We start from the raw sequence: 144,179 nt of genomic DNA, 5'->3' as shown, positions 1-144,179 counted from the left end.
AGGATCCGGTCCCACCATTTCATTCTTCCTGCTTTTACTCCCAACCTAGGCTCCCCCAAATTTGTTCCAGTTGGCATGTAAACTTGTTTTCCCACCAAATGAGTCAGTCATGATGGGAGTGTCAATTGATTTGAATAGATGTGTGTCAGTGTTACTTGGACAAACTAGATGTCAATAACCAGGGCCACAGCAAAAGGCAGTAGTAGGTGTACCTCTGTAAAGCATTTATGCGTGCACACAGACAAGGACAAAAGTAGAATCCTAAACAGGAAAACATTTGGATATACTCCAGTGCTGGGAGACTAAATAATTGTATGTTGCTTTTGATTTCCATTAACTTGGGCAACTATCCAATTAAACAAAAGCCCAAGAAGGACTCGGCGGTGCACATTATTTTTACCGAGTATTCTAAAACACCATAATCTGTCAGTCCATCGAGGAAGCGAGAACAACAAGGGACTGCGTTTGCTCTTCGAATCTTGGAGAAAACATGATTCTTCAGGAAGTGAATTGACAGGCAGCTTTCCCTTGAGACCATGTAGCATGAAAAATACAAATAGATTCCAAAAGTATAGTTGAGGAAGATCAATGAATGTGTATTGATGGAGACTGAAGGACCTGAGCTGGGGACTATATCAAGCTGACATTCATTTCTAGAGATCTATTTTCCCATTGGCCAGAAGCACATCTCGTGATCCCAGAAGTTTATATGTTCATCTTTATTTAGACTTATTGCATAGCTCTTAAACAAAACACAGTACGTATACACCAATCATATCAAATATGTATCTCCCTGGCTCAGTACGGCCTGGCCTGACTATGCCCACCCGTTAGTATCTGTTCACCTAGCTAGGATCCCCTTGCTCCGTCCTAATATTTTACCCATCTGCTTCCCTTCCTGGCTTCACAATTGATCTCCTTAAGTTCAAAAGGCCTTAGAGCCCAGTGGGGACCTTAAGCTGCGTCATTAGGGAGGAGCTTCTACAGACTTCCACTTCCTGTAGTCCCTCAGCCTTAGATCACTCCCCTTAAGCGTCATCTGAGCAATTGATGGAAACTGAAGAGGGGGCCCTGGTTCCAAGTCAGGGGGCTGGGAATACTGCTTGCTTTGCAGCCTGAATTTCCTGAGGCATTGCCCTGGCTGGGTGTTTGCTGCCCCTCCCCCACCTCCTCTCTGTAGCGAGAAAGCCAGTTTTTTGAGCCCTAGAAACAAAATCTTTGCAATCCTCATCTCAGCACTTGCCCTTTTTTCCTTTGCTCACCTACTTTCCCACCTGCTCTCCTAGATGCGTTGTTTGTAACAACTTTGAGATAAGACACCCCGGGGATTCTGAAGATAAGGGATATATGGGAGCCTAGGTACCAAGGCCTCAGCATCCAGACTTCCTGCTGTGCCAGGTAACGGCCCTACCTGATCATCAGAAACCTACACCACAGTGACTACAACAGAAAAAGGAGGGAACTTGTGTGTTCTAGTGGTAGCGGCCTAGTGCCAAGGCGAGTAAGAGCCTAACTGCTAGACACTTCCCAACTGAGGCCAAGACTGACCTCAGAATTAAGTAATGACTATAAGTTACATCCCCACGCATAAGTCAATGCGCACAGCCTTAAAAACTGTGAAGTGAATTCATTTTAAATCTTTGCTCCTGTCTATAGATTCAACCAAATTAAGAGGACAAATAGGAGCTAACCGCAGGGAATCATTTAGCGCCAGCCTCAATAGACCCTTTTTAGCCATTACAAATGCAGATTGTAAAAACTACCTAGAAACTTAGAAAAATGCCTGAGATAACAAGTTTTTAAAAACCAAGGCCACCGAATCCCACAGTTTATAGTGGCTGATAGTAGGAGCAGAAACTGGAGGGGCATTGCCAAACAGAAAGACCTGTTTAACGGTAGAAGTACACCCAAAGCTTTGCTTGTTTGTTTGGTTTTCCTTCTTTACAGCTTAGTTGCTGCTTTGTTTTGGGTGTGCTCTTGTTGTTGCTGCTGCATTGTGAAATGTAACTCTCTAAAAGTTTTTAGGGGTCTCGGGAAAGACAGAAATTTGAGGTTCCCCACGCAAGGATCTCAGGCGTCTCGGGGATCATCGTGTCACGAGATACACTGTGCCCTTGTGACAGATTGATAACTGAAAGGTCTGGGAACCACTCGTCTTCCTAGAACAGGCAGGGTGAGTGTGACTGGAGCTGAGAGGTCGCGAGGGAAGTGGGCCCCAAGCGAGGAGGGGAGGGCTTGCCACCGAGTGGGGGAGGGGAGGAGTTGGCTCTGCCTAGGAGTTTTAATTTGTGTTTCTATTCAGTCCACTGAAGCCAAGGCAGGGTATATGATTTTATATATAGGCTGGAATATTAAAACAAGTGTTTGCTTAAGCAAACAAGAAAAACACCAGCTGCCAGCATTAGAAACACAAGGCCAACTGTAATATGTGGAGTCATGGATACCATGGCCACAAAGAAATATGCAAGCCAACGGAACCAGAAGGTTGCAGAGACTTTGAAAAATGCTCTTTCCATTGTGTCTATTACTATTTATTTGTTTAATTGTCTTTGAGACAAGGTCTCATGTAGCCCAGGTTGGACTCAAGCTTTTATAGCCAAGGCTCACCTTGAACTCCTTGTCGTCTTGATTTCCACTTCCCAAGTGCTGGAATTATAGGTTATTATATATCTTTCTTTTTGAGATGAGGTCTCATTGATTTGCTCTCACAAAGGCTTTAACTCACTCTGTAGGCCAGGCAGAATTCGAATCTGTAGTTCATTTGCCTCAGCCTCCTACATCACTGTGATTATAGGCCTCCCTTCCCTTCAGTAATTTTGAGAATAAAATTAGGACTCTCCTGGATGACTGACTGACTAACAGTAAAGGGTTGCATAAATAAAAATGTTTTTCTAAAACATTGGGATGGCTTGCCTTAACTGAAATTGATATTTCTGAAAATATTTTTTGTGTCATGAGGATATGCCACAAACCCTGATAAAATGTTTAGTGATAAACATGCAAAATATTTTTTTGTATTTTCATTTTACATGCATAGGATCAATGTGCAGATATAAGGCTAAGAAGAAAGACATCAAAATATTATGGTCATCTCTGAGCTGTGCTTTAACATTGAACAAAGATACTGGGGGCTGGGGTTGTGGTTGAGCAATAGAGGAAGGAGACAGGGCAGCCATGGTGCTGAGCTGTTTTTGCGATGTGTTCCTAATATGTACTATGAGTATATTGGGGACATTTTGCATTCATGGTTCTGCATCAATCGTATGGGCTAAAGAGACAGTTACCTCCAAGATGTGGCACCACCAGTGATGGATACTGAACTGTTTTTGCGATGTGTTCCTAATATGTACTGCAATTATATTGGGAACATTTTGCATAAATAGTTTTGTATCAATATATAGACACAGGCTGGAAGAAAGAAGCAGCGCATCATAGGAATAAGATACAGAATTATTTTTGCAGTATATTCCTGAATACATAATATAAGTGTATTGGGAACATGTTGCATACGTAATTTTGTATCACTACATGGGGAAAAGAAACATGACAAACTTTATGAAGAAACACGACAAAACTTTAACAGCACATATATCACAGGTGATGTTTGTTTTTCTCTTTATATTTTTAATGATTTTCCAAAATTTGTATAAACAGAATGTTTCTCTTTTATAGATATAATAAAACTTATTTTATATTAGTACTAGAGTCTACATTGATTTTTTTTCTGGGGGAGGGTAGTTGAAACAGGGTCTCCCTGTGTAGCCCTGGCTGTCCTGGAACTCACTACATAGACCAGGCTGGACTTGAACTCACAGAGATCCAACTGCCTCTGCCTCCCAGAGTGCTGGGATTAAAGGCCTATGCCACTATGCCTGGCTTTACATTAACTTTCCTTTTGGTCAGCATGAACCCCTGACCTGTGTGGTGGGAAAGGTTTCTATGTGGGCAGCGGTGGGCTTAGAACACAATTTCCAGCCAGTCTATGGGAAAACTGCAGGACCTCCATATTCTCTGAACTGCATACATGTGTTTTGGTTTATTCTGGGCAGAAGTGAAACATAGCCTACTTAAAAAAAATACAGAGCTTGGAGGATAGCTCCTCACTAAAGAGGGTGGCCCTGCATTCCAGTCCTCAGAGCTCCTGTTCGGTTGCTGTTGAAAGATGGGCTGGGGAGACGAGCCAGTGGTTAAGAACACTTGCTGCCCTTGCTGGGGACTCATACAGTAGCTCACAACCACCTGTAGCTCCAGCTCCAGGGGATCCGAAGCCCTTTAATATCTTCAAGAGTATGTAGTGTGCATGCATACATGTGAACAAAAGACTCAAATAGACATTTGTTAAATATAACTTGTATTTGAGTTCTGGGGAGGTGGGCACAGGTAGATCCTTGGGGGCTCTAGCTGATTTGGTGAGCCCTAAGTCCCAGTGGTGGTCCTTGTCTAAAAACACAAGGTGAAGAATGATAGCCAAGGTTGCCCCCTGGCCTCCGTGCACTCACACGCATGTACATATATACCCCCACTTACACAAACATGCACACACTAAATGGAAAAAAGAAAACCAATAAGCATGATGATTGGGTGTGGTAGCTCAAGCCTGGAATCCCAGCACTCAGGAGGCTGAGGGTGGCGGTTTGGTGGGAAGTTGGAGCCAAGCCTGGACTATGGGTGAGACCCTCTCTCAAAACACCGTATACACCCAGAGTAACCTAGTGACTCCTGGCCAGCGTGCTGGCTCTTATGGAGTCAAGCAGTAGAGAGAGTCGAAAGGCACCGTTTTCCTTCAGGAGCAGTTCAGGAAGGTGGCATTTGGATGATTGCCCGTGGCCTCAAGACACGCTGGCTAGTTTGGGAAATGCCTGAGCCAGGGAAAACCCCTTCCAGAAAGCCCACTTTCGTGGAAGTGCAGATGCCAGCAGCTGGCTACATTCCTCCGCCTATTGCCCACATCTGTCTGAACGCTGGGATATAGACTCCACATGACCTTCCAGTTCAGCCTTTCCTCTTCTTTCCTACTAAGAGAGATGGAGCCATCTGATCACTTAGCAGACCCATGATTGACGAGGTTCCTGTCAGGGGTGTTTTTGGTTTTCTTGGGATTTGGTTGCTGTTTTACATTTTTACTTATGTCTGTGGTGTGTGTGATGGAGGATGTCTGTGTGCTGTGACCCCCTTGTAGAAATCAGAGGACAGTGTGTGGGAGTCAGGTCTCTCCTCCCACCCTGTGGAGTCCTGGGACTGAACTCGGGTCCTCAGCCTTGCCGGCAAGCTCCCTTACCCACAGAGCCATCTTGCTGCACCCTCCCAAAGGTTTTTTTAATGGTCCTCAAATGTGACACTTTAGAAGAGGAGCTGGAGTCCCGCTCTGAGCCATTTAGGGCATTCTGGGAAAGCTCTTCCCCAAGAGATAAAGCCCTCTAGCAGAGGCCATATTGTCCATAAAGCAGGGTTGCTGCTGGAGGAGATGCATTCCTCGAAGCCCCTCACGCCCTTCTCTTCCGCTTTACAGCAACCACAGGGGCAGACAAACCCTTACAGTGAGTTTTTCGTAAATATTTTACTCGGTCACATTTAGTTAGAGCATCTTTACTGGGCCCCTCACACTGTACCTGGAAAGGAAGATAGGAGATAACCAAGAGTTGGGGTGAAGCTGAACCAGAGAGACCTCAGATGCTCAAATCCTCTCCTCCGTGTGGCATGAAAGCAGCGACCAGCAGATCTTGTGACCTTCTTCCAAGCCAGACTCAATCCCCCTGAGAACTTCCTTGCTATCCTGAATAATCAAGGCAACCTCCATCCCCTAGGCCTTATTCTGATCATTGCTAGGCAAGGATTATAGAAAGGAAGCCAGGGAAGGGAGAGACCTTCCGGAAATGGAAGGACTCGCTTCTAGGCCCAAAGAAGCAGAGAGAACTCCACAACTGAAGCCCCGGGCTTCCAGCCTTCTCATTTAGCAGGGGACGAAAGAGGAGAGTTCCATTTCTGAATCACAGAATCTCCTAGAATGTGGCAGACAGTATGCCTCCTAGTTGGGAGGAAGCCAAGAGGCTCTGGGTGGGGGTGGTGCAGAAGGGGTGGGGGCTTCCCTTTCTAACAAACCAGTCCTCCCTCGTCGCCCAGAAGAGGAAATGCAGTTGCAGAGGGAGGAAATAACTCCCGGCGAGGTCATACAAAGAATTGGTGGCGAGCTTGAGCTTTGGTCTTCAGGCCTCTTTCTACTGTTATACACTAGGCCTAAAGGGCAGAAGGAGTGACTTTAGAAGACACAGGGAAGCACGAGGGACTTGAGGAGCACTTTCAAAGGTGGGTAGGGTTGGAAGGGGCTGAGAGAATAAGGGAGTGGATTCCAAGCAGGGGGAAATGACAGGGGCACAGACAGAGGCAGGAACAGATGGCTTCTGTCACAGGAACAGTCAAGAGCACCTGGAGGAACCTGTCAAGGACAAACCTAGCTTCCAAAGACAAGCTGGGCTTGACCCTGAGGGTTGAACAGTGTCTTGAACAGAAACCCGATGCCGTGACTTCCCGGAGTGCAGACTTGATTCAGCGGTGAGAAATTTACTGCAGTTTCTCTGTTCGAAGGAGGGTAAATTTCAAAAACCAAGCTAGGATCTCAAGCATTTCCAACTTTTCTGTTTGTCTTGGGATCCTCCAGGCTGTCCGGGGACTCCCAGGCCAACCTCATCCTGAGGGGAGAATTCATGCACCGGACTCCAGACATTTGGTTTCCCATCAGCTACTGCTGCCAAGACTCTAGCCTCTGGGTCTTCTAATGGTTCAGGGGCTCTTTGCTTTGGTGAACTGCCCCACCACCACCACGATCACAAGACTCTGGGAGAGCTGTCAATCATTGTAAACCCCCACCCCTCCCCTGGGAGTCTTCTAACACCTTTTCCTATTGATTGGCCTCAAACTAGCTCATGTGATCTTAGCCTAGCCAATCAGAGTACTTGCTAGGGATTTGTGGTGGAGGGGTTGTTGTTAGGGGGTTTTTGAAGCAAGGTTTCACAATGTTACTCTGGGTGATCTGGAACTCACTCTGTAGATCTGGTTGGCCTCGAACTCACTGAGGTCCTCCTGCCTCTGCCTCCCAGTGCGGGGACTGAAAGCCCAAATCCCCATGCCTGTCCTTGGGTTTGTATTTGTTGGTTAAGTACTGAACCAGATAGTCTCTCCTTGGCAGGTTTTAAGTGTAGAACTGTACGTAGCAGAGCCCTCTTTCACACCCCTGTGGAGTCTTTCCTCAGTTTCCTCTTTTGTAGAGTGAAGATTGGACAAAGTGTTCGAGCTCACTCACCACCAATAAGCACCCAGAAAGAGAATGACACAGAGGGCAGGGGGCATGAGAGAAGGTAGCGTTGGGGAGGAAGGGGAGAGGAGAGGTAAGGAAAGGAAGAGAAAGGTAAGGGAAAAAAAGAGAGAGATTAGGTCCCCAGACAGAAGTTGTTCTGTGGTCATCTCCACTTGTCTGTCGGTTGCCACAATGTATATTAGACTTCTTTTTAAAACTACCCTACCGTATTTATTCATCCAACAAATACAGTCACCACGCTTTCCTACCCATGAACTAAGCAGGATGGTCTTGTTTAGTTTCTGAGGTCAAGAAAGTTCAGCTGGAGTGTAGACCATTGAGCACTTTCTGAGTGGCAGGACCGGATAGAGAAGGGAACCGAGGGGTGCCTTGCAGACCAGCTTTCCTGCTACTTAGGGGCTTAGATGGAGCAGGGTTGCCTGTAAAACATGGAGGATTTCACACACTGCCAGAAAAACTACTAGACACAATCTCTGCCTGAAGATGGTTCAGAAATGCCCTGAGAATTGTCCGGATTTGAACCCATCTTGGTTTGCAAGCAGTAATAATCAAAAAGACTGCAGAGTTTTGTTTGGGGGATTTGGAACTTTTTTTTAAAGAATTATTTTCTTTTAGGACTGTTTTTGCTCACGTGTAAGTGCTTGCTTGGTTCCTGCTGAGGTTAGAAGGCAGCACTGGATCCTGTGGAACTGGAGTTACAGATGGTCTGGAACCACGTGGAGGAGGTGGGAGCAGAACCCTGGTCCTGTGTAAGAGCAACAAGTGCTCTTGACTGTTGAGCCATCTCTCCAATCCCTTGGGGTTCTTTTCTTGTTGTTGTTTGCTTGCGTGTTTGCTTGCTTGGTTTTTTTGGTTTTTCAAGAAAGGGTTTCTCTGTGTAGCCCTGGATTCCTGGAACTAGCTCTATAGACCAGGCTGGCCTCAAACTCACAGAGATCTCCCTGTCTCTGCCTCAAGAGTGCTGGGATTAGAGGCTTGAGCCACCACCGACCAGCTTTTTTTTGTTGTTGTTGTTTATTTGGTTGGTTGGTTGGTTGGTTTGGTTTCTGTTTTAAATTACACTTTTTATTACATTTTATTTATTTTGTGTGTGCCCCTGGTGAGAGAGTGTGAGTACATGAGTTTGCATATGGCACTTGTAGAGGTCAGAGGACAAATTTTGGAGCTCCAGGAGACAGAACTCAGCTCCTCAGACTTGGTAGCAAGTACCTTTTACCCCTGACCTTAAAAGACTGGAGTTGACCCTATAAATCTGGAGTTTGAAATACTTTGATTTGCTCCATATTTTGTTGTTGTTTTCTGATTTTTTTGTTTTATTTTTTTTTTGTTTGTTTGTTTTTCGATACAGGGTTTCTCTGTAACTTTGGAGCCTGTCCTGGAACTAGCTCTTGTAGACCAGGCTGGTCTTGAACTCATGGAGATCCACCTGCCTCTGCCTCCCAAGTGCTGGGATAAAGGCGTGCACCACCACTGCCCGGCTTATTTTTATTTTTTAACTATGTATATGTGTACGTCTCTGTGTGGGTGTGTGCATATGAATGCAAGAGTCTGGAGAGGCCCGAGGCATCAGAATTCCCAGGAGCTAGACTGTTTACAGGCAGTCGGGAGCCAGTCTGCTCGGTGCTGGGAACTGACATTAAGTCCTCTGATGGGGAAGCCTTGTTAACCAATTATCTTTAAGAGGTGGGACCAAGTTAGGGTGTGGCTTTCTGGGATTCTGAGAAAAAAATAGGTGGGGCGGGCCCAAGGCCCAGGTGCGCTCCCTCTTTGGTTCCGTGCTACACAGCTGAGCTTGGACTTCTCATTATGGTTTTGTGAATTTTCCCTTTATAATAAATAAAAATATAGTTGTTTATCTTTAAGCTAGCCTGGTTAGTTCCCAAATCGAGTTAGCTTCTACAGTTGGTGCCTGATTCATGGGGCCTCTTGGTTTTGTTTTTGTTTTAAAGACAGGGTCTTGATTTGTAATTCAGCCTGGCTTTGAACTCATTATGTAGCCCAGGCTTCCATCCAACGCAACCTCTGCCTCGGATTCCCCAGTGCTGGGATTACACACATACTCTGCCAAATCTTGGGTTTTATTTTCTGGATTTGTGCGGGCTTTTGCCCCTTTTCTTGGCTTTTGTTCTGAAATGAACTATCACTGAGTAACCTAGTCAGCCTTAAATTTGTGAACCTCCCACCTCAGCACCCTGAATGCTGGGGTTACAGTTTTGTGTTCCCCATTCCTGGCCCTGATTGGTTGAGCTTTTGCAATACCTCTTGGGAGGATGGCATAGATGATTCCAGGTCCCTTCGGTAAAAACCAGTTATGAATGAAAATAGGGTCCTCCCAGGAAACAGTTTATACCCAGCCTCCTTGCCCTCTCCTGCCGCCTGCTCATTGCATCCTTTAGTCCAGTCTTTCCCAGCCCACTCCATCTTCTTGCCTTTGGCCTGAGTGGTGCGATGATCGATTGGTCACACTGGACACCTCCGCCCTTGCCTGTCTGCACATGAAGTCCATACGCCACTAGCCATAAAACAATAGCTGAAGGAAACTTGTCCAGTCCTTGCCCTTGTCCACTCACTGTCTAGGACCCAGTCAAGTACTGCCTTCCACTGAGCACTGTTTCGTCCATCTGTGCCCACCAGGACCTCCTCTGAATGCTTGCCACTTGCCATGTCCAATCACGTGCTACGAGGATGCAAAAGTTTTCGCGTGTGCCCTCTGTCTTCAGTAGAACTATTCACAAGCCGAAGGGCCCGTTGATGGGTGAAGAAACGAAGCAGCCTCACCATGGAATATTATTATGCCTTCAAAATTGCTAAAAGGGCTCCCCAGCCACTGATGGCCCAGTAGGTAAAGTGCTTGCTGTGCAAGCATAAGGAATTGTTAAGATCCACAAGGCCCAGCCAGGCGGTGGTGGCGCACGCCTTTAATCCCAGCACTCGGGAGGCAAAGGCACGTGGATCTCTCTGAGTTCCGAGGCCAGCCTGGTCTACAAGAGCTAGTTCCAGGACAGGCTCCAAAGCTACAGAGAAACCTTGTCTTGAAAAGCAAAACCAAACAAAAAGATCCACTGGGCCCGTGTAAAAAGCAGGGCGCTGCTGTGTATGTCTGCAATTCCAGCACCAGGGAGACTGGACAAAGACAGGAAGAGCCCCGGGCTGGCTGGCCAAGCAATCTAGCTGAATAGCTGACCTCCAGGTTCAGTGAGAGAACTCGTTCCAAATACTGAGTTGAGAGTGAGCGAGGAAGACATTTTATGTCGGCCTCTGCCCTCACACACATACGCACTCACATAAACACACACACACACACACATCAACTCCTTCCCATGCCAGACTGCTATGATTTAAGCCAGAACTCATGATGCATGCATTTGGGGAGTCAAGCAGGAAGACTGAGTTCAAAGCCAATTTAAACTATGCAATGAGTCTCTGTCAAAATAAAAGGAAACACACAAATACATGCATGCATGTGTGTGCGCCTGTGCTCACACACACACACACAATGGTGCTAGCAAGTTGAGCAATAGAAAGAAGAGAATTAATGACTAATGGGTATAGAATTTAGTTGGGGATTAACCTTCATCAGGCGACGAAAGGAGACAGAGACAGAGACCCACATTGGAGCACCGGACTGAAATCTCAAGGTCCAAATCAGGAGCAGAAGGAGAGAGAGCCCGAGCAAGGAACTCAGGACCGTGAGGGGTGCACCCACACACTGAGACAATGGGAATGTTCTATCGGGAACTCACCAAGGCCAGCTGGCCTGGGTCTGAAAAAGCCTGGGATAAAGCCGGACTCGCTGAACATAGTGGACAATGAGGACTACTGAGAACTCAAGAACAATGGCAATGGGTTTTTGATCCTACTGCATGTACTGGCTTTGTGGGAGCCTAGGCAGTTTGGATGCTCACCTTATTAGACCTGGATGGAGGTGGGTGGTCCTTGGACTTCCCACAGGGCAGGGAACCCTGATAGCTCTATGGGCTGACGAGGGAGGGAGACTTGATTGGGGGAGGGAAATGGGAGGCGGTGGCGGGAAGGAGGCAGAAATCTTTAATAAATAAATAAATAAATAACAAAAAATAATTTAGTTGGGGAGGATAAAACCTGTATAGTGATGTTGTGAGACTGTATAGTGGATGTCGGTAGCACAGCAATCAAAACATGTTAAACTGTATATTTTAAATAGAATCGTGAATATCATGCTATGTGTCTACTGCTATGATTTTTAATTCAAAATCTTCCAGAGATAATGATCATCAAAATTTAGGGACGCAGCTCTGTGGAAGCTCACACCTGTAATCCCAGAATCTGTGAGACTGAGACAGAGGGATTTCCACAAGTTCCAGAAATGCCTGGGCTACGTAGTGAGTTCCAGACCTTCTTGGTCTGCATAGCAAGATTGTATCTCAAAGAACAGTTTGGAGGGCTGGTGAAATGGCCCAGTGGGTGGAGGAATTCGTGGCCAAGCCTGTTGACCTGAATTCGATTGCCCTGGGACCCACATGATGACAAGAGAAAACTGACCCCTCCAAGTTGTCCTTGCTCTTCTATATTCTTTCCACGGCACATGCACACCTGTACACTCACAGACATACACACACACCTGTGTATGCGCACGCACATCTGTACACACATGCATACACACCCGTGTATATACACACACCACCAACAACAACAACAATAACAACTATTATTATTATTATTTGTCCAAAAAGTTTTTAGTGTACAGAAATTGCATAGCATGCATGAATCCCTGGATTAGGTACCTTTTATTATCTAAAACTCCAGAACCTTGGACATGACAAGCAAACGCCCTACCACTCAGTCACCTCTCCCCCGAAACCAATCTATCTTTCTTCCTCTCTTTGTTTTTTCTTTCTTTTGGTCAGGCTTTTGCTCCTTAGCCTGGCTGGCCTCAAGTTCACAGTCCTCTTGCCTCAATGTCCTCATTCTGAAATTATAGGCCTATACCACGAAGCCAAGCTGTAAATTGCTTTTCTACCCTCCAACAATGACTAATGAGCGGCATGTTGTTTTTAGTTTCTCCTTCTAGTGTAGCAAAATGTTCCAGGTTCTTCTTGCATGCTTCTTGACCCTGACCTTGAATTAGCCATTTGTCCAAAGAGCCCTGATGCTAGCAGCAGGAAGAATGTTTCAGGGTCACACTCCAGACCTTGCAGATCGTATTTCAAGCTCCAAGCTTGCTTTGCTTTCTGCTTCCCCTCTTCTGCTGTGCTGGTTAAACGCACATTCTGTTTGTTGTGCACTACAAGCACCCGAAGAGTGAGGAACTAATGTGGTTTGGCTGCTGTCTCTGCTCACGGTCTCCACCACCGAGAACGGTGACTGCTTCAGAGCCGGTGTGCAGTGACTGAAGCCGCAAGATCTATACATTTAAGCTGACAGCTGTCAAAGACGCCGTAGTAAGATGAGGTTTTCTGTGGAAGTGCGAGGGCAGACTTTGGAGTGCTCTCACCTCCCGGTCCATCTCCCAGAATCCTTTACCTTTCAATAGTGTAGCTGTCTTTTTTGTTTTATTTCAGTTTTTTCACTTTTAAATTCCAATAGAAAAGCTCAAACTTCCTAGAAAAGTTACAAAATCGGTACAAGGAATTTTTTTTATCCACTTGTTCATTGAGTAAACGTATTAGTTATGTCATAACCACTTCTGGATGAGTGTCCTTACTCTGAAAACCCCAAGTCCAAAATACAATAAAATCTGAAAGTCTCTGAGCCCTGCCATGATGTCACAAGTGAGAAATAACATGTCTTATGTCATGTAACATGTCATAGTCAAAATCGAGGCGAACTAAAGATAGTGCTTAAAGTTATCTGGATACCGTGTATTTACAGCATGTGTGGAGCTTAGCAGTCACAGAGCCCCAAGTTCTACCCACAGCGCAATTCAGTGTAGTCCTACGCTCCAGGAATCCAAATGCTTGTGAAGTGGAGGCAGGAAGTTCCAGAGTTCAAGGCCATCCTCCACTACGTAGCAATTTTGAGGCCAGCCTGAGGTGCATGACATCCTGTCTTAAAAAAGAAAAAGACAGATGGCTGTGGTGGCCTGCATCTTTAATCCCAGCACTTGAGAAGCAGAGGCAGGTGGTTCTCTGTGAATCTGAGGCTAGCCTGGTCTACATAGAGAGTTCCAGGATAGTCAGGGATACATGATAGAGAGACCCTGTCTCAATAGCAACAACAAAAGACAGACAGACAGAAGGAAAGGAGGAAGAGAAGGAGAGAGAGTGAAAGAAAAAGGAAGAGAGAGAGAGAAAGAAAGAGAGAAAAAGGAAGAAAGAGAGAGGGCCAGGCATTCATGGTGGGTCTTTAGTCCCAGTGTGCAGGAGGCAGACACAGGCAAAGGCTTGCGAGTTTGAAGATAGCCTGGTCTAGAAATCAATTTTCTAGATGGCAGAAAAATTACTGGAAGCGCTCAGACCGGGTAGCCTGGAAGATGCAAATGAGAGACCCTGCCTTAAACAAAGCAGAAGGACTGACACCTGAGTGTGTCCTCTGGCTTCCTTAGGTGTCCATCCAAACACACACGAGCACGTTCACACAGCTAAAACATCAAAAGGAAGCCAGGAGGTGGTGGCGCATGCCTTTAATCCCAGCACTCGGGAGGCAGAGGCAGGTGGATCTCTTTGAGTTCCAGGACAGCCAGAGCTGTTACACAGAGAAACCATGTCTAGAAAAAACAAAACAAAACAAAACAGACAAATGAAACACCGAAAAGGATGTGCAAGTGTAAAAGTAAGACTCTCTGTTTAAATCCAGCCAGTGAGATACTGTGAGTTAGGAGGCTGACACAGGAAGCTGAGGCAACTTATTTCATGATAAAAGCGAATCCGCAGATTTACCTAGCTTGATAGTCGTTCATTTGAATAACTAAGATGTATTAAGGCAGGGGGAAGGCATGTGATAGCAGACTGGGAGGAATCTAGCCCAGGCTTCCACTGTCCTTCGCATGAGGTGAAAGCCCACACAACATGTTTTCTGTATAGCAGCAAACTGCAGGCTTGGGCTCAATGCCTCTGCACACGGAAGCTTGCTTGGTATTGTAATGTCTGAAGCCCATATGGCTGCCGGTCACATAAACTCATGCGCTAGTGGCTGTCTATGGCCACTGAAACTCGGGGTCCCAACAATGAAAGCAAGCATACATATATGAACATATAGATGTTCAGTTGTGTGTGTGTGTGTGTGTGTTCAGTCTTTGTGCAGAGCAACCATACCAAGATGACACAGCGTGCTCTTGTATTACAAGTGTGCAGGGTGAAATCATCAATCCAGCCGTGGAGTGAGTGCTTTAGTGGTCAAGTTCCTGAGTATTCAGAGTTCTTTGGAAGCTGGGTGGTGGCGCACGCCTTTAATCCCAGCACTCAGGAGACAGAGGCAGGCAGATAACTGTGAGTTCGAGACCAGCCTGGTCTACAGAGTGAGTTCCAGGACAGGCTCCGAAGCTACAGAGAAACCCTGTCTCCAAAAACCAAAAAAAAGGGGGGGGAGTTACTTGATTAATGGGAATCATTCTTTGCATGACACTCACATAAGGGACACTTTTTCATGTAGACTGGTTGGATTCTTACATCAGCCTTCTCATATCTTAGAACGTTTTTCTCTCTTTTCGCCTTCTTCATTTTCATTTCACATGTGTGGGTGTTCCGCCTACACATTTGTCTGGGAAGCATGTGCACGCAGTTGCCCAAGGCCAGAAGAGCGCTGGGTCCTGTGGAAGAGCAGCCAATGCTCGTAAGCACTGAGCCATCTCTCTCCAGCTCCTAAAGATTTTTATTTATTGTTTTGAGACAATGCTGGCTTCAAATTTGCTATGAACAGCCTTGAATTTCCAAGGCTCCTGCTTCTATTTGCCAAGTTCTGGGGTTCTAGGCAGCATCACCACACTCCACTTATGAGGTGCTGCGTGGGGGTGGAGCCCAGGCCTTCATGTGTGCTAGGCAAGCGGTCCAACTCAGCTGCTGTGTTCCCAGGCTCACCACCACTTAGAATGAAACACAACGTCTTTTCAGTGTTCAGAGCTCTACTTTCCTTCCTCTTACCCCTCTCGCCCCATCGCCTGCCATTTTCCTCTGTCCTCCATCACACCAGAGCCATACTTGCTTCGGACTCTTTGCTGAAGTGTGGCAGCCAGCACCTCTCTCTTAGGTGTTCTCTGTAATTGCACATAGCCTGCTCCCAAACCTCCCCGACTCTGTCTATACCCCAAATATTGTCTCAGACATCTTCCTGACCATGTTACTCAAAACAGCAGCTGCTGCCGTTCCACGAACTTCCCGTGTTTCATTTCTTCAAACCTGACAATATATGCTTAACATGAATCTTGACTTCCTTTTTTACTTGTCCCCCTACTGATCCCCAACCTCAATGCTTGCTTCATGGTGGGCGTGAAGAACGATCTCCTGTTCCTTGCTGGATCCTCAGGCCTAGCTTACTGCCTGTACACAGTAGGGGCTCACTACTTGCAGAAGGAATGGATGACTGAGCTAGATATATAGAAGAGTATGAATCTTTTATTTTAACAGTTGGCCTTGTTGACGGCTCAATCCCAGCGTTCCCTGGTACTCATAGGGTGAAGCCTGGGAAACATAGCCAAAAGATTCTGCCTGGGGATATGGCCTGATTGGCAGAGTGGTTTTACCTATCACAATAAATTTCTGTATACATTCCCGGTGCCATATGAATTGGGCATGGTAGTACATACCTATAATTCCAGTACTTGGGAGATAGAGGCAGGAGATCAAAGACAAGAGTTCAAAGTCACCCACAGCTCCATAGTGATTTTGAGGCCAGCCTTGGCTACAAGAGATCCTGTCTCCAAAAAACATTTTAAGAGGTGATTGTAGTGCCCTCTTAAGGCTTCCTTTCCAATGCTATGGCAAAATACCCTGTCAAAAAGCAATTTAGTAAGCCGATGGTGGTGGCACACACCTTTAATCCCAGCACTCTGAAGGCAGAAGCAGGCGGATCTCTGTGAGTTCGAGGCCAGTCTGGTCTACAGAGCGAGTTTCAGGAAAGACTCCAGAGTTACACAGAGAAACCCTGTCTTGAAAAACAAACAAAAAAAGCAACTTAATGGAGAAGGGCACTGTTTTGCCTACAGTCCATCATAGCAGTGACGTCATACAGCATCAAGAGCTTGAGCAACATTTTCACATCACATCCATAGCCAAGAGGAGAGCTAAATGAACACACAGATGACCAGTGCTCAGACAACTTTCTTTACTCTTCTTCTTATGTGGTTTGACTTTCAATGTTCTAGAGGGTCTTGCTCTGTTCTCTCGCTGCTTCAGAACTCCATATATAGCCTAGGCAGACCTCCAGCTCACAGCTGTCCCCCTGCCACTGCCTCCTGACTTCTCAGATTAAAGGCATGGGTCACCATTGTTCTTGTCTCATTTTAAGGACTTTTATTATCTTGAATTATGTGTAGGTGTGGGTGTCTTCGTGTGGACATGAGTGTAGGCACCCGCAGATGCCAGAGACATTGGATTCCCTGAAGCTAGGGTTCTGGGTGGTTGCGAACCACCTGGTGTGGGTGCTAGGAACTGAACTTGGAGCCTTCAGAAGGGCAGCAAGTGCTCTTAACCTCTCAGTCATCCTTCCAGTCCTGTGGCTTTCTCTACTCTTCCATACATCAGACAACAGATGAGGGGATGGTGTCAGATACTTTCAGACTGGGACTTCCGGTGTGAATCAAGGCAATCAAGACACTCTCCCACAGACGTGCCCACAGGCCAAGCACTCATTGACACTCTCATAGTGGATGATTCTAGATTTCACTCAGTGGATTGGCCATCAGAAGAGGCTGTTTTGTAGGATTTTTTCTCTTTGTTCCTGATCAAAAGTAAGATATATTTACAAAGGGCCGCTAAAAAATGAGAAAAGAATACTGTGTGCTAGAAAGCCCAGATCACGTGGACTAGAGCTTAGGAAGAGATAGCCAGGAACTACGTGTTTTCTGCAGGGCTACTGGCCCACAGTGGCTGTAGGTAGTACCTGGGTCAAAAGGGCTCTGTCCCCATGGATAACTTGGCCACATCCAAATGACTTACTTTACTATTTATGTTCTTTGCCTATTTTTCTAGGAAAATTCCTTTGAGTGCATATTTTCAATTTTTGTATATTAAAAAATCTTGTCTATAAAAATATTTCATTTTTCTCTCTATTTATTTTCATCTTCAAATGAGTTTCTTTCTTTTTTTAGTTGTATTTGCACTTGTAGAAATATTCCTCTTAACTGATCCAACATTTTTGTTTTTGGTTTTGGTTTCTTGAGACAGGGTTTTTCTGCAACTTTGGAGCCTGTCCTGAAACTAGCTCTGTAGACCAGGCTGGTCTCGAACTCACAGAGATCCGCCTGCCTCTGCCTCCCAAGATTAAAGGCGCTGGGATTAAAGGAACGCACACTACCGCCCGGTGACTGCCCCCACATTTAAGACTTATTTATTTTATGTTGGCCTACATGTGTACCACATGTCTGCCAGCTGCCCATGAAGACCAAAAATGGGTATCAGATTCTCTAGAACTGGAATTGCAGACAGTTGTGAGCCACCATGTGGGTGATTGGAACTCAAACTGGGTCCTCTACAAGAGCAATCAGTGCTCTTAACTGCTGAACCATCTCTCCAGCTCTAGTTTTGTGTTTTCTATCATTGAGAAGCAGTTTTTAATGTATACTCAACTCTTTCTGTGCTTTGCATTTGGTTCTGGCCATGGATATCAATCTTAGAAAGGTCAAAAATGTAGCTAAGTTGGTGTAGTGCTGGCTAAGTTGGTGTAGTGCTGGCCTAGCATACACGAAGTCCTGGATTCAAGCTCCAGCCCTACATGAAGTAGGTATAGTAAGTAGCACACGTCTCTAATCCCAGCCCTTGGGAAATAGTCAAGAGGACTAGAAAGCCAGGGTCATCTACTAAATACCAATTTTGAGGCCACCCGGTAAGACATAAGACCATATTTCAAAATAACAAGAGAAAGTCTTACACCTAGGCTGGAGAGATGGTTCAGTGCTTAAGAGCGCTGGCTGCTCTTTCAGAGGACCCAGGTTCAATTCCCAGCACCACATGGCAGCTCACAGCTGCCTGTAATTCCAGTTTCAGGAGATCTGACACCCTCACACACAGGTGTATATGCAGGCAAAACATGAATGCATATGAAATAAAAATAAATAAATAATCTTTTGAAGTCTTACCTAATCCAGAGTGATAAAAATTGTTCTCCAGCGTTTTCTCTGGGTACTGGCATGAGTTGATCTTTATCCTTGTGAAACTATCAGCACACCTGTCTGGTGACACCAGACATTTACTATGCACTTATACCAGGTCCTGTGCCCATGGAAAGGTGAGCCCCTGGGAGATAAGTGCTAGTGGGAATCTTGTTCTCGCGAGTGGGGTGCATAGAGACAAGGAAGCTGGTTGCTCATCTAGGGCTGTACAGCTAAGGAAGCCCAGCTCCCCTGATGTCCCAGCCTACACAGGATTAGTGTCAGGATTCAGCTTGGTGCACATGAAGTCTTTGGAGGACGAGGCAGTCAGTGGGCTACAAAGGGGTTATAAAACTATTACCGATGACCTTAGGAAACATTATTTGTTTTGTGTGTGTCTCCATGTCACACGTGGAGGTCAGGGAACAAATTACCGGAGTCAATTCTCTATTTTCTTCCACTCTGTGCGTTCCAGACAGGCAGGCTTAGTGGCAAACTGAACAGTCTTTCCAGCCCCATGAATATGATTTCTTTTTTTTTCTGTTCTTTGAAGACAGGGTTTCTTTGTGTAGCATCGGTCTTGGAACTAGTGCTATAGACCAGGCTGGCCCCAAACATACAGAGATCCCCCCTGCTTCTGGGATTGAAGGTGTGAGCCACCAGTGTGCGGCTATCAGAATGATTTCTGATGACTATTTTATTTCGAAAACTTGATATTCCTGTTTAAGTAAACTACTAAACTTTTCTTCCAAAAACACTCTAGCCCCAAACTGTGATCCCTCTATATCAAACTAACTGACTTCCTCCTGCTTTCTCTCTGTACCAGGGAAGAACAAGAAACAGAGAGGAAAGTGGAAACCCAGAGGGGCGAGGGGGCTCTCAGGAGCAGGAAGACTGTGGGGAACAGAGCAGGGTGAGCAGGAGGCAGCGGTGAGACAAAGCCTCACGTCGTACACGTAAACTGCACAGAGCGCAGAAAGAGCCGCTGCTTGGATTTTCTCTTTAGTCTGCATTTTTCTTTTTTTTTTTTAGGGTATAGAGTTTATTTAGTGGGCTATAGACAGGAAAGGGACGGGAGAGGAGAAGGAGAAGAGAGAGAGGCAGAAGCTGCCTCTCTAGAAGGGGAGAGGGGAGGGAGCGAAGCTGCATTTTTCTAATTCAAAAAGTTCTCTTATTTCTCCAGATCCCCTGTCTGAAGCTGCATAGCTTGTTTTCCTTTGTTTTTTAGAGACCATCTTTCTCTGTGGCCCAAGGTGGACTCAAACTCAACATGTCCAGTTCAAAAAATGCGAACTATTTCAAATCAGGGAAAATGTTATCTGGCGCGGAAAGCAAACGATAAGGGCTGCTTTCAAGGAGCAGATGGCCGTGGCCAGAGGCTGCCGGTTCTGGGGCAGAAGCCACCCTGGAAAGCAGATGACAGGAACACACCTGTCAGTTTCCAGGGCTCTGACTCAGCAGTTTTTCCTAATGCAAGTTAAACTGTTACCTTTTCACCTAGGATTCAAGTATATGGAAACTATTATATTGAAAACAATATACCTTTTCACCTAGGATTCAAGTATATGGAAACTATTATATTGAAAACAATATCCGTACATCTATTTACTGTGTAGTGGGCAGTGCACACTTAATAGTGAGCACACGGAAGTTAAAGGACAACTTGCAGCTGTCTGTTTTCTCCTTCAGCCTTGTGGGGCCTGGCGACGGAACCCAGGGCCTTGTGCATGCAAGCACTCTTCCAGCTGAGCTACACAAAGACTGGCTTCTTTCAGTGGGTTCTGGGAACTGGACTTAAGGAAACAGTTTACTGGTTGAACTGTAACTTCCCCAGTCCTCCCAGAGGGGCTGGATTTCAAGGCCGCAGTCAGCTATGTAAAGAGTTTGAGAAGATCCCAGGCCACACTAGCCTCTCGAATACAGAAAGCCCAAAGTCCCCACTAAAACTGTTTCCATGAATCCCTTCGCCTCAACAAGCCCCAAACTCGCCTTTGTCAATACTGGAGACTACACCAGTCATTCTAGTTGTTTCTCCCCCAGAGTTCTCCCCTTCCGCCATCCCTTATCAAATCCTGACAAAGTCCAGTTGTATTTTTGCTCTATTTGTATTTTGCTCATTTTGTAAACGAGTGTTCGTGGGCACTCAATTGCCAGTGACTGCTTCAAAAACAGATATGAGGATTAGAAGGGTGGGTTTGTTAGGAGCAAGATGGGTCTCATTCATTCATTCATTCGTTCATTCAGTGTTTGTAGTGTGTCTACGTGTATGAGTGTGAGTGTGCTACACAGTACCCGTGTAGAGGTCCAAGAACAACTTTTCAAAATCAATCATTTCCTTCCACCATGTCAGGGTCGGGGATAGAACTCGGGTCATCAGGCTTGGCAGCAAGTGCCTCTACCAGCTGCACCATCTCATCAGACCCACAGGAAGGCTTTCAGGAAAAGGAAGGGAGATAGAAATAGAGCACTACGGGGCGAAAAGTGCTAAAATTAATTACATACGTGGAGAAAGCTGTCCCACAATTAAAAAAATCAATTTTAAGACTGGGTGTGTCAGTGCACACCTTTAATCCCAGGACTCAAGAGGCAGAGGAAGGTGGATCTCTAGGTGTCTGAGGCCAGCCTGGCCTACACAGCCAGTTCTAATCTACAAGATCCAGGCTAGCCAGGACTACATGGTGAGACTGTCAAAATAACTAAACACCATGGTATATATTTTAAAACTACAGGCACGAGCTTCCGTTCTGGCAGTTGACACAGAAGTCCATTTTGAGGAAGCTTGCACTCGGATTTCTACCAGCAGCCCTTGTGTGACCATAAAGACAGACGACTACTGATGTTCTTTTTCACTTTTCCCTTCTCCCTCCTTCCCACTTTCCTTTCCCCTTTCTCTCCCTTCTGTTCCCTTGTCTCCTCTTTCTTAGGACTTGGAACTAGCACACACTACTGAGCTACACTCTCAGGCCAGGGACAGCCTCTGAGCAGCAGTGACAACGGAAACCACGTGGGTACTTGGCATCACAGTGGATGAAACATCTCTGGACTTTGCCCTCAGGTAGCCGATTAGCTCCTGTTCTGAAAGCAGCTTGGCAGTCTGACTGGTCCGGAGGTTGTTACGATGACCTGACCCACCTGTCATCCGGAGCGTCCTTTTTATTCCTTTTCACTCTCCTCTATGTCACCTCCAAAATTAGGGAAATCAACATTTTCTCATACCACCCTGGGATTTATTTTTTTTGTAACCTAACATTTTGCTAAGGCAGATCCTATGGCAAAGGCTTGCCCTCTGTTTCTCTCCTGTCTTCCTGGCCAGATCTTTCTCCAAGGCTCCTTCTTAATGTAGCTTCTTCCTGATGGCATAATTCCCCTCAACTCTAGCTGTGTCTTCCTTTGAATAGCATCCTTCTTCTTTGAGACTGGTTCTTACTTTGTAGCTCTGGCTAGTCTGGACCTCACTATATAGACTAAACTAGCCTCAAAATCAAAGATACCTGCCTCTGCCTCTAGACTGCTGGGATCAAAGGTGTATGTCACTGTGGATACTTGACCTTAAGTCTCTCAAGGACAGAGAGAGTATGCTCTTTTCAAGCCCCAAGATAACTAGTGCCAAGTTCAAGACACAGGAAGCCCTAAAATTATTATCTACTGAATTTGGTGGCTCTTCTGCTTATGTGGCCTTTAACAAGTGCTTTCTGTGAAGGATTAGCAACTCCACAGTTAAAAGAAATGGAGGCAGGAACCAATTGAAGAGAATATTTATTCCCAAGTACCAACCAAAGACTACCTGAGTAGCCACATAAGCCTTCAATACATATATGAATGCTTGCAGAAAGGTGACTTTCGAAGTGCCAAGGTTTAGAAAGACCCAGAAAATGTGAGGAAAAAAAATATGTAATTAGAGGTGTGATCCCGTGGTAAGGTGAATTTAGCAAGTGTGAGGACCTGGGCTCCATCACCAGCAAATGAAAGAAAGAGGAAAGAAGGAAGGGGATGGACAGCCGGGAGGAAGGGAGGAATGTAAAAGAGAAGGAAAGGGAAGGATGGAAGAGAAGGGAAGAAAAAGAAGGAGGAAGGGAGGGAGAGAGAGAGGAAAGGAGGAAGAGAGAAAGGAGAGAAGGAAGTTGGGAGGGAGGGAGGGAGAGAGGGAAGGAGGAAAACAGAAGGAAGGGAGGGAGGGAGGAAGGAAGGAAATCTGGTAGCATGGTGGCCCAAATGCAGTCCCATCTCTCGTCCTGAAGGTGAAACATGTTCCAAGTGCAGGCTGGGTAGCTAGACTAGCCTAACCAGCAAGCTCCAGATTCAGTAAGACACTCGAGTAAATAAAGTGAAGGCTTGGAGAAATCTCCCAGTGACAACTTCTGGCCTCCACATGCACACACATGCATATACCTGCAAACATTAAGCATACCACGTACAGATACAAAGTAAACTTTCTAGGTAGAGGAAGCCATGTGTGCTACAACTGAACCTTTGAATGGGGAGGGGAAAAAAGTCAGGAATGGAAGTTTTGCTGAACGACTACCAAGTTTGAAAGTCACTTTGGCCATGAATTAGAATGAGGAAGCCTGTTACAAACTGCACTCATGTGGTATGAAGCAAAACTTGAAATTTAATTTGACAGTTTATCAGTAACACTTGAGGTTACAAATAATCATAAAAAACCATTTAAAACACATTACTCTTTCAAGTGGCTGGGAGTGTCTATAAAATTCACATTTACAAATGGCAAAGAGCACCCATAATACTTCATGCTAGAAGTTATTTTGTCTGAAGCTGCCCACAAGATCGTAAAATAGGCCAGAAGAAAAAATCTGAAGAGTACATTGGCGAGAAGGTCTGCAGGCCTTTAAAACTGCTGCCTAGTGCCCCAGGAAGTCAAGAGGCATGCTTTAAGTTCAGCTGGGGCCTCCAAATGCCATGTAAGATGGTCAAGTCATCTCTGATTATTCCCTGAATCCTGCAATCAGCTTCATGCATTTGTTTCGTTGTTAGTGTATTTCTTTCTACAGAAAAGCTGCCTTAAGTGGCCGTGAATTACTCAGGAAGATTCTGGAATAAAATTGCCTCTGTTTAAGTTCCTTATCTGCTACTTACAAGCTACGTGACCTGGGAAAATCGTGCAACCCTCTCTGGACCAGCATTTCTTTATCTCTAAGGTTGGGACGATACAAAAAAAGCAAACCCGACTTTCTTATCAGAAGATTTTGAAAGTGCTTAGAGCACTTCTGTTGCCTAACATACACATAATAATGTTAAAAATGTTAGCTATTCTTTATAACCAACAATTAAGGTTTCTTATCCCTCAACCCCCTCAAGTGTTTTCCCTCTGTACATGCGGGTTCCGCATATTTGGGTTCAACCAGACTCAAATGATAAATTTTTGAAAAACAAAATCATTCCCACATTGAACTGTGTTTTGTGTCTCATTCCCTCAGCAATACAGGGTAACAGCTATTTCTCCAGCTTCACACTGTACTATGTATTGCTGGTAATCTAAAAATGATTTAAAGTATACAAGAGGTGTATCACGACAGACTTACTGAGAAAGTCAATGCAGCCTGCCCCGTCTTGAAGAAACGCCCTCAGATCCTTCCCTGAACTTAGTTTTGGAAGCTGCCTCCCAGGTTCTGGAAAGGCATGGGACTTTTGACCTCGCCACGCCAATAAGGGTACATCTGCAGCCATAAAATCATTAGGCTGGGGTCTGGAACTGACCCATGACAGAGCAACCCACTGTGGGACCAGGGGTGTAGGGAGCAGACCCCATGACAGAAAAACCCACTGTGGGACCAGGGGTGTAGGGAGCAGACCCTACGACAGAAAAACCCACTGTGGGACCAGGGGTGTAGGGAGCAGACCCCATGACAGAAAAACCCACTGTGGGACCAGGGGTGTAGGGAGCAGACCCCATGTTGGCTTCCCTGGTCTAAAAAACTATCTATACTGTTTCTTTCTCAGCCAAATCTATGCCAGAGTCCAAGCTGCCCCCTGTTGGTATTAACTATATAAAAACTGCTTGGCCCCAACAATGCTGAGAACGATGAGGAAAATTACTGAAGGCATTGATGAAAAGGGATATTGAGGTAGTTAAAGAGGGGACAGGGTTCGCCAAGGTGACCCTGCTGAGTGGCAGGGAAGAGTGTTAGCGAGAAGGGGCAGGAGTTACGGGGATCCCGAGGCAAGGAGGAGGCAGGCTCAAGGACTGGTAGAACGGTGGCATGGTGGAAGCAAAGGAGTCCTAAGGGTATGATGGGGATGATTTAGAGCCGTGAGTGGGGCTAGTCTATACAAGGGTTTGTAGGCCTCGGGGCAGTTGGTTTTCTGAGGTGCTAAGAAGGTGATGTGATCTGATTTATATTTTGAAAAGATCATCTTCCTCCCAAAAGTAAAATAAACAAATTAAATAAAAATTAAAAAATAGCAAAAATAAACAAAACTAGAGCTGGTGAGGTGGCTCAGCGGGCAAAGACGCTTGCCACCACGCCTATCAGCCTGGGTTCCATTCCAGGTTGGTGGAAGGGTTCCAACTTCCACAGAACACCCGAGTTGGCCTTCCTCTGTGAAATGTGCTGCACATGAAAATAATGTGTAGGAAGCACTTGCATAGCATCTGACCACAGCAAACAGTAGCTAGCTGCCGTTGCCACTATTTCCCCTGAAGCCCATGTGCTCTTAAAATGCAAACGAAGTCTTCTCATTGCTGGCATTAAAGCCCTCAAGGGCCTTCCCATTGTGGAATGCAGAAACTTCATACTTCTTGCCATAGCTTTCAAGGTCATTCATGGCCCAGCTCTGGCCTTCTTTTCTGGCCTTAGTTCCTACCACTCTTCCCCCAAGCAACTCCCCATGGCTTGTCACCATCTCCCTTTCTTTTGCTTTCTTTCCCCTAGATGTTCCCTGTTTTCAGCTCAACCATCACCTTTCCTAATCACCCTAAGGAAGAGGACCTGCCTCTCATGTCCACCACAGGCTGTCTTAGGGCTGAGTAGAGCTCAGTGGTAGAGCACTTGGCTAGGAAAAGACCCGGTCTAATATTTTTTGTTGTTATTTTGTTTTGTTTTTTTGAGACAGGTTTTTTTCATGTAGCCCTAGATGTCCTGGAACTCGCTCTGTAAACCAGGCTGGTTTCAAACTCAGAGATCCATCTGTCTCTGCATCCCAAGGGCTGGGATTAAAGGTGTGCGCCACTATGACCCAACTCTCCCAGCCTCATGTGGCAGTAGGTACATGCCTGTAATATCAGTCTGGCCTACAAGACACCTATTGCAAAAATAAAACAAAAACATACAAATGAAATAAAAAGTCTTGTTTACTGTTTCTTTAACTAGAATGAATTTAGCTTGAGTTCTCCAACACATGGGAGAGAGAAGACTGTAGAACCTCAAATTCAGGGAAGGACACAACTGACTAACCTTACAAGCTAACACAATGGTAGTTCCGTTAACATGTATGAATCTTCTGCATAGGGAATTAAAACAGTGACCTACCAATATACAGAGATGTGATTCTAGCCATCTGTCACGGAGGACTGCAAAAGCTTTTATATAACAAACCACCAACACATTCTTGGTTAGCAATATTCCTGAAACAAGTGATTCGGTGTTTCTGTTAAAACACACTCCTCACTTGGACCCAACCAAGATAACCAAAAACAGTATAAAAGCCTGGTATCTCTGCCTTCACTTTCTGTCTCTTGTATACTTCAGCTGAAAGGGCAGAGTTAAGTCAGCCTTAACCTTTCCTTGCGTTACCTAGGAATCATGGGACAGAATCTTGGAGGACAGGTGGAAGCAATTATCCATGAGGGCATACCCCTGCAGCAGAGATACTTGTAGGAACAAAGGTAACTCCTGCAAGAGAAGAAAAATGACAGGGATAAGGGCTTGGGCTCATCTTGCAAAACCAAAACTGAGTCAACTATCAATGTGACCATGCCTTTATTAGGACGGCTTAACTACGCCTCTCTTACATTCTTTCCCCAGATTCCTCTGTTGCAACCTAAACCTCATGCTGGTACTCTGGAAGGATTATCTTGGAATCACTGGACACTTTTATTTACCCTTTTCAACATTAAATAAATCTCCTTTTCTGCTTCTCACAAAGACTTGTCTTTTTAATGCATATTGGGGATGGGTGGCTGAGCCTAACTTGTTGGGGTTGCTAGGGCCCAGGTTTCTGTGCCCCCTCAAAAAAACTCCATTATAACTCCTAAAATGGACACATGCTTCCCTATGTCCCTCCACAACTTCAGTGAAATTTTGCTTTCTTCATCAGCATAATTTTACAGGACTACAGTGAAAGTGCAGCCCCAGAGAATTGGGATAGGACACGTGACCATTTGCTCCTATACTAAACAAACACAGAAAAGTACTGTGATCTTTCAAATTTTACTTTTCCTATATCTTAAACTGTTCTCCTACAAATGGCTGCTGTTCCTCTCAGTAACTCCCCTTTCCTGTCTTACAAACTGTCTATATTTGATCTGTAGAAAGTTGGTTTTTAAAAAATGACGTAACGGGGGTGGTGATGTAGGGTCAGGAAGTAGACTGTCTAACACGCACAGTGCCCTGGGTTCAATTCGTAGCACTACATAAATAGGGTGTAATTCCAGAACTTGAGCAGTGAAGGCAAGAGGATCAAAAGTGCAAGGTCGCCCTCAGCAACAGAGTTCAGTTCAAAGCCAACCTAGGCCACAAGAAACCTCTGACTCAACAAAATTACTAGAATTACATACCCTCAAAATTAGGTTTAGCAAATGCAAAGAGGCATTTCTTTCCCAGATGTTAGCTATGGCTCTGGATGAGTTGGGCAATGAGCTAAAACATTATACCAAAAACTGAAACTACTTCATGATGAAATGCAGCAGGTTCAGGCAGGTCTGCTTTAAATCTGGGCTGTCACGGTTTAACAAAACTTCTTTACATTCATTGCTTTCCAGTAACAATTAATGCTGCTGAAGCATTTGCTATGTGTCCAGTCACTGTTCTGTCTCACCTCCACTGTAGCTAATTAATCCTTCAAATAAGCCCAGCAAAATAGCTCAGCAGGTTCTTGCTGCCAAGCTTGATGATCTGAGTTCGAGTCCTGACATCCACACAGTGGAAGATAACCTATTCCCAGTTGTCCTCTGGCCTCCACATACCTTCTATGGCATGAGTATAACCCCCTCAAAAATGTACAAAGAGAGAAAATACAGCACCAACCCCCACTATCAGGTTCTAAAGATAAGTAATTTGAAGCCAAGTCACTATTAAGGACTAGACAATCTAGCCCAGCGTAAGGGCCAGAGATCTTAGCTACCTACTTGCTCAACAACCATGTGAGCTCCTCCTATTCTCTAGGCACTGATAAAGTCATCTAATACACACCAGTGAATGACACAGATGGCAGCTCGGCTGTAATCCACATTCTTGGGAGGCAGAGGCAGAAGTGTGGTGAGTTTGAAGCCAGTATGGGATAAGAGAGCCCTGCCTCGGTACAGACAAAAAGCTAGATCAAACTGTTTTGTGAGCTGAGCATGGTGGCACACCCCCCCTTAACCCAAGCACTAGGGAAGCAGAGATAGGTGGATCTCTGGGAGTTCTGGTCTAAAAGTGGTTTGCCTCCTATGGAACTTAATTCTAGCAGGGGATTGGACAAACAGTAGAATATGAACACAAACATAAATTATGGGGCATGTTATTCATTTGCATCACTTCAAACTGCCAATAGGGATGTGTTGTTTTACCTACAAAAAAGGGTCATCTCGCATGGCTCAACCAACAGAGGTGATAGTGCAACATAAAGGAGAGTAAGAAGGCTCAGCTGACGGGGGTGGGTGTGGAGTAGCCAGGTGGTCCTCAAGGGGTGACACCTGAGGGAGGAACGGGCTCAGCAGTTATTCTTGACAGTGCAACTGCAAATGGCAACACCAGGCTATGAAGAACGAATGAGAAAACAGAAATGAAATGTTTTTAATAAACTATGAAGTTCTAGGACTGTGGCTTTTTTTTTACTTAGTTACATTTGTTTTGTCAGCTTAGTAGGTGCATGCAGCCACACTTGTGATGGTGGAAGGACAACCTGCATGCACCCTCTCCTTCTACCATGCAGGTGGTCCTGCAAGCCTTTACCTGCTAATCCATCCCACCAGTTTGATCGCAGCAAGTTCTTTTTTTTTTTCCACTTAGGATATACTCCTTTCTTTTTTTTTAATTTATTTATTTATTAAGGATTTCTGCCTCCTCCCCGCAACCGCCTCCCATTTCCCTCCCCCTCCCCCGATCAAGTCACCCTCCCTCATCTGCTGGAAGAGCAATCAGGGTTCCCTGCCCTGTGGGAAGTCCAAGGACCACCCACCTCCATCCAGGTCTAGTAAGTTGAGCATCCAAACTGCCTAGGATCCCACAAAGCCAGTGCGTGCAGTAGGATCAAAAACCCACTGCGATTGTTCTTGAGTTCTCAGTATTCCTCATTGTCCTCTATGTTCAGCGAGTCCGGATTTATCCCAGGCTTTTTCAGACCCAGGCCAGCTGGCCTTGGTGAGTTCCCGATAGAACATCCCCATTGTCTCAGTGTGTGGGTGCACCCCTCGCGGTCCTGAGTTCCTTGCTCGTGCTCCGTCTCCTTCTGCTCCTGATTTGGACCTTGAGATTTCTGTCCCGTGCTCCTCTGTCTCTGTCTCCTATCATCGCCTGATGAAGGTTAATATTCATGAGGATGCCTATGTGTTTGTCTTTGGGTTCACCTTCTTATTTAGCTTCTCTAGGAACATGCATTATAAGCTCAATGTCCTTTATTTATGGCTAGAAACCAAATATGAGTGAGTACATCCCATGTTCCTCTTTTTGGGTCTGGCTTACCTCACTCAGGATAGTGTTTTCTATTTCCATCCATTTGTATGCAAAATTCAAGAAGTCATTGTTTTTTACTGCTGAGTAGTACTCTAATATGATCGCAGCAAGTTCTTACTTGGTATTTAAAGCTCCCTACTTCATATCTCACTACAGCAGAAAAGCAAATAGCACTTGGGGCTTAAAATATTTCTCTTACTCCCAAAAATCAAAACAATGTTTTATTGTTATTGTTCTTTGGTTAATAAAGCTTTATCTACACAAAGAAGGAAACAGGACATGTCTGAAAACAAACTTGTAGGTCAAATTGCAGTCTGAACAACCTCTCAGAAATCCAAGAGCCGTATTCTTTTAACAGAGGAAAGTGTAGTAAATAGTACTGAGTGTCTGTAATTTACAATCTCAAGTAGGTAGGAGCTTCCCTAAATCTACCAAACCATTCTAACAGATAATCATTACTTGCAATATTCAGTGAGGATTACAGTTACATTAGCTACTAAAACTTAAGGAAAAGGTAACCAATGGAAAACTGTATCAAGTTAATTTATAGGGAAATGATATGCACGTAGAGCTCTATAAAAGACAGACCTTAGTTTAAGAACTTTTACATTCTTAAAGAACTCAAAAAGCGGTAATTTTTTAGAATTTATTTATTTATTTGCATTTAAAAGAAACTGTTGACAACAATTCACTAAACTAATCCAAGTGGGAAAATACAGTCAACACTTCTGAAACATACGTTTATTCCACTGAGCAAAACTTCTTAGATGGTTACTGACATGAAACTGAGTGCTTCAGACTGTTCTAAACACATGGTGGTATAGTTAACAATATTCAATCACATCTTTCTTTCCTGAATATATAAAAACTAAAATACCAATTAAAAAACTAATATATCTTCTCTTTAAATGCTTCTTACACATACAATCTCAGTCCTATTTAATAGTGGTAATTTAAGAGATTTATTTTATTCACAAAGTAAGTGTCAATCTACCAAAGAGAACCAATAGTTGGCCTATAGGTTCATAGTGCAAATAAAAACTTCAAGAATGCAGCAACTGACATTTCTAAAAATAAAAAAAAAAACATAAAATTCTTATAAGATTCATGCAAAAAGTTTTCCTAAGCAGATAGCCGCAGAACTAGAATGCTTGCTAAATTTGACTGGCAACAACAATGGGACTCCTATGTTTTGCAGATTTCGACTTGAACTCTTGTCTTAGGCTTTGTATTTGGCTTTTCCAGTTTCACTAATGACACAAACATGCTATAAAATAAAAGAAATTCATATTAGAAAAATGTATTCTGGAGAGGCAAGAACAGCATTAGAGAATACTACTACATTGTCTGGGTTCCTACCAAACAAGGTAATTTGGAACAGTAAACTTGAAGAGAACACATTTTGAAAACAAAGCAGAAATATGTTCCATTAGTGTGATTTTTTTCTTTCTTACTATATAACTTTGAAAAACATATAAAGCTGAGCATTGAAGGCATATCAAAATGGGGCCAGTGTAGCCAGGTGGTGGCACATGCCTTTAATCCCAGCACTGGAGAGGCAGAGGCAGGTGGATCTCTGTGAGTTTGAGGCCAGCCTGATCTATAGAAGGAGTTCCAGGACAGTAAGAGCTATACAGAGAAACCCTGTCTCAAAGAACCCCTCCCCCAAAAATAGGGTTCAGGGTAAGTAATTTTAAAAAGATTAAATAAAACCCGCATTTTAGATAATGCTATCCATGTAGTCTTAACTATTCCTGGACCATGTTCATAAACTCACCTAAGGGGCTCTTGCCTCCAGAGTGGGAAGCAGGTATCTAAAGTAGAGTCAATTACAAGATTTAAATAGAATTGTTATTTCTCACTTATGACCATCTTTATCATGTAACAGTGAGACAGTTATTGTATATTAAAGCTGTTCAGCTATTTCAGCCAGCAAGAAGTGTCACCCTAACCTGGCCACGTTCCTGTTCTAAGGACGTCTGCACTTGACTACAGCTTTGTGACTAATGGGAACCAGCAGTCTGGTCAAATTACAAGATGCTGGGAGAAAACAATTCTTCCCTTTCCTAAATTTTTATGTGGGTTTTTGAAAAATGAGAGTGAGTAAAAAAAAGAAGCATTACTTACATTCAAATCCCTGAAGTGCTCATTATAGTCAAGGGCATATCCAACAACAAACTTGTCAGGAATTTCAAATCCAACAACTGTAAAGAATCACAGTTACTAATTAGATATGAAAAATAGCATTTTCAAATCTAATACTTGAAAATATGCCTTTTTTACACATGTTCTCTAAAGTAACTCTAAGACATTTCACAATTTTTCAGTTATAAGATGGAAAGATAACTGACCAAAGAGCATCTACTTACAGTCTGGCCTATACCCAACACTTCGAGAGGTCCTTTTCACCAGCAAGCTGTTAATTACAAATATTACATGTGAGATATGGAAAGACAACAGAGCATTACAAAAGAAAACAGTGTTCTTAAGTAGTACCGCCTACATTTAGAATATGGTTAGGAAGACAGAAATGGAGAGTTCACACGAAAGACAAGGACCTGACTGATCTCTACCTGGAAACTGGCAAGATGTTTCTAAGAGCAGAATACTAACACTCACTTGTCTGTTGAAACACAGCTACTGAGGAGGATGAATGGGCAGGGGTGCCAATAAGCAAAGATGAAAAGATAAGGGATCCAGATCCAGAATCCTTGAAATACAACCCCTAAACTTTAAAGGGCATGGGTAAGAAATGCTCTTTCATCAAGACTTTTAATAACTGGCTCACAAACGGGAACTTTAGCCTACGAAACAAATGCGTTTAAAAAACCTTTTATCCCCCCCAGTGGAGACTGAACCCAGAGACTTGATTATCAAACCAAGACACAGACACTGATGAACTAAGTGACTGCGTGCAGATTTCACCAATTTTATATAAATTCATCTCTTTCTGTGTAGTTCAGGCAATTTTAATCACACGTGAATTTATCTAATCACCACCATAATCAAGATACTTTGAATCATGCAAAGCTACCTCCTATATTCCCTTAACCCCTGGCAACCCCTAATCTGTTCTCATCTGTATGACTCTGCCATTTCAAAGTAGGTTATATAAGTAGAATCATACAGTTTTATTACTTTGCTTTTGGGGGGGTGTCTTATTATAATACCCTTGAAAAATAGGGGATTTTAGGTATGTTGGAACAGGAGCAGGTAAGCAAGCAGTTTAAACAGAGCAAAATGCCTGCTTTATGTACTGCTTAGAGTGTACAGCTCCAGTAAGAGTCATCTGGACTGTTGTATATCAATAGTTCCTCTTTATTGCTGATTTGATGGTATAGGTGTCCTACAGTTTTATTAAAGTTTTGTTGCTTCTAATTCTGGGCTATCACAAATGATGTTATGAACATTCATATGTACAAATTTGAGTAGGGTAGTACGAGACAGGCATGAAAGCTCAGGCTGTGTGTCTCAAATTCAATGTGATCCTCCTGCCTCCGCTTTCCAAATGCTGGGATCACAGGGGTGAACCACCATACCTGGCTATCAACATGTATTTTCCCTTCTCAGGGATAAGCACTCAGTACAAACTGTAAGGCCTTCTAGTAGTTATGTGTGCAGGCTTTTTCTTTCTTTCTTTTCTTTTTCTTCTTCTTCTTCTTTTTTTTTTTTGGTTTTTCGAAACAGGGTTTCTCTGTAGCTTTGGAGACCATCCTAGAGCCAGCTCTTATAGCCTAGGCTGGCCTTAAACTCACTGAGATCCACCTGCCTCTGCCTCCGAGTGCTGGGATTAAAGGCATGCACCACTACCAGCCAGCACGTGTACAGTTTTTAAAGAAACTTTTCTAGAGTGGCCATACTATCTTATATCCATATCACGTAACAACATTCTAATTTTTATTTTGGGAAAAAACAAAGATAACTACATTATCCAAAAAAATTACCTAAGTATTCTATGAGCACATCTCACCTCCAGCAAAACAAAAACTCACTGAGGTTCATTTCCACCATCTATCAGAAAAGTTCATGAACATAAACTCCTTAATAGGCCTAATTAGAATTATAGAGATTCAAAGACTTTACTCAGGTAATTTGATCCTTTAAAAAGACTTTGTAAAAGCCAGTTACTTGGTCACCAGAGATGGCTCAATGGATAAGACTATTGTTGCCAAGTCTGCCAACTGTATCCCACCACCACCCAGGACTAACAAGGTAGAGAGAATCAACTCCCCAGGCTGTTCTCTGACCTACAGAAGTACATGTGCCACATGCCCACATCTCTGCCACAATAAGTAAGTGTAATTAAAAATTTTTAAGAAACAATCAATCAATCAGGGGAAAAAAGAAAAAAAGACATGAACTTTCTTCTACACAGAAACCACAGATTAGTCCAAGATTTTTTTAAATCAAAATGAAATTGTAAAAGTAAAAACAAAGCAAAATGTAACAGCAACAAAATAAATATGATGTTACTTTTAGCAACAACAAAAATCTAACTTAAAATAACAGAAGCATCAACTGAGCAGGTTCCCTGTATTCAAATCATCTCCCTACAGCTTATTAGCTCTGTGTCTGTGGGCAATTCCCAATGCTTCAACATTCTTGTCTGTAAAGTGGAGATAACAAGTGCTATAGGATCAAATTATAACTAAGGATAAAAACAGAAAGAACTGTAAAAGCAAAAATCAAACATCCAGGTATAAAGCAAGGAAGATGTGATACTGCTTCAGAAAAAGAAGTAGGCATTGTAAAATTTCAATGACACAAAACAGGATGCCTTATCCATCACTCGACTCCAGGAGATCCAGATGTTCAGGGCCCACCCCTTGTGGATATCACCTTTGGTATCACTGGTTTCCATTTCACAAGGTGACTCTAGATCCTCTCATGCTACTGAGCACAAGTTTGACATAAATAACATGCTGCAAACCAACTGTTACTTGACTCTACATATGTGTGAGAGTTCTGTATCTAAAAACTGTGTATCAAGTTGGTCTGCAAGCCACAGGCACTCAAGTTTGCCTCGGGTATTCACCTGAAAAGCTGGCCATGGCTGTATGTGTTTGTGACCCCAGAGCTGTGAGGTTAGAGATAGATTCAAAAGCTCACCCACCAAACAGCCTGCATTGCTAGAACTTTGAACTTACAGCTCAGCTAGAGACCCTGTCTCAGGCAACAGAGGAAGATATCCAGTCCTGCTCTGGACTTTGCGTATGTGCACGTGTGTACTCACCTATACACTGCACATAACACACACACACACACATTCTAACTATACCAAAAACATAAATATTTCCCTACATGATTCAGCATAATTATTTATATAACATTAACTAACACTGTAACATGTATTAAAGTATATGGGAAAATATGCATAGGTTCTGTGCACACACTCTTGACATTCAAAAATTAAATTACATTTATTTATTTGTATGTGGGTTGGGGTCATGTGTCGTGGTATATACATGGATGTCAGAGGAAAATTTTTAGGAGTCAGTTCTCTCCTTTCACCATGTGGGTCCTACGGTTTAAACTCGGGTTATCAGGCTTGGCAGTAGTTGACTTCACCCACTGAGCCATCTCACCAGTCCTTCTGACATTTTTCTCATGAAGGACTTGAATATCAAGGGAGCTTAGTGTCTGCGGTGGTTCTGAATCCAAGGCCTTATATCTACTGTATTAGACAAGGAGTTGACTATAATGAAGGGCTTTATTAACACACAATAAAATTACAAAGGATGCTATCTAAGTTTTAAGATCACATTACTTTTTAATGATAAAATGAGAGCTGAAAGCATTTCTCCTTACAAAGAAGCAACTACTCAGTGCTCCAAATGAAGAAAACATTCTACTTTAAAATGTCATACATACCTTGCGACCTTAACCATTTTGGGGTTGTACTGCTTGACCAAGGAAAGCAAAGTCTGCATTGTTTTACCAGTGTCAATTATATCCTTTCAAAAAGAAAAGAGACAATTAATGATAAATAAAACCAGCACAATTTTAAAATTAGTCATTATACAAACACAAAATATTAGAGTCCCAATGTTCTGTTATTCCATGGCACAATGGCATCATTTTTTCAGCACATACAAAAAACCTAACAATTCACACAAAGAGATAGTCTGTAAGTTGTAACCATCTGGCTCGCAGCAAGTAGTGGGAATGTTAGTCTGAGAACTAGATTGCACAGATGTAGCAAGGTAAAAAACAATGACTTAAAATAGTTACATGTAAACACAGCACACATACACAAATATTTCTGTTGTTTTTCACACAGGGTCTAGTCTAGCTATATGGCTCATGTTGGTGGCCTTAAACTCAAGATCCTCCTGCTTTAGACTCCTGATAGCAAGAATGACAGGCATAAATCACCATGCACAATTCTGTAAAAGTATATTGATTTTTTTTCTTTGTAATTTCAAGATAGGGACTCTTTCATCCAAAATTCTGATACTGGGAGAAAAGGTGTTTTATAATATGTTTTAAGGCATCCAAATTACTAAATTTTACTATATAAAATGACTTTATCAGGGGTAAAGCATCTGTTTAAGATCTGCAGAGCCACAGATCTTGAGTACTATTAAAAAAAAAGTATCAGAAAACAAATAAAAATCCATAAAGCAACGTGAACCACAAGAAATATCAGGATTAGAGACTTGCGAAAATGAATATTCTATGGTAAGGCGGGCAGAATATTGATGGGCACCAAAATTACTGGCCCCTGGAGTACACACTGGAAGAACTTTTCCCTCTTGGAGGTGATCGGGATCCATGAATGTAACAAGATATAGAATAATTTCAGCAGGCTAAAAAGAGAATTCTCCTGCTGATTTCGAAGAAGTGAGCTGTCATGCTAGGAGAAGTCTATGTAGTAGGACATGAGGGATGAACTTGTGGATGAGAGCCACCATTGGCCATTAGTCAGGAAGAAAACTGTCCCTCATTTGGACATTCACACAAGGAACTTATGGAGCTATATAATCCTGAGTATATTTTTATTTGTGCGGTGTGTGTGTACACACCTGCTATGGTTCAAAACCAGCTTGGTCTACATAGCTAGTTTCAGGACAGCCAGGGCTACAGAGTGAGACCCTTCCTTAAAAAAATAAGAAAATAAGTGAAAGAAGCCAGACACAAAGTGCAATTACTATGTAATTTCATTTACATGTTAAGTCCTCAATAGACAAATCTTAGAAAGTGGAGATGGTAAAGGAAGAAATAAGAAATGAAGGCTAAGGGACTGATTTTCTCTGTAGGAAAATGAAGATGTTTTTATAGTGTTACTTAAAAAAATAAGTAAGGTCCATTAAGATGGCTTGGTGGGGAAAGTCATTTGCCATGTAAGTCTAGTGATCTAAATTCAACCCCCAGTTTCCACGTAAAAGGTAGAAGGAGAGAACCTATTATACACAGTTGTCTTCTGACCTCCATGAGCATAATGTGGCACCATGCAAACTTTTTTTTCAAGATAAGGGTATTCTGTGTAGGTTTCTCTGCCTTGGAACTCAATTTGTAGTCCAGGCTGGCCTTGAACTCATGGAGATCCGCCTGCCTGCCTCTGCCTTCCAAGTGCTGGGATTAAAGACTTGTGCCATTACCACTTGGCAACAAACTTTTGCTGTTGTTTTGTTTTTTGTTTTCTTGGTTTTTTGGTTTTGGTTTTTCGAGACAGGGTTTCTCTGTGTAACAGCCCCAGCTGTCCTGGAACTAGCTCTAATAGACCAAGCAGGCCTCGAACTCACAGAAATTCATCTGCCTCTGTCTCCCAAGTGCTGGGAATTAAAGGTATGTACCACCACCGCCTGGCAACAAACATTTTTCATTAAAGAAAAGCCAAAAGTGGTGGATAAGTACAAGGAAACAATGTTTTCTGACACAGTATAGCCAGTTAGTTGTACTTATCACAGTTGAGAAAGCATATAAAAATAAAATGCGAGCCCCAGATTCAGAGAGAGACCGTGTCTCAAATGAACAGACAGTGCAACAGAAAGGGCACACATCCTCTCTGGTCTCTGTATCTGTGCACAGGCATGCATACTTGCACATACAAGCATATATACTCAAGACATTCAAAACACATGCACAAAAATAAGTATTACAAAAAGCAGAAAGAAACAAAGAGATTACAAAAATGAATAAGCAACTAGGGGCAGAAAAATGATAGAAAAATGTTCTGGAAAATGTAGAAAGTATAAAGAAAATGAAAAATAATGGAAACAAGGTTAGTTATGTATTCTGAAACCACATGGGAAAACCTATTAAAATGTTTACTGAAGAACTGAGGATTAGCGTCAAGGTAGAAGGATGATCACCAACAGGTATAGAGTTCAGTAAGGCAGACAGATATGAAATAGGAAGGCCACAAAAAATAAAGGGGTATGTGTGTAGGCTGTTAGACAATGATAAGTAAAAAAGTATTGAAAGGGATAGGAAGCTGACATGGAAATGTAAGATTTTATGTAGGATAGGCAAAGAAGGTCTTAATAAGAAAGCGACTGCTGAGTAAATCGATGGTTCTTAAAGCTTAGCATGCATCAGAATCAGCTCAAGGTTTGCTCAAGAAAAGCTCGCTGGTTTTCATCAGTATGTTTTTGGCTGATGCTTTTGGTTTTTAGGGATGACACTGAAAAGCAATGGGCTTCAGAAAGTGATGGTTTGAGTCTTCACTCATTACCTGGTAACTTGGCAATCTGTTTGCCCTTCCTGTGCTTGTTTCTACATGATTTACAGTAGTTAACTGGCAAAGTGAGCACTGGATAAACTTTACTGATACTATATACAAAATACTCAAGGACATAATAGCAAACAGAAAATAACACATGAACTATAAATATTTTATAAGAATATTTGATACTCATTATTTAAGATGAAATAAGAATCTTATGTTTCATAAAATAAAATGTAGGATAGTAAATCACATATATACACATACCCCTCTATATAGTTATAGCTACTTTTAAAAGAAAAAAATCAAAACCAATAGAAAGTGTGTAACTTTTTCATGAGCAGCAAATAACATCACTTATCCTTTTTTGTTTGTGCTTTTGTTGTTATTTTGTTGTTTTTAAAAACAAGGACTTGGGGCTGGAGAGATGGCTCAGTGGTTAAGAGCATTGCCTGCTCTTCCAAAGGTCCTGAGTTCAATTCCCAGCAACCACATGGTGGCTCACAACCATCTGTAATGAGATCTGGTGCCCTCTTCTGGCCTTCGGCATACACACAGATAGACTATTGTATACATAATAAATAAATATTAAAAAAAAAAAACAAGGACTCTCTGGTTTCAAATTTATTATGTAACCCAGGCTAACCTAAGCAGAATTCAAGAGCCTCCTGAGTATGTGCGATTCCAGGCATGTCATACTGTACATGACTTCTCTTTGTCATTAGAAAACACAAGTCCCAGCCGGGTGGTGGTGGCGCACGCCTTTAATCCCAGCACTCAGGAGGCAGAGACAGGCGGATCTCTGAGTTCGAGGCCAGCCTGGTCTACAAGAGCTAGTTCCAGGACAGGTACCAAAAGCTACAGAGAAACCTGTCTCAAAAAATCCAAAAAAAAAAAAAAACCCACAAGTCCCCCATTAAAACAAAAAGATTTTTATCCCTGGCTTACCTTTATTATGATACATGCTAATTTAGAAAATTTTAAACAGTATATTAAAAGTAAATGCAGAACTTACTTCAACAATCAAGACATTCTAGAAGAAAAAGAGAAATGAAAGTTAGTATATGAAGTAAGATATATTTCCAATTATCAGTGAAATCAGATAACAAACTCTAAGAAATTACCCAAACTCTTGCTTATAATTATTTGATTATACTGAATCCTACTTGAAACAAGTGTGCTATTAGAACTTAGATGTCCTTAATATTAAATCATTCATAAAGAATATTTGACCCATATGTTCATTTTTTATATATAAAAAAAAGCTTTTACTCCCTAACACAAGATCTTTGACAACTTGTGAAATTTCTCTGGATCTCAGTGTCCCACATGTAAACTGAAAAACCTGAACCAGCTGGTCTTTTATGTATCTTGACTCTAATATTCCAAGAACTGCAATCTGTACAAATGCCTCCCAAAATCAGGTATTTAACATAACTGAAAATGCAATTAGCATTTTATTTTCACATCAAGCTAAAACTAGAATGGTTGCACACATATCTGAGGGACTACACTAAGAAAAAATACCAACATAAACCCCTAAACCCATTCCAATGGGCCTAGAACTAATTATCTAGTCAACTCTGGCCTCAAACTGTGTTTCTTACACTACGCTAAGATTTATTTGAATAGCTACATTGTTTTAAATCAGTATGTTAATGTATTTTCAGTTTACTTAGAATTTACATAGACCTCATAATATAAACATAGTTATGTTATTCTTTCCTTTTATTCTGTAGCCCAGGCTGGCCTAGAATTCATTATGTAGCCAACTCTGGCCTCAAACTGGCAGCAACATTCCTGTTTTAGTCTACCGAATGTTAGTCTACTGGGTCCTCACTCACGCCACTTCCTGTGTTTATGCTAGTTGAAAGAACAAGGCAGCATTTCACAAGCCTACAATATTCACTGCACAAATTTATTCTATACTGTTCATCTACAGCTCTCAATGCACTCGTCAAACAACCATAACATTAGAATTTTAATGTCCTCTATATTATTCTAAGCCAGTGGTTATCAAGGTAGAATATATAATATCTACTGGGTTTCATGAAAATTTGACCTTTTCACCTTGTGGTGGTTTGAATGAGAATGCCCCATGTAGGCTCTTACATTTGAATGTTTCGTCCCTAGCTGCTGGAACTGCTTTGGGAAAGATTAGTCAGTGTGGCCTTGTTGGCGGGTGTATGTCACTGGGAGTGGGCCCTGATGTTTCAAAAGTCCATGCCAGCCCCAGTCTTTAGTATTCTCTGCATCCAATTTGCAGATAAAATACAAGCTCTCAGTTACTGCTCCAGTGCTATGCTGTCAGCATGTCACCACGTTCCCACCCCATGCCTAGGATGCTCATAGACACACCCTCTGAAACTGTAACCATGCTCCCAATTAAATGTTTTCTTTTATAAGTTGCCTTGGTCATGGTGGGTCTTCAAAGCAATAGAAAAGTAACTACAGACATATTTCATCTTATTTAACCTACAGTGTTAAGTACTTTACAACATAAATTACTACCTAAACTCATACATAATTTACAAATACATATGCTGTGGGTAAATCCTTGAAAAACTGTTTTGTGACTGGGTATGAAAATCAAAGTTTGGAGAATCATAGCTTATGCATTAAAAGTAAATTGTAACCAAGAAAAACTTCTAATATGTCCATGTCTCAAAGCAGTTTATCATAGAAGGCAGGATCTCACAGTCCTGCATGAGTCTAAGAATAGAATCAAGCAAGGTTAGCCCAGAACTTCTGGAAAGCAATTCACAACTGCAACCTATTCTATAAACAACAAAAAGGTCACTTTAAAGTAAAGCTCAGGATATGCATAGAAAATAAAACAGACATTAAAAATTTGGGGTAATCTAGAGGCACAGAGTAGAGAGCAAATGAATTACATTGATTTATTCAAATTGTGGTTCTGTCACCTAATAGTGACTAAACATCAACATCCTTCTATATGGAAAGGGTATGATGACTCTCTTACAGGGCAACTATGAGGATTACATGAAATAATAAACATAAGATGCAAATCTTTAGCAAAACTGAATATATAGTTAACTCATGAATTAGAAATTGCTTCCCTAGTTCCCTACCTTGAACATTTGAAAGATACCAACCAGTCCCATCAATAAGTGGTTCACAGCAGCAGTGATAGCTGCTGCAGTATTATAGAATTATAGACTGGTAAACAGCATGGGCTTCTGGGACAGAGACTGAATTACTGAATTCTAATCTTGTGTCTAATACTAAATACCCGTGGTTGAGTCGTAAGTACATATTTTAATTCTTTACATTTATTTTATGCTTCATTAGGGAAGTTGTAACAGCTCGAATGTGGAGGTCAGAGCTATTTAACCCAGGTCATCAGGCTAAGTGGCAAGTGTCTTCCTGCACCAAGACATCTTGCTGGACCCTAACTATAGATTTTAACATAAGACAGCTTATACAAGTCAACAAAGTACAGAAAGATCAAAAATTTGTCCAATCAATACAATTCTAGATTACTGCGCCAATACAGAAACTGAGAATTGCTACCACTGAGAGTTTATTTCATGTCAAGTTGCTACATGTCTACTTAATAATGAAAACAATGATGCTCAGGTGTCAAACAACTTACCTAAAGTAGTCAACAAAGACAAGCACAAGAGGAATGATTAGAATAAAGGTAGATTTTGGATCTAAAGCAAATATCCTCAACTATAAATTAATGTGAAACTATTTACATGTATCTGTACTTGCACACACATAAATTTCTGTAAAAGAAAAAATTTCAAATAAACCCATAATCTCATCACCAAGATTTAACTCCGCTTAATTTTTACTCCTTGATTTTTTTCTACAATAAACAGAATCTACTGTGACTGTCATAAAAAGTTATTTTAGAAGCAAAGATCTGTTTAAGATCATGGAGCTCTGTAGTGGGGCAGAGCCATTAGGTGAAAAAGACAAGGTCAAACTAAATCACACAGGCCTTGAAGGCTAGGCCCCTTCCAGCACTGAAAACTGATTATAGAAGTGCAGGTTTCGAATGGCTTCTAAATATGGACAAAGCACGATGAAACGGGAGGAGGTCTGCAAGTTATACACCAAATGGACAGGATAGAAAAAGAACCAACAGATTACAACTTCTCCTCTGAAGTTTCCAAACACCACTGATGGCAGAATTAGTTTGGCATGACCCCAATACAGGATAGAACTATAGAATTTCACAAGTGTTTTTTTATGTTAAAGTTCCTCTACAGATTTTCAGTGAAGTAAACAGAGAGTACTAAAATCTAAGAGCTAAAGGAAGAGCTTTGGTGTCTGCATTCAAGCTCTTCTACTTCTTTGTTGTGTGACTCTGAGATTGTGAGACAGTTTTCATCTTGTAATCCCAAGTAACTTTTCAAACTGTAACTCTATTGCTTAATTTCCTGATCTGCAGACTGGGAATAACTTCCCTCACCAGATTACTGTGAAATTTACTAAAGTAATACATTTATACATGGAATGGTGTCTAAAAGTAAACAATAACTAGCAGTTTAGAAAACATATTCAATCCAGTATAGTGATTCATGCTTGCAATCCCAGCCCTTGGGAGGCTGAGGCAGGAGGATCACCACGAGTTCAAGACCAGCATGGCTTACATATGAGATGTCAGGATGGTATGGGCTACAAAGTGAGACTGTCTCAATAAAACAAAAGGCACTTGGTGTCGAGTCTGTCTCATAATGTGAACACAATTCCCTGAACCTACATGCTGAAAGCAGAGAACTGACTCCTATAAGTTGTCCTCTGACCTCCACACATTCATGTACCTCTTACACACACATAGAAATAAACCAATGTTAAAATATTTATTTACCATAAACTGCTGTAATAGTCTCTACTAATATTATATTACTTAATCCTTTTAACTCTGAGATAGCTACCACTAACATTTTAGCTCTACCTGCTTCTGAGGTGCATAGGGTTAAACAACCTCCCCAAGGTCACAGAGTTACGAAATGCCAAGGCAGGTTTTTGATCAACACTATCAGATTCCACAACTCACACTTTCAGACACCATACAATACTGATTTTATTTCCTTTAAAGATATAAGTGGGGGCTAGAGGAATAGTTCAGTGGTTAAGAATGTGAAGAGTGCTTGACGCACAATCATAAGATCCCAGCACCCATGTAACAAGCAGGGTATCCTGCAAATGCCTGTAATTACAGCTCTGACAAATCTAACACCTTCTTCTGGTTTCTGTGTGCACGTACAAGCTTGCATACTGGCAGACACTACACACACACCTTAAAAATAAAACTACATGTGAATATTACTTAATTTATTTATTTATTTGTTTATTTGTTTATTTATTTATTATGTATACAATATTCTGTCTGTGTGTATGCCTGCCGGCCAAAAGAGAACACCAGACCCCATTACAGATGGTTGTGAGCCACCATGTGGTTACTGGGAATTGAACTCAGGACCTTTGGAAGAGCAGGTAATGTTCTTAACCTCTGAGCCATCTCTCCAGCCCCTGTGAATATTTTTTTAAAGACTGCCTTTTGGTCCGGCAATGGTGGTGCAAGCCTTTAATCCCAGCACTCGGGAGGCAGAGGCAGGCAGATCTCTGTGAGTTTGAGGCCAGCCTGGTCTACAAGAGCTAGTTCCAGGACAGACTCCAAAGCTACAGAGAAACCCTATCTCAAAAAAAAACCCCAAAGAAGAAGAAGAAGATTGCCTTTCTCTTTCTCCCTATATGTATTTTCTGAAGGATCTGAAATTAGATTTCCAAAGAAGTATTACAGAAAAAATTAGCAATATGGATTTTTGGGATTAATGTAAGATTCTGCAATCATTTGGCTATACAGTCCAGGGGATATTTCCAAGAGTTAAGCAACACTTGCTTATCTTATACTAATAAAGTACCTCTGAGTGTGTGATTGACAGTACAGTTATTAATTTAATTGATTCTTGGTATAAAAAAAGATTCTTCCCTTCCCCCTTCAAGATACATACCTTTCCAGTTAAAGTTGAGAGATCATCTCCACCAATAACTTTTATGTCACCTGTTGACTGGTCATTCTAAATTAAAAAAAAATCTGAATCATTTATAGGCATATTCTTGTGTACATACAAACTTCTCAAATTATCTTATGTAAACTACAAGATTTAAGAAGTTAGCTATCTAGTGGCTGCAACATTATGGTATTCTAAATTAAATGAATTATAAGAATTAGGTTTCTAGAAATGAATGACTATGTAAATTGCACATATAGATTAGTAAAAATTAAAAATCCTAATTGACCATTACTGATTTTTGATGTTCTGAAGAGTCCTAAAAATAGAGTACATGCATTTCTGAGTGGGATATTATAGCTACTCATCATCAATCAGGCACTTCTCAGGTCACAAAGGACATTTTATTAGCATGGCAGGTGTCTGCTTCTGGTCCTCTAACATTCTTGTGAGTCACATAAGGAGTTGGTCTGGGTCACATCCAACCTTAAGGGTACCCCCTAAAAGTCCAGCCCATATCCAAGTCATCTTCAGAACTGAGAAACCAGGTATAAACTAGTCTGTTGTAACATACTTCTTAGGTTCTCACTTTCTGCTCTCATAGAAATTAGCAGAAACCCTTATAGGGGGTTCAAAGGAGAGCACTTAACACTCACTATAGCTGGTGAGAATAACTATAATTTGGATGTGCTGGAATCAAGACAAAAAACTGAATGAAAACAGATGAATAAAAGAGCCTGGCCTTGTTCTACTGGGACAGTAATGAGTACTATAAAGCTACAGCGATTACCTTGTGTCAACCAACACAGTGGTTGACAAAAAGTTAAAGGAACCAAGTAAAATCCAGAAACAGACCCAAAAACATATGACAATTTAGTATATGACAAAGATGGTATTTTGAGTCAGTAATTAAAAGATGAATTATTCAACAAATGTTGTTTGATCAATTACTTATTCATTTGAGAAAAAATAAAGCATGATCCCTACCTCATGCCATACATAAAAATAAATTCCAGATGGATTAAAATCTAAATGTAAAAAATAAAACTATAAGTGGAATGGAAGAAAATGTAGGAAGGTTTTTTTCTTTGCATTCTTAGAAAGAGCAAAAAACCAGTTATGAACTCCAACTGAAAAGTTCTATAAAGAATCTTCCTTATTCATATTACACTTCAAAATAAGAACCCACCAAATGGGACTGAAGAGATTGCTCATCAGTTAAAAACACTTGCTGATCTTGCAATGGACCTGGGTTCAGTTCCCAGACCCCACATGGCAGCTCACAATTGCCTATTACTCCAGTTTCAGGTGATCTGATCCCCACTTCTAGCCTCAAAAGCATCAGGCATGCACATAGGGCACAAATACATACACTGGCATTCACACATACACATAAAGACAAATGTATCCTTTTTTAAAGTTTACAAAGAACTACTAGAGCCCAGAGGTAGTGGTGTACGCCTTTAATCCCAGCACTTGGAAGGCAGAGGCAAGCAGATCTCTATGAGTTTGAGGACAGCCTGGCCTACAGAGCAAGTTGTAGGATAACCAGGACTGTTACACAGAGAAACCCTATCTCAAACAAACAAAAACAAAAACCGGGAACTTCTGGAAAAATGTGATTCTAGTGTTCACCCATCTGTCCACATTTACAGAACTTACGCCCGGTAACACATTGAGGGGAAACAAATACTCAAGTTGCTGGTTGGATAACAGAAACCAATACAACATCTTTTGAAAAGAATATAGTAAATGCTTATTAAAATTGTAAACATGCATACCATTTTGGTATAACAAACCCATTTCCAAGAATCAATGTCACAAAAACATTCACAAGCATGCAAAGGAACATGCTCACTATATCTGTTACTCATCAAAAAGAATCAACATGTATTTCAACAGGTAATTAACTAAATTAATGAAGTTAATGTATACACAATAATATTATGGAGCTATTAAAAAGAATCATCACAAAATCTAATATATACTTATATGGACCAATACTAACTAATAATACCAAGAAGCAGACCAATATGCTACCTTTGGGGGAGGGGGAGGGAAATGGGAGGCGGTGGCGGGGAAGAGACAGAAATCTTTAATAAATAAATAAATTTAAAAAAATAAATAAAATTACAGTAAAAAAAAATAAACTATTTTTAAAGCCGGGTGGTAGTGCATGCCTTTAATCCCAGTACTCAGGAGGCAGAGGCAGGTGGATCGCTGTGAGTTCAAGGCCAGCCTGGTCAAGAGCTAGTTCCAGGAAAGGCTCTCCAAAACTACAGAGAAACCCTGTCTTGAAAAACAAAACACAAAAACTATATTTATTCTATATTTAAAAGTATGTTGGGGCAGGTACTGGTTATATACACGTGTGTGTAATCACAGCTCTACGGAAGCTGAAGCAGGATTGAGTTTGAAATCACTCTGGGATACCTAACAACAGGCTATCTCAAATTAACATTAAAAAAAAGATAGTCAGTGGTGCCACTGCATACCTTTAATCCCAGCACTGGAGAGGCAAGTGGATCTCTGTGAGTTCAAGGCCAGCCTGGTCTAGAGTGAGTTCCAGGAAAACTAAGATTCCACAGAGGAAACTCTACCTCAAAAATGATTGCTCCGTTGGTAGAATGTTTGTCTAGCATGTGTAAAGGGACGTGAGAGAGAGAGAGGAATAAAATTAAAAGTGTACTATTAGTACACGTTGTAAACTAAATGTTTCGCTTTTTAATGTAATTTCGCATATTATTTCTCATATTAGTCTAGCCTAAAACCCAGAATTTCAAACACACAGAACTGATTAATGACAATAAGGAAAAGAACTGTACAAAACCTGAAACTAATTTAGAGGGAATTATGCTGAGTTCTACATAGTAATAACAAGCTTTGGTAAATACTGACATCTTCTGTAGGAAAGTGGTATTACAGCTCAACACCAATTCCTTGGAGCTGTGATTATAGGGTCCAAGGCACAGAACTTCAAAGCACACAGAATACTGACATTCTAAGATTGTTCAATTTCCACGTGTTTCAGCTTATGTTTTCTTGAAACTTCTTTTCAAGGAAAAGAGCCCCCTTTTAAATGGGGCTAATAAAAAGGTTCATTTAATAGTTGTTATATGTGAGTGCCTATATTGTTTATAAATGCTATCCATGAATCAATTACCTGAGTTACAAAAACTATAGCTACCTCCCTCTGTCTGGAACTCACTGTACTTAGAACTGGAACTTAGAGCCGCTCAGAGAGGCCTCATCTTTAACTATTATAGTAAATTCTATGGAGACATGACTGGAATGAATGAAAGGACAGTCCTCTCCAGATCTGCTCTATCTCCCTTCCCCTTTCATACCACTTCATTAAACAGAAGTGCTCAGGTATCCTTTATTCAGGTGTCACTGTTAGTAATCAAAACTTCCCAGAGGGGGCTGAAGAAGTGGCTGAAATAGGCTTCCAGAAGACCCAGCTTCAATTCCCAGCACCCACATGGCAGCTCTCAGATGTCTGTAACTCCAATTGTAGGAAGTCAGACACTCTCTTCTGGCCTCTGTAGACTTCAGGCACACGTGTGGTGCACAGACATGTATGTAGGCAAAACACTCATACACATAGAAGTGTTTTAATTCCCAAAGAATCTAAGGGGTCTAAATACAGCCTTAACATTTGTTTCTACTTTGTCTATCTCTTAATTGGGATGACAGGAAAGAAGTTTTATTCCTAATTTTCCATCCCTATGATTTTTGAAAATCTGTAAGTAGCAACAAGAGCTTTAGAACATATTTGCTGATATACTTGAGGTCTTGGATTCATCCAACATTCAAAATTACAAATTTAAAACAATACTTGTTTACTAACAACCCTTTCTCCCAAAATCTCATTATTTTTTCAACTATTTTAGTAGAATTGTATAAATTGAAATAAAACTCAAAATAGAAGAAACACATTTGTGTACTTATCAAATGTTTCATTTTCCTGAAGGTTACAGAGCACTGGAAACAGAAAATGTCATCAAATATGTAACACTGTATTTCACTGTTTTAAGATGCACATTCATATTTAATACCTCTGAAAACGTAATTCATGGCATCATACAACTATAACTGGGGGTATTTTATTTCTCAGAAGCACAAAAAATATAGTGGTTTTAATTAGTGGACTTTTTCATTTAATGAAATAGATATTTGGAACCCCCAGGTTCTTTCTCACCTAGGTAGTTAAATAACATCTGGAATGACACTGATTATGTAAATTATAGTATTATGTATATACATGTATATATAGAGAAAACTCTTTAAAATACTCAAAATAAAAAGTGATGACAGGAGCTGGAGAGATGGTTCAACAGTTAAGAGTATGTACTATTCTTGCAGAGGAGCCAGGTTCAGTTCCCAGCACCCACATGGTGACTCACAAACATCTGAAACTCCACTTCCAGGGCATCTGATGTCTTCTGCTGGCCTCTACAGACATGAAGCACTTACACCGTGCATACATACATACATTCAGGCAAAACACTCATAAAATAGAAATAAACTTTTTTTAAAAGTAGAATTTGGAATGGCTTAGTTCCTCTACAATTTTCTGCAGTTTTGTTTTAAAAATAAATATCTGGTGGGTGGTCCTTGGACTTCCCACAGGTCAGGGAACCCTGATTGCTCTTCGGGCTGATGAGGGAGGGGGACTTGATCAGGGGAGGGGGAGGGAAATGGGAGGCGGTGGCAGGGAGGAGGCAGAAATATTTAATAAATAAATAAATTAAAAAAAAAATAAAATAAAAAAATAAATAAAATTACAGTCAAAAAAAATAAATAAAAATAAATATTTATTTTAGCCAGTCAATGGTAGTGCACACCTTTAATCCCAGCACTCAGAAGGTAGAGGAAGTTGGATCTCTGAGTTCAAGGCCAGCCTTGTCTACATACTGAGTTCCAGGACAGCAAGAGCTTCATAGATTCTTGAAAAAAAAATAAATAAAAACAGAAAAAATAAACTACACAATCAAAATTGTGAATGATGGAATTTACATGTAAAGATTACATTTATTTTGTTTCATCACACTGTAAATATTCTAAACCATTTCAGACTCTGACAAAGGTAAAGTGGCCCCGGGTCAGAAGTGGTTTCTGTTGTCTGAGAAAAATTGTTAACCTTAATAATCAGACTTTGCTTCAAATAACTTAGGATTCCTCTCAAAGAAATTTAGTTCCAGAAAAATTATTTGCTACCAGCACATACAGTCAGGAAAACACCAAGTCTTCAGAGCAATTCTTTTTTTAAAAAAAATATGTGTATGGGTGTTTCCGCTGTATGCTTGTTTGTGCACCATGTGAGTGTCTAGTGCCCTTGGACACCAAAAAAAGGGCCTCAGATCCCTGGGACTGGAATTACAGACCACTATGAGCCACCATGGGGGTGCTAGGAATTGAACCTAGATCCTCTGAATGAAAAGTGCTTTTGACAATGAGCCACCTCACCAGTTCCATAATTCTCTTAAGACTTACTTATTTTTATTTATTTGTTGGTTTTTGTTTTTCAAGACAGGGCTTCTCTGTAGCTTTTGAGCCTGTCCTGGAACTAACTCTTGTAGACCAGGCTGGCCTCGAACTCATAGAGATCTGCCTGCCTCTGCCTCCCAAGTGCTGGGATTAAAAGTGTGAGCCACCACCGCCCAGCAAGACTTATTTTTTATTTTATCTGGAGGCTAGGACATCAGAGCCTCTGGAATTGGAGCTACATAGTTGTGAGACATCTTCTGGTTGCTAGTAACTAAACCCCAGATCTCTCCACAAGTGTTTGTGACTTCTGAGTCACCTCTCCAGCTCTACTCAATAGTTATTCTTAAGAGGTTTTTTTTTTTTTGAAAAATATCAAAACACAGCCAGAGTGGTGATGTATGCTTGGACTCCCAGAACTTAGGAGGCTAAGACAGGACTGTTGAGCCACAGAGTTTGAGACTAGCCTGAGCAGTATTACAAATCAAACCAAAATCCAAGTCAAAATAAGACAGTAGAAAAATTGTCCAAAATAAGTCCATATCCCTCTTGGGTGACTATATAACAGGCAATATTCACCTCGATGTTGGTCATGAACTACAGTGGTTAGTATTCTGTGTTGTGATGTAAAGTATCAATGAATTAATAACAACAACAATAATCATGGCCTGAAGTGGCAGCACCTGATAGTAATCCCAGCTACTTGAGAAGCTGATGCAAGATGACTGAAATTTCAAGACCAGCCTATATAATGAGTTCAAGGACAGTCTAAGCAAGTTAGTGAGAAAGGATGTCAAACTAAAATTCTAAAAAATGACTGGGAGGAGGCTCAATTGTAGTCCTTACTGAGGTCCTGGGTTCCATCCCCAGCATAGAAAAATAAACAAACAAATAATAGTAATTCTACAATAACCAAGTGAGATGATTATGTAGTATAGTTTGCAGAACTTCAAAGAAAATACAGACAAAACTAAAATGGCCATATATTTTTTAATTAATTATAGATTAAGTATACTTACAAAATAGCTCTTCAGTCTGATAAAGTCTACAGTCATAGGAATGGATCTATCACTATTTCTATTCAGTGCTTTAATGTAATCCAGCAAGTCAGTAAAGAATTTATAGCCCCCCTTCAGCACACAGAGGGCCACAATGTGATGGCCTCCCATCTCTTTCATGACATCTCGAGCCAGTCTTTCAGTCCTGCAAAAATAAAATTAGGAATTGAAAAGAAGATTCCAAATATTTATATTTTATAACAAACACCTCTTAAGCATGACACATCCTTTGTTCCCATGAAGGGAATTCTTACTTCATAACACATTTTTTTTAAATAAAGTTGGGAACTTTTTCCATATGCCAAAGGTAAAGTGGAGAAGTGTCACAGGATCCCTCTATGTAGCCCAGACTGGACTGTAACTCATAATCCTTGTCTCTACCTCCCTGTGCTGAGATTATAGATATATACCAATGCACACAGCTCAACCAAAATTAAAGCCAGGTACATTCTAGGCATGATGATACATGCCTATAATTCCAGCACTCTGAAGGCTGAGGCAGAAGGATTGCTATAAGTTAAAGAACATTCTGAACTGCATAATAAGTACTAGGTTACTTAGGGCTACATAGTAAGATCCTGTCTCAAAGGAAAGAAAAGAAAAAAAAACAGGTATACTATTATATCTATCATAAAATTAAAAAATACAAATAAAAACAAGATATAATTTTCAAAGCTTACTAGATTGGTAAGTTTTGGTTAAATTGTATTCTCTAATATAAAATATTAGAAGATATTGTGAGGAAAAATGAACACATATACCTCTAGAAGTATAAAATGATATAACTTTCTAGAGGTTAATTTGACAGTATTAAAACATTCAATAAACATCTTTTCCTTGACCCAAAATTTCTACTTACCTAAAGCTGAGCAAGTGCCAAAATGCGTATATAGGATATTTCCTCTAACATACTCTGCTAAGTGCAAAATAATGAAGATCTTAAGTGTTCACCAACAGTACAGAGTCATCAAACCAGTTATGATACATCCATGAATAGGATAGAGTATTGCCTTTAAAATAAATGTGGGGGAACTGGGAATGTAGCTTAGCTGGTAGAGTCCATGCCTAGTACACATAGGAGGTCCTAAATTCTATTCTCAGAACTGTACAAACTGGATGGCATATCAGGAGCTGAAGCAGTAGGATCAGAAGTTGAGGTCACCCTCAGCTACACTAAGTGAGTCTGAAGTCAATCTAAGCTATTTGAGACCCTAGAAATAAAACATTTCATATAACATATAGGGCTGGGCATGGTGGCACACACCTTAATCTCCACACATGGGAGGCTGCCAGGAAGAACAGCTGAGTTGAGTCTGGGCTATACAGAAGTTTAAAGCCACACGGAGCTAAACAGTGAGACCCTATCTCAAAGAGAAAATAGTTTATACACACACACACACATGCTGTGAGATAATGCTCTTGTACACTGTAACGATTTATCATTCGTATTAGTTTAATAAAATGCTGATTGGCCAGTAGCCAGGCAGAAAGTATAGGTGGGGCAATCAGACTAGGAGAATTCTGGGAAGAGAAAAGGCAGAAGTGAGTCACTAGCCAGATGCAGAAGTAGTAAGACAGAATGCCTTATTGAGAAAAGGTACCAAGCCATGTGCCTAAACTTAGACAAGAATTATGGGTTAATTTAAGTTGCAAGAACTAGTTAATAATAAGCCTGAGCTAATAAGCCAAACAGTTTATAATTAAGATAAAATAAGCCTCTATGTGTTTCTTTGGGACTGAATGGCTGCAGGACTGGGAAGGATAGAAACTCCCATCTACACATACATGAGATTATAAAATAATTTTTAAAAGATAAAAACATTTGATAGCTATAGAAGTATCAATATCAAAATGTTCAAAAATTCAGTACTATATCATAGTATGTAACTTGTGTATGTATGTATACACTTTACATACAGTGATACAGTATATGTGCATTAGTAGTATCTAGGTAGGAAATGTGTATAGAAAGCTGACAGAACAGAATTATAATCTCATTTACACACAGACTAGAGGCTCTTCCCACCTCTCTTCAATGTTTACTGTACTCACTATGGATTCCCACTATTTATGTCTCAAACTGGGTAATTAATTAATAAGACTTCCTGATGTTTTTCTTTTTATGAAAAGAACTTTAAAAATAGAAAATATTGGGGCTGAAGAGATAGTTCAGCAGTTAAGTGCACTTGCTGTTTTTGCAGAGGGCCTCAGTTCCCAGCACCCACACAGTGGCTCACAATAGTCTGTAACTCCAGTTCCAGGAGATCCATCACACTTTTCTAGCCTCCTGAAATGCATATCCTGCATATTAATGCATGAAGGCACTCACATATACAAATAAAATAACAACTATCTCTTTAAATAGAAAACCTTTGTTCATCAATAAGTTGGCCTAGCTTATATTCAAGTATCAACTACTTAACAGTTGCTAAGTTAGAATTATTACAAGAAAAAAAACCTTCATTTTAGGCTAGGGAGGTGGCTCAGTGAATAAGAGCACTTGTGCAAGCATCAGGACCTAAATTCAGATCGCCAGTACCCATATAAAAACCAGGTTAAGCTGCACCTGCTTGTAACTTCAGCACTAGGGGACAGAGACAGGCAAACAGGCAAAACCCTGAGTCTTGCTAGCAAGGCATGCTACCCAAATCAGCATGCCCCAGGTTCAGTGAGAGGCCAGGCGGTGGTGGCGCACGCCTTTAATCGCAGCACTTGGGAGGAAGAGGCAGGCGGATCTCTGTGAGTTCGAGACCAGCCTGGTCTACAAGAGCTAGTTCCAGGACAGGCTCCAAAACCGCAGAGAAACCCTGTCTCGAAAACAACAACAACAACAAAAAAAAAACAACCCAGGTTCAGTGAGAGAGACTGATTCAAGAGAAGAAAACAGAGAGCAACAGAGTACGACACCCATTGTCCTTCTCTTGCTTTCACACAAATACATACATATACATCACATACATATACACACAGAGAGACCTAAAAAAAACCCACAAAACTTCAATTAAGATCTTACCAACCTGTCCATAATCAGTCCATGAGGAATAAAGACCTTTTCCAAATCCTTGGCATAATGATTAGGTATACAAAATAAATCTAGGTCATAGCCTGGTTCATCATCACTAATCTGAAAAAGAAAGATAGCTGTTTCAAATCAGAGCATTACAAGATACCTACATTTAATTAAATTTAGAAAATATGCCTTAGTTCAGAGAAATGTAGGTGTGAGACGGTATGAAGGGTAGTTAATCTTATATTTTTGTAATAAACTATAATTCTCTAACAAAACCATGATCTTATTGCTAAAGAGGATCAAGAATGAGAAGCAAAACATGACAGAATTTTCCTTCAGGTCACAATAGAAAAAGATAAAAATTTAAAGAGGTATGACAAATGTGGTAAAAATATTTCAAACATAAAGACTAGTATATGCAGTTTCCACTCGATACATTTAGAGCATACTTGAACACTCTTTTGTGGGGGCATATTATGCATGTGCATATGTGTGTGGAGTCCAGAGATTGAAACTGGGTCTAAAACTTCGTTTGTTTTGAGACTGGGTGTCTCATTGAACTTGTTTAACCAAATTGGCTAGTCTAGCTGGTCAAAAAGCCCCAAGGATTCCCCCTGTCTCTGCCTCCCTGTTGCTGAAGTTATTAGAATGTGCTACTAATATCCAGGTGCTGGGGTTCCAAACTCAGGTCCTGAAGATGACATGGCAGGCACTTTATAGACTAAGCCACATCCCCAATACCCTAAAACATTTTTCAATTTAACACAGTATGTTTTAATAAGTTTAAATAAAATCTCATACAGAAAATGAAAACTGGTGTTAACCATCCAAATCCTAAGAGTACTTATCTTACAGTGGGCGAGGGGCATCACCAAAACACCAACTGCACCAACTGATCCTTTAAAAATCCAAACTCCCATAGTATGTGATGGTTACAATCCACTAATAAGGTAATTATACAGAAGATACTCCAAAATCATTTTGAGTTGTATCATATTGGTTCTACTAGTATGCCCAGAACCCAGGACATAAAACATTTAATAACATTAATGATATGGTACCCTTGGTGGCAAAATTATTTGTTATAATAATTTTATAAAATTATGTTATGTTTTATAAATATACATGTACCTATATACACAGAAAAAGTACAGCAGAATCATAAAAGCAGGGTAAATCTGTTGAATACACCTGTTCAGCACACCCAATACTTGGGAGCTGAGATAAAAGTTTCTGAGTTTGAGGCCAGCATGGTAAGTTCCAGGCCAGCTAGGGTCTACAAGGCAAAAAAAACCCTGTATCCTAAAAAGTATCCTAAAGCTGGGCAGTGGTGGCATACGCCTTTAATCGCAGCACTCGGGAGGCAGAGGCAGGTGGATCTCTGTGAGTTTGATGTTAGTCTGGTCTACAAAGAGCTAGTTCCTGCACAAGCTCGAAAGCTACAGAAAAACCCTCTCTCAAAACACCAAAGAAATAAAATTAAATTTTTAAAAAAGTACCCTGAAACTCCAAAATCATAAAAGCAATTATCTTTGACAGGGAGTATTACAGCGAGATGGAGGGTCTCATGGATCCCAAGGCTAACCTCAAACTCACTATGCAACCGACATACATTTTCTTGAACCTTCTGCTTCTCCCGCCGACTACAAGCATATGCTATCACACCCAGTTTATGTATTAGATGTCAAACCCAGGCCTTCATGCATACCAGTCCTCTTTACAGTGAAACCAACACCAAACAAAAAACCACATCATACCAAAAACTACAGGAAACCTTTAACAAATCATAAATTAATCTAACAAACTTATTCAGAGAAATAAGCTAGGAGGGAAGAATTACAACACTCATTCTTACATGATATTCAAACCCCATCTAAGAAGCTGGTAGTATCGAGAATGGTGTCATAGGAACTAGAGCATTAATCTGCACATGGTGGCACACACCTCTAAAGCCAGCACTCAGGAGACAACGGCAGGAGGATTATCACAAGTTAGAGGCAAAGGTGGCCTACATAGTGAACTCTTGCCACCCACCCAAAAAATCCTCCAAACCAAGAAGACTAAAAGAAAACCTGGTTGTATAAGCTCTGGCAGTTTTCAAGGAATACAGGTCAAATCATAACTAAAGCTCGTATCAGTTAATTCCTAGTTTCTTTCAGTTAACATTTTATTGGGTGGTTTGACAAGTGGTCTGACTTTGAAAGGAGTTAAAAATACATAAATTTACATTCTTTGTAAAATTCAGTTGCTATTGTTTTTGAGACAAAATCACAGTGTATAGGCTTATGCTGGTTTCAAACTCATAACCCTTCTCTCTACTTCCCAAGTGCTGGAACTGTAAACACCAAGCTCAGAATTTAATTATATTTTGAAGTTTCTCCCAGAGGAAAAAAAATTAAAGCTTGGGTAGGGTCTGTCTCTCTCTCTGTCTGTCTCTCTGTTTTTGGTCTCTAAAGATCTATTTTGAGTTCAATCTTTGGTAGAATTTTATTTATTTTCAGGTCTGCAGCATACAGAAGTAAATTTTGAATTATTCCTAAATATAAATGCATTTTTTCATAAACAGAAAAAATGTTTAAAAAAACATAGCAATTTTAAAAAATTTACTTATTATGAATACAGTGTTCTGCCTGTATGTATGCCTGCACGCCAGAAGAGGGCACCAGATCTCATTATAGATGGTTATGAGCCATGTGGTTGCTAGAAATTGAACTTAAGACCTCTGGAAGAACTGCCAATGTTCTTAACCTCTGAGCCATCTCTCCAGCTCCGGCAATGTCTAAAAGAATAGAAGAAGCTAATGTATCTCCTTAACATTCACTTAATACTTCACTGGAACACACTAACAAAAATGGAAATTGGACATTTGTAGTAAAAAGGATCATTTAAACCAGGTGGTAGTGGTGCACGCCTTTAATTCCAGCACTCCAGAGACAGAGGCAGGTGGATCTCTGTGAGTTCGAGGCCAGTCTGGTCTATAGAGTGAGTTCCAGGACAGGCTCCAAAGCTACAGAGAAACCCTGTTTCAAAGGGAAAAAAATGGATCATTCAAAGAGCATTTTACAAGAAAGCATTTTTGTAAGTTTAATAAAACAAAATTTAGTTCATCTTTTGGGAAAGGATGATAGACTACTCAATTTTATCAGCTAATACAACAAACATTCCTTCCAGGCTCATCAGAACGGATGCATTATATAATCAGAAAAAATGAAGTTGGATCATTTCAAAGTACTTTAGAATCAAGATTAGAATATAATTACTTCTTTGAGGCATAATCACCCCATCCACCCACTCACTCTGTTTCTGGCATAAATTTTAACCATATCACACCCAGGATTCGTCAGACTACTGTTACAGGTTCTACAGGTAACCTAAGAACTTCAAGGTGTGTTTGGTTCAAAGACAAATTCAATGTGAACTTTGCCAAGTTCATCCCAGTTTTTTTTTATGTGTTTAAGACAGGGTCTTGTTATATAACTCCAGCTGTCCTGGAACTAGATATATAGATCAGGCTGCCTCAAACTTGCTATAATCCTCCTGCCTCTGCTTCTTGAGTGCTGAGATTACAGGTGTACACCAACACACTCTACTCCTAGTCATGTATTCTAAGTATCCAAACAGATCAGCAGGAATTACTCCAAAATAGGAATCTTATTTCTGTCAACATACCAAACTGGTTTCTAATCCAAAAGTTATGATGCCCAATGAAAAGATTTATATGTTAGAGAATTTTTATTTTGTTCTTTTGATATTTATGTTTTGTTATTTGAAAAGTAAAAATTTTGTTTTTGAGGATATCAGATAGTCTCAGCTCTGTAGTAGTCTGAAGCTCACAGCACAGCGCAAGCTACCTGCAAACCTAAGGCAATCTTCCTTAGCTTCTCAAATGATGGGGTTTACAGGTATGAGCCATCATATCCAGTTTATTAAAACCATATTGATACAATTTTTCCCCAAAAGGCAAAATTAAGTCTACGACCCCTATCATTTGAGATACTTTTGCGTGTTTGTATTCATGTGGGTGTATGCATATGTGAACACAGGTGCACGTATGTGGAGGCCACACCTAGTAATTTCTGTCCATTCTAGAAGTTTGGACATGTTGATTACTAGTTATAAAATTAAATGGTGTATCTATTATCTATTATTCTCACCTCCTCCCTTTCCTGACTCATCACTACATAGCCTAAGTTGGCTTGGAACTCGTGGCAATCTTCCTGCATTTACCTTCCAAATACTAGGATTACAAGTGTGAGCCACTACACCTGATTTATTATTATCCAAGTCTTCATTCACAATAGTTTTCTTTTTTGAGACAGTTGCATGAGCTCAGGCTGGCTTTGAACTCATTATGTAGCTGAGGATGACTGAATGCATCTTCCTGCCTTTGCCTCTCAAGTGCTGTTATTACAAGCCTTCACAACCATACTCAGCACACAGTTCATTTTAGGACTCAAGAACAATGGTTTTTTTTTTTTTAATACAAAGAGACTTAAACAATCCTTGGTGTTCCAAAGGTCATATTAGCTTGGGTTCATTTCCTTTTCATTTTTTTGGTCATGTATCCATGTAACAAGAAATTTCATGTGTAAAACCCAAGAATTTTCATGTGATTGCCATTATTATAAATGTGTACATAATAGGGATTTTGTGCTGGCCATGGTAGCATTTACCTATATTCAGCATTCAGAAGACTGAATCAGAAGTGTCCCAGGTTTGAGGCCAGCTTTGCCTACATAGTGAGACATTAGCTTAATTTAAATATATTAAAATTCTCCAAAAACATTAAAGCAGATATGTTATCCTCTTGAGAAAATGTATATTATCTCTGGATATGATTAAACCACTATTATAGTATATTGCTAAGATATTCCTAAATGTGAAAACTTAAACTAGTACTATGCTGATCTTCCAATTTTTTTTATCAATCCTACAAATACATATGTTGTTTCTTTTCCTTCCAAGGGTTAAAGCTATAAGAAATTCAAAATAAGGAAGTGGACTGACTATTCAGCTCAGTGATATGGGATTCCCCTCTGTATGCTATGAATATGTTTTATTAACATTGGTTAATAAAGAAGTTGCTCTGGCCTATGGTATGGCAGAATAGAGCTAGGCAGGGAAACTAAACTGAACACAGAGAAAAAGAAGTTAGAATCTGGCAGATGCCATGTAGCTGCTGAAGGAGAAAGATGCCTGAACCTTAGGCCACAATCTCATGGTGATACACAGACTAATAGAAATAGGTTAATTTAAGATGTAAGAGCTAGGTAGAAATACACCTGAGTCAATGGTCAAACAGTGTTGTAATTAATATAGTTTTTGTGTGATTATTTGGTCTGGGTGGCCGGGAAATGAAAGCGGTCTCCATTTACAGCCCAAGAATATATTATAACCACTCTAGGCAAATAGGTCTTATAACTACCATATCTGTAAGGACATGAATTAATATCATAATTTTTCATTTTACTAATGTGCATGGTAAAATAATAGGTATGTTCACTCTGGACAAAAAAAATGAAGGTAGTTTCACATCAATCTGAAATATCTGAATTCATATTAGCAGATTATTAAAATGTTAATAATTTGGCAGTCCCAACAGGAAAGTAACAATTGAGTCTCAATATTACTATTATTGGTAGTAATTAACACTTTTACGTGCTCTATAAATGTTAGTGAATCCACATATGAACAAATGCATTTTAGTTCCCCTTTTACTATAGGGGAAAAGAATGCCATGGAACATTGACTATCTAATTAATTATCGAAAAATAACTTAAGTGAAAAATTAAAGCCTTGGCAACAAAGCCAGATCCCATCTCTTCAAAAATAGTATTAAGGGCTGCTGAGATGGCATGGTGGATAAAAGCACTTGCTGCCAAATTTGATCTGAGTTTGATCCTCAGGATTCATATGATGGAGGTAAAGAATCAACAAGTTGTCCTCTGACCTCCACACACACAGTGGCAAAAGCACAAGTGTGCGTGCTTGCACACACACATACAGACGCAAACACACATGTAAATAAAAAATTAAAATCTTTAAAAACCACAAGTGTGGTAATGCATGCCCTTTAATCCCAGCACTTTGAAGGCAGAGGAAGCTGACTTTCCATTGCGGCCGAAGCCAGCCTTATCTACATAGTTTCTGGATAGCCAGGGCTAAATAATGAGATGCTGTCTCAAAAATAAAAAAAATAATAATAATAAAAATAAGAACTATAAGAGCTAGGCATGGCAGTATATATCTATAATCCCAGCATTCAGAAGAGTAAAGCAGGAGGATTCCAAGTTTAAGAAATTTCTCTGGGTGGGGGCTGGAGAGATGGCTCAGAGGTTAAGAGCACTGACTGTTCTTCCAAAGGTCCTGAGTTCAATTCCCAGCAACCATATGGTGGCTCACAACCATCTGTAATGGGGTCTGGTGCCCTCTTCTGGCCTGCAGACATACATGGAAGGAATGCTGTATACATAATAAATAAATAAATATTAAAAAAAAGAAATTTCTCTGTGTATCACCCCTAGACAAAGAACTACAGGCAACTAGTAACTGCTGGGAAAATTGGCTGCTCCCAGAGAAGAGCCCCCTTATTGGTTGTTTATTGCCAAGCAATCAATCTTGTAACCATTTACACACAAACAAGAATATATATGTATGCATATGAATACATACATATATGCATATAACAATAAAAAAAGAGGCTATCAACTTGAGAGTGGGAGCATTGGAGGGATCCTAGGGAGGGTAATGAGAGGGGCTGGAGGGAGAAAAAGAGGAAAGTGATATAATTCTATTTCAATTTTTGAAAAGTAGAAATTTGCCAAGTGTAGTGACACATGACACACCTTTAATCCCAGCACTTGGGAGGCACAGGCAGGCAGATCTCTGAGTTCAAGGCCAACCTGGCCTACAGAGTGAGTTCCAGGACAGCAAGGGCTATGTATAGAGAGACCCTGTCTCAAAAGACAAAATAAAAGTGAAAACTTTAAAAAAGAAAACAGATGGAAATTAAGAAACCTGTAAAGTGTCTGAATTATCAACTCTGCACAAAAATACAAATAAAGAAAATGAAAATTCAATTAATGACAGTCATTGTAATAATAAAACAAATTAGCTTATTTTTCCCCTCTTACATCTAAAAGAGTTCAAAATAAAAAAGTAAAATGAAAACAACAAGAGCTGGGCAAGGCAGTACATACCTATAATCCCAACACTTAAAGAGACTAAGCCAGGAGGATTCCAAGTTTGAGATCAGCCTGGCCTATATAAAGAAAATCTGTCTCAAACTAAAATAAACCAACTGCCCAATAAAGACACCCTGCCCAAAGCAACAATAATAAAACTGTAGACATCTTTTTTTCTGATATAACTAGTTCTCTTTTTTTTACAAAATAATTAAAATAGATATATAGGTAAACACAGCATAAAATTTACAGAAAGAAACCTCTTAGAGGAACTGTTCCCATTTTTTGGTGATCATAAATAGTCAATTTTGGTCTTACTTATAAATGAATGTTATTTTAAATACTGTTGATAACAATAAAATGGTGACAGGCAAAAAAAAAACCCACAGCATTTTAACCAATTCTGAGGAAAAAAAACAGGCTGGAGAGATGGCTCAGTGTTTAAGTGTAATTGTTGCTCTTGCAGAGGACCTGAATTTGGTTCCCAGCACCCACATGAAGGCTCACAATCGTTCTCTAACTCTAGTTCTAGGGGGATCAAATGCCCTCTTCTGACCTCCACAGGCATGCTAATCATGCACATTCATACATACAGGCAAAACATCCATACACATAAAACAGAAATAAATCCTAACAAATGAAAAAAGTAGTGGGTAGATAAAGGTATAGCTCAGTAGTAAAGCATAAGCTTAATACATGTTAGACCCTGAGTAAGATCACCAAGGAGTTAGATATCTCTCTCTTCCTCTCTCAGTAGCATACCAGGCATGGTGGAATATGTCTATCTCAAATCCCCACACTCAGGAGGCTAAACAGGAAGACTGGGAGTTGGGAGACCAGCCTAAAACTACATAGTCTCTATCTCAAAAAAAAAAAAACACTTTGACGGGCGGTGGTGGCGCACACCTTTAATCCCAGCACTCGGGAGGCAGAGGCAGGCGGATCTCTGTGAGTTCGAGGCCAGCCTGGTCTACAAGAGCTAGTTCCAGGACAGGATTCAAAACCACAGAGAAACCCTGTCTCGAAAAACAAAACAAAACAACAAAAAAAACCCTTTAAGCCAGTGTGGTGGGTCATGATTGTAATTTTAGAACATGGAAGACTATATAGCAGGAGGATTATGTTAGTTTATTTAGCCAGCCTGGGCAACATAGTGAATTCCAGGCCACTTTAAGCTACATAGTGAGCCTTTGTCTCAAAAAACATCAATAAAAAATCATTTAGCAAGGTAAAAGTTCAGTTAGTATAGCATACTTTTATCTGAACCATTTTGATATTCAAAGATATGTTATATGAAACACACCTGATGTTTCATATATTAGTTTGCAAAAGGCCAGATGCTTTTTCTAGCAGATAGTTACAAGCCCATCTAGAGGCCAATTGCATGAAGGGGATCTAGCATATGGTTACTTCTTCGTCTCCCTGTGTCACCACAGTCATGTTAGTCTACACGACAGGTCACTTATTACGCAACTTTAGGGTATTGACATTAGATAAAATCTGCAAAAACATTTGTCAATGCCTAAGACAGAGAAAGTATTTAATAATATTTATTCAATCTACTACAACTCCTAACTTAAATTTACTGGTTAAGGATAGAATCTGGGGCCAGAAAAAAGGAAATATGAAAGTAAAAAAGAAGTAGCACTGAATGATTTAGGCAAATTGTTTAACTCCTCCGTGTAATACTTTTAAAGATTACATCAGATACAGTTGGAGGATGGCTCAGCAGTTAAGGGCACTTATTGCTCTTCCAGAGGACCCAGGTTCGATTCCCAGCACCCTTATGGCAATTCACAATCATCTTGTAATGCCAGTTCTCGAGGATCCGATGACTTCTCCTGGGCTCCACAGGCACAGGACAAGCACATGCTGTACACGCAGGCAAAACAGACATATACAGAAAAAAATTAGAAATTAAGAAAAATCAAGTCCGTTAAAGGGCTTAGAATAGCAACTAGCACATAGTAAGCACGATTTAAATGTTTGTTGTTATTCCTAACATGCAGACAATTTAGGGGAAGGAAACTTAAAAAAAAAAGGAACAGGAATTTACAAACTAAAAATATAGTGAATTTCTTGATGTTCAAACAAAACAAAGAATAGCCACTCCTAACAGTAAAAACTAATTAACTCTACACTGAATAAGTACCATATCTCAAAACTTAAAAGCATCTGTAGAACTCCTCAGTAAGTGAATAAAAGTAAGGGTCATTTGTTGAGCATCTACTAGATCTTATGGTAGTACTTACTTACATAGGCTCCAGAGACAGAGCTAGGTTTGATGCAGAGCTCCACCTTCTAAAATTTATCCTTGCTTCTGGTGCTGACCTGAACCAGGGCTTAGTACTTAATTAGGGGGGGGGGCTCTCTTACCCTCTTAATAACTGTATGACTTATGTCTAATAATGGGAACATCCCGTTGTTACAGGGTTATTACAAAAATTAATTAGGAGGGCTGGAGAGATGGCTCAGAGGTTAAGAGCATTGCCTGCTCTTCAAAAGGTCCTGAGTTCAATTCCCAGCAACCACATGGTGGCTCACAACCATCTGTAATGGGATCTGGTACCCTCGTCTGGCCTCCAGGAATATACGCAGACAGAATATTGTATACATAATAAATAAATAAATATTTAAAACAATTAATTAGGATTATCAATGTAAACACAATGATGGCTATTATTGCTATCCCCACCTAGGGACTGTGAAACCGTTATTTATTTGCATAAATTGTCTAACAGTCCTTGCAACACCACCAGCAGCCAGCACCAGATGATGGCACATGCTTGCCTGTAAGCCACACACTGAGGTAGAAGCAAGAAGATGGCTGTAAGTTCAAGGCCTGGTTTACTTAAGGGCATCAAGGGCTACGCAGCAAGAAAAAGGAAAGCTTGAGCCTAGTTGAAGATTCTGAAAGTCACACACAACATATTCCAAACCAGCAGGATTCCGGGTCATTAAGAACACAGTGTTTTTGCCTTAAGTCACAAGGCCTAACACGATTATGAGACAGCATTTTTTAGGGCTCAAATGGTTATTAATTCACTGAACAAACTACTAATGAAAACTTTCCCACAAACCAGGCATTGTGCTATGTGTTAAAGCTACAGTGGTGATTCCTGCCCTTATAAAGCTTATTTAAGGACCAGCGAGCCACCTAGCAGGAACGAAGCTCTGGGTTCAATTCCTAGCATGGAAAAAAGAAAAGAAAAATCCAGCAGGGCACAGTGGTGCAGTACTTGGGAGGCAAGAGTCAGGACTGTCACAAGTTCAAGGTCAGCCTGGGGGTTTGTACCACCAATTCCAGACCAGCCAGAGCCCCGTAATAAGACCCTTCCTGAAAACATCAAAATAAACAATTTGTGTAAGTGGGAGAGACAATCAACAAGTAACCAGGTTACGTTAAATCTACAACATTGACATAAAGAAAGCAGGATGCGGCATTTAACTAGTAGCGGGGGCAATACTCACAATAAAAGCAGGCTAAGGTATTTAATCGGAGGCAGTAGCTTTAAGTTACTTTAGCAAACAAGGCAGTGGAGCGGGGTTGGGGGGGCAGCTTGGTGGGTTACAAAAACCGGAACCAATGAGCGATGAGGTAAGATATCAGAGGCTGACTGGAAAAAAGCATCTCCTTTAGCCTAACAACTAAATCCATATATTTTTTCAAATTCCTCGCCGCATCAAGGGCATCAAGTCAGATGTCTCTAAATCCAATATGGGTCGTGGGAAAAATGAGCCGCCTTTTCGCCAGTCTCTGCAGGTGGAAAATGAGCGTGATTTTTCACTACCAGGGCCGCAGCGCGGATCCACTGGAGCAATTGCGCATTCCATAAAAATGAATTATGACATACGCAGAATTAGAGGCAAAGCCCAGGCCCGAACATGCCCTCCCATGCTGTTGTCTTGGATGCCGGAGCACCTTCGAGAGGTGCTCCGAAGCGCTTCCCGGCCGCCAAGCCCCAAACTTCCAGGTCTCTCCTGAGAAAGCTCCTCCGCCCTCCCCACGCCGGATCATTCTCGAAGTCGCTGTCCGCCTCGTGCCCTCTGGCCACACATGTCAAGCCCAACGCCATTTCCACCTTCCTGGCCCACACGCAGTCAGCCCTCTCGGGGGGCTCACTGGAGGGGCGGCCCACACCTGAACCCCGCCATTCCGTGCCGCCCACCGCCCTCTAGGGACCTCCGGGAAGATTCCGGGAACCTGTGCCCGCCCCCGCCCCCGGGCTTCCCCGCGGCCCCAACACCCACAGCCGGCCTGGGCGCCTCAGGGCCCCCGAGCGGCCGGCTTCACGAGGCCGCGTGGGCCTGGCTGGGCCGGCTCTGCTGAAGCGTCCCGGGACTCACCACGACGCTGGGACTGCGGGTCGCCATGACGGAATCGGTCATCTCGCCCGAGCGAAAAGCGGTCTGAAGAGGAAGCCAGCGGAGGAGGCGCTACGGCACGGGAAAGCCGTGAGGTAAGCCCAACGCTCTAGCCCGCCGCCGAGGGAACCGCTCAAGAACGCCGCCGCCGAGGCTCCGCCCCCTTCGGCCCGCCCAGGCCCCGCCCCCAGCGGCGCTGCTAGGCGTTTCTCCCGCGCTCCTCCACAAGCGGCTACTGGTGGCTGCTTTGGCCAGGTGGCCGTGGGAATTTTCTTCTGGAAAATTCCGAGGCTGGTCATACCGCAGCCTCCAGCCCGCTTCCAGTAGCCCAGAAGACTTCCAAATAATCAAACCTACCTCAGTCCGCATGTTTCCCTCCTCATGACCCTTAAACTGATGGACCCCTCTTCAGGTTCCATTCACCACGTGGTTCCCCGAGCCAGGCGTCCCCTTCCCAAGACCTACGTGGTGACTGGCTTCCATTTTCCTGATTTAGGACCAGTTCTTTCAAAAACTTCTTACTTAGTTTTAAGAACTGAGACCTACAACCCTACAATTGCCAGATCAGGGTACAAATCCAAGAGGAAAAACTGCTTTGTAACCTTGTAAAATGGACCCCAAACTGCTTTTTGCTTTTACATAAAATGAACATTTTAAGCTGGGTATGATAACAAAGGGTTATATACCCAGCTACCGAGGAGGATCGCATATCCCATCCACCTGGGCAATTTAGTAAGAAATTGCTTCAAAATAAAATTGAGAAAAAAACTCGCCCTTAAACTCTGGCCTCCATACCTGCCCATGACTGCAAAACGCGCACGTAAAAGGAAAGCATTGCTGAGAGAGGTTCTTGTTACCAAAGAGAGTGTTGACGTTGCTTACATGGCCAATTTTAGGCAGGTGCAGTGAAGCGCGCTTGGAATTCCAGCACTGTGGAGGCAGAGGTAGGAGAATTGCAATTGTGAATTCCAGCCCCGCCTGGCTTGCGAGACCCTGACTAAACAGGAACAAGCTAAGGATTGGGGAAAATAAGCAAGTGCAGGCGCAGTATGTGGGAGGCTCCGGGTTCAATCTTCTATACAGCAAGAAAGAATGAATGAACACAGAATAAGTGAAATGAGCTTATTAACAGTACATAATCAGAATCTTTGTGGGAATTAAAGGATTACACATGCATTTGTGTGGGAATATGTATAATCCACAGTGTATGGGAACTGTGGCTGTTACTAACGTTTATATTTGTCTCTACAGTTCTCTACGGGGAATGTGTCTTCTATTTTGTTTATTGGATTGTCTTGAGACAGGCCATCCTATAGCCAAGGCTAGCCACAAACTTACTGTGTAGCTGAGTATGGCCTAGAACCCCTCTTCCTCTTGTCTCCATCTCCCAAGTACCGGAATTACAAGCAGCTGACTTTCCAGTGCGGAACCAGAAAACAACATCTGCCGCTATTTACCTTCCAAAGCAGCCAGCAGTTGCTTCCCCTAACACTACTCCTGACGGCCCCATTTTTACATCTCCAGCGCCCATCACTGCGCTCTCGGTCACAGTCAGTGGCCTCCCTGTTAGTAAAGACATTGATATGAGAGACGCAATGGCAGAGTTTTGAAACTGGGCAAGTCATTGTACTTCTCAGAACCTAAATCTGTTTCTTCTAAGAGGATGGCTTAGTGGGTATAGAGCTAGCTGTGCAAGCACAAGGGGCACCAACACCCATGGAAAAGCCTGGCATGGTGTTTGTCTATAAGCCCAGCCCCGGTGGGGACAGAGGCAGGCAGACCTACACGCTCGCTGGCCAGCCAATACAGCTGAAATGGCGAACTTTCGATTCAGTGAAATGTTCTTAAAAATAAGGAGTGGGGGTAACAGGAAGATGCCAGCCATCAGCCTCTGGCCTCGACTCATAAATGTACACATCCACCAGGAGGGCACCCCCCATGCATATACATACACACACACAAATGAACATTTATGATATTTAAAATGTAAATAACATGGGCATGCTGACTTGGGCCTATAGTCCCAGCTACTCGGAGGTGGCTATAGGAACATCAGCCCAGGAGTTTTAGGCCAGCCTCGGCGAGAGCGCATCTCAAAGCTAAATGATAAAGCAGTGAAATTAAAACTAGGAATAATAATTTTGGCTCTGAATGCGGCCCTTTCACTACACTGAATTATTAGTATGAGAGTTGTAAAAATTATTTAGCCACAGGACTTCCCACATATTAGGTGCTCAAGAAACACTAGCTGGTAGAATTTCAGTGTGTGTAGATGTGTGAACTCCATACATACCTCCCGAGTTTCCCTGCCTTCCCTGTCTATCATGCGGAGTCGGGAGGCTATGACAGAAAAGACCCATCAGGACTTGGTCTGAGGAAAATCTATGTCAAAGTACTTCATTCATTCCTAATTACCACTGTGACTTTGGGCAATATTTTTATAGCCGTGTGCCTCAGTTTCTTCATAGTCAAATGAGTCTCTGTCACAGGATGTGGTAAAGAGTAAATAAAACAAACTGAGCATGGCGGCATATGTCTATAATGTCAACATTTAGGAGGTCGAGGCAGGAGGGTCAGCAGTTGTGGGACATCCTGAGCGATATGAAACCCTGCCTTAAAACAAAAGATTAAACAAAACAATATATTCAACAGTTCCTAGCAGAGTCCTCGGCTCAATATATGGTCATGCTAATGTCACGTGTTCCATAGTTTTGCCTTAAATATTTCTTCCTACAATTTATCCCTTTGGCCTCTAAGACTTCTTCACGCTTCTGTTGATAAACATGTTGGTAGTTTCCAAGTTGTGGGCTATTCCAAACAGGGCTACTATGAACGTTTTGATATATGTTTTAGAATAGGAATATTTTTGAATGCCTATCCATTTGGTACAGACATTGAAGTTCATATTAGTACATTTTTATTCTTATCTTTTTAAGAAATAGTATCTATCTGATAGTTAGTTCTGGGAACTTGTAGTTATATTTTAGCACACAGCACACACGGACTCAGTTACCCACCTTTCCATCCCTTCCCTACCATGATATTCACTTCCGCTGCCTCCCTCCCTCCCTTCTTCCCCTTCCTTTTCCCCAACCTCCCTTTCTTTCCTTGTTTTGAAGATGCATGGGATAAAAGATAGGACCTCCTGCATACTAAACACACTCTCTACAGTGAAACAACGGCCCCAGCCCTCACATTGTTTCTAAATTATATATATTCAACAACTCAGATCTCTCCAGCCTGATTCAGACTTACTGTTTCTTTCCCTAAATCATGTATAAAAATATTCCTATATATAGAGGGAGGATTGAGACGAGTCCCATGTAGCCTAGGCTATCCTCAAACTTATTATGTAGCTGAAGTTGAACTTGAACTTCTGATCCTGTTGCTTCCAATATTTGTTCCACTAAGCATGGCTTGCTTTTTTAATATTTTTCTTTTTGTAAATTGATGTAGAGTATCAATATGTAGGTCAGGACTAGCCTTGAACTGTTGTAAATCCTCCTAGTGTCTACAGAAACCAGAAGAGTATGTTGAATTTCCAGAACTGGAGTTATAGATGATTGTGAGCTTTCTTGTAGGTGCTGGGAGCAGAACTTGGATTCTCTGCAAAACCAGCAATTGCTGTTAACTTCTGAGCCATCTCATAGTGCCCCCTACTCAGCCCCTTTTGAGACAGAGTCTCACTATATAGCTGTGGCTGGCGTGGAACTCACTATGTAGAACAAACTTAAGACATCTGCCTGCCCCTGCCTCCTGAGTGCTAGTATTAAAGACAGCTGATTTTTCTTCTAATTTTTTAACAATGGATTATGAGGTTTTGTTGGTTTTGAGTCAGAGTCTCACTATGTAGTCCCTTTTGGCCTGTAATTTGCAACTTTCCTGCCTCTGTGCAGTGGAAAACACCCCACAGACTGCAAGCTGAAAGACAATGCTTTTTTGGAAAGTGAACCATCTGGTTCACATATAAAGTGCTTTTACTGAAATCAGCCATTACCTTTAAAATTGAAATTTTAAGTATATTATTTCAAGGTTTTGTTTTCCCATTTAATATGAAATCAATGAAGTGATTATTTCTAATTCTCATATGATCTACTGAAAATAATGTTGTCATATGGAGTCAATGGATACCAAAATTCCGCTGCCTTGGATCTGGAGCTATGCTCAGTAGTAGAGCACTCGTCCAATCGGCACCAGACTTGGGACTGACGCCAAGCACTGCAAAAAAAATTACCACGTCACTTATGCCTTTGTTTGTACACAATTATGAATTATCTGTGCACCATACACATTTCCAAATATATATGTTCCTGCCCCACAAGTTTCTAGATTTATTTTTCTTTTATTCACTTTCTTTGATTTCTTTCTTTCTCTTCTTTTTTTTGACAAGACCTCTCTCTTAGTTCAAACCTCTCTCTGTTTTGTAACTCCATATGTAGATTAGACTTGAACTGAGGGTCATCTCCTCCTTTTGCACTCTGAAGTGCTAGGATTATAGAAATGGGTCCCTATGTCAAGCAAGAGCCTCGACTTTTTTGGTGAGTCTATGTGTGTGTGTGTGTGTGTGTGTGTGTGTGTGTGTGTGTTGGGAGGAATATGTGCACATGTGTGGATGTGGAGGTCAAAGGTTGATATTGGTGTCTTTCTCGACCACACTCCACCTTATGTACTGAGGCAGGGTCTCTCACTTGAACCCAGAGCTCTCCTATTTGGCTAGTCTAACTAGCTCGCTCCAGGGCCTTCCAGTCTCTCCCTAATGTGATCTGGAATTACAAATGGCTACTACCAACATTTATCTGGGTGCTGGGGATCTAAATGCTGGTCCTCATGCTGGTGTAGCAAGTGTTTAACACGCTGAACCATGACCTCCAGTTCTCATGAATCTTATTTTCTTTTTAACCTTAGCGTTATAGTCCTTCAAATTTCTAGAGCTGGCTGTGAGAGCTCACCTGTAATCCCAGCACTTGGGAGGGTGAAGAAAGAGGATAAGGAATTCAAGGCTGGTCTTGGCTATAGCACATTTTAGGACAGCCTGAGCTACAGAAGACCTTATTCCAAAAACAAAATAGATGGATTTATGTACATATATTTCCATAAGAAATATTATACAAAATACTTATCCTTAACATTGTTTTTTTTAATTGATTATTCTGTCACCGGGTGGTGGTGGTGGTGGTACATGCCTTTAATCCCAGCACTCAGGAGGCAGAGAGAGAAGCATCTCTGTGAGTTCGAGGCCAGCCTGCTTTACAGAGTGAGTTCCAGGACAGGCTCCAAAGCTACAGCGAACCCTGTCTCAAAAAACCAAAAATAGTTTACTCTGTGTGGTGTGTGTGTGTGTGTGTGTGTGTGTGTGTGTGTGTGTGTATTTAATATGTGTGTCTGTGAGCATGGAGGCTAGAGGAGGCTCTATCACACTCTACCTTATTCTCTTAAAGCAGGATCTCTCACTGATCCTAGAGGTAGACTGACAGCCATACAGCTTCACAATTCTGTCTCCATTCAGTCCTGCCCAGTCCCATGTTTTAACATCCCCCATCCTCCCCTTTTTCCTGGCCCCAGAAGCCCTAGGGTTGCAGACACTCAGGAGAGCACGTGGATCTGAACTCTGGTCCTCTTGCTTGCTCAGCAAGTGCTCTAACCCATGACGTTGAACTATTTAAAATGACCTTCATCAGAATACATCTTACATCAGTACAAACATACAACTTTAGCTACATGAATTAGATGCTAAATTGGCATAAAGAAAATGGCATAAAGTGGCATAAAAGAAAGTGATGATAAATTTTGTGTGTCAGCTCATACAGCCGTTGGTCCCTAGGTAATTGGTCAGGCATCATTCTGGGTGTTTATGTGAAGGTGCTTCTGCAGGAGATTAACATTTATTTAGCTCAGTGGATTTTTACTAAAGCAGGTTGCCCTGTGTAATGGTCTGTCCTGTCTCTTTAAGAGACAAGCCACGTCCACTCCCTCCTCCATCTGCTGATGCAGGCAGATCTTCCTTCCTGCTTGCAGCCTGAGTCTCCTCCTTTTTCCATCTCAGAGGCAGCTTAGGTCTCCCCCATCTCTGTCTCTCTCTCTGCCTCTCTGCTTTTCTCCCCTTCTCCTTTCCCTCTCCATAACCCACTAAATATATCCAACCTCACTCTGCTTGGCATGCCTATTTATCTATCTCTTGCCTGCCGTGTCCACTTGGCTCCCTGCCCTGGACCAGCCACCTTCGGAGACCTGCCTGGGACTGGCTGCTCTTCGGACCTGCTGCCCCCTGCCTGTCACCACATGGCCCACTGCCTGCTACTGGGTACCTGCAGCATTTTTGTCGCTGCAGCCGCCAGGGATCCGCAGCATATTTTCCCATCACACCCTGCACTGGGTGGGTGGGCCTCCTCAGATGATGACTATTAGAGAGGAAAGATTGCTGTTCCTTGAGTGAGAAGGAATCCTCCCAGCAGGCTGCCTTTGAATCAGAAGGTCAGCTGTCTCCAACGTACTGGATTCCCCCTTCTGGGACTCACCAGGCCTTTAGAGTAACGTCAGCCAAATTTAAAACATGCTCTAGGGCTGGAGAGATGGCTCAGAGGTTAAGAGCATTGCCTGTTCTTCCAAAGGTGCTGAGTTCAATTCCCAGCAACCACATGGTGGCTTACAACCATCTGTAATGGGGTCTGGTGCCCTCTTCTGGTGTGCAGGCATACACACAGACAGAATATTGTATACATAAGAAATAAATAAAATAAATATTAAAAAAAAGTTAAAAAAATGCTCTAATCCTGAACCTCCTCTCTCTCCAAATAAATTAATAGAACTGGTTTTCTAGTTGAAATGTCGAAGACCTAGGCCGTGAAGTTCAGTGACAAACTCGTGGTACTCGTTGAAAAGTATTGTGCCACCTTTCATTACGTGCCAAGGAAACTTGCTATGGAAATGGAGCAGGACGAAGAGTTATTTGATCTAAGCAAACGTGATTACCGGGGTGGTATGTAAGAATCCTCTTGGTGGTAGCCCCTTTGGAAATCATTGTCTTTGGGTATACCCATCTGCAAATAACCACAGGCCCTCAGGCGCGAACAGCTTCAGGTCTTGAGGAGTTTGCTAATATATCCCCTTTCCTCTTAAGATATGTTCTTTCTGGTGTTTATGTGGTCAGCAAAAGGTAGATGATAAATGTTAATGTTTATGAGCTTCTCATCAACTTGAATGAGAAATAAATTTAGTGGTTAACTTTTTATCATTTAGGTGCTTTTGAATTTTTTTTTTCCTTTTCAAGACAGGGTTTCTCTGTCTCTGCCTCCCAAGTGCTGGGATTAAAGGTATAAATCACCACCTAGACTTCTAAAAATTTTTTCTTTTTTCTTTTATTTTTCATAGCTTTCCTGTCTTCTTTTCTTCTTTTTCATTTTTTTCCTTCCTTTCTTTTTGTTTATTTGTTATGCCCAGATCCACGAAGTCCCCCAAAAATCAACAAGGAGACTGAGCCCCTCCCGTTTGTAAAAGCAAAGAGCCTTTATTTTATGCAAGTTTGCAAACTTGGTCTCTCCACATGTCCAAGGTATTGGAATAAACGAAGAGCCTCGAGCTCAGTTAGAGTTGGGTTTTTATAGCAGTAAAGGTGAGGGTGAGGGGTTTCTGAGGTTTTAGGTCCCCTGATTGGCTGACATTTGTCTAGGGGTGTCCTGGTGAGTATGCTGGCAGGTGATCTGTGTACAACAGTTGGAACGTTAAGCATTTCCTTTGGATGGTCTCTGTTCTTGGGTGGTGCTCGGGTAATCTCAGTTTGTGGTTCTTCCTGCAGCCAGGATTGCTTCAGGGTTAACTACTGAGACTCAGGCTTCTATTAAACTTACCATGGCTGAGTCCTACTCTGGCAGGTGATAATGGTTGGAAGTAAAGAACTTCCTTTGGGTGGTCTGTTTCTATTTAGTTTATCATGGCTGTCTCCTACATTTTGAGCCAGAGTTTTTCTGTGTAGTCCTGGCTGTCCCAGAACTCACTCTGTAGATCAGGCTGGCCTTGAACTCATAGAGATCCATCCACCTGTGTCTGCCTTCTGAGTACTGGGATAAAGGGCATGCCCCACCAGCTCACAGCTGCTTTTGAACTTCTGTACTAAAATATTCTACTGCAATTTTGAAAATTACCCACCAGTCAAATAATGAGTTTGAGATGTGTACCCTATGATGCATGGCACAACCATTGGACCAAGGGCAGTCAGACCTGTTTTCTTCAGACTACCAGCTACATGTTTTCTGACAAGATTCTTTTCTCTTTGTCTCCTGAATGTATTTTCCAAACATGTACCTATGGGGTATCCTCTGTGGACTGGCCTCGGGACTAATGATGTAGCAGCTACTTGTATTTCTCAGGCCTTGGCATGTGTAAAATTGGCTGGCACAGCAGATATTCAGCAAGGCACATGGTGGCCTGTAACTCTTTTCACCCCCTCCTGGGAATGGAATGAGTTTCAGGTCCCTAACTCCTAAAGTCGAGTCTGCCTCACACTCCTTGTGTTTTGTATTAGCGGTGAATTCTCTGCATGCTGTCCTTGAGAGAGGAATCTTAGTTAGCTTGTATTTGGAAAGGATTAGGGAAAGGGGTAAGGGTTATTTTTGTTTGTCTGTGTTTAACTCTCTGTTGGAATGAGAACTCTTGGTCTCTGTTCTAAACACTGTAGCAGTTAAGGCCAAAGCAGAAGATAGAATTAAGAAGTTACAGTTCACCAGACCCATCCTGACTTCATTTCATGTATGCCCTGGCAATGCTTAAGCACGCATGGGCAGCCAGTTTATGGAGGTTCTCCAGCTGTTCCTGTCCTGGGCAGTCCTAGATCCTTGTCTGGCATCTAGCATCCTGACTTTCTTCACTCCAACATTTATATTAGTAGTTAGAAAACAGAAAATCTGGATTGGGGAGGTGCCTCGGTGACTTTAGGTTCCCAGCACTCACATCAGCACTGACATAATTCCAGTACCAGGTAAGGAGAGACAGGCAGGCGAATCCCAAGGGCTCACTAGTCAGTCGAGCTGAAACACAAGCTCCAGGTTCTGTGAGAGACTGTGCTTCCAAAAGGACGGTGGATAGGCTAGAGGAGCGCATATGATACCCACCTCTGGCCTTGTGTGGTCCACATCAGAATCCCAGCGCAAGGAAAGTAAATGCAGAAGGATTGGAAAGTCAAAGTCACCCTTAGTTACACAGTAAGGTTGATGCTAACCTGAGCTACGCAAGACCCTCCCAGAAGGAAGGAAAGAAGTAAAGGACAGGAGGAAGGAAGAAAGGGAGGGAGGATGGATGGATGGATCTAGGCCAAATTCTAAATTGGACAGAATCTAGGAAAATGTATAAACCAGGATAAGGTCAAATAGGGTGTGTAGTCCCCCTCTGCTGTAAGCTTAGGACCTGAGGTAGCCTTGACGCTTGTCACAGGAAGAGTAAGTAGTTAGAGCTTTGGAATTTGAGTTCCACGTGTGGCATCTGGAATGTGGGGAAAGCCTGCTCTAGAAAGACTCCTAGGCAGCTCAGGGAGTTTGCTGTGAGATTAGATGTCATCTAGTACTGCCAAAAGCTAGATCCAGAAAGTCTCGCGAGCATGACTGCTTATACATGAGCTCTCCAAGGCTGCACCAATGGATATGCAGATATGCCCGAGTGCGTGGGGAAAAGCTCCTGAGGCCTCAGCCCTACACAAACCAGTATAGGAAACAGGCAAGCTGGAAGCAGGAGAGGTTGTCTGATGTCTTCCCCCAGGGAGGAGCACACCAATTGTTTGCCCCACAGAGCAGGTGATTATATTCTTATACACAAGCGCGCGCGCACGCGCGCACACACACACACACATGCAGTCAATAACAATTTGCGAGAAAGAAGCATGATTTTGAAGAAGAGTGGGGAGGAGTATATGGAAGAGTTTGGAGGAAGAAATAAAGACTTTTGAACAATAAAATGTCATGTGTTTCTGGGATGCTAGGGGAATAGTGTGACCAGAGACAGCATGTACATTCCAAGGCCCAACCCATACCCCACCCTACTTCCCATCCATCTGGATGTTTGTAGATCTTGTAATAGAATTTAGACTAAACTGCTAAGCATACACATTTCCCTGAACCATGTGAACTGTCGTAGTAATAACTGAATCTGAGGAGGGGATCTTGAGAACACGTGCTTAATTGCTGGTTGGTCAGAAGTACAGGCCACAGCCTGGGACTTGGAATTGGCACCTGAAGTGGGAAGGAGTCTGTAGGACAGAGCCCTCAACCTGTACAGAGGCTCCGATGCTGTCTATTTCCAACCTGTAGTTACTGACGTTATCTCTGCCCTCTGAGACCTGAGAAGTCAGTTGCTTTTTCCAGTTACAGAACATCCAGATGTTATCTTTAGCAGGCTCTCTAGGTACGTGGGGATTTTCCCACGCATCTGTCCACCAAAGCATGCTGTGCAATGTGCAGAGCACAGACTATGGGGCTGGAGAGATTTCTCAGTGGTTAAGAACACTGGCTGCTCTTACAGGAAACCCAGGTTTCATTCCCAGCATCTATACGGTGGCTCACAGTCACGTGTAACTTCGGTTCCAGGGGACCCAGTGCCTTCTTCTGCCCTCCAAGAGCACATCACGAACACGTCACACAGACATACATGCAGACAAAACACTCATATACTTTTTTTTTTCATTTTTCGAGACAGGGTTTCTCTGTAGCTTTGGTGCCTGTCCCGGAACTAGCTCTTGTAGACCAGGCTGGCCTCGAACTCCCAGAGATCCGCCTGCCTCTGCCTCCCAAGTGCTTGGATTAAAGGCGTGCGCCACCCCCACCTGGCTACTCATATACATTTTTAAACATATATTTTTTAAAGAGTTTAGACTCTGATGAACTTCAGTTGTGTTATCTCATGCTCCTCCCGTCTTTGCAGCTATCCTTATTACTATTACCCAAGCCTTGTTTCCCCACTCCATGACCCATAATGTCAGTACTGAACATGTGCGAGGTCCTGGGTTCCGACCTTATCACTACTCTAAAAAGGCATGGTATTACAATATATGCTTTTTGAGACAAACTCTTGCTATGTAGCCCCGAACTTATTGTGTTTTTTCTTTTGTTTTTGTTTTTGTTTATTTTCGAGACAGGGTTTCTCTGTGGCTTTGGAGCCTGTCCTGGAACTAGCTCTGTAGACCAGGCTGGTCTCGAACTCACAGAGATCCGCCTGCCTCTGCCTCCCGAGTGCTGGGATTAAAGGCGTGTGCCACCATCGCCCAGCTCCCCGAACTTATTGTGTAAGCTATGCTAGCCTCAGACATGCAGTGATCCTCCTGCCTCAGTCTTCTGAATGTTAGGGATATAGATATGAGCTGCCATACCTAGTTTATATAACTTTTTTTTTCTGGTTTTTTGAGACAGGGTTTCTCTGTGGAACAGCCCTGTCTATCCTGAAACTCTCTTTGTAGACCAGGCTGGTCTCAGACTCACAGAGATTCACCTGCCTTTGCCTCCTGAGCGAGGTCATTAAAGGAGTGTGCCGGGAGTAACTTTTTATTTTTAGTGGTGGTGTTTTTGCATGCTAGGTAAGTACTCCATCACCGAGCTATACCCCCGGCCTATTATATATTCTTTTCCTCTCTCCTTTATTTTTTTTAATTTTAATGATGTTTCTGTAAAGAAAGCAGAGGTGCCAGATCCCCAGGGGATGGACTTCCAGACAGCTATGCTGCCGGATGGGGCCCTGAGAACTAAAATTGGGGCTTCTTCAAGAGCAGTTTGTGGGCGGTGGTGAGTGGCCAGTGCGGACCCGGCAAACGGGCAGAAGAGACAGGAAATTAGAGATCCTGAAGGGTTGGGTGAGGTATATGAATGACTTAAAGCTACAAATAAAGACTGAGAGAGAACGGTGCCAACTGGGAGCAGGGCAAGGATGTCAATTCCTCCTCCTCCCTACCTGGTCCTCCACCTCCCACTTTTAATCAAGCAAACACAGAGCAGCCCAAACTCAGTAGACATGAGCAGCAGAATCGAGGAGTCTACTTACAAGACATTTGCAGAGGGACCAAACTGAAGAAGCTGACCAACATTAATGATCGGAGTGCTCCTGTCATGGAGAAGCCTAAAGGGAGTGGTGGTGGTGGCAATGGCCCCGGAGCTGCTGCTTTGCACCCAAGGGAGGTCTCTTTCAAGGAGGAGTGCCCAAGCTGCGACCTGTGCAAGCCAAGGATGCTTCAGATACTCGAGATGGTAAGCCAGCCCTACAAGTCCCCAGTTCTCGAGCTGCTGCTCCGAGGCCTCCAGTGTCTACAGCCAGTGGGCGTCCTCAAGATGATACCGACAGCAGCCAAGCCTTTTTCCCAGAACTTCCCGGATGCAGAGACCCTCTTCACCCGACCCATATCGTCCCACTACCACTAGCGGTACAGACGTGAAACACAGCTCATCTGCTCCTCCCCCACCACCTCCAGGGCACCGTGCCAGTGCGCCCCCTACTCCTCTGCATGTGCACAATAGCAAAGCTCAGGCCTACAACAGGGAGAAACCCTTGCCTCCAACACCTGGACAAAGGCGGCACCCAGTCGAGAAGGACATCCTGCTCCACCCACTGTAAAACCACCTCCTTCCTCTGTGAATATCAGAACCGGACCAAGCGGCCAGTCTCCGGCCCCTCCCCCACCGCCTTACCGGCAGCCTCCTGGGGTCCTCAATGGACCCTCAAGCCCCACTGAGTCAGCCCCTGAGCTGCCACAAAGACACAATTCTTTGCATAGGAAGACACCAAGGCCAGTCAGAGGCCTTGCACCTCCTCCACTCACCTCTGCCTCCCCCTTCTTGTTGAGTAACAGGCCACCTCCCCCAGCCTGAGACCCTCCTAGTAGGGGAGCAGCTCCTCCACCTCCACTAGCCATGGTCCGAAATGGTGCCAGGGATGCTCCCCCCCACCTTACCAAATGCATGAGTCAGAACCTCCGAGCAGAGGAAAGCCCCCAGCTCCACCCTTAAGGACGCCAGCTGGGCCACCCTCTCATCCACCACCACCCCTGAGGAATGGCCATAGAGACTCCATCACCACTGTCTGTCCCTTCTTGGATGATTTTTGAGTCCAAGTACTGCTTCGGGACTTTCCTGCTCCAGGAGAATATACGCATCTTCAAAGAGTATACCCCAGCAAAACAAACCGAGCTGCCTGTGGAGCCCCACCTCTGCCACCCATTCTCAGGTGAAGCCTGGCTTGGTCCTGCTCCTCAGGAAAAGGATGGACCTCCTCTTCTCAGATGGTCCCTCAGCCCCTAAAACCTGCATGAGAGCTCCCACAATGTTTGTCCAGTGCAACCAACCCTAAGCATCCTCCTGGCCCAGTTCCATCTATGCATCTCATCTCTGGACTTGGTGACTGGATTCTTTCTGTTGGCAGTAGGCTCTCAAGCCCTGTATCCAGCCCTCTTCCAGCAAGCCCTGCTAAGCCAGAAGAAGAGAAAGCCTCCTTTTCTCCTGCTTTCTTCCAGGGAAAGGTGCCTTTCTAGGTGAATGGACACACACTGGGCAGGGTAGAGAATGGTACCCCTGTCTGCTGTTATTCACCAAGGGGAAGTGTGCTGTGTGCATTGTATTCCATAGTTGAGGAGGTTGGTGTGGCCAGGACTGTTGAGGAAAAGGTACTTTTCGTGAAGCAGTCAGGGGGTTTGCAGAAGTGACCTGCTTTAAAGGTCAGGTTACAGAAAGGACAAAGAAATGGATCTTATTCATTTTTTAAGAGTGTTTTGGTTTTGTTCTCATCCCTCTTCTCCCCATTCCAAGGGGCAAGTTGTACATACACTAAATACTTATCAGTTGAACTAGACAATAAAAGAAGGGGATGAAGTTTTAAAAAAAAGAACAGGTTGTGCTCTTAACCTCTGAGCTATCTCTCCAGCCCTATATCATATATTCTTAGTGTATGTACTAGCAGACTTTTGGGTTTTAAACTCACAGTATAGAGAAATCTGTGAATACAAAGAAAGAAGCATTATTTGTGTTTTCAGTATTAGCCCTCTGGGGTGTAGCTGACAGAGCTTTCTACCCATTCTATAGGCTGTCTCTTCTCTGCTGGTAGTTTCCCATTCAATGCAGAGGATTTTACATTTCATAGAAGCTTATTTATCAGTTACTGGGCAATACTTATCACATGCTATTGAATCCTTTCCAGAAAGTTCTTTCCTATGTCCATATCTTAAAGTGTTCCCTAATGTTTTTCTCAAGTAATTTCAGTGATTTAGGTTTTATATTAAGGTCCTTTATCCATTTTGAATAGATTTTTGTGCAGGGTGATTGTAGCATGAACAATAAAAACCCAGAGACATTTATTGGGGTTCAAGCTGAAGATCAGAAAAGCAAAACAGCCAAGCCACTAGAGTCCTACCTCTACCAAGGCTGGTTAACTGCTGACTGAGCCCTGAACTCCTACCGTCTTATATTCCCCTTCAGTGCTGGGATTAAAGGCATGACTCCCTAGTGCTGCAATTAAAGGTATGAGTCACTACCACCTGGACTGTTTCTGAATTGAACTTATATAGCCCAGGCCAGGGTGGCCATGAACTCACAGAGATCCATCTGCCTCTGTCTCTGTCTCCCAAATTCTGGGATTAAAGGTCTATGACACCACTGCCTGACCTCTAGTAGTTTTACCTTCTGACCTTCACACAGCTTTATTTATTAAAACATAAATAAAATATCACTATATTTCCCCTTTTTGCCTAAAATAAAAAAGAAGGCTATAACTAATAAAATAAAAACTATATACAATATATACAGGCAATAAATATATCAATAATGTCTAGTCCATTTGCATTTGACAAATTCAGAGAAAATACTCTATATCTATCCTATCTTGTGAGACCAAAGTCTTGTACCTATTTTACTTTCTGTCATAACTTATATTCTACATGTGGTAAACAAGGAAAGTATAATTATAACTATCTAGTCTTCAATTCCCTAAGACCCAAGAAGGAAATAATATTAACTGAATAAGCAATAAGTACAAGCAAGTGACTTCCAAAAAAAAATGTGAGTAATGACAGAAACAGCTGACTGCCTGGAAAGTCACCCAAAGTTCCTCTGCAACATTGGCGCATCCGTCTTTGGCCTGTAGGCCAAGAATATCTGACAGACTTTTCTCTGAAGCAGGGTTTTTGTCTTGTCTGGGCAAGGGTTGGCAGTCACTTTCTTTTGTGTTTTGCTTATCCCATTAGGACAGCATACTGTCAGTTGAGGCAAAGGTATTTTCTTGCCTAGTGCTTTACTTTTGCCACAAAGAAAGAAAACTTTATGTGGAGTTTCTTCAATGCCCATCATCTTTGAAACAGATTGGTGCTGCCAGGAACAGACATGACTCATTGTCATTAAAAAAAAAGAATAAAGAACTGGTATTATTAAAACATCTTAAATGCCATATTCTATAGATCTCTGAAGTATTTGAAGATGACCTGTCTATTTAAAATATATCTCTGATTGACCTTGAAAACATACCTAATGTGACTACAAGTTTGATTATAATAGGTGATTAATTACTAACTTGCATTTCCTTATTATCCTAAACAGTTGATAATAATAACTTTCAAGGATTAGAAATTTGCATTACATTGTTAAATGAGCTATATATGTACAATACCTTGAACAAGATTAGAAACATATGTACAGTCTGTTTTAAAAAAATCTCAAATTTGTATCAATATACAAAATTTGTATACAATAGAAAAGGTATCAATACACGTGGCTAGACATAGACAAGAATTATGTGTTAATTTAAGTTGTAAGAGCTAGTTAATAATAAGCCTGAGCTAATAGGCCAAAGAGTTTAAAATTAATATAAGTCTCTGTGTGTTTCTTTGGGACTGAATGGCTGGGACTGGGTGGGACAGAAACTTCTGTCTACAGGTGAGAGATACTAACATAAAGAAAAATGAATAAAAGTTTAAATAAAAGTGAAAGAAGGGCTAACATGAGTCATCACTCATCTGGTAAGTGAATGTGCTACAAAGCCTGGTAATCTGAGTTTGATCCTCAGGATCCATGCAGTGACGGAGAGAACCAACCCCCACAAATTGTTCTCTCTCTCTCTCTCTCTCTTTCTCTCTCTCTCTCTCTCTCTCTCTCTCTCTCTCTCTCTCTCTCTCTGTGTGTGTGTGTGTGTGTCTTCTTTCCTTTCCCTTCCTTCCTTCCTTCCTTCCTTCCTTCCTTCCTTCATTCCTTCCTTCCTTCCTTCCTTCCTTCATTTCTTTTTGAGACAGGGTTTCTCTGTGTAGCTCTGGCTGTCCTGGGACTTTATTTTGTAGACCAGGCTAGCCTCAAACTCACAGAGATCTACCTGTCTCTGCCTTCTTAGTGCTGCAATTAAAGGTGAGCACTACCACCACCCAGCCCATAAATTATTTTCTGATCTCAACTCATGTATGGTGGCACATGCACACCCACGCCAAACACACTAAATCTAACAAAGTTTATTTTATTATTATTTTATGTGCATGTGTGTTTTGCTGACATGTATATCTGTGTATCATGTGGATGCACACAGAGGCCAGAAGAAGGCATCAGATTCCCTGAACTGGAGTCATAGACAATTGTGTGCTACCATGTGGGCACTGGAAATTGAGCCCAGGTCCTCTGGAAGAGCAGACTGTGCTTTTAATTGCTGAGCTATCCCTCCAGCTCCCCGCCAAATTTATTAAAATGAGAAATAAGCGTGGCTTACATTAAGTTATTAATTTGTTTGTTTGTTTGTTTGTTTTCGAGATAGAGTTTCTCTGTAGCTTTGGAGCCTTTCCTGGAACTAGCTCTTGTAGACCAGGCTGGCCTCAAACTCAACAGAGATCCGCCTGCCTCTGCCTCCTGAGTGCTGGGATTAAAGGCATGTGCCACCACCACCCAGCTCTTAGGTTACTTTTATATAGGTGGTGTTTTTGTAATAAACTTTTCTTTTCCTGCCAAGCAGTGCCAAATTCAAATTCACATGTAAATGGTTTATAGGGTGACTATCAAAAAGTATCCTGGCCGCCTGGGATTACAGGTATGTTCCACCACACCTCCCTGGGCTAGAAAGTAGGTCTTCGAGAAGGAATGACAGAACGGTCTCAGACTCGCCAGAAGACTGTCGTAGAAAGACCTTCTCAGGGTAAGCTGGCGTAGAAGAGGATTTCAGGGCCTCAGGACTAGGAATTTCCAAGACTATTTTAGCTCAGAGGCTTTGTGAAGACAGACTGCCATGTAGCTAAAAAACAAAATATGAGGGGCTGGAGAGATGGCTCAGCAGTTAAGAGCATTGCCTGCCCTTCCAAAGGTCCTGAGTTCAATTCCCAGCAACCACATGATGGCTCACAACCACCTGTAATGATGTAACCTCTTCTGGCCTGCAGACATACATGCAGACAGAATAGTGTATACATAATAAATAAATATAAAAACAAAATATGAACAAGTAACATGGACTAGAGGAATCTAGTGTAGAGTTTCTTAAGAATCGTAATGGAAACTGTTTTTTAAAGATTTATTTAATATTATGTATACAGCATTCTGCCTGCATACCTACACACCAGAAGAGAGCACCAGATCTCTTTATAGATGGTTGTGAGACACCGTGTGGTTGCTGGGAATTGAACTCAGGACCTCTGGAAGATCAGCTAGTGTTCTTAACCTCTGAGCCATCTTTCCAGCCCATTTGTATGTTTGTTTGTCTGTTTGTTTTGTTTTTCCAGTAGGGATAGACAAGCTGTTTTGTCTCCAACGCTCAGTTCAACACTATCTATCAAGGTTACTATTGATCATATTTTGTTTTCATGCTGTTGGGGAGTAAGTCCTGAATCTTGTATGTGCCATGAAAGCCTTCTACCCATGAGCTACACCCACAGCCTCTCAATACCATTGTGATGACCACATTCTCTCAAAAATTCATTACCAATGGGCAACTCATCTAAACTGAAATCTCAAAAGCAAAGCATTACTTCTTCCCTGGTTGGTGAGTTATTCCAGCTATCTGATTTGTGGGTGGGATGTTCTTAAAGAAAGCATTTCCTTGCTTCATTTCATTTTTGTGTCAGGATCTTGTCATGCATCTCAGGATAGCTTAAAACTCAAAATCCTTTTATCTTTGCTTCCTCAATGCCAGGATTATCGTCAACATTACACCCATGCACATTTGAAACATCATTTTCTGTTTGCTTTTCACTTGTAAAAAGGAATTTTTAACAGACACCTATTGTGTGTCTGTGTGTATATGTGTACACATGTGTGCGGTACGTGTGTCCCATGACTTGCCTATGAAAGGCAGAGGACAATTTGCAGAAATTGATTCTTTCCTTCCACGTGGGTCCCGGAGCTCAAGTTGTCAGGCTTGGCAGCAGGCAGCTTTCCTCTCTTGAGCTGTGTTGCTGGCCCCAAATGTAACTTTTTGGAAAATGGCCTCAGTGCAGTCCAGGCTGCTTTGGAACTGAGCAGCTCGCTAAGGCTGGCCTCGACCTTGTGGGGACACTTCTGCCTTAGGCTTCTCAAGTGCTGGCATTACAAGTGCGACCCACTGCTGTAACTTGCTTTCTGTTGCTTTGCTAAAATACTCTGACCAAACGCAACACAACACCTGGAGGAAGGGTTTCTTCGGCTTTCACTCGCAGGCCACAACTGATCATGAAGGGAAGTCAGAGCAGGAACTCAAGGCAGGGACCTGCTCACTGGCTTGCTCGCTTTTCGTTTTTTGTTTGTTTTGTTTTGTTTTTAGAGCGCTACAACTAACCGTCTTTTTTGAAACTTTGTTTTTTACTTTTTAAATGTGCAGGAGTGTTTTGCCTGCATGTATGTCTGTATACCACACGACCAAGGATGTCAGAAGAGGGTAACTGGAGATACAGATGGTTGCGAGCTGCCATGTGCTGGGATTAGAACCCAGGTCCTCTAGAAATACAGCCCATACTCTTGACTACTGAGCCATTTCTCCGTCCCTAATGCTAGCTTTCTTTGATGTTTGGTTTTTGAGACAGGTTTTAACTATGTAGCTCTGGATATCCTGGAACTCACTATGTAGACCAGGCTGGCTTCAAACTCAGAGATCTGTCTGCCCCTCCCTTTGAATGCTGGATTTAAAGGCATGTGCCGTCATGTCCAGCCAAGGCTAGCTTTCTTATATAGCCCAGGCCCGCCTGCCCAGGGATGGGGCTGCTCACTGTAGGCTGGTCTCTCCCACACGACAAGCATAGACATGGCCACAGACCAAACAAACTGGGGCGATTCTTCAGTCACAGGTTCCCTGCTCTCAAGTGACCCTAGGTGGTGTCAAGTTGTCATTAAAAATGAAACAGGATATCCAACATGCCCGCCTAAATTATGTGTGTGTGGTTTGTTTGTTTGATGTTTTTGTTTTTATTTTCTAAGACAGGGCTTCTCTGAGTAGCCCTGACTGTCCTGAAATTTGCTCTGTAAACCAGGCTGGCTTTGAACTCACAGAGATCCACCTGCCTCTGCCTTGAGTGCTGGGATTAAAGGCGTGCGCCACCACTGCCCAATTTAAGTTGTGTTTTGAAACAAGGACTGGCACTGTAGCCCAAGCTGGTCTGTAACTCAAAATGAAGCCCAAGCCTATCTAGCAGTCATAGCAATCTTGCTGCCTCCACCTCCCAAATACTGGGGTCATAGGCATGAACCACTTTTCCTGGCAAAACTCATGAAACATCTGGCTAGATATCTGGGATGGAATCTACGGCCCGGGAAATGCCACTGAGCTATAGTCCCAGCAACCACTGGCAGTTTAAAGAGAACATCTGGGAGAGAAAGCAGAACAGAATCCCGACAGAGTTCTATTAACAAACTTTAGCCTTGTCCCGAGTCACAGGAGGGGAAAACAGCATTAGCCACTACTGTGAAGCAGGAACCAGGGTGTGAGCCACCAAGTCCAACTCAGATGTGGTTTCTCAGTTAAATATTCTGATGGCCATCTCAGGATTCCTCCTGTTTCTGGAATTTGCTGTCCTGAGGTTTCATCCTCTTTGGACTCCCTGAAGGAGAGTTGCAGTTTTGGCTGCTATGCTCAAGTTTTTGAACAATTTAAAAAGGACAAAAAATTGTAAAAGTTGTTCCTAAACACTGAATATGTGCTTTCTAAGGACAATATTCTCTTTCAAATATTTTTTATTCCCTGCCCCATGTGTGACGTTGTGTGTGTAAGAGAGCACACAGCTTTAATCTCAGCACTCGGGAGACAGAGGCAGGCAGATCTCTGTGAGTTTGAGGTCAGCCTGGTCTGCAGAATGAGTTCCAGGACAGCTGTGACTGTTACACAGAGAAACCCTGTCTCAAAAACAACAGCTGGTACAGGGCAATTCTGTCAATTATGCTTTAAATAAACACTGATTGGCCAGTAGCCAGGCAGGAAGTATAGGCAGGAAAACAAGACAGGAAGTAGAGGTGGGGCAATGAGAACAGGAGTATTCTGGGAAGAAGGAAGTTCTTTCCCCAATCCTGCCCAGACCACTGAAGAAGCAGGATGTGACCTGCCCCGCTGAAAAAGGTTCCAAGCCATGTGGCTAACGTAGATAAGAATAATGGGCTATATAAGTTACAAGAGTTAATAAGAAGCCTGAGCTAATGGGCCAATCAGTTTATAACTTATGTAGACCTTTGTGTGATTTTCTTTGGAACTTGATTATAGGAACTGGGCAGGACAGAAACCCCAACAAACAGGCCCTCATGTTACAAACAACAAAAAGAATGAGTGAGACAGAGAGAGCCAGAACACAAGGGAGCGTGAGAGCTCATGAGAAAGGAGAGAGAAAGAGGAAGAGGTAGGGAGGAGGACAGAAGGGAGGGAGGGAAAGAGAGAGAGAGAGAGAAAGAAACACAATACATTTATGAGGTCACAATGTATGAAGTCAGAGGACAGCTACTTGGAGTCAGCTTTCTCCTTCCAGCATGTGGGAGCGTGTGGGTTTTAAGAATCAAACTCAGGTAGACAGCCTTGGCAGCAAGCCCCTTTACCTTCCGGTCAATCTGCCAGCCCCAGTATTTTTAATTTTTACAGTGCTAGAGATGGAACCCAGGGACTTTCCATGCATGCTAGGCAAGAGTTCTACTACTGAGCTACATCCCCAGACCAAGGATATTCTCTTACATGACTACAGAACAAAGAAAAATGGGGGGGAGAGTGGAAGTGAGCCTGGCACCATCACAAAGCAATCACCTTCACATCAAGTTGACAGAGAAAGGCCAAGAACTTCTTCCAAAAAAAGACTAACATCTAATGAACATGGACAGAGTAGAAGGGAGGAAATTCTGAAAATGGTTAAAAAAATAAAAGTGGGATTGACAGGAGGTGTAAGCAGGAAGAACAGAGAAGATACTGCCAGTGACATGACCCAGTCAGTCAAGGTGTTTGCCACCAAACTGATGAACTGAATTCTATTCCCAGGACCCTGTGTTTGAAGAAGAACAGAAGTGACTCCTGCAAGATGTTCTTTGATGTGGTTATTTTGGGGCTGAGCAGCTAGAAACAAACAAGCAGGCTCCTACAATAAATTGGCACTCCAACCTGTGCTAGCTAAATCCACATAAAACCTGAGAGGGCTTGGAAAGGAATTCTAGACATTAAAAACAAAGCTCAGCTGCATGTTTTGTTTTGTTTTGTTTGGATAGACCTTGCTTTCTGGCAGCATGCTGCAGCTCCTTTAAGAAAAGTCTTTCTGATTCAGCAGTAGCAAAAGCAAAACAAACAAAAAAAAGTGTGGTTTCTAAATGGCGGTTTCCTGGTCCATGCTGCCAGCATGAACTCTGACTTTTTCAGAAGACCAAACATTTAAATGGAGTTTGTGAAAAGACTGCTACAAACTTGCTTAATGGCAACATAGGCCTGCTGTGTGCCTGAAAACCGGACTATGAACATGGCGCACGCCGAACAAACCTCTGCCATGTTAGATTGGGTGGAGCCAAAAGGCAAAGCAGCATCAGTGGTAGCGAGGCCACTTAGCATTTTAAGAAGTGCTCCTGGACAGAAAAGGATTTCAGATACATAGTAAAATAGATTCAGATAAAAAACACCTCTAACAGAGACCCACATTGGAGCACCGGACTGAAGTCTCAAGGTCCAAATCAGGAGCAGAAGGAGAGAGAGCACGAGCAAGGAACTCAGGACCGCGAGGGGTGCACCCACACACTGAGACAATGGGGATGTTCTATCGGGAACTCACCAAGGCCAGCTGGCCTGGGTCTGAAAAAGCATGGGATAAATCCAGACTAGCTGAACATAGTTGACAATGAGGACTACTGAGAACTCAAGAACAATGGCAATGGGTTTTTGATCCTACTGCATGTACTGGCTTTGGGGGAGCCTAGGCAGTTTGGATGCTCACCTTACTAAACCTGGATGGAGGTGGGTGGTCCTTGGACTTCCCACAGGGCAGGGAACCCTGATAGCTCTATGGGCTGACGAGGGAGGGGGACTTGATCAGGGGAGGGGGAGGGAAATGGGAGGAGGTGGCGGGGAGGAGGCAGAAATCTTTAATAAATAAATTAATTTAAAAAAAAGAAAAAAGAAAAAAACACCTCTAAATGGGTCAGTGTTGGATAAATGTACATAGGCTTGGGAAAGAAAAGAAAAATATAGACAGTTATAAAAGGAAGTAAGTGGTTTTTAAAAAGGTAAAGTCTTTAAAGAGACAGACAGCCATAAATAAAAGGAGTAAAGAAAAATAAGCCACGTAAAGATGGAATAAACACAGAGAGCCTGGGTTATGTATATTATTGTGTTTTCTTTGAATATTTTGACTGTAAAGGAGCAAAGTACAAAGAGACATTTCATTGTATAGGCTGCTAAGCTAATCCGGCATATATGTTTTAAAGTTATCTTGACTTCAGAATTTGGGTCTAAGGATTTTTTGCTTGTAGTCATGTTAGCTAGGTTTTCTAGATATATATAGATATAGATAGATAGATATAGATATATTTCAGTTAGATAGGTATTCTTCAAATTTTTCAGAGACCTTCAGAATATGGCATTTAAAATGTTTAAATTATTAACTTAAGACTTTTCATGACAATGAGACATGTCTGATCCTGGCAGCACCAATTACTTCAAGAGGAAGATGGGCATTGAAGAGGCTCCTTATGGAGTTTGCTAGCCATTTGGGCAAGAAACTGCTTTTGCCTAGACTGCTTGATGTTATGCTGTTGCTGTATGAACTGGACATGCAGGACCCACAGAGAAATTACTGATGAACTCGCCTAAAGGTGAGACCATCCTTTGGGGTTCCTGCTTCATGTAAGAGACTGCCAGACATTCTGCAGGGCACAGATGAAAGTGATTGACAAACTGCCAACATAGGCAGAACTGTCTTTGAAATTTTTCTGCTTCATGGAGAAGTCTACCAGATACTATGGGCCTGCAGGCTGAAGATGAATGATCCAACATTACAGAAGAACTTTGGGTGACTGTCCAGGCAGAAGATGTCTCTGTCAATTCTAGAATTTTGGAAGTTGCTTACAATGCACTTCCTGTTTACTTATGTAATATTATATTTGATGGAATTGAAGATTGGATAGTTATAATTATGGTTTTCCTTAGTTATGATAAAAGATAAAGTAGATATTAATATTGTAACTTTAATTCTTGCTTGATACCTGTTTTGTTATATGTAATCTTGCTATGTTAAAGTTAAATCTCCCTTTTTATTTAGACAGAAAAGGGTAGGTGATGTGGGAGGCGATGTATGCTGTGAATATGTTTTATTGCCATTGGTTAATAAAGAAGCTGCTATTGGCTAATGGTTGAACAGAGTAAAGTCATGCTGAAAGAGATATAGAGAGAGTAGGCAGAGTCAAGGCGAAGCCATGTAGCCCCATCAGAGACATAAGCCAGATGGAACCTTGCTGGTAAGCCACAGCCACGTGGCAATACACAGATTAATAAAAATGGGTTAAATTAAGATGTAAGACCTAGCCAATAAAAAGCTAGAGCTAATGGGCCAAGCAGTGATTTAATTAATACAGTTTCTGTGTGGGGTTGAGCAGCAGAGAGCAATCAAGTAGCCTCCTATAACACTTTGACCTCTGAACACATGCCATGGCACATGCAAGCCCACATATTAACACACATGTAATAAATAGATCGGATGGATGGATATAAAAAAGAAGAGAGGATGGATCTAAAAGACAGAGGGACAGAGTCTGAGAAACTTAGGAGCAGATGGAGTTGGAGATGGAAACAATCAGCTAGCAGACAGCAAGAGCTCAGGTCAGGAGCATTTAGTTTGGAACTCATGCTTAAGTAGATATCACCTTGGCTAGAAATGTCCATTAGAGTAGCTGAGAGAGTGGGGCTTCTCTGAATAATGGATACCTGTGTGGAGCACACAGGTGATGCTGAGAATATAGCATGGCGGAGACTGGGACCTCTCCGTGCTATAGTCTGAGCTAGTGTCTCCCAGAGGCACACATAAAAACTAGGTATGGTCAGAAGCACGGGAGAAGACTTTCTAGAACTTGCTGGTTGAAGCTCGTTCACCAGATAGTGCTATTAGGAGGCTGTGGAACCTTTAAGGAGTGGGCTAGAGGTTACTGGAGTGTGCCAGTGTATGACAGGAGCAGTTTTATGTGCTCTTGTCATGGAAGGCCTCATTAGAGACCCAAAGGAATGCACCACCCATCTTGCCCTGGAAGTTCCAAATCTGACAGCACAAATAACTCCTTTTTCATGGTGTGTGTTTGGGGAAGGGGCACATGCATGCATAGATGTTCATGTGTGTGCATGTGCTCGGGAAGGCCAGAGGTCAGTGTTGGGGGTCTCCCCCTGTCATTCTCCAGCTGGTTTCTTGAAACAGGGTGCCTCACTGGACCTGGAGCTTACTGATTCAACCAGCAAGCCCTAGAGATTCTCCTATCTTGCTTTTCCAGAGCTGAGATTGCAAGCACATGACAACCATACATAGCTTTCTATGTGGGTGCCGGGAAAAAAAACTCAGGACCTCCTGCTTTCACGAGCAGCGCTTTACCAACTGAGCCATCTTTCCTGCCCCTCCTTTTTCTTTCACGTGCGTGCGTGTGTGTGTGTGTGTGTGTGTGTGTGTGTGTGTGTGTGTGTTACATGGTATGTTTGTGTATACTCACTCATGCATATGTGCATTGAGCCTAGAGATGAATCCATGTCCAGCATCTTTACTTAATGCTCTCCACCTTATTTGAGACGGAGTTGCTGACTCAGTCTGTAGCTCCATGCCCCAGCATTGGGATTAGATGCATGCACATCTATACCTAGCTACCTTTGACATGTGTGCTGGGGGATCCAAACTTGAATCGCCATTCTTACGCATCAGGCACTTTACCCACTGATCTCCACAGACTTCCTCCTTCACCTCCCTTGTTTCTTTAGATAAAGGGTTATATAGCACAGGTTGGCCTCCAACTCACTATGTAGCCAAGGATGACCTTTAAGGCCTGATCATCTTCCCTCTGCCTTCCAACACTGGCAAACGCTAAGCTTACACAGGTGTGCACTATCATGCCAAGCTAAGTAGTGTCTTATAGTGGCAGAAGACTAAACGACACAATCATGGGACATTAGGGTAGGGGGAAGGAAAAAGGTCAGAAAAGGAGTGGAGCTGTCTTAAAGGAATGAAAATCAAAGTGAGAGTTTCCAGGAAAAACTCAAATAAATGGATAACAAAGAGACTATTTCAGGTTTTGTGTTGATCTTTCTAGGAGGTGATCTATGAGCTCCTGGCTACATTTCCAATTTCTGGATTGGAATTGTTATTGAAGTGTTCCAAAGTTCACAGCAGAGGCAGTCTGTAGACTTACCCTCCTACCTGCCTGTTCCTCAGGGAGAAAGGAAATATGTCGGGCCTTCTTCCTAAGCAACACGCTTTTCAAATAAGATTTATCTTTATGTGTGCATATGTCTGCTTGTCTGCATGTGTGCCAGGTGTGTGCAGGTGCCCACAATGGGCAGAAGAGGGAGACAGCTCCCCTGGAACCCAAGTTACAGGTGGTTCTGAGCTGCCTGATGTGGGTTTTGGAACTGAATCCAGGTCTTCTCTAAGAGCACTAATACTTTTTAACCTGAGTCATCTCTCCAGCCCCCAGCATCGTGCTTTGTATACAAAACTGCTTTAGTTCCAGGACAGCCAGGGATAAAGTGAGAAACCCTGTCTCAAAAAAACTAATAAGCCTAAATAAATAAATAATGCCACTACTATTTTGTGGCAACTTGCCATCTCCATCACAGTCATGGAACTGTAGCAGAGGATAATCTTGAACTTCTGACCCTCCTGCATGCACCTCCTCCATGCTAGGATTATAGGTAGGCAGCACAGCACCATGCCTGGTTTATGAAGTCCTGGGAATGAAACCTGAGAGTTCATGCATATGCAAGCACCCTACCAATTGAGCTCTGTCATTAGCTTTAGACACAAACTGTCTTGTTCGACATTTTATCCTCATACCCCCAATATTCTGGTTAGCTCGTTGTTGGGGAATATTATGTTCAAGTATGTGACTTTTGTTTACGCTGCATTTGTTTAACTCTGTGAAGCTGTGTTACTGTGCCTGTCTAAAAATGCCGGATGGTCCTCATAAAGAGATGAATAGCCAATAGTGAGGCAGGAGCAAGGATAGGTGGGGCTGACAGGAAGAGAGAAAAAATAGAAGGAGACCCGAGAATGAAGAGAGCAATGAGCCACTCAGCCACCTAGTCAGCCATGGAGTAAGAAGGAAAGTAAGATATACAGAAGAAAGAAAGATAAAAGCCCAGAGGGAAGAGGTAGTCAGTATAATTTAAGATAAGAAAAGCTGGCTAGAAAGAAGCTGGTTATTTATAATTAAGACTAAGTCTCTGTGTGAGATTTATTTGGGAGCTGGGTGGTGGGCCCCTCAAAAAACCAAAAAGAGTAAAATGCCACACAATAGCTCTCCTAAGTTATTAGGGTACATATGATAGGTTGAAATGCTTAAGAACAATTCGTTTGAGCCGGGCTGTGGTGGCGCACGCCTTTAATCCCAGCACTTGGGAGGCAGAGGCAGGCGGATCTCTGTGAGTTTGAGACCAGCCTCGTCTACAAGAGCTAGTTCCAGGACAGGCTCCAAAACCACAGAGAAACCATGTCTCGAAAAACAAACAAACAAACAAACAAAAAGAACAATTCTTTTAAGACATGCCTACAAAGAATGTTGTATTTAAAAATAACATTAAGCCTGGCATAGGGATACACACCTTTAATCCCAGTACTTGGGAGGCAGAAGCAAGCAGATACCTATGAGTTTGAGGCCTGTCTGGTCTACAGAGCATATTCCAGGACAGCCAGGACTGTAATAGTGAGACTCTGTCTCAAAAAAACAAAAGGCCACTTTGGAGGCCTGGGGAGATGACTCAGTGGATAAATCACTTGCGTGCAAGCACAAGAAACAGAGTTTAAATCCCAGGAACCTACGTAAAGTCTGGAATTTCAGTGTTTCAACAATGAGCTATGAAGTAGAGATAAGGGGTGGTCTGGAAACCCACAGGCCAGCTATCCTGGGGTATCTAGCAGCAAAGAAGGCACAAGGCAAAGACTGACACCCAAGGTTGTTCTCTGACCTCCATATATGTTGTCTTGGAAAGTGTGTGTGCACGTGCATGTGTGTGCGTGCACATACATACACTTCCAATTCTCTCTCTCTATCACACATACTCCAACTCTCTGATTAGTATTTTTCTAAACCATGTATCTTCCTGTGTGCGTGCTCTGTAATCAAAACCACATGAAACCAGGTTCCAATGGACCACTGTTTCTAGGTGCTAATAAATCAACATTAACTAGAGAACATAAGCTTATTGGGGTTTAAGGATCAGGAACATTTGAGAATAAGTCTTTGTATTCAATTGTCTGGCTTACCTCTGAAAGGTAAATGGTTGCGGGCCCCACAACTACTGAAGTTCTAGGTTACAAAAAGTGCTCTCATGAAGTCATTTGATTTTGTTGCCTCCCTTATTTAACAAACTGGCAAAGATCAACTAAGCAGAAGCATGATCAAAGGCTGGCTTACTAGTAAAACAACAAACCTATTTATTTATTTATGTTTTTTGAGACAGGGTTTTGCTGTAGCTTTGGAGCCTGTCCTGGAACTCACTTTGTAGACCAGGCTGGCCTCGAACTCAAGATCCACCTGTCTCTACCTCCCAAGCGCTGGGATTAAAGGCGTGCACCACCACTGCCTGGCACCAAACCTTATTTTTATAATGTTTTAACATTTGAAAAAAATTTCATGTTTCACTAATGTTATAGTACCAATTAGCATAAAATGCAATGAGGAATTAGAAAAAAAGCCGTGTTGATTCACCCTTGACTGTATTCATTTAGACACTTTCATGCTGGCTAGCCAGCATAATGGGTCCCTGTTTGTCTGGGTTTTCTTTTAACTAATAATTTCTTTTCAGCCATGTAAACATTGCTAAATTGAAATTGCTTGCTCCTGCTACATAAAAAAATCATTTTTAGCAAACAAAACAAAAGCTCATTTCCTGGCTAGTCTTAGACTGTATTTATGCAAAGCCAAAACAAGCAGCTGAAGTTAGAAGTTCAGATGATGCTTTCTTTTTTTCACAAAGCTGACCAGCTGTTAGACGCAGTCATAACTGTGGGGATAAGAGCCACCACACAACAGGAAGAAAGGCTATGGGAGTTCTTCAATAAACGAGTATGGCCTTGTCAAGCCATGGAACTAAAGCAAATATGACCCTGAGTAGAGAAGCAGGCCTAACTGGAAACACTAGACTCTTCAGAAATCCAGTGAAAGGGAAACGACTGACCAGCATAGTTAGTAAGCAGAAAATCAATGTGTGTTGGGGTTAGGGGGAGTGGGGACAAGGTCCCACAGTAGCCTAGGCTGCCCTTGAACAAGCTCTATAGCTGACCTTGAACTCCTGATTCTCCTTGCTTCCACCTCCCAAATGCTGAAATTTCTGGGGTGAGTCATCATTCCCAGCCAGGATAAAACCTTTGAATTCTTTTGTAAATGAAACAGTGCCAGGTTTCCCAAGGACAATTCATATTCATGTATTACTGAGATATTGTCTCTTTGGCCTTCACAGTAAAATCTAAAACCCATGTAATGTATTTTTGAAAAAAGAACTATACCATGCTTTTCCCCCAATTTTAGCACCCCCCTTTTTTTGAGACAGTGTCTCATATTATAGCCATGGCTGGCTAGAACTCACTAGGTAGCCAGGGATAGCCTCAAACTGATGACAATCCTCCTGTCTCACCTTATAGGTTTGAGCCATTATGGTTGCCTGTATCCTTCTAAAGTGGAGAAGCAGGTAAACTTAACCTTTTAAATGGCATGGAATTTTTGGATAGCAATTCTTATCACACCACGAAACATACATAGCTCCACATCTGGAAACTCAGCTTAAGACATTACTTGCCTAAAAATGTAATGGTGCACGTAAGACTAGGTAGAAAAAAAATCTAGTTCATCCACACCTTCAAATAGGGCCGCTAAGAAGAACATGAGAAACTACATGTGCTGACATTGTATGTGCTGAAGTGCAAAAGGCAAGGTACAGAATTGAGTAGCATTTCAACATTAATAAGTGTGATCCTATTCATGTTCAAAAAAACTGGGGCTGGGGAAATGGCTCAGCTGACAAAACACTTGCTGTGTGCACACGTGTGAGGCAGAGTTAAGATCCCCCAAACCCACACAAAATGGCAGGTGTGGTGCACAGCTGTAATCCTAACATGAGGAGGCAGCCAGGCAGATCCCTGAGCTCTGTGGCCAGCCAAAGCAGCCGAGTCATGATGTGGGAGTGTCATATATCAATCTGTTGATTTCATTGGTTAAGCAATAAAGAAACTGATTGTCCCTGATAGGTTAAAACATAGGTGGGAGGAGTAAACAGAACAGAATGCTGGGAGGAAGAGGAAGTAAGCTCAGAGATGCCATGCTCCCCTCTCCTGGGTAGACGTGATAGCTCTGCTCTCTGAGGCACACGCGATGAAGCTCCGACCCAGGATGGACGTAGGCTAGAATCTTCCCAGTAAGCGCACCTAGCGGTGCTACACAGATGATTAGAAATGGGCTAAATTAATATGTGAGAATTAGCCTAGAAGAGGCTAGATAGAAATGGGCCAAGCAGTGTTTAAATGAATACAGTTTGTGTGTTGTTATTTCGGGGCATAAGCTAGCCGAGCAGGCGGCCGGGGTGCTGGGGACGCAGCCCTGTGTTCCTATTACAACAGAGTCAGTGGACTCCAAGTTCAGTGGAACATCCCATCTCCAAAAAGTAAGGTATATGACAATTGAAGAGTACACTTCATGTTGATCTCTGGCCTTCCCATGCACCTAAAGGTCTTTAGACACACATGGGGGAGGGAGGTTAGGGGTGCTTTGAAAAAAATGGCCCCTAAAGGGAGTGGCACTGTTAAGAGGTGTGGCCTTGGTGGAGGAAGTGTGTCACTGTCAGGGTGAACGTTGAGGTCTCCTATGCTCAAGCTATGCCCAGTGTCACAGTTCATTTCCTGTTGCCTGTGGATCAAGACTGTCAGCTTCTTCTCCAGACCAGGTCTGCCTGCATGTCGCCATGTCCTGCCATGATAATGAACTAAACCTCTGAAACTGTAATCTACCCAATTAAATGTTTTTCTTTATAAGAGTTGCCAGTCAATAAAAACCCTAAGTTAGAGAGAGTGAGTGGGGGTATATCTTGTATCTGTATAAAAGCATGTACAAAGTATGCAATAATTTTGGAGACTCAGTTGAGCAGAAACGGGAGATTTCAAATTCGGCTTCATATACCTTTCTGTATTTTAAATGTGTATAATGACAACACATTAAATTTGGTTATGTTGTTGTTATTTGTGGTGGAGAGAGAGAAAGAGAGGGGAAGAGAGAGAGAGAGAGAGAGAGAGAGAGAGAGAGAGAGAGAGAGAGAGGAGAGAGGAGAGAGGAGAGAGAGAAGAGAGAGGGAGAGGTGTCTCAAGTAGGGGGCTGGAGAGATGGCTCAGTGGTTAAGAGCATTGTCTGCTCTTCCAAAGGTCCTGAGTTCAATTCCCAGCAACCACATGGTGGCTCACAACCATCTGTAATGGGTCTGGTGCCCTCTTCTGGTGTGCAGGCATACACATAGACAGAATATTGTATACATAATAAATAAATATATAAATATTTTAAAAAAAAGAGAGGTCTCAGGTAGCCCAAATTGTCCTCCTGGGTAAGGCAAGTGCTAGGGACTATACTCACGTGATATCATTCCCAGCTTTAGTTTTGTAAAATGCTTAGATAAAAGGCAGACAACATAAAATTCCTTTTGAAAAGTGTGTTCATTCACTCACCGCTAAGGTTCAGAGATGACTTCAGAAGAGGGCTGGAAAGGTTCTAAGAGCCAGAGGATCGGGGAGTGTGCTATGTGAGTGTGTCTTCTAGTAATGTCAGAAGCTACACTAGAAGTCTCACCAGTAGGAACATCAGCTAAACAAGGACAATGACAATAGACCTGCTAACATGGAAGGGGGAAAGCCCAATAGGCCTCAACGCTACCCAGAGAACCATAGGCAACTCAGGAGTGCTGAGAGCAGGAGAAACAGTCTTCCTCAGGGAAGAGTGCCAACTGGTTACCCAGTGCTCAGCCCTGAAATATCCATATGGCTAACATACAGAAGGAGACACACATATGCATGTAACAATTAATGAAAAAAGACGCCATGAATTTGAAAGGGAACAAAGAGAGGAAAGGAAAGGGGAACATGATAAAATTATTATAATCTGAAAAAGAAATTAATTGAAAAATATAAAGTGTGTTATTCATAACTTCAGCATATTTGTAAGGTCATACAATCACCAATATTATCTTATTTAAGACACTTGTCACTGCCAAAAGATAACCACCTATTAATAGTCCCTCAACTGCCCCATCTCTGTAGCCACTGGCAACCAATAATAATCTACCTTTTACCTTTGACTTTCTGAGAACTTCATATAAATTGAGTCATACCATTTGTGAATGTGACCTATTGTGTCTGGCTTCTTTTTGTTGTTGAGACAGGGTTTCTCTGTGTAGCTCTGGCTGTGCTGAAACTCTGTAGACCAGGCTGACCTCGAATTCAAGAGATCCACCTGCCTCTGCCTCCTGAGTGCTGGGATTTAAAGGTGTGTGCCATCACTGCCCAGCTGGTATCTGGCTTCTTTAAGCATGTTTTCATGGTTCATCACCACTAAGCATATATCAAGAATTTGCTCCATTTTAAGGCTATAGATTACTTTTTCTGTTTTTAATTATGTGGGTACGTACATGCACGCGCTTGTGGGTGCCTGCAGAGGCCATAAAAAACCATTGGATTCCCTGGAGCTGGATTTACAGAAGATTGTGAGCCATAGGGTATGGATTCTCAGAACTGATCCCAGTCCCTCTGCAAGCCATCTCTCCAGACCCTAGATTACTTTTAAAAAATTGTGTGTGTGTGTGTGTACACGCATGGCTGCAAGTGTCTGAGGAGTCCAGAAGAGGGGTGGAATTTCTTGGAGCTGGACTTTACAGGTGGTTGTTAGCTGCCCAACATGGGTGCTGAGAACTGAACTTGGGTCCTCTGTAAGGGCAGCAAGCATTAACTCCTGAGCCATTTCTCCAGTCTCTACAGATAACTGTTACAAAAGATTTATTTCTATCTGGTGGTTGTGACACACGCCTTTAATCCCAGCACTCAGGGATCTCTGTGAGTTCCAGGTCAGCCTGGTCTACAGAGTGAGTTCCAGGACAGCCAGGACTGTTATACAGAGAAACCCATCTCAAAAATCAAACCAAAAGACATTGTTGGTGGTTAGTTTTTTTCTGTTTTGTTTTGTTCTTTTTTTTAAAAAAAAAAACCTTTGTTCTTTTGAGGGGGCTGCCACACAGTTCCCAAATACACAGAGGCTTATTCTTACTTATGAATGCCCAGCCTTACCTTGGCTCATTTCTCGCCAGTTTTTCTTAAATTATCCCCTCTACCTTTTGCCTCTGGGCTTTTACCTTTTTCTATTCCTGCATATCTTTTCTTTCCTTCTTATTCCGTTCGGCTGGCTGTGTTGCTGGCCCTTGTCGTCCTCTCTTCCCTTTGTTGCTCTTCCTATCTTCTCTTCCCAGATTTCTCCTATTTTCTCTGCCTGCCAGCCCCATCTTTGCTTTCTTCTGCCTAGCTATTGGCCAATCAGCTCTTTAGTAGGCCAATTGGGTGCTTTAGATATGGCAAGGCAAAGTAACACAGCTTCACAAATGCAACATAAAAGAATGCAACACATCTTTACATCATTAAACAAATGTTCCACAGCATAAACAAATGTAACACATCTTCAACTAATGTTCCATAAGATTTACTTCTATTTTTGATTATATGCATATGTGTGCATCTATATGTGGGTATGTGTGCATGAGTACAGGTGCCCAAGAAGGCCAGAAGAGGGTGCTGGGTCCCCTAGAACTAGGATTTGAGGTGGTTGAGCTGTTCAATGTATAAATTCAACTGCTAAGCCATCTCTCCAGTCCTTAGATTACTCTTATAAATAATTTCAAAATCCTAAGTGGTTCTGATTTCTAAAATATGTGGAAGCACTTCACCCTTCTGGAGAAATCACTCTACAGGAAAACAAAAGAACATCTTGAAACCCAGCATCCATGTTACATTATTTCTGCCTCGATATTCCTAACTCTTAATACCTAGTAACAGGTCTTGTTTCCAAGATTACCCACCACATCACAGTTCTCTCTCTCTCTCTTCTCTCAAGACAGGTTCTAACAGGCTCCTTAAACAGTCCTACTGTTCTCACATCGCTTTATTCAAGTATTATCAGTCATACAATACACCTACCTAGGGCCTTATCCATCTGGCTTTCATTTTCCCTATCTCCCCGCTAGCATCATAACACAGTCACAGAAGAAGGCAAAGGCATAATTTGGAAGTTTGTGATGTGTTCTCTTTTCTGAGACAAATTCTTAAGTAGCCCAGGCAAGTATTGAACTTGCTAGGTAGATGAGGGTGGTCTTACACTCCTGATCCCCCAAGTGCTGGAATTACAGATGTGCACCACTGTTTATTTTTGAGACTGGGTCTCACCAGGTAGTTCAAGTTGGCTCTAAAATGTGTGATCATCCTGCCCCCCCCCCAGTGCTGGGATTATGTTTATGAGCCACTTTGCCCTCAGCCTCTCTCCCTCTCTATAGGAGGCTACATCTCACTATGTAGCTTTGTAGACCAGGCTGGCCTTGAATTCACAGAGGTCCACAAGGCCCTCCTGTCTCTGCCTCCCAACTGCTACTGCTGGGACTAAAGGTGTGTGACACCATGCGTGGCTCTCTGCTGTCTTCACAAAATGTCAGGCCTGGCTGGCTTCACTACGCTCATCTAATGGGCAACACACCTCCCATAGTAACATTTTCAAATGTAACTTTTCCCAAGCGATAGTTACTTGACAATAAAGTCAACCATATATTTGTGTTGTCTATTGTTAATGTCCACTTGAATCCTCATCCAAACAAGGCAGTTAGGTGATACAGAAACTAGCACTTGCCTTCACAACTAGACACTTAATATACAAATAGGAGGTTTTGTTTTGGCATCTTTAATAAAGGGTAGACCTGGTCCCCAGCACATGACAAAATTGTTTTCTGGTCTTCTTAAGGAGTGGAACATCTTTTTTTTTCTCCCACGTGTGTATGTGCGCGCACGTACACACACACACACACACACACACACACACACACACACACACACATCCTTTTTAAAAAAGATGGGCCTGGTAGACCTGGTAGGTATACTAGGCATGACTGTGCACACCTGTAATACTAGCACTTGGGAAGTGGAGGCAGAAGAATGAGGAGATCACAGGTCAACCTGTGCTATATGATACCTTATCTCTAAATAAATGGCCTGGTTATTGAATTTTCCTAGGAAATAGTACTAGGGCTTCAATATGACCTTTAGCAATTGCTAGGAACTGCAGATGGAAACAATAAGCAAGTTGTCAACAGTTGTATTAGCAAAAAAAAAAACCCATATAGCTCTTCATTTCCGTATTTTATTAGTCATTTAGATGAGACTTAATCATGGATTTTAAATACATAGAGACAAACTTGTGCCAGGAACCAGTAGGTAGCATTTGTAGAAAAGCACATCATTGTACGTTCCAGCTCTCTCTCCATAAGAATGCAGGGTTAGAAACTACATATGGGAGACATACAGTCCATGAATTGAAGCTTTGATTCCTGACCTGGGTAGGATCAAGCACAACACACGAGCAAAGTTCCAGCAGTAAGCAGGTGGAATAGCTGAATAACCATTACTTGTCAGCTAATCTGTACTGGGTGTTTTGATGTGTTCATTTGCAGAGTTTACAAACTGACTTGGTGGCAGCGGACTTGTATTGGGGATCTGAACCATGTATTAGAAGGACCAAGACAGAATGCGACTCTATTGTCTTTAAAAGGTTGCTGTTCCTCTGCATGATGCCATCTTTATATTGTCAAACTCCAAACTGTTCACATTCATTTTCAACCAGACTCTTCCAGTCCAACTGCTTTTGAGGTATGCATCACACCAGGGGACTGAACTCAGGGATGAGAGTATGCTGGCCGATCCCAACCACTGAACTCCCTCTCTAGCCCTCCTCCTATATTGGTTTATCTTCAAACGATTAAACATCCTACATTTTTGTATTTCACTTGGAGTAAAGTGAGAGTGAACAAACAAAGAAAGCACTACTGTTATTACCAAACAACCGTGGATACACGCTCTTACAAAAAAACACACAGATCTGAAATTCAGAACTTATTTATTGAACGGATATGCAAGAATACCAATAAAAGGAAACTAATACTACGAACTACAATTTTGAAAATAAAGCCAATATAACAGGAACAAAATATACATAACATGTGAGGAATGTTTGATTTTTGACCCATGAAGCATTCCTTATCTTTACAATTAACTTAAATGTCTGTTAAAACAAAACTGTGCCTTGGTCTAACTTCAGTGCTTTTTCAAAAAGCAACAACATTCTACAACACTTTTGCTTTGAGATATTTGAGATTCACACATTTGTTCAAGTACATAGATTCGATTCAATAGCAGATGTATAGATCACGTTGTTCTGTTAGTATCTTGAGTAGTATATACTGAACAAGTACCACCTCAAGTTTGAAACTGCTGATCCTTGAAATGAAATTTACTTCAGGTGTGGGTTTTTAAACAATGAGATGAAAGTAAAACACCCCCTCCCCCCAGGAACTTATTAAAGTATAGAAACTCAAGTCTACCCTTCTACTCTAAAGAACATTTCCTACTAACGTTTCTGGTAAGGCAATAAACGCACCAGAATAATCTTCAATATACGCTTGCAAAGATTACACGTTTTAATATTAATAATGACAAAAAAGAATAAAACAAAGAAAAAACAGGAAAAAAGACGCATCAAAATTTCAGGCTAAAATACGCATAAGACAGCCATGGCAGTATTTTTGGAAATGATGTAAATGCCATATATTTACCAAATAATGTCATGCTTATTAAAACTACAGTTAAGGACTTAAGAGATGTACAGTAAATACACTGCTGAGGTCCATTTATCTAAATATTAATACCACAATGTAATTACTAGCCAGGTGATGAAGATGCTACTTGGGAACACAAGTACTGTACAATTTTTACATTGTAAGGCACTTTTACTCAGCATAGAATGAAAACAGAAACAAAGAATCAAAATATTGGAAGTTTACACCCAAACATGAGTTTTTAATGTGACTTCAGTTTTAAATGAAGGTTATTTAGCCAATCACACCACAGTGAGAAAAACAGGTAGTCAGCCACTTATCTAACCAACCAAAAGGTAAAGTGCTTTTCTGGTTGCTAGTGGCAGAGAAAGGGCTAAGAAACCCATACAAAGTCATACATTTACTACATATCAAATCCATCAACTGACAGCTATAGTATTTGAAGTCCTGTATATAATTATTGACTGGCCATAATTACCCCTGGCACCTTCCATTTTTCTTAAAAAATTCATTACAGTAGTTGTCCAAAAATGAAGGAGCTCTATTTCTCCATGGGTAAGTTCTATGGCACACAATGTAAAAATTACCTAGACACAGTGATTTAAAAAATAATGTTTTCAAGCTGTTATAAGGAAATAAAGTACAGATCCTTTGGAAAAAGTCACATCGCTTGGTAAACAAACTGAGATCTGTCCTTGCACTTCAAGTCATGATGAACCTTGAAAATTAATCACATACACATCATGGCATATTAAGAGCAAAAGGAGCCCGGCGGTGGTGGCACACGCCTTTAATCCCAGCACTCGGGAGGCAGAGGCAGGCGGATCTCTGTGAGTTCGAGACCAGCCTGGGCTACAAGAGCTAGTTCCAGGACAGGTTCCAAAACCACAGAGAAACCCTGTCTCGAAAAACCACACACACACACAAAAAAAAAAAGAGCAAAAAAAAAAACGTACAAGGCAATCCACTACTAAAGCTAGTTTCCTTCTAAAATAACAATAAAAGATGGTTAAAATAAAGCAAGCATCGAGTCCCTTGATTTAAGTAAATGTGTAAGTACACATTTTAACAAACATGATCTTAAGGGACTAGCAGTTTAAAAATTCAGTCAATAAGCACAGTGTAATTTTCCACCTGTTACATTTAAAAATGCTGTTCAACCAGCTGCAGAAAAGATCAATGTACAGTCAAGTTAGTATGTTGTTATTTGCAAATCTGGTCATTGTGGTAGGTTAACTAATAATTCAGAGCTCAGAATCCCTACCTTTCATACTGAGGTGCTAAGGTAATATTAGGCAGACCACAACTATTTTTTTGGTTTTGCCATAAAGAAATATATAAATGTGCTTCAGCAGGTAAGTGGAAGAGTGCCACTAGCGAGAGACACCAGTGGAAATCCTTTCTAAAAACCTGGTGATTAAGAAACACTTCCGAGCCCTAGAAGAAAGCAGGGCACAAAAGCCTATTCAATATGTAAGCAAACCAATGACTGAAAGCATTAAATAAAGTTTCTAAAATAGTGGTCACAAAATCAAAAATAAATACTGTTTTCCTCAAAGCCTTTTTTCTTTTTCTTTATAATCTGTTAGCACAGGAGACCTCCTGATATACTTTGGACCAGGATGCGAAGTGTTCCACACAACAGGGCACTTGACAGGAACTCATTTTGGACATGGTGTCCAAAGTCCTTAGCGCATTGGTAACCTCTTTAATCTCACAGAGGTTTAATTGGCTGCTGTCAAAGATTATTTTGCCAGAAGTTCTCTGTACAACACAGAAAGGTGTACTGACAAAAGAGAATTTTGGAAGGTGCGCTAGAGCTCGGAGCTTATCATCCCCAGTTGCCCAGAGTCCATGCCTGATCAGTGAGAACGACTCTAGAAAGGAAGGCTTCAGCACACTTCTTGGAAGAAACGTTTAACATTTGCTGTGGAAGCCAAGATAAAAAGAAGGTTCTTTTCATTTGTAGTTTCCATTGCTTGAGTATGAAAAAAAAAGGTTCACAAGTTACCAGGTGTCGCCATCAGAGGCGTGCTTGCATGGTGAAGTACAACTTGCTTCCGGTTTCCTTTGAGCATGGATCCACTACAAACTTAAACATCCTAAGTAGCAGAACTTTGTTCAGTCCAGAAATACAGTTTACTTCATCCGATGTCTGTTTTAACTGCTGACAGTATACACATGATTAATAGTGTTTCGATTGCTTCCCAGAAACTGCAAACTACAGCTACATAATATCAATATGTCAAATTCGGCCATCTAGTGAGGCTCAGAAAACAAACAAGGGGTTTTTCCGGCAGTTCAATAAAGGATCTAAGAGTGGGGTAGTAAAAAGTTACAAACCCCCTTTTTTTTTTCATTTAGAAAAGAGTGAAAAGCAAAAAAGCATAGGAGTTACAGATGTCTTATTCTCAGTTTTCTAACTCTCTCTGTCCCAGGAACCTGTTTAAAAGATGATAAAACATTGTAAAATATGATGCTTAAGGTGATATAACGAGTATAACATTATTGAGGAATAAATAGGGATAGCTTATTGATTTCACATTCTGACTATATTTACTGATAAAGTAGATAGCTTGTGTTTATGCTTCTAAAACTGACCAGCTTAAAAAAAACACAATTGTGCAGGCCTAGACAATCCTCAGCATTCTGGCACTACACTCGTAACTCAATACAATAGGATTAAAATTCTTGCTGCACATTGTCTTTCTGTTTCAGTGTACATGGTATTCTCACAAGAGAGCTCGTCAAATCCACTTCCATACCTAGTTTCCATTAAGCTGCTGCTGGGTTAGTTGCTGATCAATCGCTAATCTTCCCCGGCTTTTACTCTCTCGCTCCTCATCTTCTTCATCTCGCTCATCATTTCCACTATGGTTTTTACAATATAGTCTACAATGACAAAAGACAAACATCTCACAGTCCTTTGTCGAATGTTGATGAGAGTATAATGAAATCATCACTAGCAGAGGTTGGTTCCCCTATAAACTATGGGCTTCCTCATTCACGCTTAGTACCATGAGATCCATCATCATCAGGGAAGGGCACCTGAGGGTAAGCCCCATGCTGGAAGGAGACAACGGCCTCCCCAAAGGTCTCCACTTGCATAGACAATGCCACACATGTGCCTCCAACAAATAAATAGAAAAAAAGCAATAAATTTCTTTTAAAAAAAAACTTTTCTAGACACTCTGGAGGGCTATTCAATGGTGAGGTCTGCTCCGGAGTGACACCCTGTTTTAAAACAACCCAAAAGTCAACTTTCAGGTAAACAAATGAACTAACGAAATGTTACAAATTTACTTCAGTTACATAATTTACATTCACATTTTGAGAACTATAGCTTTAAAAAATATTTACTTTGTGTTTTTTTGTATATATGTGCATCCAGAAACCGGAAAAAGACACTGGATCCCCTCCCTCAAAGAGCAAAAAGTGTTCTTAGCCACTGAGCCATCTCTCTGGCCAAAGAATAATTAAAGGTGCTTGCCCCGACCTCCAGATGCCCTTGTTTAATACCCAGGACCCACATGGTGAAAGAAGAAAAATGAGCAGACAGACAGAGAGATCCATTTTCTACACCCTGTGACTTTCTGCTTGTATTTCATGACAGAGCCTTCCTCAAGGTCCTCCAGTGCCTCTGCATCATGAGCATCCTCCTTGCCTTCTTTAGGAATCTGTCGTTTCCCTGCATTGTACTTGGCTGTCCCTTCATCTACACTGGCCCTGCCAATTTCCTTTCATTTCAGAACACCGACCCTTTTAAGACGGCATTGGAACAGCTTGTCAGCTGCAAACTGGATTTGTCTACTACCACTTTATTTGGTTCTCTCTCACTCCATTTCATACAAACCAGGAATAAAGCTGAGTTTGATCAGCTTCAGTCTGTAAATCAGGATGCTCTACAACTGATCCTGTCCACTTCTAGGGTCATGTGATTTCCAATTGTCCCCCTAATGGTGCTATACTTAAATTATATGATTAAGGCAGCAGTGCCCAAGGCAGAGTTAGTCCTTGTATATGTAGCTTTCCATTGAAAACAAGCAAGTGCTTGCTGGAGTGATTTTTTTTTCTTAGACTGTATATTTGAAAGTCATGAAGTTTTTAAGGGAAAATGATGTAGGTAGCTTTTGATAATTAGTTGTGGAAGGAGGAATGCAAGTTCAAGGCCCGAGCAGACAACCTAGTAATACCCTGGCTCAAAAAAAAAGTAAAGAAAAGAAACAAGGAAAGAAGAGAAAGCTAAGAATATAGCTCAGTGCTAGAGTATCTACTTAGCATGTACATATTCAATTCCAAGAAACACACACGACACACGCATGCACACACAGACACAATCATAGAAAAGGTGATCTGATGGTACATGCACTCAATAGACTTTTACCTAGCCAGAAAAAAATGCATTGGTATTGGTGCAGGAAAATGGATGGAAGTGGAGATCATTCTGTTAATTAAGATCAGCTTTACAAAGACAAGTGTGTGGAAGCTAGGGGGTAGAAAGACCATACAACAAAAAAGGACATTAAGGATGGGGATTGAAGGGCTAAATGTGATTAAAGTATGTTACATGCATGCTATAATGAACAAAACCCCTTTATACAGTTAGTATATTGTAACAAGAAAAAAAGAGAAGAGAAAAGAAAGACTGGGGAGAAGATGATGGTGGTGGGCTGAATCAAACTCGGTTTTGGGTAATTTTTACAGCAATGATGGAACAGTGCCCTCTTGTGGTCAGTAGTGGAGAGAGGGCCTAGCAGAAGGCAGAGACCTGGAACCAGACCAATGAATGACTCATTGCAGCAAATGATTACTTTCAAGTAAAGACGCATGGACTAAAGGGCACACTGTGTGACTCACTGTGACGTGTTGTGGCTTCCATGATGAGATTTCCCCCACTTTTCTCCCTTTCTTTTCTTTCAAGTTTTATTTTGGGGTGGTCGGGGGCAGAGGACAGGATACGAAGGAACAGGGAAATGAATGGGATCAGGATGCAGGATGTGCAATCCACAAAGAATCAATGAAGATTTATTTCTCGCAAGGTTTAAAACCAACATTTGAATAGAACAGATGGTAAGGATGGACTTGGAGTACTATAATTGAATACAAGCTATGTGGGGCTTTTGCGGGGACAGAGTCTCATTATGTAGCCAATGAGAACAAGCAGTCCTACAGACAGACCTAGAACTCAAATGTAGCCTAGTTGAGCCTCAAACTTAAGGTACAAGTGATACCAATTTGGGATTTTTTTGTTCTGTTTCACTGAGGCAGTTTTATAAAGCCCAAGTTGACCTCAAACTCACTGTGGCTGCGGCTGCCCTAGCACTCCTGAGCCTCCAGCCTCCATATTCTGATCTTGAACTTGCTATGTAGTAGTGCATGACGTTGAACTGCTGAACTCCTGCCTCCACATCCCAAGTACTGTATACACAACTGTTTTTATGATATGATAGGGACTGAACTTTATGCATGCTAGGCAAGGTCTCCACCAGCTAAGCCAACCCAGCACTGAAATACTTTTCTGACAGCTAAAAAATTAATCTAAATGTTTAAACCAGGAACCAATAAAAAGCCAATTAACCCATACAGTGGAAAACCACATAACCATTAAAATTGTTGTGAGTTGTTTAGTGTCTCAGATAGAATAAATGGAAAACAGATTGTAAGCAACTGCCTCCCACATCTGACATCTTCCCTCTGTGTGCCTTATAGATGAAGAATATCAATCTTATTTAAGCTGCAATTTTGCTACACAGAGCACACCAATTTACTAGAGACAAAAACTATGCTCTGATTACTACTAAGAGAAAACTGTCAACATTTTTGGATTTGCTTAACTTTATATTGGTGTCTAGATTAATTTGGTTGACTAGGTATCTTTTAATGCCAAGTCCATCTATTAAGAAATGTAATGTGCTTCATCTTAGTGCTTAGCAAAATGCAACTGTTTTTAAAATTGGTTAAAGTTGAGGAGCGGGACCAAGGGGGGACATTTTTCCTTCACATTTTTAAACCAATTATTACTGAAATTGCCTTTTAAAAGGCATCTCATGTAGTGCAATCTTACTGTGCTTTCATTTATTTTCCTGAGTTTAAACTTGATTCCTTTGCACTGTACATCTGGGTTGGTGTGTGTGTGTGTGTGGTGCTGGGAATGAAACTTGGGGCCTCTTGAATGTTCTAGTCAACTGTGCTACTACCACTGAGCTATGCTGTAGCCCCTTTTCTTGTTGCAAGAGCTAACCCTCCAGAGCAATTGAAGGTAATGCTGGTAGCTGGTACCTTTGTCTTGTTCCTAATCGGAATAAATACATATGCTCAGTCTAATTGTTCCATTAGAGATGAGCATGAGCAAGAATCACCTTAAGTTTGATCCTCATTGCAGCCCTACTGAACTGAAACATGTCTGGTAGGTTACAGACATGGACATTTCCAAAAAGACCCATTCTGCATCTGTAATTCTGAGGCCCACCTTGCATCAGGGGTCATTGCTCTTTCCCTTCAATGCTAAATAAACTATTTGTTGTTTTCTCCTGGACACCCTATCATGATTCTTAACTTAGCAAAGGTATCATTGAGATGATACTCTAAGGTTCTGAAACTGACACTCAAAGTTATAAAGTGGTCTTTCATCCATTTACCTGGAAGGTGATGACATGGTTTTTCTTTACTAATTTACAATAGACCACATGAACACTTATTTTCCAATTTTAAACATCTGATTACAGAGCTGGGTTTATGTTTATAGTTTATATTGACTATGCAAACATATGCACTGATGAGACAGGTACAGCTTGATTTGAATGGTTTGCTATTACAGTTAAGCAAGTCTTACACAATAAAACAGAAGTCTCCCATCTCTTGTTAGCTCTCTATATAATATTTGCATTATCTGTTGCTTAGCGGCCTGAGAGCATTAGCATGTTCTATGTGCCCCCAAAGGGCTTGATGACTCAACATACAACTGCTTTTTCTACAAACAAGAGATCCAGAAGTATGTTTAATTGCATATTAGTTATTGTTTTACTAAATATTAAGTCCATGGAAGTGTTTCACAACTCTCAAGGGCAAATCAAGTTCCAGGGATTCCTATCAAATTCATTCTCCATCTGATGAAAGGAATGGAACTACTATAGACACACAAGTAAGTGGAAGACCAATTACAAAAAGTGATATGCAATCCCAAATTTCAGAAGATATTCTGTCTTCCTGTCTTGTGCGAGGACTGAATTTCATACACACCAAGAAAGTACTTTAATCCAAGTATGTCAAGCAGAAGCAGAAAGGAGACAAGATGAACTACCATGCTATCGCTGATGAAGCAGGTGAAAATGGTGGATAATCTCAACTAGGGTGCAGTTGTGAAGATAAAGCCAAAAGATGTCTTGGCAAGATTGGAAGGCTAGACAAGGTGTACATACCTTTAATCCCAGCACTAAGGGGGCAGATATGTGTGATTTCAAGGCCAGCAAGGACAACCTTGTTTTAGAAAAAAAAAAAAAGCAACCCTAAAATTTGTCTCAGTGCTAGAGTGCTTACTTGGCACGTGTACAGCAGAACACCTGTACCGTGTTTACCTTTGTCTTCTACATCTCAGCTCCAGCAATTCTGTTTTCTGTTTTTAGCAAAATCTCAAACACTTCTTACCACAGGTTAGGTTAGCTTTTTCATCTAGATGCTTACATAATGTATAATTGAGCAATGACTTGTCTGTCATTTAATTAAATGGTAGAGCTGTTGGGAGAGCTTAACAAACTGTAAGTTTCCTAACGACAGTCTTGTGCCTGAGTGATCACTAGTGAATGACCAGCGCATACAGTCAGAGAAAATGCTAACTGTAGTCCTCATTCCTGATACAATAGCATCAGTGTTCTAAAATTGCCTGAAACACTGTTGAAGCATAGAGATGAAGAAAGTAGTGCATCTTTCTAAGGGCACTAACTTCCTGGCATGTTAAAGAAACAAACAGTTGTTATCTTACTTGTAAATTCCTCGTGACATATTTTCAATGTATTTTGCTTTGTCTTGTACTCCACAGTGGTAATGGTAGGTTTTAACACAGGCTTTTATTTCGCATCCAATAGTTGCACCAGGCTGACTGCAAAGTGTGCATTTCTGTTTAAAGAAAAAGAACAGTTAGAAGCAGTACTTCAAGGTGTAGGCAATCTTATTTATTCTATTTTAAGTATTTTTTAGCCAACTACTTCCATTTCTATAGAAACAGCAGACAGGAGCTGGTGAAATGACTCAGTGATTACGAGTATTTGCTGCTCTTGCAGAGAACTAAAGTCCAGTTCCCAACAACCATGTTGCACAGCTCACAAATGCCTGTAACTCCAGGTACCAGATGCCTACGTCTGGCCTCCATGGGTATCCTCATCCATGTGTGCATAAAGCACACACACATGCACACAAACAAAAATAAATATTAAAAATAAAAAACAGCAGATATTTTCTACTAAAAAATACACCAAAAAAGCACAGTTATATAGCATATAATCAAAGCTGTGACAACATATATGGTTGGACTATAAATACAGATGACACTCCTTAATTTTGCCAAGCACAAAAATAACATTAGGTATTTTAGTGGTTTGACACCTTTTCCTTCCTGAAATCATATCCTTTCTTATTATGATTGGAATAAAATGAGAAAAACAGGAAAGCAATCCCTCCATTAGGAGGCTCACTACTAAGTTTCCAGAATGGCAAAGGGAGACTTATGGGGCTGAAATCTTTTCAAAACTTCTCAGCTTCTCCTAAATAATACTGTGAGATTAACAGGTACCCACTGCAAAAGAGGTCTCACAGTGCAGTAAGTCTGACAAACAAGAGGCAGGCAGATTGTCTTTCCCCAGAATGTTTCATAGCCCTTCTCCAGGATAGGGACATAGTAAATAGCCTACACACTTTTATGTTTAGACTGGTAGGAAAGGACCATGATGCACTAATTTCTACTGGAGTAGACACAGGGGACTAGCATTTACCCTAACCTTTAACAGAGTTATACAATAAATTCATCAAGAGAACTGAATTTTTGTCCCACTCACTTATTTAGACTTCTGTCTAGATAACACAGCACCACCACACAGGAGGATAAGGTGACTTTCCTATATATTTAGTACTAAGGATTTCAGCTTCAAAGTAACCAAATTTAACAACCAAATGAGCTGAATCTAAAGAACAGACAATTGTCACATTTGAAAATAAGAAGTTCCACAAAGAAAAAGTCATTTCTAGTGGAGCTGGACAAGGACCATAAATAGCTGAAGCTACCACATGAAAGAGTGAAGGAGAACTTCACAACAAACTGATCACCCCATCCAGGACCAGCCATAATGTACTCGATAGGTAACCCAGGGGAAGATAGAGTCCTTCTTGTACAATACTAATATGGCCCCAAGTGTTGAAACTGAATCTATTCATACCCTTATGTGTAATTCCCAGTTTCTTTTTAAAAATTATTTTCTGTGTTATGAGTGTTTTGCCTGTATGTATATATGTATGCATGTATATGCACCACATGCATGCCTAGATCTTGGAACTGGAGTTACAGTTGAGTATCATGCAGGTGCTGAGGATTGAACTTAGGTCCTCTGTAAGAGCAGAGGACTTAACTGCTGAGCCAACACTCCAGTCCCTTATTTAATTTTTCAAATGACTCACTTTATTTTTTAGATCTTTTAAATATTTATATATTTATTTTGTTTTGTTCATTTATTTGAAACAGGGTTTCTCTGTGTAGCTTTGACTATCCTGGAACTCTCTCTGTAGACCAGGCTGGCCTTGAACTCAGAGATCAGCCTGCCTCTGCCTCCAGAGTACTGGGATTAAAGGAGTGTGCCACCACTGCCCAGTCTTTTATTTTATGTGTATGGGTGTTTTGTCTGCATGTCTTTCTATGCACCATATGCTTGTAGTGTCTGCGAAGGCCAGAAGAGGGTGGAGGGACCATGGAATGGTACTTAAAGATGGCTGCGGACCATCATGTGGGCACTAAACATTGAACCCAGCTTCTCTGGAAGAGTGGCAAGGGCTCTTAAGCACCGAGTCCTCTCTCCAGCCACTTATTTTTCAAAAGATTTATTTTTAATCATGTATATGTGGGGTATATGTGTGCAGAAACATACACATGTGAGGGCAGACACCTGTGGAAATCAGAAGAGGGTGTTGGATTCCCTGGAGCTAGAGTTACAAAACTCAAACACTAGTACATTCTCTTTACTCTAGAGCCATCTCTCCAGTCTCTGTAATTCCCACTTTAGATAGCAATATGGAGGATGGACAAACAAGTTTAAAAAGCAAACAAATGTATAGTTTGTGTTTTTCAACAAGTCAGAGAAAGTGAGACAGAGGGGGATGGAGAGATGGCTAAGCAGTTAAGAGTACTAGTTGCTCTTCCAGATGAACCAGGTTCAATTCCCAGTAACCACATGGTGCTTCACAATTAACTGTCTTTAGCTCCAGTTCCAGAGTACCCAATACCATCTTTTGACCTCCTGGGCACAAATGTGCATGAATACATGTAGACAAAACATCTATATACATAAAATTAAAAGACAAAAGAGATTGGAAGAGGAGGCACTGGCCTGTGTTATGTAAGGGATATATGAAGCAAATGTAGGGGCCGGAGAGATGGCCACTTTTGCAGGGAATCCAGGTTTGGTTCTAGCATCCACATTATGGCTCACAACCTTCTATAACTCCAGCTGTAGGGAATCTAATGTCTCTTTCTGGCCTCTACAGGAACATGCAGAAACATGTATATACAGACACACACACACACACACACACACACACACACACACACACACAAAGATAAAATCTAAAAAGGGGAAAGAACCAAATGTGACAATTCACAGGAATTCACTGGGATTCACTGTCCACCAGCCTAGCTTCAGGGTCAGAGATATACTGTATCTCAAAGGCACAAGGTGGAGAGGGAAAGGGTAGGACATATGACATGACTTTTTTCCAAATGCACTCACATAGGCATGAGCAACCCACCCCCCACCCCAACCCCAATGAAAGACTTCAAGCAGTAAGAATAAAAAGCACAGGTGAAATAAGTGCTATAAATTCTCAGTGACTGATGAATTGGAATAGAGGAAATTTTCACAATAAAACTTGAAAGAGGTTTACATTCCACTGGCCCTCCACATTCATCAGCTCTAACGTTGTGCTTCTTAAAGCTACTGACCAGTAATCAGGTTATATTTAAAATTATGAAGTACTTCATATTAAATTTCTGATAACTAGATAAATATGAGATTTGCCTTAAATTTAAAGCAGAATCTAATGCAATATGTATATGTGTATATGTATATATGTATAAAAATTACAGACCATCCTTTTTCCTCGTTTAATCTCCTGAAGTACAGTTTTAATATCAAAATCTCCAAATTCTGCTCTTGATGTTGTTGTGAGCTGGACAGTGCCAGAAGAAAACAACTACAAAAGAAAAATGCAGAACATAACCACTTAGCAGTTCTTATAAGAAAAATTTAAGCAGTGCAGTAACAAGTCATTAATTTCTATAACTCCCAGAGCAAGATTTTGCCTAAATAATCAATATCAACTCAAGTATTTTAAATATTTTCATGTCTCATTGCAATATAAACCAAAATGGAAATAAAAACCCAACGAAGATTGCCAATTGGAGCTCAGATTATAACCTGCTTTAAATAACAAAGATTTCAATAATACCATTACCCTGTTTGCCCAACTATTAATATTTCCAGAAAGTTTTGAAAAATATATTAAATTGGCAAACTTCAACTAGCAATACAGATTAGAATCCTTTTTGATATTGTATTTTCAAAACAGATATATAACTAAAATCTACTCCATGAGGGTCCTTGGAGAGAACACATTTTGAAAAAGAAAATTTTGGGTAAATCTAGTGTGTACTATAATCCAGAATTCTGTTTATTTGGGGTGATATGGTCTTAATTTTTTTTATTACACTATATATTTCTATATGTGCCACAGCATGTGGGTGGAGGTCAAAGAACTTGCAGGAATCAGTTCTCTCTTTCTGTCACACAAGTCCTGGGAGCACAAGTGCCATTTCCCAGGCCCAGTTAGTTAGATTTTGAGACAGTGTCTGACTATGTGTTTTAGGCTGGCCTTGAACTCAAACTTAAGATGTTTTCTCCGTTTCAGCTTCCCAAGTGCTGGGCTGATAGGCTTGTGATTTCACATCTATTAACAACTTATTATATAAATAACTTTTCAAAATTAATTTTAAGTGAGATGACTAGTTCAATACAACCTAGCTCAAAAGATAAATAAGGCCAGGATATAAGGATGTAAGAAGAGAATCTCTCCAAGGAATTTTAGAGTCTATTAGGAAAGGTACATTCATAAACAACTGCAATACAGAGTGCTAAGTGCTACAACAGTGATATTTATTAAGTTATATGTGAAGCCCACGGCATTTATAAACATTTGTATTTAATAAATGATTATAAAGATGAAATTCTTAGACTTACAGAGTATTTTGATATGGTAACTATAATTAGTATTACTTCAAATATGGGTTTATTTTTTTAAAAAAATCTGAAGTATACTAACATTTGGGGCACATACCCTTTAATCCCAGCATTCGGGAGGCAGAGGCAGAGCTCTCTGAGCTCAAGACCAGCCTGGTCTGCAGAGCAAATTCCAAGAAATCCAGGGCTACCCAGAGAAACCCTGTCTCAAAAAACTCAAAAAAATAAGATTTGGGAGCATAACATATTATTTGTGATGCTTTGTACTAACTGTCATCTTGACACAATTTATAATCACCGTGTAGACAAATCTCTGGGCATGTCTGTGAGACAATTTCTAGATTAGGCTGAGGTGGGTGGCATCATTGCATGGGCTGAGGCTCCAAACTGAATAAACGAGAAGCAAACATTTACTGTTCTCTGCTTCTTGACTGTGGATTCAATGTGACCAGCTGCCTCATGCCCCAGCCATACCACCACTTCCCTACACAATCCAAACTGAACAAACCCTTCCTCTTTTTCTTTTTGTCTTCTCTCCTTTTCTTTTTGTCTTTTGAGGCAGGGTCTCAATATGTAGCTCTCTAGTTTAGAACTCAGATAAGTGTCTGACTCTGCCTCCCTAGTGCTCGAATTAAAGGCATGCACCACTACATCCAGCCCAAATTCTTCCTTTATTAAGTTGCTTTGCTCGGGTATTTTGTCAAAGCAATGAGGAAAGTAACTAATACTTCACTATGCAAGGATCTAAAACAATATTTGAAACAAAAGCACTAGATTTGATTACCAGCTAAAAGATTTTTTTAAAAAAACCTTAAGAACCATGCCTACCATGCATTTATAGTGCGCAGCTGCCTTCTTGGCATTAAATATATGCAACTTCCCTCTTGCTTCATTTTCTTCCTCCCCTACATGGCAAAATCCACATTTAGGCCTGGTGTCATTAGGACTGCTCCTGTGTGGAGATCTATCCCGCTGTAAATATAAAAGGAAAAAGACACTTAAAATGGATTCAAAGTTTATTAACACTTCAAACAATATATCTTACCTGTAGACACAGTTTAAACGGAACTATTCATGTTCCAACAAACAGGAGGAATTCACTAGTTTTCTACTTACATAGGAACTACTTTCAATTTCGTCTGTTCCATGGGAAGATGTAGATCGGGTGTCTTCTGTCAGCCCTTTAAAATTAGTTTTCCTTGGTCTTCCTTTGCGACTTTTCTTCTTAGTCTTTGGAGATGAGGGCTCCAGTTCATGCTCATTAAAACTTTCTTCTAAATCAGCTGCTCAGAAAGAAAGCAAAGCTTTACATGGATCAACTTTAACAACCAGCACTAGGTCCATGAGGTCTGCTAGGTCTGGGAGCTATGCTTCTCATTAGCATGAAATGGGCCCTGGAAATGCAGAGGACTGGTCTGGGGCATATTAAAAATAAGTGTTGTGATACTGGCTGTGTGGCTTTTCAGCATCATTACAATTATAATAAAATAATCTCAGACATACTGATCACATCTCAAGAACTTATTAGACACACTGGGCAAATGGCAACAACATTAGCAGAGACCTTAATTTCCATCACTGCAGTTCTATGGACAGCACTGATATATATGGTTCATCCATTGTGATAACTGAACAAACAACTCCAACTTTAAAGCCATTTATGACTGAACTAATTGATAAATAGTTAAACATATCTTATGTACAAAAAGAAGCTCTAACACAAGCAATAAAAAGCCATTAGTGAGTTAGCTGCATGTATTTTCATTAAACTCTTAGGAATTTTACAACTACTTTACCCATAAATGAGAAAAGAATTCTACAATTAACAGAAAGTATTTCATTCAATTATTCACCATAAATGTTTATTTATTAAAGGCCCAAGATTTGAGGATATGCGATGGCTTGGTAGGTGAAGGTACTTGCTGCCAAGCTTGGCAACCTAAGTTCAAGCCCCAGAATTGACATAAAGACAGAAGGAAAGAAACACCACAAAGTTGTTATCCTCATCTGCTGTCTGGCACATACATGCATCATACATAGACATAGTTTTAGTAAACATTTTAATATAAGTACTTATAAGATAATGTATTTAGTATTAAGAATGGTACAAAAACCAAACATTAATTTGCCTTGGGGCCAACCTATAAGTTTTAGACAAAACCTTCTAATACATTCATTGGTTTTCCTTTAGTATGTTACTGACTATAATTCTACAAACTAATTTCTCAATGAGAAATTCTATCAGCTCTATTCTCAGACGCCAATATCTTTCTTAGGATATACATTTATGATTCGTGATAGGGGAAAAGAACAACTCATTTAGTATGTTTGAATACATATAAACTCAGGGATAACACTAATATTAGATTATAAGGTAGTTATACCAATTAGTCCCAGAGAGTGAGGTGAGAGAATTTTTGAAACCAATTTTAGGTCCAGAGAAATGGTGGCTCAGCAAGTAAAAGTGCTTGGTGCCAAGCCTGACAACCTAAGTTCGATCCCTAGGATTCACATGATGGAAGGAGAGAAATGACAAGTTGTCCTGTGACCTCCATCCATATGCACACTGTGGTATGCATATGGCCCCCGACATACACACATACATACACACACACACACACACATAAATGTAGCAAGTTTTAAGGTAATTTTAATTGTACCTTTGTACTCTTTAGTGTTTTAAATAAGCAATGTGCTGCTTTTCTAATCATAAGAATGAGGATTCTTTTTCCATCACTTATGAGAATGTAAGTTAGCACAATTTTGATTCTACTTTACTTTTTTACCTTTAAAAAAAGATTTATTTTTATTTTATGTGTTCGGATGTTTTGCCAGCATGTAATGAGTTTTCTACCTGTGTGCCTGGTGCCCCAGAACTAGAGTGGTAAACTGTTAAGAGCCACCATGTAGGTGCTAGGAAGAAACTCAGGCTCTCTCAACAGCAGCACTTCTCCAAACCCCCTTTAACCTGTTTTGAGATAGGTTTTTACTTTGTAGTCTAAGGTGGCCTTGAACTTATGGCAACTGCCCGAATTCCTTGACTTCCTGAGTGCTGGGATTAAAGGTTTGAGTGACCATATCCATAGCCTAAAAATGATCTTAAACAAACCACCACTCATAATTCATAGCTCCTTATAGATAATCAAATGTTTAAGGATTATAAACTGTCTATTAATGTACTTTTACGAACATAGACTAGTAGCAATAAGCTAGAGCTAGTTGCTATTATCAATACTCAGCTTTTAAAAGATTTCTTTTTGTATTTGTATATGGATGTGCACATTCATGCTAGTTTCTGCAAAGGCCTAAAGAAAATGTTGGACCCACAGGAGCTGGAGTAAGAGGAGTAACCACCTGATGTGAGTACTGGGGACTGAACTCGGGTCCTCTGAAAGAGCAGCAAGTGCTCCTAACCACTGATCCTTTCTTCAGCCCCAAATTGATTAATTTAAAATTTTTTGAAGTTGTATCTCTTTTTGTTGTATGTGTATGCGTGTTTTGCCTGAATATATGTCTGTGCACCAAGTGTATCAGTGTCTCCAGAAGCTAGAAGAAAGTGTCAGATCCTCTGGAACTGGAGTTACGGACAGTTGTTAGTTGCCATGTGGGTGCTGGGAACTAAACCAAGGTCCTCTGTAAGAGTACCTAGATCTCTGAATTGCGGAGCCATCTCTCTAGCCCTGTACTTACTGCTTTTAAAATGCTGCTTTAAAGAGGGTTCAGAGAAATAGCTCAGGTTCAGTTGTCACTGTGCCTGACAATCTGAGTTCAGTCCTTGCATGTACATACATACACATGCATGCACAAACACAAACGCACAAAAATAAAGAAAAATAATTTAAAAAATTTAAAGGCTGGGCTGGAGAGATGGCTCCGCGGTTAAGAGCACTGATTGCTCTTCCAGAGGTCCTGAGTTCAATTCCCAGCACCCATATGGTGGCTCACAACCATCTGTAATTCCAGGGCCAGGAGATCTGACACTTTCAGACCAATGCACATAAAATCAAGTTAAAAAAAATTTAAAGGCTGCTGGGTAGAGATGGTGCATGCCTTTAATCCTAGCACTCAGGAGCCAGAGGCAGGAGGATCTCCTGGAATTCAAGGCCAATTTGATCTACAAAGCAAGTTCTAGAACAGCCTATGCTGTTACTTAGAGAAACCCTGTCTTGAAAAAAGGGGAATAAACAATATAGTTCCTACTCAGATACATACAAGAAAAACATGTAAAGATATAGTGCTTAGCTAAGCATGGTAAAATATATCCATAAAACTAACACTCAGGCTGCAAGCAGCAGAATCTTGAGCTGGAGGCCAGCATGGCCTACATAATAAGACCCTGTTTCAAAACAGCACAACTAGACGAATTACATAGGATTTAATTCTGTTCATTCTTGCCCATATTTAATGCATAAACTTCCCACTAAGAATAGAAAAGTTTAAGAACACTAGTCAATATCACACATAGCTACCACACTAGATGATGCAAAGAAGGAACATCAAGCAAAATTCTACTGATGTTGACAAGTCATTCATCTCTTAAAGCTTGATCTCTATTGCTTTGTAAAAAGCCAGGTATCTTTCCATCCACACCACTTAGCTAAGCCAGAACTTCTCAAGCTTGATCTTGTTAAAAGACAGTCCTTTTTAGAAAGTCAATGTAAGGCTTAAGATTAGACACGTTTAATAAACTCATAGATGTTGCTCGTCCTGCTGACCTATAGACTACACTCTGGGTAAAAAGGATCTATGACACTCACTTCTTCCTCTCCCAGTTGCTAACAACTACGAACTCTCCTGTTCATGTTACCTAACACAACAGGCTTTCTTTAGCACACAGCTCTTCTCTGTTCCAACAGTCCTCATTCTGGCTAATTTCAACTGACCATATGGGCAAGCTAGCCACTCAATTACATTACCTTCAATGATGTCCTCCATCAAGTACCCAATTCCTAAAGTCAGACCCTGATACCTCAGTATCAAATGCTTCCCTTTGTGTAACTTTGGGAAATACTTGTTTGCTTTCCCAGCACCCATATGGTGGCTTGCAACTATCCAGAGCTGCCTTCTGGCCTCCATGGACATTAGGCACGCATATGGTGCACAGACATACATGTAGGCACCTAAGATAAAAATACATCTAAGGTCAGGCAGTGGTGGCATGAGCCTTTAATCCCAGCACTCGGGAAGCAGAGGCAGGCGGATCTTTGTGAGCTCGAGCCCAACCTGGTCTACAAAGCAAGTTCCAGGACAGGCCCCAAAGCTACACAGAGAAACCCTTTCACAAAAAACCAAAGCCAAACAAAAAAATACAACTAAAACTAAAGATAAGATTATGCCTCAAATTCCAGAATATAAATATAAACATATACTAAATACCAAGAAAACAAAAGGGCCTGATAGTCTACAGAAGTATACCATGAACCCAGAAACTCAAGCCAATTTGAAGTTGTTCATAAAGTATGAAATATAACTAGAATTCTCTCACTCAGCAAAAGGAACTCAAAATCATTCTAGTTGGGTCTTTGAGAGAATTCAGGCAGTAAGGACATGAGTTTAATCCTGAATTACACATGATAGAAGGAGAAAACCAACTCCCAAAAATTGTTTTTGTCATACACAAACACAGGCTCATACTAAATAAATAAATGTAAAAATAAAACAATTTTATTTATTTATTTTATTTTTTTTAATTTATTTATTTATTAAAGATTTCTGTCTCTTCCCCACCACCGCCTCCCATTTCCCTCCCCCTCCCCCATTAAGTCCCCCCCCAGCCCGAAAAGCAATCAGGGTTCCCTGTCCTATGGGAAGTCCAAGGAACCCCCACCACCATCCAGGTCTAGTAAGTTGAGCATCCAAACTGCTTAGGCTCCCACAAAGCCAGTACGTGCAGTAGGATCAGAAACCCATTGCCATTGTTCTTGAGTTCTCAGTAGTCACTCATATTTGGTTTCTAGCCATAAACCAATGACATTGAGCTTATAATTAGTGATCCTAGAGAAGCTAAATAAGGAGAACCCAAAGAAAAACATATAGGCATCCTCCTGAATATTAACCTTCAGCAAGCGATGAAAGGAGACAGAGACCCAAATTGGAGCACAGGACTGAAATCTCAAGGTCCAAATCAGGAGCAGAAGGAGAGAGAGCACGAGCAAGGAACTCAGGACCGCGAGGGGTGCACCCACACACTGAGACAATGGGGATGTTCTACTGGGAACTCACCAAGACCAGCTGGCCTGGGTCTGGAAAAGCCTGGGATTAAAACAATTTTTAATAACCTTTCTTAGTATGCCCTGCACTGCAGTGGCTTTTTTTACCACTAGATGGTACTACTGGTTTCAGCAGGCCAGAAAATAAAATAAGAGCCAGCTATATTAATCAGCATATATTAATCATCTTTAAGTATATCAAGTATCCTGTCCCAGTATATTCATATACTGAATCTTAATCCTCAGCTCTTAACACAGATGGCTACACTAATCATAAAAGGGTGCTGTATAGATACACTGTTAAAATCTGAAGGAAGTGAATGATGGGAAAGCTTCCTTACAATGGTTTTCTTCCTTTTTCATATAGTGTTTAGGTTGGAACCCAGCATTGCGCATAACAAGCAAGCCACCTTCCACTGAGATACACTGCCAGCCCCTACTTAGAACCCTTCACAAAAGATTTTTAATTAAGAATTCTAGAATTGAGTGAAAAAAAATAGAAAAATAGCTGTATGGGATTTTCAATCACACTCATCACCTCAAAAAGTATTTGTTCTTATTGCTTATCCGGTCATTTCCAAAGAGGCCAGAAGAGGGCACTGGATCCCCTGGAGTTGGGAGTCACAGGCAGATGTGTGCTACCTGATATGGATGCGAGAAACCAAACTTTAGTCTTCTAGAATAGGATCAAATGCTCTTTACTACAAGCCACGTCTCCAGCCCTATATTCTCCTTTTTAAGAGCACACAAAAAAGTTTGTTAAAAATTCATTTATTTTTACTTATGTATATGTGTGCCTGCTTATCTATATTCAATGTTGAATTTATACTTAACTATTATTTTAATTGTATGTATTTGTAGAATATAGCATAATAACTCTACACATGGATAGAGTGTATGATGACCAAATCAGTTAGCATGTGTAGCTATTAAATCATTTGTTCCAAAAATTTTAATTAACATTAAGTATCATGCATATTTCAGTGCACATATATGATGACTGTATTTTTAAGCAGTATGAATTAATATGGACTTCAGATGCGAAAACAGTATGGTTTTCTACTGTAAAAGCAAAGTATAAGAGATCAGAAAGGGAAACCAGTTTATTTATACCAGTAATCAGGTAAGTGGATTTTCTAAGGATTTATTTTTAGTGTATGTGTGTGTATGTGTATGTTGAGAGAGAGGTATGTAGTTAGGTGTTCATGAGTTCAGGTGCACATGGAGGCCAGAGGAATCAGACCCTAGGAACTACCCAGCATGGCAGTTGGGAATCTATTTCATGAATTCTAATTGGTTTTAATAATAAAAACCCAAAGTCAGATATCAGGGTAAATGCTGAAAGATCAGAGAAGTAAAGGAGCCAGCCACTAGAGAGACTTTTAAACTCTATTGAATCCTTAGACTGAAGGGGCAAGATCCTATCTCCACGAATCCTCAGACTGAATGCCTAGAGCACTGATCCCCCCCACCTCCCCACCCCCACGTTATAGTTTTCTCTCTGCCCAGCCATATCCCTTCCTGCCTCCACTTTTCCCTAGTTTTGGGATTATAGGTGTGTGAGTCCCGAGTACTGAAATTAAAGAAATGAGCCAACACTGCCTGGCTCTGTTTCTCTTTTGGACTGGATCAATTTCATGTAGCCCAGGGTGACCTTGAATTTACAGAGGTCTGTCTACCTCTGCCACCACTGCCTGGCCTCTACAGCTAAAAACTAGTGGCTAACTATGCACTCTGATTTTCAGGCAAGTTTTATTTGTTAGATTACAAACAAAATATCACGACAGGAATCCATCTCTGATCCTTTTTAAGAAGGCTTTATATCTCTCCAGGCCCTAGCTAAGTCTTTAAAAAGATCAGCAACAAGTCCAGCATAGTGGCACACACCTTTAATCCCAAAACTTTTGGGAGGCAGGGACAAGGGAATCTGGCTACATAATAGAGAGACCCTGTCTCAAAAGGATCATCAACTTCCTAAAATACCAGTATTTGATCCATTTTAATTTTGAACAGAACAGACTTACAAGCTAATAAAAAAAATTAAAGACTTAAGTCCAAGTTAAATGAAAAATTAAAATTAATCTGAGATTGAATCTCATCCATTTTATACTGCTAGTAGACATTATCAAAACCATCTATTTGAAAAGGTTTGAGCCAGGGTTGGAGAGGCGGCTCAACTGCTCTTCTAGAGGACCTAAGTTGGATCGCCAACACCCATATGGAAGCTCACAAGAGTCTGTAACTCCAGCTCCAGGGGACCTGACACGCTCTTTTAGCCTCCATGGGTACAGGATATGCTCATGGTGTACAGACATACCTGCAGGCAAAACACCCACACACTTAAAACAGAAAAAGAAAAAATAAAAGGTTTGACCCAAGTCAGAATCCAACTTGAGAACTAACTTCCTCGTGCTTTAAGGACCAGATGCAAATTAGCTAACAATATGTAAACATGATTAAACTAGTTTTATAAATTTAAGTGGAAACAAAATAAGCTTCTATTTTTAAATCTTAGTTACTTGTAAAGTATCTATTTTCTTCTGGAAAAAAATAATATATCTCCACATATTTCTCAGTGAGGGATGTGTTTTTAAATTCCTAGTCAATATGCAAAATCATGAATAATTCTAAACTTTTTTCCCTACATATACCTACTTATGATAAATTCTGACTTATAAATTAAGGACAATAAAGCATTAACAACAATAACTATTAACAAAACATAAACATATTGTAATCAAAAGTAACTTAGAACTTATTAATTTTGAAAATTTCTACTTAATATTTCTGGATCATGAGAGCCCAAAAGTAAATGAAACAATGGAAAGCAAAATCATGAATAAGGCTACCACATAAAGCTACCACAATGTGTTGAAATTTTCCTAGAACGTATGCTGATCCAAAGTACATTAGTATTCCTACATTCACATTGTCTATAAGAGCTAATGAAAGCAAGAATCCCAATTAGCACCCTTCCAGAAACATCACTGTTACCACTGTTTCTTCCTAATGTGACATAAGTTTTCAATGTATACTTTATAAGATCTCTGAGGTAAAAATTTTCTTTAAAAATTAGCTTTTATTTACATTAGTTTGTTCTAATGATGTCCCTAGATGTGGGACTCCCCTCTGTATATCATTGATTAATAAAAGAAGCTGCTTCAGCCTATAGCAGGGCAGAACACAGCCAGGCTGGAAGATATATATGAAGTAGGTGGAGTCAGTGAGATGCCATGTAGCCACAGGAGGAAATAGATGGTGGAACCTTGCTGGTAGGCCATAACCTCATGCTGATGCACAGATATAAGAGCTAGCTAGAAATATGTATAAGCTAATAGGCCAAGAAGTATTTAATTAATAGAGTTTCTGTGTGAACTATCTTGAGAAAAACCTTAACAAATCACCATTCATATTTTATTTACATTTCTTCCTGAAACATGAAACTGACTGATGAGACATACCTTCAGAGTTATGTGCCGTTTTCTTGTGTTTTCGACAATAAACCCTGAGGGGGAAAATACAAAATCATGAACTAAATTAAATTCAGCTTCCAAATTACAAGAATGAGCAGCACAGTCCACCCCATTCATAAACTGAATTTTTTAAATCTCACTGTTACACTTCCTAAATCATTTCTTTAACTATTACATATCAAAACAGCCTTTATAGTGACAATGAAATGCTTTGAATGAGGAGAAACTATAAAAGCTGAAGGAAAGTATGATTGCTTTAAAACAAAGCAAAATGAAACAGTTACATGTAAATGCCTTGTGAAGGTTTCTCTCGGATCTGAGCTTTATCATGCAATGCACAGTGGTAGTGGTATGTCCTGTGGCAGGTTTTCACATCACAGCCAATTGTTGCTCCAGGACAATGGCACAAAGAACACATCTAAAGAAAAACAACAAAACAATATTCAAATGTGAGTTTGCTAATACTGTCACAAACAGCTGAGGGGCATTCCAATTTCTGTCAGAAAAAGCAAGTTGGTTATTGAAAAAAATTCTAATTCATATTAGTTTTCTTATTTTGTCTCCTAAAAATAATCTGAATAAAATAATTCTGTTGGTACTTTTTTCATTGATTAAAAAATATAGGCTGAACGCAAAGAAAAACATATATTTATCCTCCTGGATATTGGAAGTAGACAAAATCGCTGGGCAAAAGTTGAGAGCATGGTGGTGGGGGTGAGGGAAAGGGGAGATGGGGAGACAGAAGGGAGAAGGGGAGGATTGGGGAGAACTTGGGGGAATGGGATGGTTGAGATGGAGGAAGGGTGGTTATGGGATCAGGGAAGTATATATCTTAATTAAGGGAGCCATTTTAGGGGTTCCCAGGTATCCAAGGGGATGTCCCCACCTAGGTCCTTGGGCAGCAGAGGAGAGGGTGCCTGAACTGGCCTTATCACATAGCCACACTGATGAATATCTTGCATATCACCATAGAAACTTCATCCGGCGATGGATGGAGATAGAGACAGAGACCCACATTGGAACACTGGACTGAGCTCCCAAGGTCCAAATGAGGAGCAGAAGGAGAGAGAACATGAGCAAGGAAGTCAGGACCGTGAGGGGTATGTCCACCCACTGAGACAGTGGGACTGATCTAATGGGAGCTCACCAAGGCCAACTGGACTGGGACTGAAAGAGTATGTGATCAAACCGGACTCTCTGAATGTGGCTGACAATGAGGGCTGACCAAGAAGTCCATGATAATGGCACTGGATTTTGATTCTACTGCATGTACTGGCTTTTTGGGGGCCTAGTCTGTTTGGATGCTCACCTTCCTAGACCTGGATAGAGGGGGGAGGGCCTTGGACTTCCCACAGGGCAGGGTACCCTGACTGCTCTTAGGACTGGAGAGGGAGGGGGAGTGGGAGTGAGAGGAGTGGGAAGGAAATGGAAGGAGGAAAGGAGGTGGAATTTTTAATAAATAAATAAATTTTAAAAAATAAAAAAAAGAAACAAAGATACTTCCTTTGACTGCCTCTGGGGGGAAAATATAGGCTATTATAAATGTCTGTTATTTCTCTATGGTCAAGAGAATACCTGAAATACTGTAAATCATGAATCTGAGCTATATATAAATACCACTATAAAAAGATTAACTTCTTTTGCAATCCAGAACTTGCTGGATACAATTAATTAGGAAAAATACCACATAAGATTTTTTTCCTTAAAACTTCCAGTTAAATCAGAGAGAGTGTTAATACAGCTCAGTGACACACTGCTTCCTCAGTCACAAAACCTACCAGCAGTCCCTAGTACCAGTGGTCCCTGGTACGACCACCAAAACCAATTTTCAAACCAGATTTAAATGAAGATTAAGAAAGATTTAAATGAAAATCGTTGAGAAAAACTCCCCTATACTATTTGGGAACCTGGTAGAATCAATTGGAAGTTAGGTCAGTAGAGAGGATAAAAGAATTATAAAGTAGTTTTAATACCTTGAGTTGAGAATATTTTGTGATATCTAATTGATTATACTGTGAAAACAGGCCTGCCTGCTTCAATTTACTTTTACTTACCATCTGCATTATGAATTCAAGGCAACAGAGAGAAGATTCTTTCAACTCGATATTATCTTACGTTCTGAACTTATTAGATGGTAATTAACCAGCTCATACTCTATATTTAGAAAACAATTCTGTTTTTAAAAGTACATAACAATCATTAGTAATGGTTTTGGTTCAGAAAACACAGTGTACTGCACCCTGTGGACTTTTAATGTGCCATCTCCTAAGCTATAAATGCCATAGCAAAGTGAATCATAAATAAGGTAAAAACAGAGCCTTCACTTTGTTTCCTGGTTGCCAGATACCTTGCTCTAAACTCTCATCTCAGTACTCTGGAGACCAAGGATGGAGTGTCAGATCAGCCTGGGCTACATTTACTGAGACTCTCCTCCAAAATCCAAACCCAAGATCAAACAAGCAAAAAACAAACACCACTTATAATCCTAACTTTTGGACTACTTAGTCCCTAAGCAACGCTGATGTATTAAGAGGCTAATATAAATTCCAATAAAATTTTCCACATTTCTCTAAAGAAATCTCTCAAACTATCATTTTTAAAAATATTCATGTAAGTCAAAAATACTTTCAATGTAGGTACTTCCCAGAAATCATAAGGGCCACTATCCACTATTAATACACAAGAAATAACCCACTTCTTCAAATGAGTACCGAAACTCCAAGTAATTACCATAAAAAGAAACACTGCGCTCATGGAGGAACAGCAAGATCACAGAGCACTTGCTCAGCATGTATGAGGCCCTAGGTTTGACCTTCACCTCCAGCACCACCAAAATGAAGAATTAGTTTCTACAAAGTTTATATCCTTTGTTCTAGTAATTGCACTTCTACACATTTACAGCAAATATCATCAGGCATAAAAAATTATGTTCAAACACATTCATTGCAGAACTGTTCTGAATCGTTTTAATTACAAAAAACAACTGAAACATGTTCAAATAAATTGCAGCACGTCCATATGAAGGAATGTTCTATTGCTGCTCCTTTAGAGAGCTTTTTCTTCAGAGAGCATCTCATATTATAGCTACGTTGGACTCAGATTTGGGACCTGCAGCCTCAAACTACCTAGTGCATACCCAGCTTCAAAGTAATGGGTCTATTTATGTTAAATGAAACACCAATAGAGGGTATGAAACTAAGTCAATTTCTATCTCAATTATATTTCTAGTATATGGTCTTTGAAAATGAATAGAAACCAGGTGGTAGTGGTACACGCCTTTAATCCCAGCACTTGGGAGGCAGAGGGAGCAGATCTCTGTGAGTTTGAAGCCAGCCTGGTCTAAGCAAGTTCCAAGACAGGCAGAGCTACACAGAGAAACACCATGACTCAAAATACAGAAAGAAAAAAGGACTGAAAGAATGAAAGAGAGCAGAAATAAATATAGCAAAATGCTGGGTTGCTATCTTTAGATGGTTTTAATTCTCCATATTCTCTACAATATTCAAAGTATTTTGTTATAAAAGTTATTTTTTAAAGTATCAGAAATAGTTTAGTCAATGCTTTAGCCTAACGCCTGCAGCAACTCTCTTCCCTCCATTCCTACAGGACAGGGTACATACCAGCTTCCTCTTAGTTCTTACAATTTCCTTCCCTATTTAGCTAGTATTATTTATAAGTGGATAGATTTTTACCTAACCATCCCTTCTCTATTATTTTTTATAACACTAGAGAAGGCCCCCAGGCCTCTGTGCATGGTAGGCAAGCACTCTCCCCCTGAAAACTAAGAGAGTGCTCAATAGATTTGCTGATTTTTGTCAACATAATTAATTTGTTAATTCTGTTATTGAAGACTGAAATATCTTACACACAAAAACTTAAAAATTGAAGACTTTACCTATTTATCTTCAGATGATTCTAAAAATAATGAACTGGATGTAGGCATATACCTTTGATAGCAGAACTCTGGAAACTGAGGCAATTTCAAGTTGGATGGCAAGTTGAGTTCAGGGTTTATTCAGAAACAAACAGAGGCTAGAGAGATGGTTCCCTGGATAAGAGAACTTGTTGCTCTTGCAGAGGACCCAGGGTCAGTTCTCAGGACCCACACAGTGGGTCACAACAATCTGTAAGTCCACTTTCAGGAGATCCAGAACTCTCTTCTAACCCATGAAGGCACTGCACAATACATGCAATACACTCACACACTAAAATAAACAAAACACACAAAATAGCTTACAAATGGTTTGATCTGGGACTAGAAAAAGTGAACTTGAGGGCAATTCAGTTGAAAGAATACAGAGTATAGGGAGGAACAGAAACAAGATTGAAAGCTTAAAGATAAATATCACAATTAAAGAAGCTAGGAAAGAAGGTAAGTAGGTAGAACCATTTCTGAAATGCTATGGCAAACAGAAACAAAAAAGAGGCCTTTTCTTTTTTCTTTCTTTTTTGTCTTTTTGAGACATGATTTCACCATGAAACAGTCCTGGCTGTCCTGAAACTCACCCTGTAAACCACACTGGCTTTGAACTTACAAAGATCTGCCTGAAAGGCCTTTTAATTAAAAAAAAAAGAAATAGGAAGAGAGAGCCACTGTCCTGTTCTGGGGACTTGGCTGCTGATAGGTTTCCCCATAGCCTGGTGGCTATCACCACACACATACATTTTCGGGCAGCAATAATTGGACTCCAGGGGGCTAGTAGTAACAAAAGAGAAAGGACATGAAGTTAGTAGGATGACAAGGTGAGGGACATTAGAAGGAGGCGGAGGAAGGTCATGGTCAGTAACTATGATAAAAATGTCATAAACGTATGAATGTTCAAAGACTAAAGAAAAAATAATTTAAAAGAGGGATGGGCATGGTGGCATATGCCTTCAATTTTAGCACCAAGGAGGGAGAAAAAGGGGCAGGCAGATGTCTATGAGTTCCAAGCCAGCAAGGACTACAAAGTAAGACTCTTTCTCAAAAAACAAACAAAAGAGCCCCCATCCCCACCATCGCCATCACAGCAAGGTTTGTCATAAGCACCCTAGCTAGCACTGGTACCCAGTATCTGCCTTTACAGAAAACATTTGCTCTGCAATTTGCCACAGTCATCCTCGCTATTTGTCCTCCAGAAGAAGACTGTCAGCTGCCATTTTCGTCACGCTTTCTCTGTATCCCTGGCACCTTCCAATGAGGGAAAATGAAAACTAATGTGACAGGGACGTGGCTTTTTTAAGAACAATTGTGTCCTTTCCCTGCTCAAAAACAGGGCTGACCTACCTATCAAATATTCTCTTGAGAGCAAGTTTTCTTTCCTGCACTGTAGTTTGTATAAATGCTCATTCCCAGCTCCTCTGCTTACATCCTAGTCCATGCCCTTGTGTAAAAAAGGCAAACACGTGTCACTGATACTGCTCTTCTCTCACCCACCCCCTTCAGCTTACTCCTGGACACACCTGAGAAACCTCAACTATGAATCTCCAGAGTCAAAGTTGGAGACTTGGGAAAGAAGGTCCTGTCCTATTATAGGTAACTGCATACCCTTTCCACAGTATGGTCAGAAGTCATGGTAACAAGCCAGAAGTTCTGTTGTGTTAACATGGGTTCAGCTGTACCACAGAAACAAGTCTCAATGAGCTGACCCAAAGATGAAAGAGGAACCAAGTCATGCATGAGAAGACACAGAAAGAACTCAAAGTAAATCTTAGCTGTGTTACCAGAGGAAGCAGACGGCAGAACATACCTGCGCTGCAGTCAACTGAACAAGGTCAAGAGAGAAACTGAGTCTCCACAAAGTCTTAAGGAACAAAGGGAAAATACAGTTTTCTCAGTAGCTGAGGGGAGGAAAATGAAAAGGAGCTTGCCAACTTCATGGATAAGCAGAAAAAGTGTTTGTGGAAAAGCTAGAATCCAGTAGCTACACAGAAACCTGTCTGGCACAGTTCCGTGCAGCCCAATGTAGCAGAGGAACACCCGGCACAGACACACAGTCACAGTTGAGCAATATTGTTGACAGCACTGGAGATACTCGCATCAGAAAACTGCTTGGAATACAGAAAATGCAAAAGAAGATGTGAAAAGTAGCCATAGTCCTGAGCCTGTAAGGCAAAGACGAAAATTGTCAAAAGCACCTAAAGAAAGGGACACTGTATCTAGGATATTTTCATTAAGAGGCAGGCTCCCCTTACAGTGGTCTGACTCCTTCTTTTGACAGTAATAACAATATCTTCCATAAAAACCAGAAAGCAGGACAGTACAGTTAGGGAAAATAGTCGGGAATGCCTCAATAATGCTGTATTATCCCCAGGATCATAGTTTAGAATACTACCTCACATATCCAAAATGGACAAGAGTAGTCTCTGGCTTAGCTAGTTAGTTGACAATAACCAAATTACTTGTTGTCCCTGCCAGGAAGGGTGCAGCATGAACTCAAAAATGTTTCTATGTGATCTTATAGCTATACTCTTGTTTCCAAAACCAGTGTTATTATGATAGCACATAAAAACTTGCTTAGAAGGTCTAAAAAGAAGCTAAAAAAAAAATCAATAAAATCTGAACATTGTCAAATTCTTGAAAAATGAGAAGGTAATCTTGCTTAGAAGACATATTTAGACTTTAAATTTCCAGGTGCCTCTAAAAAAAATAGGGCCAATGAAAAGCACTGGGTACTTTTTTTTTGTTTTTTAACCAGAGTACATATAGACTAACCAAAAGAATTGGGGGGAGTCTTAGAAATTGGAGGACAGCTGAGGGGTGGTGCACGCCTTTAATCCCAGCACTTGGGAGGCAGATCTCTGTGAGTTCAAGGCCATCCTGGTCTATAAGAGCTAGTTCCAGGTCAAGCTCCAAGGCTACAGAAAAGCCCTGTCTCGAAAAACCAAAAAAAAAAAAAAAATGGAGGACAACAAACTCGGTCTATGAAGTTCTTGCCTAATCTAACCCTCTGACTTTATTCTATCCAATTACCTGAATCATGTCTGATAAGAAAAACAGGTTCTTGTATTGGAACATTTGAAGTTTCTTTTCTCCCTCTGTTCAGCTGAAAAGTTCAGCCATTTTGTAAGCACAGACCTTTTGTTTAGATTCTTCTCAGCTATGGTCTTTGCAGCTGAGAATACTGTGAACTGCCAGGCTGCTTGCTATATTTAATCTATGAAGAATGCCAAAAACATAGCCACACTCAAGCACCAAGACAGTCCCCTAAAGCACAGAGAAATTATGTGCCATTGCTGCTCAATTGTTTTTGAAGTTCTGAGGAAGGAACTCAGGGCCTTGAACATACTGTGCAAACAGTCTACCACTGAGCACACCTCCTCAAGCTCTGGGTTTATCTTGCTGGTTTTGGTTCTCCTCCATTAGCAAACACAAATGAGAATTAGATGATATAAAGTTAGTGTTCCCAATTATAAAAAATACTAAATGAAGGCAAAGAAAAAGACTGCATTTAAATAAATGCATTTCCATAATAGCCAAAGACACAGTTTTCTCCATCACTGCTTATTCTACTTAATCATCCCAAATGCAAAGTTCACTTTAATACAAATTTCTGGTAAAATATCTCAAAATTAAAATTAACCTGCATGCCATAACTGGCTTTTTAAAGAATTCCCACTAGCATTAATACATTCATGATGCATGCACATATAGTTACAGAGAAGTGAAAAATCTTCATGATGAAAATTTACTTCTTTTCCTCCTCAAATATCCTAAGGCAGATGTCCTGTGAGCCCAACATGGCCTACTTCTTGAATTTGTAAATGAAGTTTAATTGGAGCACAGCCATAACCATTTTTTCTGTATTGTCTTTGATTACACATAGCTGGAGGAAAGCTTCACAAATTATCTGGTCTTTTATAGAAAAAGTTTGCTTTGTGGTACCTGTGCTCCTAGCACTCAGGAGGTTGGGACAGGAGAATTCCAAGTTCAAAGCCAGCCTGGACTATATAGTAAGACCCTATTTTATAAAAGCTCAAATGTGCCTGTCTGAACACCCACCCCTTTTCCGATTCCCATTATGCTTCATTCTCCACAGTGCCTATTGTATGTAATGTGTTTCCAGAAAAATCCTGTTTGCCTTTCCTCATTCTGAGTTAAAATTCTTATCTGATATTTAAAAAAAAATGAAATCTGGCCAGGCAATGGTGGTACATGCCTTTAATCCCAGTACTCGGGAAGCAGAGGCAGGCAGATCTCTGAGATGAGGCTACTCTGTTCTACAAGAACTACTTCCAGGATAGCCAGAGCTAGACAAAGAAGCCCTGTGTCAAAAAAACAAACAAACACAAAACAACAACCAAGAACCAACCAACCAAACTACCTGTTATCATTCTCACTCAAGTCTACTTCATTCCTATACCTGACTGCCTCTAGAAAACTCTTAACATTTTAAGTAGGAAAGAGTCCCCCTGAAAAAGAAGGAACACACACATTAGGAGTTATCTATTTAGATCATAAATACAGACACCCTACCTCTGCAGTGCCACACATTCCCTTGCTACTGAGTAAAGACTATACAGAATGAGTTGTCTTATGGTCGGAGCCTACAAAAATATCTCCGATATAATAGACCATTTTTACCTAGGATGTATATAAGGGTCTATCCTAACAGTAAACAAGATAATGAATGCTATTGATAGAATAGATTAAGCAATAGGAGCCTGAGTGTGTCTTAAAATCAGCAATCTTTATTAGAAAACTATCATCATACTTTATTAAAATGTAAGTTGACATGAAGCAGCTTAAAAGGACAGTTGGCATAACCTGTGATTAGGAGTGCGGGCCCTGGATTCAAATCTGAGGTCTGTCACATACTAGCTCTATGACCATAGACATTCAGGTTACTTTGCTTCTCTGAGCCTGCTTCCTTTCGTATACGGCAAGAATGAACCCTTTCTTGAAGTATGATTGTGAGGATTAATTAGGATCATGTATTTAAAACACTTAGCCTAGTCCTTAGCACATACTGAGCACTCAATGAGTGTCAGCTAGTTCTACTACTATAAAAAGTGTAAAACATTCAGGGGGGTTCATGAGGTATGGCAAAAATTCTCATCTGAAAATAGGCAAGTTTGGGAATCATGTGAGGATGGTCGCTGTGTATAGGAAGGATTCTTTAAAGGGAGAAAAAGGCATAAGTATTTCTTTAATGGAGACAGACATAGAAATTAAGAAACATACTTGAATTACAAAGGGATGAGTTTCTCAAATATATTGCTGTTCTTATTTCATATGACTTGAGTAGAATCACAATTTCCTAACAGCAGAACAGAGCAGAAAGGCAGATCATCTTGGGGAACTTAGGTAATCTTGCCTAGGAGTAAGGAAGGTAAACTACATGACCTCCTGGATTCTTTTGACATCTGTGATCTATCTGACACAGGTACCAATTAGTAAAAGTAACTATCTGTGTAGATCTTAGTGATCTCACCAAGTAGCTTCAGAAAGAATACATTCTTCAAATACCACATTCAAGTGTCTCCTCATGAGAAATTCAAAAAGGCAATGATAACTAATAGCTTTACTTGGAAATCACATTTTTTCTATATGGCTAGACAATTAAGGAAAAATTTTACAAGTGAGTATAGGATCTATAATATCCCAACACCTGAGAAGAGGAGTTAGGAGAACTAGGAATCAAAGCTATCCTCAACTGCATGGTAAGTTTGAAGCCTGCTTGGGACACAGAAGACTCTAGCTCAAAAACAAAGCACAGCTGGCGCAGGGTACAGTTGTGGTGTCTTTATGGCTCCAATAAGAACTGGAAATCATTGTGGAAAAATAAATGACTAAACTACAAAAAGTTTTTTTCTTTTTCTCTTCATACATCTAGGGCCTATATATTTAAGATAATGGAAAGAGATGAACATGTTCGTACAAAATAGCTTTCCTCTGTGATCCTTGAAGTTGATATGGAAATCGTGAAGAACTGCCCGTGGCTGCAAGGAATCACATACCTGCACATACTTCTTGCTTGTATTCCCACCTTTGCAAGACTCCCATCTAGCCACCTGCACCCACTTTTCCCCGGGGCAAATGGAGACCTTTGAAAGCATTGCCAGGTACCGACTAAAATCTGCCATGAATATACTCAGGAATCTGGGCTCCTGCTTTTGTTTTCAGTGGGTATCCGTGACCCTTTTCATCTCAAAATGCATATGACCTTGAGCCAGGGCAGAAAGGCTCACAGAATCAAATGCCTTAAAAAGCTGACCAAGGACACTAGTTATTTGGTTTATATGTAGTTTAAGATATATAGAACTCTTTATTTTTTCTTCTTTCCTATTTGATTTGTAGTCCTTTTATTGCCTAGACCAATCTACACTGGGAAAAGTAAAGAAAACAGTAAAGAATTTTGGTTACTTGGCAGCATACCTCATAAAAAAGAAAACAATATAAGCAAGGAAAAAACCTGAAAGCTAAAGTTACTTCAGAGCCTGGAGAAAAAGTCCAGTAGTTAAGAGTATATACTGCTTTTGTGGAAGACCCAAGTTCTACTACCGGCACGTGTATCAGGCAACTCCTAACTGCCTATAATTCCTGCTCCAAGAAATCCAATGTCTTCTTCTGGCTTCCATGGGTAATTGCACTCATATGTATATACTGCTATACAAATGCAGACATACACATAATTAAAAATAAAAGTAAGTATCAGGATAAATTTTAAGGGGCTATCTAGATGGTTCAGTAGTTAAGGGTACTTGTTGCTCTTTCAAAGGATCCAGGTTCTCAAGAGTTACCAATATTGAATGAATCTGACACTCTCTTCTGAATTCCATGGGCCCCAGGCATGCACATAGTGCATATACATAATATATACATACATACAAGTAAGCAAACACTCATGCACACAAAATAAAAACAAAAATTTTAATTTTTATGAAGTTATTTCAAGGTGAAACAAATGCTGCTCTCCAATTCACTACATAAGTAATTTAAATTCTAACACTTTGGATGAAGGAAGAAGAAAACTGTCTGGGCTCCAATACACTCCTCTTTTGTAACTATTCCACAATTCAAGATGCCCAGGGTGTCAAATAGCTTTTGAAATAAGTCATAGCTTTTAGAGAGTTAATGCTTGGCAACAGCATGCAAGTTTTAAACACGTTCTGCCAGTGAGCTATGCCACCAGCCTATGGGAAATAGTTCTACCTTTTATAACTATTTGTTGTTGATGTCTAGTATATGATGGTAAAACAGTATCTACTGATAGGTGGCAAAAAGACAAGTAAGTTAATGACTTGCCTCGGGTAACATCAATGCGTCTGTGGGAATTATCCAGGAAGAAGGCTACAGGGCTGGAGAAGTAGCTTAATAGTTGAGCACATGCTTAACATCTTTAAGACTGTGGGTTCTAGCTCAAGCACCAAAGAAATATTTGATCTCATGACATCTCTGCCTAGCATGCTTTCGGAAGTCTTCAATGATATTAGCAGAATCTTATTTTTATCTATAAGGAATAACTACAGAGGTGGCTAGCATTTACCAAGTCTTAACTTATGTTATGTGCTGAGCATCATACTTAGTCCTGTATATGCTCTTTTAATCCTAATAATTACTCTGTGGAACAACTAACTATGTTCATTATCCCTTGAACAAGGATACATGGCTAGGGAAGTAAATAATATATTCAGGGTCACCCAGTTAGTGACAAAGCTGGGATCCAAGCCCAAGTTTATTCCTATTTCTGGGCTTTTACCCTTAATATTATCCCACTCAATAGATCAAGAAACAAGTTGAGTTATTTATAGCACACTATACCTGGGGGTAGGGATTAACAGATTAACACCCCACATTCAAAACAAAATAGTTCCTAATAGTAAAACTTGTATCACGTTCTGGTATTTTCTTTACAAACAGGTTCAAATGCATTGAATCTAGATTAACTACAGCAATACTGACAGATGTGTACTTCTGCTTCATGTAACATGCGAAAAAAAGAAGGCACTGAGTTTCTTAATTCTATTTCAGTATCAAGGGCCAATACCATACCTGTCTGACTACAGGAGGCATGTTAAGTGGTGCAATCTCTAACACCAAGAAGAGAAAGGGTTTTTACTTCTAATGACAAAGAATAAATGAAGCAATAATATTTACAACAATAATTTTAAGTAAATAGCATTTTCTTGTTGCATCTTAATTTGTTTTAAGGACCATGAAATAAAAACACTGGTGTTCTGTTTCTGAAAAAAAAACAGTACACTACAGTTATGAAGTAATATAAAACCACCAAAGAAAAATCACATTAAAAAAGATCTTTTCTATTATTACATACAGTTTAGGGCTGGAATGATAAGATATGTTCACAGTTAAGATCTTACTACAACAATGGATATAATTTCAATAAAGAGCTCAAGCAAGAGAAACAGCCAAAGAGAAAGCAATCTGTCAATCAATTAAATGTTGTGTGGTAAGTCGTGTGTTGTAAATACCAATGGAGATGATGCTACTTTTCCCAAGGAGAAATATATCATTCTGCCAATCTGGTTACTGGTGGTGAAGATAACTACAGGAACATAACTCTAGCGCAGCTTCGGAAAACTCGTGGAAAATTCACCAAAGTTATCCAAAGTCATAAATGCTGTGTCATACAGCCAAACCACAGAATAGTATTTTGTTAGCAAGTTATCCTTTTCCTGCGGAGGAGGCACTGCCGTCTTAGTTTGTGATGATCCACACTAATCTTATGATGAAAAGGAAAGACATACCAGAATTATGAAAAATACATTTGAATGAAGATTCTAAACATGATACATGCAAATTAAGTGAACTATCTGTTTTGTAAGTGATCACAGCCTTTAAGAAGATTTTCCTTTGAAGGAGAAATATTCCAATAGTACAGATAGCGATCCACTTCTTTTGCTTGAGTTATAAACAAATCAAGCTTTAAATTTTACTGGCTAGAAAATAAAAAGAACCCACAGTTTAAATTTATCTAAAATTTACGAAGTAGTACACTTTAAGATAAGCAATTTCCTTCTTTGTGAGTTTAAAATATTTTTTATGCTCAAGAGGCAGAAATACCAACTCACCAGCTTTGTTCCCCTTTTAATTTCCTTTTGGACATCTTCAATAGAAAATCCACCAAGACTCTCATTATCAGAATGTGACGACACCAAAGCAGATGAAAAGAGCTATAAATACATTTGGAAACAGTAAGGTTCATATATAATTACATCAAGACAACAAATAAAATATTAAACTTAAAAATAAATTTTCTATTAAAATGACATTGCATAGTATTAAACTATTTCTTAAAAATTTAACAGCTTTTTTGCTTTCATATCCAGTAATACTAATGTGTTAAGATTCTGTCTCAGGAAGGGTTGAAGTCTCTTGATTGATAACATACTCACCATGCATTTATGGTGTGCTGCCACCTTCTGGTTTTCAGATATTAGTAACTGTCCACACTCCTTGTCTCTATTTGACTTACAAAAGCCACATTTGCGCTGTCTTGTAGACCCTTTTTTCTGTTCAACTGAGCTTGACATGATTTTTAAACTGCTTTTAGAATGCCACTTTAAGCCTCAAGAAATGCTACAGAGAATAAGAATGGCAACAAAATGGTTAATTTCATTTAAACATTATACATTTCCATGCAAGTAATTTAATGTCTGACCTAGATTTTAAAAGTTACTTGAACATTAGTATAAATACTAAAGCCCAAGATGCCTTCCATATGTAATACGTATTATGAGAGGGAAATAGAGAATGCAATCAAGTCTACAGTGAGAGAAATCAAAATGAGTTCCAATTAGGAGCCATGTGGATAAAACTACTTTTGTGCGGAGAAGAATGTATAGCAAAGCTACTGCATACAGTGGTGCGTGGCTAGAATCTCAACATTTAGGAGTCTCAGGCAAAAGATCATGAGTATGAGACCTCCCCTCTGGTCCTGAGAAATAATTTATGGTCCAGGCTGGCACTGGATCACGACACACTAGTAATTAATAAAAAAATATTCTTTCAAGTATAGGTAGATGGCCATCAAGGAAACAAAATGATAAAGATCTATGAACAATTGAAAACTACAAATTAAACTAGAAAATATTGAGAACTGATTTAATTGCTTACTTTCTTCCAGTTCACATAATGATAAAGTATTAGAAGCAAAATTAACCATAACTTTGAAACAACTACTTTTAACACTTGAAATCGAGTTCAAATTTAAAAAAATGTTTATGACTTCAGATCCTTGCTATTCTGTTCCTTTTCCATGTAATAAAATACTAAAGCTTCTAATATTGTACCAAAAATACAGTCGTTAGGACCTTAAAATGGTTTACTAAACCATTTTATTTGGCTGAGATTTATCCTGTCTGTTTATTAAAAGCCAAACCAACAGTGGTCTTCTACATGCAGTAACTTCTATACAGAAGTTAGCAATACTGTGCAGTGGAAGGAAAATGCTTCTGAATGAGTCTTGCAGTTGATCAGATTATAATTATAGGTTGTACAGTCAAACCAAAAAAGGGAAGAAAAACTGTAACACAGAAGTCTACAGATTTGCATCATCGTTCTTAACACAGATCATTCAATGCCATCACTCAACAAATTTCAAATCAGTGTTTTGATCTGTATAATTAATTATGGGAGTAAGCAGCTTAGGCCCAGGTTGCCATAACATACATCACAATCAATAGAATCTCAAACTTCTGTCTTCAAAATAGCTTATTAAATTGCCACTTATATAGATTTGAACATTTCATGACATTGCGTTTGGAGACTTGGCTCACTAACAACTCAGTCGTTAGTGCTGAGAAGCATCTGTTCACCACCACCACCAGGGCAAGCAGCAGCAAGGTGATGCAGTATCTACAACCACTCCGCTCTGCTCAACGTGGATCATCTCGATGTAATGTAATGGGAAGCCACAAAGAAAACATTTCTTCTCATTAATTTACATCCAATATTCTCTTTTGAACAAGACTTCAAAGGTCTTGCAGTCTCTGCTTTGATGGTCTAACAAACTGTTAATGCTATCTCGAATTTAAATGCCTCAGTCTCCCAAGTGCCACAGGGTACTTCTCAATAGTACTGATTTCAGAACACTGAGAAACAGACTGAAATAGGTAGCTAATCTTTTAGCATTAAAAAAAGGACAACAGAGAAACAAAAGAAACAAAAGGGGAAGTGTGTTTGCATTTGCTCAGGCAAGTATGTGTCCAGTTGCTTTATGAAAAATATAGCTGCTCCAGTTTTTACAGCTATGCAAAAACATCAAAGATTCATAAATAGCACCCAGATATACTCCTGGAGTTCTAAATGAGTTTCTTCTACTACCGTGCAATGAATAATAGCACTGTGAAGTCACCATGATGTATTCAGCATTTCTCCAGGTCATCCAGGCCAGCTGAAAGGATGGTACATTATAAATAAATCTGATTTTCATAGACATCTTTAATGTGCCGTCCCTATACAGTCCTAGCACTGGCTTTTAAAAAAACTGACTTAAGCAAAATTCCTAGAGGGAAAAATCACTCTTTATTCCCAAAATTGATTCTGAAATCGTACCCCCATTCTATTCTTATTAAATATTGCCTTGTTTCACTAATAAACAGGTACATTGTTCATCTTAATTTTCAGAACCTGCTTTTCTAGATATTAATGATTCCAAAATCTAAAGGAGAACATATGCTTAATTTTGCATTTTAAAATATTCATTTATTTCCTGGTAATTAGTTTATATTTTATTTGTAAAGTGAGCAGAAACACATAAATGTGCAACAAACGATTAAATTTTTGCCCTGCTATGCAATGACTAATTGGATTTTTCCACTAAAATTCAAATAATGCATGTATGCATAGCTTGCCGATTTTCACATCTGCCTTCTTAAAACACGCAGCAGCAGAGACCATCATGGAAACAATGACGCCCAGCAAACTGTCTATCATAAAAATACAGATTTTTATCTACTGCTGTCACATTTGTGGTCTCGGGGTAAGGAGAATACAGCCATTCAAAAGCATCACTACTCTAGGGTTCATAATCATCCGCATCTATTTAGCGCTTTCGTTTTAATTTAAATATTTTCAAGAGCAGGCACAGCTCAAAGTTCAATACTTTCCCCTGACAATAAGACCTTTCCCTTTGAAGAAAGATAATGTCTAAAGCAGAAAGAGACAACATCTTTATGGGATACGTTGTTTAAACGCATGAAAAACACACGCAGCTGAAACAATGAATGCATTTCTGCTGTTTTTTTCAAGATGCTGTGAAGCACCAACGTAGAAAATCACCTGGACAACCAAGGAGGGCATTCGAGAACCAGCTCGAGAGCTCGTTCAATGGCTGGTATCTGAAAAGAACGTTTTCCACAGAGAAACAAACAAAACAAAAACTGCAGTTCCGGAAGATGAAATCCCTTCCGCATGCAAGCCAGTTGAAATGTACAGACAGAAGCATGATCCTCCAAAAATAACACAGCTTTTCTATAAGGAAAGTTCCAGAAGAGAGGAATAAACGAATAAGAGATGTACCAGAAAGGCACCTGAATTTGGTTGCACGATATTATTACATGCTTCGCACTGCTTTTTGCGGTTATTCAAAAGGAAACTAAAGGAATTTTCCAGTTGTTTCAAGCCAAAGGGTAGTGAAAAAAATTTGAACTGTATGAAGACGACCTGATATTACGTAGGAACCAGAGGAAAATTAAAGGCTTTTCAAAGATCAAAAGATTTGTTTTTCACTTTGATGCAGAATATCGAAACGAATAGAAATTGTAAAAGAACGCCGTGCTGTTCGCTCATGTAATAAAGGACCAGGCACATAACAGAGCGGACTCTCTCCGTTATTTATTCCCCAATCACACACTAGACTCTTAGATCTCCCTCTAACCAAAGCGCTGGATAAACTCGAAAAACTATCTTCTTTTCCAACACTTCGGCAGGTTCCTTTCAACCAGATAATCGGGGGTCGCCCCCCCCCCACCGATTGTCCTTGGCCAAATCTCTGGACTTCAGGAAAATAGCGTCGTAGCACTTTCTTCCCACCCCTCCCTCCTCCAGGAGTTCGTCCTCTAAGGATCTTACTCCAGAGCATCTCCTTATCCATCACTTTCACCCGATTCCCCTCGCCCGGGAGTTTTTCTTTTTCTCCCCCTCATTCCATAGGGCTCAGCCTCAAGCCATCCTAACCATTTTTTTCTCTTACACTTCGAAACTAGGAGTCACCCTCCTTACCCCTAAAACGATCTAAGCAACAGTATAGAGTTTTTTAACCTCCATCCCAGTTTTTCCCTCTTCTAGTGTGAAGCCCCCTCCCCCGAAGTCCAGATTGGCGCCTAGCGTGTCCCTCAGCGCCCCCAAGGCACTAGGTCGCCAGCCTCTGCAGCGCTCACCGACAAAGCGCGGCGCCTCTGGGGGTCCCTGACAATGAAGGAGACCACCGCGAGTACCCCCGTAACAACGGGCAGGGGCGGCGGCCTGGCCACCGCCATCCTTCTCGTCTTCTCCCGCCAGACAGAGAATGGGGGGCCCATAGCTCCAGCGGGGAACTCACCAGCCTGGCCCGATGGGCGGGCGACGGGAGGACAGCGCCCACGAGGGAAGACGAGGAAGGCGGGCGTCGGTTCTTCGGCACAGCCGAAGAGCGGGGTTCTGTCGCCGGGGGTTGTTTCCTTTCATTCGAGGAGAGACGGGCTCGCCGAGCGCCCTTACGTTACCTCCCTCCTCACGCACACGACCCACAGGACGTTAAGACGTCTCGAGCGCGCCTGGGACTCTGATTGGCCACCGAGCCGGGGCGGTTGAAGCCGCCGAAGAACAGCGCAAGCGCGCAGACCAGCCCCCCTCGAAAGGCTTGGGGCGGCGGCCCCGCCTCCTGCTCGCGCGCGTACCTTCTATTCTCCGTTCTGCCGCTCGGCTGAGGCTTTGGGGGCAGGATCAGTGGAGACTGAGAAAGGAATTTGAAGAGAAAGCTGGGCACTGGGAGGAGAAGGCGCTGGGTTGGGGCCAGAAACCCTGGGACCAGGTCTTGGGGAACCGGTTTTCCAGTGACTCAAATGCACAGGCCTTAGCCCTTGCACTTGTTCTTCGAGGCCTTTTTACATCCATTATTTCATTGTACTCTCCTGGCATCCCTGTGGGGTCCGCCTGATTTCACTGCTAGCAAAGACAGAGCTTCCAGTGTAATTTTCCCGTTCGTACGGCAATCCTCGGGCCAATCGTTTTAATTCCTCAACCTTAATTTTTTTGTTTGCTTGTTTCTTGGTCTTGGAAATGAAGATAAAATAACCTCCCAAGTTTATTGCGAGGAAGAATAAGGATGCGGCTGAAGCATGTATTACCGTCTCCCGTGTATAGCCGGCTGGGGTTGTCGTAGTCAAAAAAGACGAGTGATTAAGACGAGTGATTTTCTTTATAACCCACAAAGATGAACCAAAGACCTAAACCAGCGCTCTTTTTTGGCATATTGGAGCCATAGTCTTGACTGCATCTCAGTGACCTCACTTCTAGCTCCATGACCTTGGTCACGTTGTAGTACCTCTGGTCCCTCAGACTTGTCAGTTCTAAAATGGAGAACGTAATGGTATTCTTCTCAAAAGAGTGTGAGAAATGAGTTAATTTATGCAAAGCACAGGAGAAGAATGCCTGGGGACATAGTATACCTTCTATGAGGGTCTACTTTTGTTATCTTCTGGCCTCTGTTAGAGGAAAACCATTTTTAAAAAAGAAAGAACAGGAAAAAAAAGTCACAAACCAGTGAGCCTTTAAAGATGTCTTTCACTTGACTGTTTTTCTTGCAATGGAAGTGGATTTACATTCTGGATCCAATGCTTTTTACATAGTGTTTCATCAACCTTTTTTTTTTCAAGGTCAACCTTAAATATCAATGCCCAAGAAAACAGTAACCATAGTGATCTAAAATTGATTCATTCAAATGGAACCCAATGAGGGTCTACAAATCAATCATTTAGCTACAAGGAACTTTTTTCTAGCTCAGCTCGGAGCTATCTGTCCTGATTTCAGAAACTAAGGCTGTGCTCTCAATCACACCCCTCCCGTGCTCTGAAACTCGGATTGACTGGCTTTGCTCAGGGCTATCAACTGGTTTGCTCTAGCTTGCCTTCACCCTTAAAAGATTCATCTATTCCGCCTTCACTCTTAAAAGATACATCTATTCAGAGAAACCTGTCTCGAAAAACCAAAAAAAAAAAAAATACATCTATGTTGGGAAGTGATGGCGCATGCCTTTAATCCCAGCACTCGGGAGGCAGAGACAGGCGGATCTCTGTGAGTTTGAGGCCAGCCTAGTCTACAAAGCGTGTTCCAGGACAAGCTCCAAAGCTACAGAGAAATCCTGTCTCGAAAAAACGAAACAAAGAAGAAAAAAAGATAATCTACTTCCCCTGCCCTTTGCCTACAGTTTCGCTCCAGGGAGTGACTAGAGATTTGCATAAGAAGATCCACAATGTGTATTCCATTTAAACTGTATGTAAATCATAGGTCTTCCTCCAAGTTTTACAGGCTTATTGAAGTTCACAATGACACAGATGTAAAAGAAAAGGCAGTGGCTAAACAGTGTGTAGTCTTTTTTTATTTGACACCCCCCCCGCCCATATTTTATTGACTTTAATTCATTCTTTCATTCGTACACTTATTTGAACACAGTTTAATTCAATAAAAGCTTGCAAAACTAAGTTCCGAACCGAAAGGAAACAAAGATGAATCCAGTACAAGCCCATTGAGTTCAGGGTGAAAATACCGAGGCTGTCAAGTAAACCAATACAGTACAATCTGATAAAGGTGCACGCCCGAGGCAGCCGTCCACTGCCTGATGCTTATAAAGCACTGTGGTGAGCTACAACTCAATAATGAGGAAGACACAGCTTCTCCTTCCAACTGATTAAAGTCTAGTAAAGAAAAGACAAATGGCCACAACAGGAGATGTTGGCAGTGAGTACCTTAGACAGTGAGACAGAAATGCAGAGGTCCAAAGACAGTTATCAGTGGATTCAGTTATTTTCGGGCCTAGGTCTGGTAGTCAGTCCCTATTATCAGGACTGATGGACACAGCCTGTTATCACTTGCTTAGTGCCTGGGGATATAACAAAGGCACCACCGATCTCCTAGTGATTCACCAGTGCACTCCCACCAACGCTCTTTGGTCTTCCCCTTCAGGCTCCAGTTACTGCTTCTATTTTGTACTTCACACTCAGCAGAGGCCCCAACTTCACGACTAACTTTAAAAAGGACCGTCTGAGCTAAGATTCTGTACCCCCATCCTCTGATGCAGCCGCGAAAACTGACAGAGCTGTCTGTCCTGATCTCAGCAGCTGATCTTAGCGGCTAGAGCTGTGCTTTGCGCCACCTCTCCCGGGTCCTGGAAGACCCGACTTCCTTGCTCAGCTCTGGAGCACCAGTTGCTTTGCTCCAGCTCGCCCTCGCTCTTAAGAGATCCATCTACTTACTCTCCAGGCACCTA

The 144,179-nt window shown here is 41.1% G+C and overlaps 2 protein-coding genes, 1 long non-coding RNA gene and 1 pseudogene across 5 annotated transcripts; 2 read left to right on the top strand and 2 right to left on the bottom strand.

Annotated features, from left to right (window-relative positions):
* The first annotated feature begins 6,172 nt into the window (after positions 1-6,172).
* On the top strand, positions 6,173-11,301 carry LOC142841094 (uncharacterized). The gene is made up of 3 exons (XR_012909014.1): positions 6,173-6,303; positions 7,928-8,037; positions 9,947-11,301. It is a non-coding gene; the product is annotated as an uncharacterized LOC142841094 (long non-coding RNA).
* An 18,699-nt stretch (positions 11,302-30,000) lies between these two features.
* Hprt1 (hypoxanthine phosphoribosyltransferase 1) lies at positions 30,001-65,279 on the bottom strand. The gene is made up of 9 exons (XM_075957634.1): positions 65,110-65,279; positions 53,586-53,692; positions 50,530-50,713; positions 44,024-44,089; positions 39,049-39,066; positions 35,237-35,319; positions 31,735-31,781; positions 31,493-31,569; positions 30,001-30,632 (listed from the first exon to the last, which is right to left on the bottom strand). The coding sequence occupies exons 1-9, from the start codon at positions 65,149-65,151 to the stop codon at positions 30,585-30,587; spliced, it is 672 nt and encodes a 223-aa protein (XP_075813749.1). The 5' UTR covers positions 65,152-65,279; the 3' UTR covers positions 30,001-30,584.
* Positions 65,280-77,025: 11,746 nt separating this feature from the next.
* LOC142841653 (WAS/WASL-interacting protein family member 2 pseudogene) lies at positions 77,026-78,473 on the top strand (annotated as a pseudogene).
* A 22,387-nt stretch (positions 78,474-100,860) lies between these two features.
* Positions 100,861-141,442, bottom strand: Phf6 (PHD finger protein 6). 3 transcript variants are annotated; one of them, XM_075957174.1, is made up of 11 exons: positions 141,255-141,442; positions 137,107-137,290; positions 136,783-136,884; positions 124,053-124,186; positions 123,757-123,800; positions 115,203-115,369; positions 114,915-115,058; positions 112,939-113,043; positions 109,574-109,707; positions 104,361-104,487; positions 100,861-104,037 (listed from the first exon to the last, which is right to left on the bottom strand). In XM_075957174.1, exons 2-10 carry the CDS (start codon positions 137,242-137,244, stop codon positions 104,361-104,363), a joined length of 1,095 nt encoding a protein of 364 aa, XP_075813289.1. In that variant the 5' UTR covers positions 137,245-137,290; positions 141,255-141,442; the 3' UTR covers positions 100,861-104,037. The 3 variants fall into 3 exon arrangements, with proteins under 3 accessions (XP_075813289.1, XP_075813291.1, XP_075813290.1); XM_075957176.1 differs by having other exon boundaries at positions 141,094-141,287; XM_075957175.1 differs by lacking the exon at positions 100,861-104,037 and having other exon boundaries at positions 104,226-104,487; positions 141,255-141,406.
* Positions 141,443-144,179: the final 2,737 nt, after the last annotated feature.

The sequence above is a fragment of the Microtus pennsylvanicus genome, chromosome X (assembly GCF_037038515.1).
Source record: "Microtus pennsylvanicus isolate mMicPen1 chromosome X, mMicPen1.hap1, whole genome shotgun sequence".
Lineage (NCBI taxonomy): Eukaryota > Metazoa > Chordata > Mammalia > Rodentia > Cricetidae > Microtus > Microtus pennsylvanicus.
The sequence above is the reverse complement of the archived record's forward strand: the minus strand, read 5'-3'. Positions and strand labels throughout refer to the sequence as shown.

Excerpts from the sequence above, each read along its gene's own strand:
- Hprt1 (XM_075957634.1), bottom strand. The coding sequence starts at position 65,151 with ATGACCGATTCCGTCATGGCGACCCGCAGTCCCAGCGTCGTG. Across the intron at positions 50,714-53,585 it reads CATGGACTGATTATGGACAG|GACTGAAAGACTGGCTCGAG; the intron begins GTTGGTAAGATC and ends TTATTTTTGCAG. Across the intron at positions 31,782-35,236 it reads AAAATGGTTAAGGTCGCAAG|CTTGCTGGTGAAAAGGACCT; the intron begins GTATGTATGACA and ends TGTAATTAACAG.
- Phf6 (XM_075957174.1), bottom strand. The coding sequence starts at position 137,244 with ATGTCAAGCTCAGTTGAACAGAAAAAAGGGTCTACAAGACAGCGCAAA. Across the intron at positions 136,885-137,106 it reads CAGCACACCATAAATGCATG|CTCTTTTCATCTGCTTTGGT; the intron begins GTGAGTATGTTA and ends ATGTATTTATAG. Across the intron at positions 109,708-112,938 it reads TTAAACGAGGAAAAAGGATG|AAATGCACACTTTGCAGTCA; the intron begins GTCTGTAATTTT and ends TTCTTTAAACAG.